We start from the raw sequence: 131,270 nt of genomic DNA, 5'->3' as shown, positions 1-131,270 counted from the left end.
TTATTTCCCGTCTTCTACTGCTTTTGGTGTTGAGTTGTTCTTTTTCTAGGACTTTGAGATGTAATGTTACGTCATTTGTTCATTGACTTTTTATTCTTTTAATGAATGAGCTCGATGCAATGAACTTTCCTCTTAGCACTGCCTTCATAGTATCCCAGGGGTTTTGGTATGTTGTATCACTATTCTCATTTACCTCTTAGTATTTTTTATTTCATCCCTGATTTCTTCTTCTACCCATTCATCATTCAATAATATATTATTTAGATTTCAGGTGTTAGAATAGCTCTATTTTTAATTTTTTTCATTGATTTTGAATTTCATTCCATTATGATCTGATGGAATGCAGGATATTATCTCTATTTTTTTTTTGTATTTGCTAAGAGTTTCTTTGTGGCAAAAGACCTGGTCTGTTTTAGAGAAGGATCCATGTGTTGCTGAGAAGAAAGTGTATTTGCTCATTGATGGATGAAATATTATATATATGCCCATTAAGCCTAAATTATTGATTGAGTTGTTTAGTTCTATAGTTTCTTTGTTTAGTTTCTGTTTGGAAGATCTATCAAGAGGTGAGAGAAGTGTGTTAAAGTCACCCAGTATTATTGTGTTGTGGTCTATTTGATTCTTGAAGTTGAGAAGAATTTATTTGATGTACATAGATGCTTCATTGTTTGATCATAAATATTTATGATTGTTATGTTTTGCTGATGTATCATTCCCTTAAGCAGTATGAAATGGCCTTCTTTGTCCCTTCTGATTAACTTTGGCTTGAATTCCATTTTATCTTATATGAGGACAGATACCCCTGTTTGCTTCTGCAGTCCATGTGAGTGGTATGTTTTCTCCTATCCTTTCACCTTCCATCTGTGGATGTCTTTGCCCATGAAGTGAGTCTCTTGGAGGCAGCATCTTGTTGGGTCTTGTGTTTAATCCAATCTGACAGTCTATATCTTTTGATTGATGGGTTTAGGCCATTCCACATTTAAGGTTATTATTGAGATGTGATTTGTATCTATGGGCATTTTGGTTTATTTCTGTTTTTTAATTTGTCTTCATTTCTTCTTTGATTGACTATTCCTTTATTTTAGTTCCTTTCTTTGCTGATTTTTACTTTTTTTTTAAAAAAATTTCCTCCTCATGAAATATTTTGCTGAGAATGTTTATAGTGCAGACTTTCTAGTTGTGAATTTTTTAAAAGTTTTATTTATTATGTGCTGAGAGCCATAGCCAAGTAGGAATGATGCATGGCATTTTTGGTTGAAAGGTGACACCAGCAAGCCATTGAGATGATATGATTATGTTAAGATCTGCATTCAATTGGATATTAGACCCCTGCTGTCTGCCTCGGCCTGCTACTTTGGAGCTCTAGCGGGACTCCCGGAGAGTTCCCATTGGTTGGGAAGGTATGGTAGGAGGGATTTCCGGAGGAGGGATTTTCCTGTTCGTGTAGTGTGGCCCAGGAGAACACCGCGTGTGTGGTTTGGCATATTTCCCGGGAGTGTGCGTGGCATTGGCGGGAGTTTCAGAAATAAAGTTTGTTCTTGCTTGAGTGGCTCGTGATTTTGTGCCCAGCCAGACTGCGGCAATTATGGAAGGTTTTTATTTCATCTTCAAATCTGAAGCTTAATTTTGCTGGATATAAAATTCTTGGCTGGCATGCATGTCCTTTCAGAGCTTGATATATATTATTCCAGGATCTCCTAGCTTTGAGGGTCTGGGTTGAAAATTCAGCTGAGATCTGAATTGGTTTTCCCCTATATGTAATTTGATATTTTTCTCTTGTGGCCTTTAAAATTTTATAATGTGCCTTAGGGTGGGTCTGTTATCATTTTCTAGATTAGGTGTCCTGTAAGCCTCTTGTATTTGATTTTCCATTTCATTCTTTAGGTTTGGGAAATTTCTGATATTATTTCATTGAAAAAATTATGCATTCCTTTGGTTTGTATCTCTGTGCCTTCATCTGTCCCAATAAATCTTAAATTTGGTCTTTTCATGTTATCTCATAATTCTTGGGAGTTCTGTTCATGTTTTTTTTTTTACCATCTTCTCCATGTGCTCAACTTTATTTTTAATATTGTATATTTTGTCTTTATTGCCTGTGGTTCTGTCTTCCAAGTGGTCTAGACTGTTGGTGATACTTTTCCTTTAAATTTTTAATTTGATTTATTGATTTCTCCATTTCAAAAGTTTCTGCTTGATTTATTTTCAGAATCTCTCTCTATTGGAGTGATTTTTTACCTCCTGAAATCTCTGATTTCCCTCTTTCCATCATCCATTCATTGCAGTTCATTTTAACGATGTACATTTTGAACTCCTCCTCAGACATTTCTTCTACTGCATTGTCAATGGATTCTATTATTGGAGCCCCTTGGTTTGTTTGGGGTGCTTTGTTCCCTTGTTTTTTTAAATGTTGTTTGTGTGTCTTCCCTTCTAGCAATGTGTATCTGAGGTAGTACAGTTTCTACTCTGTCAACTTATAGTGGCCTGAAGTTTTTCAGTATCTTGCCTTTAAGGGGGAGATCAACATTAAGCACCCAATGTAAACAATATACAGTCTTAAACCAAATAACTCCTATTAAGATGTCTACAGTTCTGTCATGATAAATGGAAAAATATGTTCAATTATTGTCCACCATATCAACAGTAAGTTTGCAAAAGGGTTCACAATTAAAAAAAAATTTTTTTTTATAAGAAAAATGCTCCTGGAACTTGGCTAGTTTATTTTCTTAGTGCAGTTTAAAATTCAGATAGTACAATATTCATCATCTGATTTGTGGCACAACTGGCTTTTTAAGTTGGGAATCAAAATTGTAAATTAACCTCATTTACATAAGAAATATAAAGACATACAAAATTTTAGAATATTATACCTAGGAAGTTGGAATAGTTTGGTTCAGATTTGGACATTTTAAAATTAAGTTTTTACTATCATTAATGTGAAGTTTTCCCTTTAATCAGCAATAGTTATTTGCATAACAGTAACATTTTAGGATTTTTAAAAATTAATTTTTAAAATTTATATATGACAGCGGAATGCATTGCAATTCTTATTACACATATAGAGCACAATTTTTCATATCTCTGGTTGTATACAAAGTATATTCACACCAATTTGTGTCTTCATACATGTACTTTGGATAATAATGTCCATCACATGCCACCTCTCTCCCCTCTCACCCCTCTGCCCTATATAGAGTTTGTCTATTCCTCCCATGCTCCCCCTCCCTACCCCAATATGAATCAGCCTCCTTATATCAGAGAACACATTCAGCATTTGGCTTTTTGGGATTGGCTAACTTCACTTAGCATTATCTTTTCCAACTCCATCCATTTACCTGCAAATACCATGATTTTATTCTCTTTTATTGCTGAGTAATATTCCATTGTGTCTATATGTCAAATTTTTAAATCCATTCATCTATTAAATGTTATCTAGGTTGGTTCTACAGTTTAGCTACTGTGAATTGCACTGCTAAAAATATTGATGTGGCTGTGTCCTTGTAGTATGCTGTTTTTAAGTCCTTTGGGTATAGGCCAAGGAGAGGGATAGCTAGGTCAAATGGTGGTTTCATTCCCTATTTTCCAAGGAATCTTCATACTGCTTTCCATATTGGCTGCACCAATTTGCAGTCCCACTAGCAGTGTATGAGTGTACATTTTCCCCCACATCCTCGCCACCACTTATTGTTGTTTGTATTCAAAATAGCTTCCATTCTGACTGGAGTGAGATAAAATCTTAGAGTAGTTTTGGTTTGCATCTACATTGCTCTTGGATAGGCAGAATTAATATTATCAAAATGATCATATTACCAAAAGCACTATATAGATTTAATGCACTTCTGATCAAAACCCCAATGGCATTCTGCATAGAAATAGAAAAAGCAGTCATGAAATTCATCTGGAAAAATAAGAGACCCAGAATAGCTAAAGCAACCCTTAGTAGGAAGTGTGAAGCAGGTGGCATTACTCTACCAGACCTTAAACTATACTACAGAGCAATAGTAACAAAAACAGCATGGTATTGGCACCAAAACAGACTGGTAGACCAATGGTACAGAATAGAGGACACAGAGACTAACCCACAAAATTACAATTATCTTATATTAGAAAAGGGTGCCAAAAATATGCATCAGAGAAAAGATAGCCTCTTCAACAAATGGTGCTGGGAAAACTGGAAATCCATATGCAGCAAAATGAAATTAAACACCTATCTCTCACCATGCCCAAAACTCCACTCAAAATGGACCAAGGACCTAGGAATAAAACCAGAGACCCTGCATCTAGTAGAAGAAAAAGTAGTCCCTAATCTCCATCATGTGGGTTTAGGCCCCATCTTTCAAAGACTCCTTTGGTGCAAGAATTAAAATCAAGACTCAACAAATGGGATGGACTCAAACTAAAATGTTTCTTCTCAGCAAAAGAAAAAATCTGTGAGGTGAATAGAGAGCCTATATCTCGGGAGCTAATCTACCCTCACACATCAGATAGAGCACTAATCTCTAGAGTGTATAAAGAACTCAAAAAGCTAAGCACCAAAACCCCAAATAACCCAATCAATAAATGGGCCAAGGACCTGAGCAGACACTTTTCAGAAGATGATACACAATCAATCAATATGAAATATATGAAAAAATGTTCATCATTGATAACCATTAGGGTTTACAATTTCTAATGGTGGACAAAGAGAGAACAGAATTGGTGTAGGATGTGATGTTTATGAGGAAGGAGAGAGAAGATAGAAGCAAAACATTATAGGAAGAGTGAAAGAGGAAGCAATAGAGGTTAGCTGTTAATAGGAGAAAAGAGAAAGAGAATCCAGATAAGTGAATGGAAAAATATATATAAGAAAAGAAAAAAAATTAAAAATAAAAATAAAAAGTAAAAAATAAAAAATAAAAGAATACATAACAAAACTGTAATATAATATTCAGATATCCCAGTCCTTAATAAAAATATTTGGCTTAAAAAATGGTAGACATGTGAGAGAGAGAAAAGAAAAAAAATCTTGATGGAAAATTGAACAATTGTTTCTGTTGGAGTTCAAGTTCCTCAGCTGATAGGTTGGGTTGTGTGGGATTTGATTGCAGCTCCACCCTCAGGATGCTGAGGGTTGCTAGGGTGGGAGGGTTAGTTATGGAGGCAGAACTCCTGGAGGTGGGGTATAGGAATTGCTGGTCCACATTGAAAGACTGCACCCTAGGAATCTCCTTTGGGTTTCACTCACATGATGTAGGAGCCTGAACTTACCCTTTATGTCACCTGTGGATGCCACAATTCCTGGTTTCTGATTTAGCCTCTAAACTAGATCTCCCTTGCCCCCACCCTTTCGAATTTCCAGTCAGGCACTTCTTTCCCAGGTGGTCTTGAGGGCTGAGCACCAGGACCTGTGTGCCTGTCATGGAGATCTGTTCTGTACCAGGCAGATGAAGACCAGGTGCTGTGAGCAATGGGCCAGATTGGTGGCTAGGGAGGAGTTGGGAGACTGGGATTTGAGGAGCCAGAGGACCCTGCTGGGTGCTGGACCTGGAGGGACAAGGGGATTGGTGGATGCCGGACTGGGGTGGGAGTTGGGGATCAGGCTGTTGCCAGGGCCCAGTGAGTGCTGGCCCAAGTGGGCTCTGGGAACCCAATGAGTGTCAGATTGGCTGCCTAGGTGAGCCAAGGCCAGGATGTCCTCACACTCTTCCAACCTTGTGGCCCACTGTAGCCAGCTCCATCTGACCCCCCACTTTAGGACTTGTGAAGCTGGGAGGAGCCTTGCTCTCTCCAGCCTCTCTAACCTATGTTCCCCCAGGTGAAATGCTCCCAGTTTCTGACTTTCCACAAGATTGCTAGGCTCAGATAGGCCTGTGCAGACCTAGCTGCAAATTCACGGATCTGGGTTTTAGTTTTCTTAGTTTCTGCCATGGTGCCAGGCCCAAGATCTCAATGTTGTTTTAATTTGCAATTAGAGAGACTCCCAGGGATGCAATCACATAAAGGAGTTATCATGTGAAGAAGCAGCAAGATGCTGCTATTAGCACACCTACCAGGAAGACCTCAGGTGTAACCAAACCTGCAGGCACCTTGATATTGGAACTTCCACACCCTGGCTGGTGTCTCAAAGTGGAGGTGACCATGTTCCAAGATGGGGTGGTGGTGTTGTGGCAGCCTGTGTTTGCAAGTTTTGATGACATATTTTTATTACCATCTAGTTTGCTATGCTTTCTAACTTTCTTTGTGATTTCTTCTTTGACCTATGGGTTATTCAGAGAAGTATTAATGCTTAAATTTCCAGCATTTGAAGAATTTTCTAGTTGTTATTTTGCTGTTGATTTCTAGTTTAATTTCATGATGGTTAGTGATGAGTAATTTTTGTCTATTCAAATTTGTAAAGGGTTGCTGTTTTGGATTGAATCTTGCTTTCTGTGTTTCAACATCAAAAGATGAGGAAGTGAAGTTGGGGGTGCAACTCAATGGTAGGTGACCTCCTCCATATGTGCAAGGCTCTGGTTAATGTGACTTACTTGAAAATAGGGTTTTTTTCAGATTATCAAGTTAATCTGAAAATCAGTGCCCGTTGGGTGGGTGGGCACTAATTCATTAAACTCTTATAAAAAAGGAAAGTTTGGATAAAGGAAAGTTAAGACTGTAGGGTATTGATTTAACATTCGAGCAGCCACCTTAAATGTTAACTGCCATCTTATGAGATAAGTTTTGCTTTCTGTACCTCCTCTTACCCGAACTCCTCCCACCCCATTAGTGACATACATTCATGTGGATCTCTGCCTGGTCACTGTCCTTCATTTCTCCCTCACCTGTCTTTTGCTTTCTCACTTTCCTTTCATTGGTGTTGAAACCCGGAATTGGATTCCCTGGTGTACCTGCTCCCCTCTTTGAGGGTCACCAAGCATCCCCAGGCCCCGATATGAATTCCATCATGGGACCAGGACATCCATTCTGCCAAACACCTCTCTGCACACCCACCACAGGGCATTTCAGATAAGATCCCTGTCTCCGGTTTACCTAAACAACCTATGGGTCCCAGGAAGTGACTGTTGATCATCTGGCACTTCCCAAGGTTACTGTGTGGTTGGGGGCACCCCCAGCCACAGCTTTCACAACTACGGCTGATCCCTACTGTTGACTGGGTCTATGGGTGGTCTTTAATTTGGGTCCTGGGTTTTGAGAAAAACCACTGAGGGTGATTGGGAGTTGTTCCTGGTGAGACCTCAGCCTTGGGTTAGTCTCTACAGCGTCTGCCCCTACATAGTCCCAGCCACGTGCCCAGGTGCCTCTATGGGTCCTGCCCCCAATGCTGACCCAGTGGTGGTGGTGACCCCCTGAGCATAAACATTCTCTCGACTGGGTGATACTAGATACTGGGGGACGCCCCACCTCTAAACTCACCTTCTAGGTCTCACCATGGCGGCTTCTCATCCATTCCCTCCCATAGTCCTCTAGGCTGCCTCCTGACTAATCTAGGGTCTCTCTCTCTCTCTCTCACCTCGGACCTAAAACCCTCAAAACTTATCCATTTGTGCAATCAGATCTGTCCTCAATATCCTTTGGATAATGACTCTAAATGGCCACTTAACGGAACTTTAGATCCCAATATTATCAGGGATCTTTTCAACTATTGTGTTTGGGAAAATGGAAAGAGATCCCCCTATCCTCAGGCCTTCTCTTTCCTTCCTTCCAAATTGTGCCACTACTCTTCCTGTTCTCTGGTCCACGTTCTGTTGGCTCTTAAGCCCTCTCTTCTTGGCATCAGGACCCTCCCGAAACCCCAGACTTCGACCCCACTGATGAACCTCCTCCCTACCGTTCTCCGCCTTCTGCTCTGACTCTACTGGGACCTCCTCACCTACTTTCAGCCCACCCGTTACTCGCTTTTGCTCTGCACAGCCCCCTCTACCTAGACCACACCTCTGCTTCTATTTTGTGAAGTAGCAGGGTCGGAGGGAGTTGTATGGGTACACGTCCCTTTCCCCGTTAGTGACCTCTCCCAAATCAAAAGCAGGCTAGGGTTCTTCACCTCCAATCCTTCAGGATTCACTCAGGAATTCCAATACCTAACCCAATATTATGATTTAACTTTTCATGATCCTATCTAACACTCTCCTACCAGAGGAACACAGGCGAGTTTGGGAGCAGGGGTTAGGGAACAGCTATCTTAAATGTTAACTGCCTTCTTATAAATTTTGCTTTCCTGTACTTCCTCTTATCCGAACTTCCCCTACCCCCATTAGTGACCTACCCCCATTAGTGACCTACCCCATGATACCATAACCCTAAGCCCATCCCAGAAGGATAAGACCCCTTGACTCCATGGAGCCATCCATCTAAGCCAATCCCACGCTATTCCCTACCCGCCTAGCTCTGATGCAAGCACCCCCGAGCCTATCCCATAGTGCCACAACTACAACTCCAAACCCCTGCCCTACAAAAGCTGAACACCTGAACATCTCAGGCCCGTTTTCTCTCTATAGAGAGATGGCCTTTATTTGTCAGCTCTGACAAGTAAACTTTCATGTGGATCTCTGCCTGGTCTCTGTCCTTCATCTCTCCCTTGTCCATCTCTTGCTTTCTCACTTTCCTTTCAAAGACATTTTATAGTTTGGATCTGTTTCTGTTTTGGATTCTGTCAATTTTTGCTTAATTCATTTTAAGCTATGTTATTGAATACATACACATTTAAAATCACATCTTTCTAGAGAATTGACCCCTTTATTATTATGAAATGTTCCTTTTTTCTCTAGTAATATTTTTGTCTTTCAGAGTACTTTGCCTGATATTAGCATAGTTATACCAACTTTTTTGGGGTGAATGCTTGAATAGTATATTTTTCCCATCCTTTTACTTTTGATGTTTCTGTAACACTATAGTTAATTTGTATCTCTTATTAAGTTGAAGATAGTTTTAAAAATATTCAATTTGCCTTTCTCTTTTTTAAAAAAACAATTTTTAGGTAAGTTTGTGTTTATATCTACTACCTTATTATTTGCTATTTTGTAAAACCTACCAGTTTTATTTTCTTCTATTCTTTTCTTTCTTGCCTTTTTTGTATTAATTTTAAAAATCATTTCATTCCCACTCATTTCTTATTTTTAGTTATATGTTCTTTTACTATTTTTCTATTTTAGTAGCTACCATTGGAGTATACTTAAGTATTAAGGTTCTCCAGAGAACCAACAGGGATGGAGATGTGGAGGGATAGAGGGTGGGGGGAGAGAAAGAGAGGGAGAGAGAGAGAGAGTGAGGGAGGGGCAGAGGGTTAGGTAGGTAGATAGGTCTTAAGGAATTAGTCATATGTGGCTTTGAGGTGCAATCTCAAATCTGTCAGCTAAGCTGGTGTGTTGGAAACCCAGGAAAGAGTTACAGTCCAACCAAAGGTAGTCTCTGCTGGCAGAATTCATTCTTTGGGAGAGGTCAGTATGTTCTATTATGGCATTCAACTGATTGGATGAAGCTCTCATAATGGAGGGTCATCTGCTTCACTCAAAGTCCACCAATTTATTCATCCAAAACACAGCTACACAGAGACATCCAGATTAATATTTGAAGAAATATCCGGGCACTGTGGCCCAACCAGCTTGACACACAAAATTAACCATTACAGCATGGAACTTTGAATGGTTACATGCTAATATAAATGGTTAATTTTACAATTTCCTTGACAAAAACAGAACATTGGAATACTTAATTCTATTTAAACCCTTCCTGCCTTTGCATTTTTGTTATCCTAAACCTTAATTTGTCTCTATATTTTAAACCTTGCAAGTTGAATTGATGAAGCCTATGTTATGGAGGGTCATCAGTTTAACTCAAAGTCCACCAATTTATTCATCCAAAACACAGCCACACAGAGACATCCAGATTAATATTTGACCAAATATCTGGGCACTGTGGCCCAACCAGGATGACACCTAAAATTAACCATTATAGCATGCAATTTTGACTTGTTACACTCTAATATTTCTGATTATTTTTATTCTTTCTTTGACAAAAATAAAACTGTGGAATACTTCTGTTTAACACTTTCCTGCATTTGCTTTTTTGTTGATCTACACTTTATTTCTCTCTATATTTTAAAATGCACAAGTTCAACTCTTAATAAAACAAAGTGTTAGTTTTTTGATACTAAAATGCCATCTCTCCCAAGCTTCATCTAGGTGGACACTGGCAGACAATGTTGATAAGCTGGACCTTTGTGATTCACACATTAAAACTTATCCTATTTACATAAATTTTATCCTCTTTAGCTCTAATTTGAGAATGAGAATTTGGTAAAGGATATGTATCTACTGTAAGAATTCATTTGACAAATATAAATGATATTATAAATTATAGCATTGTTTTTGATAGCACATGTTAGAAATGATCTGAATGTGTATCAGTAGAGAGATAGTTGAAAAAACTATGGAATAGCCATACACTGAGTACAATGCAGCCATGAAAAAGATGAGGGCTATTCCTATTTACTAATATGGGGTAATTTTTTGGATATATTGTTTTAAAAACGATACATAGAGAATCAACATCCCCACTGGCTAGGCAACAGTGCTGTCTCTGGATGCAATGTCTGGTGAGTCATACAAAATATCTCATGAAATGCTCTTGCCTAAAATGTTTACTCAGACTCTAATTAAGACTTTAGGTTTAACTTCAATTTACAGAAAATACAGGGAATGCAGGAAAAGAAATCAAACCATAAGGGAAAAAAAAGTCTCAAATGTGTCTGTTATATGCGATAATTGGTTTGGTTTCTTAGCAGAAAAAAAAATGAGAGCATTGTTATTTCAATTAAAAGAGACTTGGAAGACACATTCATCAAATGTAATGTGCAACCATAAATGAAATTAAGGACAAAAATTATACAAACAACTCAATAGATGAAAAAAAGGCCTTTGAAAAAATTAATCATCCATTCATGATAAAAACACTAAGAAAACTATGGATAGAAGGAAGTTACCTCAACTTCCTAAAGACTATAAATGACAAACCCATGGGTGGGGTTGTAGCTCAGTGGTAAAGCACTCACCTACCATGTGGAAGGCACTGGGTTCAATCCTCAGCACCACATAGAAATAAACAATAAAGGTATTGTGTCCATCTACAACTAAAAAAGTTTTTTTCTTTTTTAAAATGTTTTTGATAGACGAATGGATAAAAAAATGTGGCATTTATACACAATGGAGTATTACTCTGCATTAAAAAATGACAAAATCGGACAAAGGAAGATGGCGGCGAGGGGAGTGCATTGCCCCCGTGTGCTGCTTCACTGTGTGGGAGTATGACAATTCAGGACGGCTAAAGGATATCTTGTTAGGAATTTCCAGCAATAGTGGGGTGCTCCGGAACCTGGAGGAAGGATTTCCATCGCACGAGGATCAGCTACGGGGACTCAAACGCGAGAGGTTTGTCGCACGGAGGGTAACACTGCTTATTCAGCAAATCGCCCCGCGGCTAGAATCTGCAGCGTGCGCTGGGATAGAGATGCAGGGTTACAGCGCTGCAGTTTCTGCCAGCTGCGCAAGCACCGTACTCAGGGCTGAATTCTGGGTTCGAGACGGGGGAAGGAAGCGGTCCATCTCGGTTCTCCACACCGGTCAGACCACAGAGGAGGCCAGCAGCCACCATGTTGGTAAACTGACGTCACCACCCCTGTTTTCGACTGACCGCAGCTCATTCAGCCATAGAACAGGTAATTTCAGGCTGCAATTCGCCTGCGGCTTGCAGACAGATTGCTAGGGCTCAGCGCCTGGGTGCTTCTTAGAACCTGATCTTATCGGAGTGAATACCGAGCGCGGGGCGGCCGAGTTCCGGCTCCCGGAACCGCCCTGGCCCAGGGCGGCTGAGCCTGCGGAGGCTGCTTCTTGGACCCTGCTCCTACCAGAGCACACAACAAGCACTAAGCAGCCGAATTATGGCTCCCGGAACTGAGCCCGCGGGGACTGCTTCTTGGAGCTTACATTTATAGGAGCTTACACCGAGCACGGAGCAGCCGAGTTCAGGCTCCCGGAACTTCCCTGGCCCGGGGCTAGGAGCCCGCGGAGACTGCTTCTCGGTCCAGGTCCTGCTGAGGGCCGGTCAGGACTCACCGGGTGCTTTGGTTGCCCGGCAAGGGGAACGAAATGCTGCCATTCGCATAGGATACCAACATGGCAGAGATCTGATGTCTGCAGAAAGCGGCGGAGGAGGGAACTTCATCAATACCAGTGGTGACATAAGCAGTTGGTCTCCTGGTAGGGGGGGTGAGGCACAGTCACCCGAGTCTCCTCAATTTGTCGTCGAGCCAGAGGGAAGGAGCCGGGCCGCCGACAGCGCCCAGAGCAGGCCCAGCGGCTCGTCAGCGTAGTGACCGCATGACCCCAATTGGAGAGGGGGCGGAGCGGAGCCACCACCCGCAACCGCAAGGTGGGCAGACCCGCGACCCAGTGGTACATGGGCGTGGTAGGAGGGGCAGGGCAGAGCCGCGGTTCGCGCTGTGACGAATGAGCGTGCAAGGTAAACAGACCTGTGACAGCCTGGCGGGTCAGGCCCAGTGGCCTGCCAGTGTGGTACACACGTCACCCCAACTGGAGTAGGGGCAGAGCAGATCCTTCTCCCATGCCCGGATCAGGCCCTGCCGGTGTGGTGGTCACGTGACCCCAATTGGAGTGGGGGCGGAGCGGAACCGCCACCCGTGCCCGCAGGGTGAGCAGACCAGTGATCAACCTGCAGATCAGGCCCAGGGGTCCGCAGGCGTGGTAGGAGGGGCAGGGCAGATCCGCCGCCCGCGCCTCCAAGGTAGGCAGACCTACAACAGACTGGCGGATCAGGCCCAGGAGCCTGCCGGCGTGGTACAAACACCACCCTAATTGGAGTAGTGGCAGAGCAGAGTCGCTGCCCGTGCCAGGAACAGGCCCAGCGTCCTGCAGGCGGGGTAGTCACGACACCCCAATTGGAGTAGGGGCAGAGCAGAGCCTCCACCCGTGCCCGAAAGGTGGGCAGATCTGCGACCGACCAGCGGGACAGGCCCAGTGGCCTGCCGGTACGACAGACACGTCACCCCATTTGCAGTAGGGGCAGAGTAGAGCCGCCGCCTGCGCCTGCAGGGTAGGCAAACCTGCAACCGACCGGTGGATCAGGCCCGGTGGCCTGCCGGCGTGGTACACTCGTCACCCCAATTGGAGTAGGGGCAGAACAGAGCCGCCGCCAGCTCCCAGAACAGGCCCAGTGACCTGCCGGCGTGGTAGCCACGACACCCCAATTGGAATAAGGAGAGAGCAGAGCCGCCACCTGCACCTGCAGGAAAGATACGCAAGCAGTATGAAAAGACAAGGAAAGAAAGGACCACAAGCAATGCAGGTCAACACAACTTTAGAAGAGGTAACAGCTGCAGCAGATGGAATGTCAGATAAAGAATTCAGGATATACATGCTTCAGATGATCTGGAGTATCAAAGAAGACATTAAACAGCAAAATCAGACAATGAAAGATCACTTCGACAACGAATTACGCAAACAAATCCAGGAAGCAAAGGATCAACTATACAGGGAGATAGAGGTTATAAAAAACAAACAAACAGAAATCCTAGAAATGCAGGAAGCAATAAACCAACTTAAAAACTCAATGGAGAATACTACCAGCAGAGTAGAACACTTAGAAGATAGAACATCAGACAATGAAGACAAAGTATTTCAACTGGAAAAGAACATAGACAGCTCAGCAAGACTGTTAAGAAACCATGAGCAGAACATCCAAGAAATATGGGATAACATTAAGAGACCAAACTTAAGAGTCATTGGGATACAGGAAGGTACAGAGCTCCAAACCAAAGGAATGAGAAGTCTATTCAATGAAATAATACAAGAAAACTTCCCAGACTTGAAGAATGAGACAGAATCCCAAATCCTAGAAGCCTACAGGACGCCGAATGTGCAAAATCATAAGAGATCCACACCTAGACACATTATAATGAAGATGCCTAACATACAGAATAAGGAGAGAATTTTAAAAGCTACAAGAGAAAGGAAGCAGATTACATTTAGGGGTAAGCCAATCAGGATAACAGCTGATCTTTCAACACAGACTCTGAAAGCTAGAAGATCCTGGAATAACATATTTCAAACACTGAAAGAAAATGGGTTCCAACCAAGAATTGTGTATCCAGCGAAATTAAGCTTCAGGATGGAGGATGAAATTAAAACCTTCCACGATAAACAAAAGTTTAAAGAATTCGCAGCTAGAAAACCATCTCTTCAAAACATCCTCGCCAAAGCATTACAGGAAGAGGAAATGGAAAATAACAATGAAAACCAACAGTGGGAGGTAGGACAGTAAAGGGGGGGGGAATAATCAAAGAGGAAAACAAACCATGTTTAGTAACAGAAATAAACAAATATGGCTGGAAGAACAACCCATATCTCAATAATAACCCTAAATGTTAATGGCTTAAACTCACCAATTAAGAGACACAGGCTAGTAGAATGGATCACAAAACAAGACCCAACAATATGCTGCCTACAGGAGACGCATTTGATAGGAAAAGACATACATAGGCTGAAGGTGAAAGGTTGGGAAAAATCATATCACTCATATGGACTTCGGAAACAAGCAGGAGTGTCCATACTCATATCAAATAAAATAGATTTCAAGCCAAAGTTAATCAAAAGAGATAAAGAGGGACACTACATACTGCTTAAGGGAACCATACACCAACAAGACATAACAATCATAAATATTTATGCCCCAAACAATGGTGCAGCTATGTTCGTCAACAAACTCTTCTCAAGTTCAAGAGTCTAATAGACCACCATACCATAATCATGGGAGACTTCAACACACCTCTCTCACCACTGGACAGATCTTCCAAACAAAAGTTGAATAAGGAAACTATAGAACTCAATAACACTATTAATAACCTAGACCTAATTGACATATATAGAATATACCACCCAACATCAAGCAGTTACACTTTTTTCTCAGCAGCACATGGATCCTTCTCAAAAATAGATCATATATTATGTCACAGGGCAACTCTTAGACAATATAAAGGAGTAGAGATAATACCATGCATCTTATCTGATCATAATGGAATGAAACTGAAAATCAACGATAAAAGAAGGAAGGAAAAAGCATACATCACTTGGAGAATGAACAATAGGTTACTGAATGATCAATGGGTTATAGAAGACATCAAGAAGGAAATCAAAAAATTCTTAGAGATAAATGAAAACACAGACACAACATATCAGAATCTATGGGACACATTGAAAGCAGTTCTAAGAGGAAAATTCATTGCTTGGAGTTCATTCCTTAAAAAAAGAAAAAACCAACAAATAAATGATCTCATACTTCATCTCAAAATCCTTGAAAAAGAAGAGCAAAACAACAGCAAAAGAAGTAGAAGGCAAGAAATAATTAAAATCAGAGCTGAAATTAATGAAATCGAAAGAAAAGAAACAATTGAAAAAATTGACAAAACTAAAAGTTGGTTCTTTGAAAAAATAAACAAAATCGACAGACCCTTAGCGATGCTAGCGAAGAGAAGAAGAGAGAGAACTCAAATTACTAGCATACGGGATGAAAAAGGCAATATCACAACAGACACTTCAGAAATACAGAAGATAATCAAAAACTATTTTGAATCCTTATACTCCAACAAATTAGAAGATAGTGAAGACATAGATAAATTTCTTAAGTCATATGATCTGCCCAGATTGAGTCAGGAGGATATAGAAAACCTAAACAGACCAATATCAATTGAGGAAATAGAAGAAACCATAAAAAGACTACCAACTAAGAAAAGCCCAGGTCCAGATGGGTATACAGCAGAATTTTACAAAACCTTTAAAGAAGAACTAATACCAATACTTTTCAAGCTACTTCAGGAAATAGAAAAGGAGGAAGAACTTCCAAATTCATTCTATGAGGCCAACATCACCCTGATACCTAAACCAGACAAAGACACTTCAAAGAAAGAAAACTACAGACCAATATCTCTAATGAACCTAGATGCAAAAATCCTCAATAAAATTCTGGCGAATCGGATACAAAAACATATCAAAAAAATTGTACACCATGATCAAGTAGGATTCATCCCTGGGATGCAAGGCTGGTTCAATATAAGGAAATCAATAAATGTTATTCACCACATCAATAGACGTAAAAATAAGAACCATATGATCATCTCGATAGATGCGGAAAAAGCATTTGACAAAGTACAGCATCCCTTTATGTTCAAAACTCTAGAAAAACTAGGGATAACAGGAACATACCTCAATATTGTAAAAGCAATCTATGCTAAGCCTCAGGCTAGCATCATTCTCAATGGAGAAAAACTGAAGGCATTCCCTCCAAAATCTGGAACTAGACAGGGATGCCCTCTGTCTCCACTTCTGTTCAACATAGTTCTCGAAACACTGGCCAGAGCAATTAGACAGACGAAAGAAATTAAAGGCATAAAAATAGGAAAAGAAGAACTTAAATTATCACTATTTGCAGATGATATGATTCTATACCTAGCAGACCCAAAAGGCTCTACAAAGAAACTATTAGAGCTAATAAATGAATTCAGCAAAGTGGCAGGATATAAAATCAACACTCATAAATCAAAGGCATTCCTGTATATCAGCGACAAATCCTCTGAAATGGAAATGAGGACAACCACTCCATTCACAATATCTTCAAAAAAAATAAAATACTTGGGAATCAACCTAACAAAAGAGGTGAAAGACTTATACAATGAAAACTACAGAACCCTAAAGAGAGAAATAGAAGAAGATCTTAGAAGATGGAAAAATATACCCTGTTCATGGATAGGCAGAACTAACATCATCAAAATGGCGATATTACCAAAAGTTCTCTATAGGTTTAATGCAATGCCAATCAAAATCCCAACGGCATTTCTTGTAGAAATAGAGAAAGCAATCATGAAATTCATATGGAAAAATAAAAGACCCAGAATAGCAAAAACAATGCTAAGCAGGAAGTGTGAATCAGGCGGTATAGCGATACCAGACTTCAAACTATACTACAGAGCAATAGTAACAAAAACAGCATGGTACTGGTACCAAAACAGGCGGGTGGACCAATGGTACAGAATAGAGGACACAGAAACCAATCCACAAAACTACAACTATCTTATATTTGATAAAGGGGCTAAAAGCATGCAATGGAGGAAGGATAGCATCTTCAACAAATGGTGCTGGGAAAACTGGAAATCCATATGCAACAAAATGAAACTGAATCCCTTTCTCTCGCCATGCACAAAAGTTAATTCAAAATGGATCAAGGAGCTTGATATCAAATCAGAGACGTGCCGTCTGATAGAAGAAAAAGTTGGCTACGATCTACAGTCGGTGGGGTCGGGCTCCAAATTCCTCAATAGGACACCCATAGCACAAAAGTTAATAACTAGAATCAACAAATGGGACTTACTCAAACTAAAAAGTTTTTTCTCAGCAAAAGAAACAATAAGAGAGGTAAATAGGGAGCCTACACCCTGGGAACAAATCTTTACTCCTCACACTTCAGATAGAGCCCTAATATCCAGAGTATACAAAGAACTCAAAAAATTAGACAATAAGAAAACAAACAACCCAATCAACAAATGGGCCAAGGACCTAAACAGACACTTCTCAGAGGAGGACATACAGTCAATCAACAAGTACATGAAAAAATGCTCAACATCTCTAGCTGTCAGAGAAATGCAAATCAAAACCACCCTAAGATACCATCTCACTCCAGTAAGATTGGCAGCCATTAGGAAGTCAAACAACAACAAGTGCTGGCGAGGATGTGGGGAAAAGGGTACACTTGTACATTGCTGGTGGGACTGCAGATTGGTGCAGCCAATTTGGAAAGCAGTATGGAGATTTCTTGGAAAGCTGGGAATGGAGCCACCATTTGACCCAGCTATTCCCCTTCTTGGTCTATTCCCTAAAGACCTAAAAAGAGCATGCTACAGGGACACTGCTACATCGATGTTCATAGCAGCACAGTTCACAATAGCAAGACTGTGGAACCAACCTAGATGCCCTTCAATAGACGAATGGATTAAAAAAATGTGGCATTTATACACAATGGAGTATTACTCTGCATTAAAAAATGACAAAATCATAGAATTTACAGGGAAATGGATGGCATTAGAGCAGATTATGCTAAGTGAAGCTAGCCAATCCCTAAAAAACAAATGCCAAATGTCTTCTTTGATATAAGGAGAGTAACTAAGAACAGTGTAGGGACGAAGAACAGGAGAAGAAGATTAACATTTAACAGGGATGAGAGGTGGGAGGGAAAGGGAGAGAGAAGGAAAATTGCAGGGTAATGGAAGGAGACCCTCAGGGTTATACAGTGGAGGAGGTAGAGAGAGAGGAGGGGAGGGGAGGGGAGAGGTGGGGAGGGGGGAGGGTGGAGGATGGGAAAGGCAGTGGAGCACAACAGACACTAGTATGGCAATTTGTAAATCAATGGATGTGTAACTGATGTGATTCTGCAATCTGTGTATGGGGTGAAGGTGGGAGTTCATAACCCACTTGAATCAAAGAGTGGAATATGATATGTCAAGAAATTTGTAATGTTTTGAACAACCCACAATAAAAAATTAAAAAAAAAAAGACAAAATCATAGAATTCGCAGGGAAATGGATGGCATTAGAGCAGATTATGCTAAGTGAAGCTAGCCAATCCCTAAAAAACAAATGCCAAATGTCTTCTTTGATATAAGGAGAGTAATTAAGAACAGAGTAGGGACGAAGCGCATGAGAAGAAGATTAACATTAAACAGGGATGAGAGGTGGGAGGGAAAGGGAGAGAGAAGGGAAATTGCATGGAAATGGAAGGAGACCCTCAGGGTTATACAAAATTACATACAAGAGGAAGTGAGGGGAAAGGGAAAAATAATACAAGGGGGAGAAGTGAATGACAGTAGAGGGGGTAGAGAGAGAAGAGGGGAGGGGAGGGGAGGGGAGGGGGGATAGTAGAGGATAGGAAAGGCAGCAGAATACAACAGACACTAGTATGGCAATATGTAAATCAATGGATGTGTAACTGATGTGATTCTGCAATCTGTATACGGGGTAAAAATGGGAGTTCATAACCCACTTGAATCAAAGTGTGAAATATGATATATCAAGAACTATGTAATGTTTTGAACAACCAACAATAAAAATTAAAAATAAAATAAAATAAAATAAAATGTTTTTGGTTGTAGATGGACACAATACCTTCATTTTTATTTATTTATTTTTTACATGGTGCTGAGGATCGAACCCAGTGCCTCACATGTGAGAGGTGAGTGCTCTACCATTGAGCTACAACCCCTAAAAACAACAAAAGACTGTATATGACATAATGAATCTCACTACTATGTATAATTATAATGCACCAATAATTTTTTTTAAAAGAATATACGGTGCTTGGTTGGACGTTGGTTTGATTAAACCCTTCATAAAACACGTTGTTTTTTGGGGGTCGAGAATAACTGTTAAATTTGAATATCTCTAGGTATTAGAAAACTATTATGAATTTCATTAATAATAAGTAAGTAGCAAAAATGCTATTGTGATTATGTAGAAGCAGGTCCTTGCATAATAAAATAGAAGTGAAACATTATGTTATATGTTATTTAAAATACTTGAGCAGAAGAAAGCAGAAGAAACAAATATGGCAAAACAATTTCAAAATCTAAATAATAGGCGTATAAGTGTTCATGATAACATTTTCTCCCCTTTTCTATATGTCCGATGATTTCAAAAGCAAAACCTGGAAGAGATGTTTTGTAGCTAAAGATGTCAGACAACTGAAATGTCTGGTTGCCTGAGTGTGTTCTTGGTTTGCCTTTGAGATTAATGGAAAGGGAACTGGAAGTTATTGGCTAGAGTGATAGGATTTCCCATCAACTTGATGTGAGCCCTGAGCCCCTAACTATAGTTTGGAAAGCGGCCAACAGGGTGGCTGTCTAGGACACAGAAGGCCTCTGAGCACTTCTTCCTGTGCTCCATCTGGTCCCAGGGATTTGGGTTCTCTGTAGGGCTCCATGTGTCCTGGAGAGAGTCTCTGAAAGGGTGGAGCATCACTGAGATGGTATTTGACTGCTTTTGGCCTCTCCCAAGCCTCATTAGGAAGGTTCACCTGGCACAGGTTATTTATCTATTATCTCTATTCCTGAAAGTTCACATATACCTATGTCCTTGGTCTGATAGAAAGAAATTGGGGGCTAAGGAGAAAGTATGAGGCTGATTTCATAGATCTGAATCACTGTCTTTCCCTAAAACTCTAGATTTATGATAAATACTAGCTGATACTCTAGTTTCACATGTCAGTGGTTTATACATGGATTCCCTGTAGTACACAGCTGGAAATTCTAGGTTGTCCTCTGTATCATTTTACAGATGAAGATAACCAGGTGCAGAGAAGGTAAGCAGTCGGTCTCAGACCTTTCCATTTGTTCGTGGAAGGGCTGGGGCTGGAATGCACTCTGCGCGCAGACCCTTTCCACCTTCACACTTCCTATTCCATTGCTCCAACTTCTTTCTTGGAGCTGCAGGACGTTTTCTAGATATTTCCGCCCTCATGCACCACCTTGAAACCTACTCTGGTAAATTTAAAAGACCCCATGGTGCTCTACTTGGAAAATAAGAGACAAAATAGTAACTCAGAGCAGTGTAGGCAGAGGGCTAGTGAATGGTGAGTGCCGATGTCAGAGGATGCTGCTGAGGGTTTGGGTGGTTTCTCAGTGGGATTCTCAAATGGCAGTTAGTCTTGCAGGGCAAGAAACATAGTTTTGCCTGTGTTTCTAGAGAGTATAGACTGTTTAGGTCCTGCCTATACAAGTGAAATTTTCAAGAGATTGTTATAAAAAAACAGAAGTCCATTCATGGATTTTCAGAGGAGACTGTACGTGTCCAGGGGCCAAGATATTTGTGTCTGTATTCGGGGGATTCTTTCCCTAGAGATGGGGAGCTAAAGCCACCACCAACATTTTGCCTGGTAATTTTTGAATGAGCAAAATATTGAGTAGACACGGAAGGCAGATCACCTTAACGGGACCAGGCCCGTCAGCCCATTCTGTTCGGTGCTTTTGCTGTACTTCCTTTGGATGGAGTGGACAGGTCACTGCCAAACTTGCTCTTTGGCTCCTTTTATTCATATATGTTAATGGAATTGATTAGACAACAGATTTCTTCCCCAAATTTATTTATACACTGATTTGACTCCAGGTCACTCTCCCTGCTTTGATCAAGCAATCATCACGTCCCTCTAGGTGAAGATGTCATCCAATTCATGAGACTTTTGCTAGTTCAGTGCTTAGGTGGTAAGTTATTTCAAAGTCCCAGGATGTTCCACTTAGCCCCTGACCAGGAACTAAACTAATGGGAAGGGATGCGGGCCAGTGTTTCATAGACAGGGAAGCCACAGGGGCTACGACCCTGAGAACGTTTTTCTCGTTCGGAAGTCATTTACGAAGCTCAGTCTAAGGGTGAAATGGCCCTGTTGCCATTTATCCGCAGCTGTTGGCAGCTCCTCCATCTCTGAAGGACCATTTTGAATAGGACTCTCGTGTCACCCGTCTCCTTGGCAGGGTGGCCTCTCTAGGAGCCCGAGTGGAGTTATGAAATGTGCTTAGGAGGGCACGCTCACCTGGAGCAATGGCGGTGACCAGCAGGCTTGCAGGGTTACTGCTGCTACCTCACTGACAGCACATGGTACACCCGAGGCACGTGGATGTGAGGTGAGATGAGATGGCACAAGGTGATAATGCTCCAACATTATGTCACAAATCAGTGAGAGAAGCTGGCATGAGACCTTAGAAACAACGCCAGCATGTTTTCAGCTCCAAATATCATTCCTAAAGGCTAGAAATAAGTCAGGTCTCAAGGCTAGTTTACAGCCAGGAAACAAAAGCTGAGCACCAAAGCAGACCTAAACAAACGCCCGAGGAGAGGGGCACACCTTGCCCAGGGCTCCTCAGAGCCCCCTTGTCTTCCCACCTGGTGCCCAGGGTCAGAGCCTGCCAGGCCTCTCTGAAGCTGTGCTGAAGCCTCAGTCAGTGCGGCTGCCTCTCAAGCAGGGACAGGGAGATGCCACAGGCTGTTGGAAGTCACCTCATTTGTGGCCTCCCTGGTTGCACTCTAAGCTTGTCTCTCTCACCAGTTTATTGGTGACTCTGAGAAATCCTGCTTTCTGTGAGAAAGTGTCCCTCATGAAACAATTACTGCATCTGTACTTTGACCCTGCTTTCTCCCCCGGGTCTGAGCCAGGTCTGTCTTTGGGGAGAAGAATGGCATGAGCCACTCTCCAGGGGAAAACCATGCACAAATAACACCAAAGGTGGGAGGTTAAGGAAAGATCCATCGACAACACAGCGAGGCTCGCCGTTGAGGCCTGGAAGGGGCACAGGCTTTTCTCCGGAGCGGGCATGGAGCCTCTTCTGATGACTAAGCCAGCTCAGATTCCTGGGTGACGACAGGGTCCTGCGACACGAGCCCAGCGTTTGAACTTGGTTCTGGAGCAGAGGTTCCAGATGCTCATTCTCTGGGCCATTCCAGCCTTGTGACATTTTCCCTGGGGTACTACCAGCTGTCAGCATCAGGTTGTCAACAGTTCTTTCTAGAAGGAGAAAGACTGCCTTTTATTCTGTAATCATTTTTTTTTCCAAATTTTTTTTTATGTCAAAATAACATTTTTTCTATGAAATTGTTATAAGAGCCAACAATTTATTTAAAAGGTATTTTGTTAGTGAAGTAAAAAGTTGGCAATTCTTGGGTCCCAATTCTAAAATACAGTTAAGTTTAGTTTGTGAAATTTTAAAGTGTCTATACCACTGTTTTTGGTATTCCAAGGAAAAATTGGTTTCTCAGAGGCTTGGGCTCAGGAGGGGTGTTTTAGAAGAGGGGGGTACAAAGGTCCTTGTGCCAGGATGCTTTCTGCTCCTCATCTTCACGTTCCCTGTTCCTTCCGAGACCTCGTGTGCCCTTAGCCTTGACCAGCTTCCTCGCTGTGCAGACCTGGTTCTTCAGAACACAGTGAACTTGGCACAGTTGAGCTGTGGTCTGGGTCCACCCCCGGAGCTTACATCCTTTGATGTTTACACTTCCGCCTGACTAATGGCCTGTCCGTTTTCCTTCAGGACACAGAAGGAGATGTCTCTTGTTCTTCCTAATGGTATTTTTGGCCGACTACTAGAGAAAAAAGATCATATTTAAAACATAACATGTCTCATGGAACAGATTCTAATTTGATAATATGATTTGAAAGCTCTGTGTAACCTTCAAATACTTTCCAGAAATTTCTACTACCATGTCTCAAATCCTCACTGAGTCTTTTCTTTCTTTCTTTTTTTTTTTTTAGTGCTCTTCTGAAGGAAAAAAGAAAAATTAAATGTAGTTGAAGTCTGATATCAAGTAGAAGTGGTAGCACATTGGCCTAGTGTGACAGAATTGTAGTCCACAATCATGAAAGAAATTATTTGATCATCATTTCTTATCTCATTTAGCCTATCACAGGGCCCTGAAGGAACAGGAGAGGAGCAGATAAGTTTTGATGTAGAGATGAGATGGAATGTGCATTAGGGTTTTCTTTTCTAATTGGCTTATGTTTCCATTTTGGGTGCTGAAGAAAGTCATACTGTGTATGAGTGTGTGAGTGTGTGTGTGTGTGTGTGTGTGTGTGTGTGTATGTGTGTCTATCACAGGGAAGTGATGAAGACTGATGAATAAAACAACAGTAGGGTGAGGAACAGCCCTGCCACTAACATTTGTGGGGCTAGGCAAGAATCATATGTATTCAGATTTCAAATGTATTTAAAAGCATAAACCAAGCCAATGAACTATTAAATAAATATGCTTTATATTCCTAACTTGATAAATATATAGTTAATCCTCATTATTTATGGATTTTATATTTTCACATTTGCTTACTGGCTAAAGTTTACTCGTAACCCCTAAACCAGTACTTACAGCACAAAACTTCATGGTGATTCTTGAACAGGCACAGCATGGTGAAAAATCAGGGTTGCCAGTAACCACGTTGCCGACTGAGGCCAAGCAGGGTGACACCTGCCTTCCTGTTTCAGCTTTTGTAACTGTAAACGTGTCCTTTGCCTGGTCTTTTCTGGGCTATTTTGCACATTTTTTTTTCTGCCTTTTTGTTGGTTGACTTTGTTGCTGAGAATGGACTTGAAGTGTAGTGCTGATGTGCTGTCTGCTGTTCCCGGGTACAGGAAGGCTGCCGGGTGCCTCATGGTGAAGCTGTACATGGATGTCATGTAGGCATAGTTGATGTGCTGTTAGCTGTGAGTTCAGTGTTTATGAATCAACAACAACAACAAAAAGATGTCTTTAAACAGAAAATCACACAAAATGTTGTTATGTATTGATTTGTTGCAATAAGAGAAATCAAGGGAAAAGATTGCTCAGTTGACAAAAATGTTGAGATCAAAGGTTTACAGGAACCTAATCCTGTGTTAGGTTTCTCTCAAGTCAAAGATTCACTGTTCACACTTGTTAACAGAGACTTTATAGAACATATCTACCGTGAGTAATGGGAATGGCCCAAACCTTCAGGGTGACAGAATTTAAAAATGTATGTAAAGCTATGGTTTGTGACTTGAGCTCATCAAAACGTCATATTGAGTTTAACTTATATCTGGATGATCTGTAGAAAGCCTATGATACTTGGATAAATAATAAGGTTATGCACAAAACATTACTTACTATAATTTATTTTACAGTATTTATTTTTCTTGTTTGCATTTCAGTAAAGTTACTATATTGTTATAATCAATATTTTTACTTAATTGTGTTCTATTAACAGTAATGATAAAACATTTAAAACTGTAATGGTATTTTAATTGGACACAATATGGATATAGTTTAGTTATCAAGTATAACTTTATGCAAGGGGAAAATTTAACAATTTTCAAAAATATTTTTCTGTTAAAATATTAAAATTATTTATTATAGATAAAAATTAAATTACAATTGGTGGGTATCAGCATTTGAAAATCAACCTTAATATATCTGATTTATAACAACTATTTAAGAATTTAATGAAGCTGTTGGATATTTTCTTTTTTTTGGGGGGTACCGGGGATTGAATTGAGGGACACTCAACCACACTGAGCCACATCCCCAACCCTATTTTGTATCTTATTTAGAGGCAGGGTCTTACTGAATTGCTTAGTGCCTCACTTTTGCTGAGGCTGGCTTTGAACTTGCAATCCTCCTGCCTCAGCCTTCTGAGGCACTGGGATTACAGGTGTGTGCCACTGTGCCTGGCTTGGATATTTTTATAAAAACAAACCTCTTTGCAGTTCTAGTGTTCGGCATTCATCAACTGCCATTCTGTTGTTGTCATACATATTACATCTAGACTTCCAGATACACGGAATGTAAGAATAATGTTGTTTAATGTTGCTTCAAACTTGACACGTGGAACTGTTACAGACTTTGTAATTATTGAATACTTCTAAATCTGAAGTAAAACTTGAAGTAAGAACATGGACTCAGCCTTACTTGGAAACTGTGCTTTGTCACTGAAGAGTCCATGGGAGATAAACAAGTGTCCACTGGGAAGGCTGGTGGACTAGGCCTGCTCCAGTGGAGACAGTTTGAAGTTCTCTCCTGCCAGATAAGCATAGTTTGGCAATCATTTTGACCTTCCTACTGAGATCACAGGAGAGCCACACGTTAGGAGAATAAAGCCTGTTATAGAAACAAATGGCTTTCCCTAAGACTAAGGGCAAGATAAAGACGGAGCTACCAACAAACAATATAAAAAGCAGGCCTTCACAAGTTCAAAGTGATCAAGGTGAAGAGGACCAAACACAGAATCATTACCAGGTATTCACCATGTTTAGTAGGCAGTAAAATAATACTAGACACATAAAGAAACAGGAAAATGTGATCCACAGTCAAGAGAAAAATCAGTTTATAGAAGCTGACCTATAAGTACCCAGTGCTTGAATAAACTGTCTTTGGATTGAATTGAAATAGGTTAAAATATGTGGAAAAATATGAATGGAAGTTTAGGGAATTTTAGAAGATAAATAGAAACTTTAAAAAACAACCAAATGGAAATCCTAGAACTGAAAAAATATCTAAAATAAAAAACTCACTGGATGAAATTAGCATCAGAGAGGTATTACAGAGGAAAGGATATGCATTAAAAGGCAGGTCCATAGACATTATCCACATTGAAGTACACAGAGGAAAACAAGGTTGAAAAATATGTAATACTACCTTTTATTGCTTTACCCCTGCCCCCGCACCCCCCCCCCCAAATTTGAACTTCCCAAGAGAAACCTTTCGGGGGTAATGCCCTGGACTCCAATAAAACTTTTGGTTCCCAGGTTCCTTCCTCTTTCTCTTGAGCTCATGTGTTCTGGATGGGTTCCCCCTTCTCACTGGCCCTTTGAAGTCTTTGAAGTGTGATACGCTTTTCTCTCTGGAATCTCTAAGTATAAATCTGCTGCTTTTATTTCCTGTACTATGTTGAGTGATCTCCTCTGTGTCTATCTAACCAACACCCCTGAACCAATCTTCTTTCCGTGCAAGGCTATCTCAGCAAGAATAAACCGGATACAGATTGGACAAGAACTAGTATCAACTAGTACCAACAGGTTTCCTATGAGAGGGACATTTGGTCACAGGTTAGACATGTTAACCACCCCCCAGGATAGAGAAGAATCCTGTGAAAGGAATACTGGAAATATTCTATGACTACATCACCTGGATTCCCAGCAGGGAAGGGCTAGAGTTTATATCTTCTCTCCTAAGTAAGACCTTAAGACTAAAGTAGGAAAAATACAACATTGTGATATGAACTCATCATTTAAAAAAATACACTTTTATTTTTGACACATAGTAATTGTACACACTTATGGGGTGTACTGTAACATTTCAACATATGTACACAACATACAAGGATCAGATCAGATTAACTGACATATGTATCATCTTAGATGTATATTATTTCTGTGTGCTGGGAACAAAGTTCTCTATACTAGCTATTTTGAAACATTCAAATCTTTATCACTTTTAAGAACATTTTTACTGTTTTGGTATAATGATGTTCTAACCTCTTTTTGTACCTACCCTGCATCAGCCTTTGACTCAGTCATCGTTATGAGGAGTTCTAGATCCTTGTAGTAGGAATGGTATTAGACTAAGATTTGGGCACTAGGTGTGCTTACTGCTATGGGATGTTTTTGCTTCTTGTTCCTTAACAGACAGCTAGGAAATATATGCAAATATATAAGCATATACACATATCCATACAATATAAACACATGCACAAATATATGTGTTTACATATATGCACATAAAGACACACACAACATATATATTTTAGGAATTATGAAGCCACACCAATACTTCTAATTACAGTTCTTCCCCCCAGGGTGGTTTTTTCCATTCTCACATTCGATTGTTGAATTTAGTCATTTCTTTCACTGTGAGAAACATACTTCAACAACTCATTTATATAATTGCTCATTTGCTTAAACCTATATTATTCCTAAAATATTGTACTTTACGCCACAATAAATGATACTACTAAAAACAGTTCTCCATTGAATAGTTTTGGTATCTTTTGTTGAAAATCAACCAACCTCTTTTATGTGAGTCTATGTCAAAGCTTTTATACTCTTCCACAACCCCTGTTCCTTCAAGTGTGTTGCCTTTGTGATACACTATTGGATTCATTCAAAATAACTACGATTTTGTTAAGGATTTTTGCATCTATGTCCACAAGGTATAGTTGCCTGTTATTGTTTCTAGTAATATCTTCATCTGGTTTGGGAACCAGGATAATACACACCCCATAAATTAAAACTGAAAGTGTTTACTCCCATTATATGTTCTTTATTTTAAACATCTGGAAATATAATTTATATACATTAAGCCTAACAATACAAAATGTAAAATTCAGTGGTTTTTGATAGGTTCCAAATTATGAAGTCATCACCCAAAGCAAACTTCAGAACATTTTCATCACCCAGTAGAAAACCTCATACCCATTTGTAGTCACCCCCCTCCTTCCCTCCTCCCCTCCCCTCAAGCCCTTGTCAACCACTGATCTAATTAAAGCTTTATAGATTTACTTACTCTTACTCTTATTTACTTACTCATTTTATTTTAATGAAAACATATACCATATGTCTCTTGTGACTGGCTTCTTTTAACCTATTTTTTTTGAGATATACATTATATCACATATCAGTACTTCATTTATTTTTATTCCTGAATAATTTTTCATGGTATGGATAAATCAAATTGTATTCAGCTATTCATTTATAGATGAATGTATGAGTTGTTTTCACTTTGGGGCTATTATGAATTATGCTGCTATGAATATTCTGTGTCTGAATTTTTGCATGAATGTATGTTTTCATTTCTTTCAGGTACACATACAGGGATGGAATTACTGGGTGATATGGTAACTCCACATTTCACTTTTTATTGATGCATAATAATTGCACAGAATACAGGGTTTCATCGTGGCTCTTCATATATGCACATAACATAAATTGATCAATTTTGTTTCTCAGTACTCACCTTCTGCTCTCTCTTTGATCACTTTCTTCTAGACTAATAGTTTCTCTTCTACATTTATAACATCCTTTCCCGTCTAACTTCCATGTATAAGAGAAAACATACAGTATTTGTCTTTCTGAATTTGGATTATTTCTCCTAACATAAAGATTTTCAGTTCTGTTCTTTTTCCTGCAAATGACATAAGTTCATTCTTCTTTGTGGATGAATAATAATACTCTGCTACATAAAAAATGTGATATATATATATATATATATATATATATATATATATATATATACACACACACACACACACACACACATATATGATAGACATCTAAATCACATATTCTTTATTCATTCATCTGATGACAAACACCTTGGCTGATTCCATAACTGGGCTCTTGTGAATTGTACCATGATAAAAATGGGCATGCATTTATTTCTAAAGTATGCTAAATTTAATTCTTTCAGATGAATACTGAGAAATGGTATTCCTGGATCATACTGTAGTTCTACTTTTAGTTTTTTTGAGGAATTTCCATATTGTTTTCCATTGTGGCTGTACTAATTTATATTCCCACCAACAATATATCAGGGTTTCTTCTTCCCTGCATCCTCCCCAGATTTTATTATTATTTGTATTCTTGATGATAGCCATGTTGACTGTGATGATATAGAATCTAACTTTTGGTTAGTTGGGCTAAGAGTTTATCACCTTATTTATCTTTTCAAAGAACCCACTCTTGGTTTCATTGACATTTTGCATTGTTCTTTTATTTTCTATTTAATTTCTGATCTTTATTATTTACTTCCTTCTCCTGGCTTTGTTCTTGTTTTCTAAGTCCTTGAGATGTATTTTAAGTTATTTATTTGAGATCTCTCTGATTTTAGGAATGTACTGGGGATTGAACCTAGGGGTGCTCTACCACTGAGCTACATGCCCCCTCCTCTGTTTAAAATTTTGAGACAGGGCCTCACTAAGTTGCTCAGGCTGGCCTCAAACTTGCAATCTTTTTGCCCTAATCTTCCAACTCTTTGATTTTTTTCTTTTTCCTGTAGGGACTCATAGTGATAAACTTTCCTCTTAGAACTGCCTTTGCTGAATGTGCCAAAAATAGATCTTGGGGAAGAGATAGGTTTTTAAACAAATATTGCTGGGAAAACTGGATATTCATATGTAGAGGAAGGAAACCAGATCCCTATCTTTTACCCTACACAAAAGTCAATCAAAGTGGATCAAAAACTTAGGAATTAGACCAGAAATTTTGAAACTGCTAGAAGAAAATACAGGGTCTATACTCCATCATATTGATGCAGATACTGACTTGCTTAACAAGACCCCTAAAGCTCAAGAAATAAAACCAAGAATCAATAAGTGGAATGCCATCAAATTAAAAAGCATCTGTACAGCAAAGGAAATGATTAAGAGCATGAAGAGAGAGACTATAGAATGGGTGAAAAATCTTTGCCAGATACTTTTCTGATAGGGTATTAAAATCCAAAACATGGAAAGAACTCAAAAGGCTTAATATCAAAAACCAAAACAAAAGACCAAATAATCAAATTAATAAATGGGCAAAATAAAGAAATAGACATTTCTCAAAAGAAGAAACACAAATGGCTAACAAATATATGAACAAATATTCAACTTCTTTAGCAATCAGGGAAATGCAAATTAAAACTACACTAAGATTTCATTTCACACCAGTCAGAATAGCAGTTGTCAAGAGTACAAATAATAATAAATGCTGGTGAGGATTTTGGAGAAAAGGTACATTCACAGATTATTGGTAAATATATCACAGGGAATTCTGCCTTTATATATGAAAAAAGCACCAACAATAAATAAACAAATGAACAAAAGAAAGATAAATAGAGGAAGGAGAATGGGGGAGGGAGAGGGAAGGAAAGTGTGGGTGGGGGACAATGGGAACTGAAATGGAGTAAATCAAATTCCATACATGTATGATTTTGTCAAAATGAACCCAACTACTACGTAAAACTATAATGGAAACAAGCAAACCAACAAACCAAAAAAAAAAAAAAAAAAAAAAGGACAGGCCTTTGCTGTATCCCACAGATTCTCATAAGTTGTGCTTCTATTGTCATTTGTATCTAAGAGTTTTTTAATTTGCCCCTGATTTCTTCAATGACTCATTTATAATTCAGAAGTGTATTGTTTAATCTCCATGCATTTGTATAATTTCTGTAGTTTTTCTTCTTGTTTATTTCTAATTTCATTCTATTATCTTTCTCAGCCTCTGGGTTATTTTAATCTTCCTCTGTGTGTAAGTTTATTTTAAATATTTTCTGTAATGGTGGTTTAATGGTCATAAATTCCTTTAGTTTATGCTTATCTTGGAATGTTTTTATGACTCCTTTGATTCTGAATATAGTTGGCAGCTATTTTCTTTTTTCAAATGTTTTTATTAGTTATAGATGGACCTTTATTTATTTATTTGTTAATATGTGGTGCCTTACACATGCTAGGCAAACGCTCTACCACTGAGCCACAACCCCAGCCCAGCAGTTATTTTCTTTCATGGCTTGAAATACATAATTTCATGCCCTCCTGGACTTTAGAGTTTCTGCTAAGAAATCTGTTACTCTGATGGATTTGCCTTCATAAGTGACTTTTCATTTCTCTTTTCAGCTTTTAAAATCCTTTCTTTGCTCTGAATTTTTGACATATAAACTATAATATGTCATGGAGAAGTTTTTTTTTTTTTTTTCTAGTGATGTCTACTTGGAGATCTAGTCTAACAGATATCTGTTTCCAAGGTATCCTGCCAAAATTCATGTGAGATAACGCAAGAAAGTTTAGGGGTGAAATGATTGGATTGTGGGAGCCTTAACCTAATCAATGCATTAATCCACTTGAATGGATTAAGTGGGTGGTAACTATAAGTGGGTAAGGTATGGCTGGAGATGGGTCTCTGGGGGTGTACCTTTGGGGTATACATTTTGTCTCTGGTGAGTGGCGCTCTCTTTTCATTCTGGTGGCCATGTTCTGAGCTGCGTTCCTCTTCTGCCATGATGTTGAAGCCAGCTATCTATGGACTGAGATCTCTGAAACTGTGAACACCAAATAAACTTTTCCTCCTCTAAAATGGTTCTTTTCAGGTCTTTTGGTTACAGTAGCAAAATAACCTGACTTAGATGTGTGTGACTAACACATCCAAGATCAAGCAACATTTCTGTAATTATTTCACTGAATATATTTACCATGTCATGAGCCTGTATCTGCACTATTTCCTCACGATCTCTAAGTCTTGGTTTGGTCTATTAATGTTGTCCCAGAGGTCTTGCATTTTCTGTTCATAGTTTCTTTCTTTTGATTTCTTTCTTTCTTTTTTTGGATTGAACTCAGGGGCACTTGACCACTGAACCACATCCACAGCCCTATTTTGTATTTTATTTAGAGACAGGGACTCATTGAGTTGCTTAGTGCCTTGCTTTTGCTGAGGCTGGTTTGGATCTCGTGATCCTCCTGCCTCAGCCTTGCGAGCTGCTGAAATTACAGGCGTGCACCACCGTGCCCTGCTGTTCATAGTTCCTTATTCTTTTTCTGTTTGAATATTCTAGCTCATCAATCTTATATTTGAGTCTTGATATTCTTTCTCTTGCTTGATCTAGTGTATTGATGAGATTCTCTACCAAACTTTATATTTGGCTTATTGAATTTTCATTTCCAAAATTTTTGTTGGATTCTTTTTCAGAATCTCTGTTTATTGAAATACTCTTTTATTTCCTGTATCACCCTCCTTAGTTCATTTATTCTTTTAATTCATTGATCATTTTCATAATCAACCTTTTGAATTCTTTGGCATTCCCTACACTTCAATATATATGATTTCAATTACTGAGAGTCATGAACTTTTGGAGGAATTTTATTACCTTGCTTTCTAATTTGCTGTATTTCTTTCTATGTTGAGATTTGTGCCTCTGTTGGAATGGATATCTCTTCTATTTTTATTTGAGGGCTTTTCGGCAAGCTACTTTCTCTTTGCCATGTACCTGGGGCTGGGGGGTATATCTCAGTTTCATAAATCTGTTCAATGTGCTTCAAGTGCTGTGTTCAATCCCCAGCACCACTTTGAGGGAAGAGAATAACCACCCAAAATAGCAACAGCTTGAAGCAAACTGCATACTGACTTATAATAAGAGCTTTTTGAAAATTTGCTCTATGACTCCACAAAGAGAAGAAAATGGGAGTAATAATATAAAATAGGCTGAAAATTAAGCAATAAAGAATATAAAGTTAATATTAACTGATATAGAAAAAAGAAAAGGGAAAGAACGTAAGGCAAAAGAAAGTTAGAAAAAGGGAATAAGGAAAGGAAGGAAAAAGACAGATGAAGAAAAATAGGAAAAGAAAAAACAGACAAAATAAAAGGGGAGAGTATAAAAAATGAGAAAGGAGAAAAAGGAGACTAAACCCTATTAATGAATTTTAAAAGAAGCCTAAAATTAAATGAGTAAAACAAATAACAAATAATGAAGGAAACCAAAACAATCTAGCGCAGAAGACACTGCCAGCAAAGTAAAAAACTAATATTAAAAAAGACTAAAATGTCTCCTGCAGAGGTATTCAAAGCAAAGAGAATTTTTTTTCCCCCAGAAACTTCCTGTTTTGGTATACACCAGGTACTGGAGCATAACAAATGATCAAGATTTGGCACATGTTCTTGACTGTCTCTGGGCTTGGAGGCAGTGCTGAGTTGGAGTGCTGTATATACATATTTATTTTTTCCCGTGTCTTGATCAGTCTTCTGCTTTAAAAAAAAATGCATGGAATTTGGGCTCTGACGCCTACCCACACAGTCCTCACCCTTCCAGCCCTGGCGTGCATGGACGTGGCTTTTGTAGCTCCGTGAGGGCCCACCAGTGTGTTCTCTGGTGGCACAGAGAGGACAGCCCTGGGTGTCTGTGAGCCAGCACCCAAATACCTTTTTGGTGCAGGTGGCTGCTTTGTGTGCTGGGGGTTGAAGCACAGCATAGGGGGAGCTATTAATATAGACCTCACTCCACCCTTCTCCAGTGTAGCCAAGATGGTCCCGAAACTCTGCAGCATGCACCAGGAGCTGGAGAGCCTCCTCTTGTGCACAGAAGATGATGCTGGAGTGTTCTCAATCCAGCAGGCTGACCCCTTGCAGGTGAGGGCAACAGCTGTGTGTGTGTTCCTGGAGTTCTCAGGGAGATACAGAATAAATAAAAGATGTGGAGATCTTGGTGCACAGGGAGAAGCGCAGTGCACTATGGCTTTGGAGTGTGCCCTGTCCTGGAGAGTGCTCTGCTCTCTCTACCTGCTGGAAGTGACCTCAGCAGCCTTTGGCTTCCAGGGATCTCAGTGTATGTATCAATTAGATGACTTGCTTCAAAGGTCTTACCCCCATGGCAATATTTGCTGCCATCTCCAGGAGAGAAGAAGATGAAGGGATTTGTTTTTCCCAAAGCTGCAAGCTTAGATGTGACCCTCACAAAGTGGCTTCCTGCTGCTACTCTCCACTTGCAAGAAGAGTGGAGCACTTCTCCCAAACCAGTTTACTATGCCATTGAGCCACACCCCAGCCTTAAATCCCACTTCCTAACACCACAACATTGGAGGTTAAAAATTTACCATATAATCTTTGGTTTTGATTTGTATTTCCTTAATAACTAGTTGTATTGAGCTTCTTCTCATGAGTGTATCTATCATTTGTATATTTGTTTTGGAGAAATGTTTATTCAGTACCTTTGCCTTCTTAAAACTGGATTATTAACTTTTTCATTGTTGAAATGTCCAGAGTTAATATATATTAAAATCTATCTATCTATCTATCTATCTATCTATCTATATATATATATAGATATATAGAGATATAGATATGACTTGAAAATATTTCTCCCACTTTGGGGGTCATCTTTTCTTGGTGGTATTATCTGTAGCAAAAATTTGTTTGGTTTTAATAAAGCCCAATTAATCTAATTTTTATATTGTTTCATGTTATACCCAAGAAACTTGTTTAATTTAAGGTCACAAGTATTTACACATGTTTTCTACTAAAAGTTTCATAGTTTTGACTCTTACATTTATGTGTTTGATCCATTTTGAGTTAATTTTTGTATATGGTGTGAGGGTTCCAACTTCATTCTTTTGCATTTGAATATCTAGTTGTACTAGCACTATTTGTTGAAAAAAACCCTTCTTTTCTCATTGAATGAACTTGGCAACCTTGTTGAACACCAGTTCACCATAAATATATAATTTATTTCTGGACTCCCAATTCTGTTCAGTTGATCTTTGCATCTTTACTTATGTCAGTACTACATTATCTTGATTACTGTTTCTTTGTGTTAAGTTTTGAAATTGGAAAGGCGTGTCCTTTTTTTTCTTTTAAAGATTGTTTTGTATATTATTGTATATATTATTTTGTAATTTTTCTTACATTTCCATATGAATTTTAGTATCAACGTTCCCATTTTTTAAAAAAATATAATCTCAAATTTTGATAGATTGAGTTGAATATGTACATCAGTTTGGGGAGTATCTTAGTTTGCTCAGGCTGCCATAACAAATACCAATAGGATTTTTTTTTCACATTTCTAAATGTACCAATAGGGGTCAGTGTTTGGCGAGATCTCTCTGAGTTGCAGATGGCTGCTTTCTTTCTGTGTCCTCCGCTGATAGAGAGAAAGATATTTCTCTGTATAAATAAAGCCACAGGACCATCAGACCCATGACAGACCCCAGCCCCAGGCCTAGGACTGCTCCTGCTGACCAGCAGACTCACCTCAGAGCCCAAGCTTAGGCCTAGGACCACCCCACCAACCCACACAGGAGCCAAGGACAAGGTTAGTCCCAGGACTGTCCACGCCCACCAGCAGACCCATGGTGGAACCCAGGCCTACTCTGCCTCCATTTTGGGATCCTGCAGCCATCACTGCAGCCCTCTCCATGCAGTACCCTCCACTTTGGGACAATAGATATGGCCTAAAGGCAGTTGCATCTTGGAACAGGCAGCCCAAAGCCATTGTAAGGCCCACCCTTTCAGCCCTTTCTCTGAAGGTGGTTGCATCCATTTTGGGACACCCCACTGCTATCTTGAATTATTTCCGCTATGGCCACCACCACCTTTAGTTGCAGTAGCATTTATTGTGGGACACCTGCTGGAGTCTACAAGCCCAGCACCAAGGTGAGGTGCAGGTAATCTGCAGGGACACTATAAGATTATAGGGTAGAAACTGTAATACCCCAGATCCACATTGTAAGAAGGGAAGACACATAGACAACATGAAAAAACAAGGGAGGTTAGTACCCCAAACAAATCAAGATGCTACAATAATAGAATCCATGGACAGTGCAGTTGATGAAGTGTCAGAGAAGGAGTTCAGAATGTTCATAATTAAAATAATCTATGAATTAAAGAATTATCTAAGTGAGCAAATACAGACAACCATTGATCACACCAACAAAGAGGCAAGGGAGAAAATACAGGTAGCAAAAGACTACTTCAATAAAGAAATAGAGAGTATGGAGTATGAAAAAAAATCAGAAATCATTGAAATGAAGGAAACAATAAATAAAATAAAAAACTCAATAGAAAGCACCATCAACAGACTAGGTCATTTGGAAGGCAGAATGTCAGATAATGAAGACAAATTATACAATCTTGAAAATAAAGTTGACTACATAGTGAAGATGGCAAGAAACCATGAAAGAACATCCAAGAATTATGGGATAACATCAAGAGACCAAATCTTTTGTGATAGAGGAAGGCACAGATTTATTGGGATAGAAGAAGGCACAAAGATTCAAACCAAAGGAATGCACAATCTCTTCAATGAAATAATATCAGAAAATTTCCCAAACATGAAGAATGAATTGGAAAATCAAATACAAGAGCCTTAGAGAACACCAAATGTACAAAATTACAACAGATCTACACCAAGACACATTATAATAAAAATGCCTAGCATACAGAATAAGGATAGAATTTTAAAAGCCACAAGAGAAAGGAATCAGATCACATATAGGGGGAAACCAATTAGGATCTCTGCAGATTTTTCAACCCAGACCCTGAAATCTAGCAGATCCTGGAACAAAATATACCAAGCTCTGAAAGAAAATGAATGCCAACCAAGAATTTTATATCCAGCAAAATTAAGCTTTGGATTTGATTATGAAATAGAAACTTTCCATGATAAACAAAAGTTAAAAGAATTTACAACTGGAAAGCCTGCACTACAGAACATCCTTAGCAAAATATTCCAAGCGGAGGAAATAAAAAACAACAATGAAAATCAGCAAAGGGAGATATTTCACTAAAGGAAAAACCAATCAAAAGAGAAACCAAGTCAAGTTAAATACCAAAAATAAACAAAAAAATGACCAGGAATACAAATCATGTCTCAATAATAACCCTGAATGTTAATGGCTTAAACTCACCAATCAAAAGACATAGGCAGATTGGATAAAAAAAAAGAATTACGGATAACGTCAAAAGACCAAACAATATGCTGCTTTCAAGAAACTCATCTCATAGGAAAAGACATCCACAGACTGAAGGTCAAAGGTTTGGAAAAAAAACATACCACTCATGTGGACTGTGGAAACTAGCAGAGGTTTATATTCTCATATCAAATAAAGTAGACTTCAAACCAAAGTTAATCAAAAGGGATAAAGAAGGACATTTTATACTGCTTAAGGGAAACTTACATCACCAAGACATAACAATTATAAATATGTATGTCCCAAACAATGGAGCATCTACATTCATCAAACAAACTCTTCTCAAGTTCAAGAGCCAAATAGACCACAACACAATAATTCTGGGTGACTTTGACAGACTTTTTTTTACCACTGGATAGATTTTCCAAACAAAAGCTAAACAAAGCAACTATAGAACTCAATAATACAATCAGTAGCTTAGACTTAACAGACATATATAGACTATTTCATCCATTAACTAGTGAATACACTTTCTTCTCAGCAGCACATGGATCCTTCTCTAAAATAGACCACATATTATGCCACAAAGCAACGCTTAGCAAATGCAAAAAAGTAGAGATACTACCTTGCATTCTATCAGGTCATAATAAAATGCAATTAGAAATCAATGATAAAATAAAAAATAGAAGCTATTCCAACACCTAAATAATATACTGTTGAATGAACAATGGGTTGCAAAAGACATCAAAGAGGAGATTAAAAAATTCTTAGAGGTAAATGAGAACACAACATATTGAAATCTCTGGTACACTATGAAGGCAGTATTAAAAGGAAAGTTCATGGCATGGAGTTCATTCCTTCAAAGAAGAAAAAGTCAACAAATAAATGACCTAACATTACATCTCAAAGCCCTAGAAAAAGAAGAACAAATCAACACCAAAAGCAGTAGAAGACAGGAAATAATTAAAATCAGACTGAAATCAATGAAATTGAAATAAAAGAAACAATTCAAAGAATTGACAAAACAAAAAGTTGGTTCTTGAAAAATAAATAAAATTGATAATTCCTTAGCCATGTTAATGAAGAGAAGGAGAGAGAAAACTCAAATTCCTAACATTCATGATGAAAAGGAAATATGATGGACACTACAGAAATACAGAAGATAATTAGAAACTATTTTGAAAATTTGTATTCTAATAAAATAGAAAATATCGAAGGCAGTGACAAATTTCTAGAGTCAAATGATTTGCCCAAACTGAATCAGGATGATAAACACAAGTTAAACAGATCAATTTCAAGCAATGAGATAGCAGATGCCATCAGCCGACTACTACCCAAGAAAAGCCAATGACCAGACAGATACACAGCTGAGTTCTACAAGACATTCAAGGAAGAACTAATACCAATACTCCTCAAATTATTTCATGAAATAGAAAAAAGAGGGAACACTTCCAAACTCATGATTGTCACCCTGATTCCAAAACCATACAAAGACCCATCAAAGAAAGAAAATTGCAGACCAATATCTCTAATGAATATAGATGTAAAAATTCTCAATAAAATTCTGGCAAATCAAATACAAAAACATATCAAAAAGATAGTGCACCACAATCAAGTGGGTTTCATCCCAGGTATGCAAGGTTAGTTCAACATATGGAAATAAATAAATGTAATTCATCACATCAATAGACTTAAAAGATAAGAATTATATGATATCTCAATAGATGGAGAAAAAGGCATTCAACAAAATACAGCACCCCTTCATGTTCAAAACACTAGAAAAATTAGGGTAATAGGAACATATCCTAACATTGCAAAAGCTGTCTGTGATAAGCCCATGGCAACATCATTCCAAATGGAGAAAACTTGAAGGCATTCCCTCTAAAAACGGGAACAAGACAGGGATGCCCTCTTTCACCACTTCTATTTAACAGAATTCTTGAAACTCTAGCCAGAACAATTAGATGAAAGAAAAAGTGGAGGCTGTGCTGGGCCGGTCCCCAAAAGGGGCAGCAGTGTGACAGGGTTGAAAGAAGAAAGAAGAAAAATTAGGCCCAAATCTTTATCATGTCAGATTAGGCCCTGACTTCCTTAATATGACTTCTATAGTACAAGAAATAAAATCAAGAATCAATAAATGGTACAGATTCAAACTGAAAAGCTTCTTCTTAGCAAAAGCAACAATCAGTGAGGTGACTTGAAAGCCTACAGAATGGGAGCAAATTTTTACCACACGCACGGCAGATAGAGCAGTAATCTTTGGAATACATAAAGAATTTCAAAAACTTAACACCAAAAAAACAAACAACCCAATCAGTAAATTGGCCAAGGAACTGAACAGACAGTTCTCAGAAGATGATATACAATTAATCAACAAATATATGAAAAAATGTTTAAAATATCTAGAAATTAGAGAAATGCAAGTCAAAACTAAGATTTCATCTCACTCCAGTCAGAATGGCAGCTATAAAGAATAAAAACAAGGGGGTGGGTTGTGACTCAGCAGTAGAGCATTTGCCTAGCTCGTGCGAGGCACAGGGTTCAATCTTCAGCACCATGTAAAAATAAATAAAATAAAGATATTATGTCCAACTACAACTAAAAAAATATTTAAAAAAAAGAATATAAACAACAATAAGTGTTGGCGAGGATGTGGGGGAAAAGGCACACTCATACATGGCTAGTGGGACTGCAAATTGGTGCAACAAATCTGAAAGCAGTATGGAGATTCCTTGGAAAACTTGAAATGGAACCACCATATGACCCAGCTATCCCACTCCTCAGTTTATACCCCAAAGACCTAAAAACAGCATACTCCAGGGACACAGCCACATCAATGTTTATAGCAGCTCAATTCACAATAGCCAAACTATGGAACCAACCTAGATGTCCTTCAGTAGATGAATGGATAAAGAAACTGTGGTATATATACACAATGGAATATTACTCAACATTAAAAGAGAAAAAAATTATGACATTTGCAGGTAAATGGATGGAGTTGGAGAATATTATGCTAAGTGAACAAAGCCAATCCCCAAAAAACCCAAGTGCTGAATCTTTTCTCTGATATGTGGATGCTGATCCATAATGGGGATGGGGCGGGGAGCATGGGAGGAATGGAGGAACTCTAGATAGGGCATAAGGTGGGGAAGAGATAAGGAGTGGGCATGGGGTTAGGAAAGATGATGGAATGAAGTGGACATAATTACCCTAAGTACATGTCTAAAGACACGAATGGTTTGACTCTACTTTGTGAACAACCAGAGACAATAAAACGTGTGCTCTATGTATGTATTATGAATTGAAATGTATTCTGCTGTCATGTATAATAAATTAGAGTAAATAAATAAATAAAGCCACAGTCATATCAGACGGAGCTCTGCCCTGAGGACCTTAATTAACTTTAATTATCTACTATACACTCTGTTTCCAGATACAGACACACTGGGGATCAGCTTCAACATATGAATTTTGGGGGAACACAAGTCAGTTCATAGCAGGGAGAGTGACATCTAACAATGTTAAGTTCTCCAACACATGGGTATGGGATATCTTTCCATCAATTTAATTTCCTTCAATAATGTTTTGCAATTTTTAGTATATAAGCCTTAAACTTAGTTTGCTAAATTTATATTTGAATATTTTATTCTTTTTGGTGCTATTATAAATGGATTGTTTTGTGATTTCATGTAATTCGTGTGGTTTTTTTTTTTTTTGGTAATTTCATGTACAGGACTACAATTGATTTTGTTCTGTTGATGAATTTTGTAAACTTGCTGAACTTATTTATTAGTTATAAATTTGTTTTAGAATCTTATTCACAAGGTAATGTCATCTGCAAATACAGTTTTGTTTTCTTTCAGACATTTCTAAATGTAACTTCCCAATGGAGTTATAATTGTAATATACTACTTCATATAAAAAATAAAAATTTTGCAACATTATAAATTTATATCTCTTGTATCCTTTATGTTATAATTGTATATGTGGTATATCAACACACATTAGAAATTTTATAAAGCAATGTTGTAACAATTACAAACAGTTATATAGTGTCTTTGGGCTACTATAATGAAATATCATAGAGTAGGTGGGTTAGACAACATTTTTCTTTCCAGTTTTGAAGTCTGAAAATCCCAGGATCAATGGACAGGAAGATTCAGTGCCTGGTGAAGGCATTCTTTTAAGTTTTTAGGTGGCTGTCTTCTCACTGTGTCAATAAATGGTTAGGAGAGATATCTTTCTTCTTAGATGGACACTAATCCCATTCATGAGGGCTCCACTCTAATGGTCTGATTACCACTTCCTAACTTTATTTTTTGTGGTGTTTTGGATCAAACCCATGGCCTTGTGCTGCTAGACAAGTGCTCTGCCATTGAGCTACAGCCCCAGTGTAGAAAACCACTTGTTAATACCATGACATTGCAGGTCAATACTTTACCATGTAATCTTTGTGGGGCATAAACATTCAGTACATAGCATATAGATTAAAAGGATTAAAAGAAAAAAAATGCTTAAAAATTTTTTTTACATTGGCCCAAATGTCCATTTCTGACACTCTCCTTTTTTTTTTGTAGAAAAGCCCTATTTTCATCAGATATTTTTGTTTTTTAGTGAGAAATCTTTCATTACAGTGTATTATTCAGTAATTATGAGTCCTGAGATTTTTTTAAATCTGAAAATATTCTTATTTTGCCTTTATGTCTGGATATTTTTTGTTGGATATAGGTGGAATTGGGGGTTGCCTTTTTTAAATTTGAGTCTTTCTGAAGGTATTATTGTGCTCTTTTCCGGGTTGCTTGTAATCTCATGAGAAGTTAGCTATCAATCAGATTGTTGTTCTCCATAGAAAGTGTGTTGATTTCCTGTACCTGATTTTAAGATTTGCTGTTTGTTTTTAGCCTTGAATAATTAAATACATTATGCCTCAGTGTAGAATTTTTTGCATTTTTTTCCTTTTGGCTCAATACAAACCTTTCAATTTGTAAACATTGACCTTTTATCAACCTCGGGAATATTTAAGCAATTCTTTGCAATCTTTTAATGTCTCCTTTTTCCTACTTAATTCCAATTCACATACTTTTGGCAGTTTGACTTCATCTATAAAGTCACGGATGCTAAGTTTTTCATCTTTTTTTCTAACAATCATCTTCAAGTTCAATGTACTTTCCATTGTCTTTGTTCAGCAGTTATGTGTAATTCCTAATATTTAATTTTAGAAACTGCAGTTTTGGGTTCTAGATGTTTTATATTTTTAAAAATTGTTTCTATTATCTCTATTGAGATCTCCTATTTTTCTCTTAGCAATTTCATGCATCAAAGCATGTTTTTTACCTTAAGTTTCTACCTTTATTTATTTTGTATTAATGCATACTAATGATACAGAGTGTTTTAGTCCACTTTTTCACTGCTGTGTCTAAAAGACCTGACCAGAACAATTTTAGAGGAAAAGCATATTTGGCATCAGAAGTCAATGCAACATGCCTAGTAATTTGAGGGTTACTGGATATTGTGAATGTTACTGTGTTTATCAGGTTTTTGTCACAGTGACCAAAATACATGAAGGGAAAACTTAGAGGATGAAAAGTTTACTTTGGGCCCATGGTTTCAAAAGTTCAGTCCATGGGTAGCTGACTCCATCAGGCAGAGCATCATGGTGCAAGGGCATGGTAAAGGAATGCTGCTCAGCTGTTGGCGACAGGAAGCAGAGCAAGATAGAGTGTGCGAATCCAGGAATAAGATATAATCCAAGGGCACGTCCCCAGTAACCTACTTCCTCCAGCCATGTCTCACCTCCCTTTAGTTACCACTCAGTAGTCCATTCAAATTATTAATCCATCAAGTGGATTAATTCACAGATGAGGTTGCAGCACTCATAATATAGTCATCTGAATATTCCAACACATGAATTTTTGGGGGAATAGTTCTAGATCCAAACCATATCAGCTACATTGTTATTTGTCTGGATTTAATTGTCTTCCTTTAAAGAGTGTTGTTTTTCTCTGCTCCATTTTACTCATCTCTTCTAATAGCCTACTGCTTATTGTATTGCAGGGGTTGCTATGGTAATGAGGAGAAGCTAAATTGAGAGAAGACTGAGGTTGAGGGAACAATAATCTCTATAAATATGTCAAAATTTTACTGTTCAAATGCTTATTGTTACAGACTGAATGTTTGTGTCTCCCCAATTTAACATTTTGAGGTCTTAACCTCTAAGTGTGACTGTAATTGGAAACGGGGCCTCTAGGAAATAGTTAAGGTTAAATGAGTTCATAAAGGTGCAACCTGGATCTGACAGAATTAGTGACCTTAGGAAGAGTCACAAAAGTGTCTCTCCTCTCCCCCTCCCCCTCCCCTCCCCTCCCCCTCTTCTTCTTCTTCTTCTTTTTCTTCTCTCTCTCTCTCTCTCTCTCTCTCTCTCTCTCTCTTTCTCTTTCTCTCTCTCTCTCTCAAACTTCATGAATGCACTGAGGAAAGACCATTTGAAGACATAGCAAGAAATAGCTCTATGCAAGCGAGGAAGAGAGCTTTCCCCAGAAACTGAATTAGTTAAACCTTAATCTTGGACTTCTAGCCTCCAGAAATGTAAGAAAATAAATTTCTGTTATTTAAACTATCCAGTCTATGGTATTTTGTTATTGCAGCCTGAGTGCACAAATACAGACATCAAAAGTAAATAAACTGTAGTACACTCACATAGGGAATGCTATACAATATTGAGAACAAACTACAACTATATGCAACTATATGAATGGATCACACACATGCATGTACATACATGCACACCCACAGTATTGTACCCACAGTATTAATCATGCCTTGCTGATACTGGAGGGATTACCCCTTGCAGGGCTAGCTAATTCCCAGAGATGTAAATGACTATCTGTGTATCTTTCATATGTAGACCAAACAATATTTTTTATTAGGTTCTCAAACTCTGAGCCACATATCCTTGCCTCAATCAGCCCAGGGTCAGACAGACAACCAGAGGCAGCCCCTATGCCCCAGAGCCACTGGAAGCATTCAAAGTAGCCATTTCTAAACCTGCATATTCTGCCTCATCCATGTCTCCCACAGTCCTGCTGACCCTGACCCTTAGTGTTTCCTGCTAGTCTTGTATGGTGTACTGTGTCTCTCCCTATCAGGGATTTGTAAATGTCAACTTTTTCCTTCCCAAAAATAATTTCTGTGCATGTTTACTCTGTTTGATTAAAACAAATTCTAAGTACCATTAAAACATGCACAAGGAGTAAATACTGCATGACTCCATTTGTATGAAGTTCAGAAGCAGACAAAACTAGTTTATGGTATTATTAGAAGTCATGGTAGTGGTTATTCTGGGAAAAAGATGCAAGGAGATTATAAGGGGAGCTCTGGGTATGGTAATCTGCCTCTTGGCCTAGGTGCAGGTTGTGAAAGTTTGTTCACTTTGTGCATGTCCATCAAGCTGCATATTTAACATGTGGGCACTTTAAAAATAAATGTAATACAGAAGAGTTGCATTACTGACTCCAATTCTCTGCCTATATTTTTGCCCTTTGCTATGTAACTAAGCAATACTTAACCACTGTGGCTCTGGAACCAAGTCCATCAGGTGACTTGATTTGATCTATAGAATGAAGAGGAAGTAAGCATTTACTAGTTCCTGGTCAGAGTCCCAAGGGGGCTTGTGTGGTTTTTTTTTTTTTTTTTTTTTTTTGTGCTCTTGAGTCTTTATTACTTACATAGAATGGTGGGGCAAGCTCACTAATTCCAGGAGCAGAGCCTCAGCTAAAGCTCCAGATCAAAATCTTGCCTCAAGCTGGGCTCTAAGATGCTTCACAGAAGAATAAAAGAGCACATTCAAGATCAGCAAAGCCCAGCCTAGACGAGTGTTGACTCCTGGCCAATCCACAGATGTCTACACTGAAGATGATTGATTTTTTATTAAACTACTGATTTTTAGGAAAAGAGCAAAAACTTTTAGGTATAACAACAAAAACTGTTATACTAGTGAAAAAGAATAAGGAAGACCAAAATTGGGCCAAAAAATGAAAAAAAAAGAAAGAAATTAAGGCAGGAGAAATTTCATTTAAAAACGTTATTCCATTGAGCTGGGTTTGAAATGTCATACTGCTTGTTCTATTGCTGTATGACATCATGAAACTTATAGCTCCCTGACTCAACAAACTGGTCCTCCAGGGAGGCTATAGCTATTGAGGACAGAGAAGTGGTAACAATGAGGAACACAGAGGGCAGATTTGGGTATGGGTAGTGGAGGGAAAGATAAATGGGGTTCAGTTTGGGGGAGGTTGAATTTGATGTCTTTGAAGGGCATCCAAATTGGGTTTTCTAGCAGGGAGAAAATGCAAATCTAAAGCTTAGGCCTTTGCTGGTGATCTAGTTTTGGGCATCTTCAACAAGCTGGTAGTAACTGAGGAAGCTAGGACTGGACTGAACAGTCAAGCCAGCGCAAACCCAGCTGGAAGCAGATGTAACCACTATATTTCTGGTTATTCCATAGAAAGTGCCTCAGTCAGTCTGAGTGATTCCTAAGTGGTGATCAATTAAGAATTGCAGCAGGTGTACTGTTTAAGTTTTAACCAAACAGGGAGAAGATAAATACCTCTTGGTCATTAGCCAACGATGCCCTGAGGCACTAAAGCATCACCATATGCCACAGTGTCCCAAGAGTCAGAAAACATCCGAAACCATAGAGGATGAGGGACTGTGCCTTTTCCTGCACCAGCTGGTAGGCGTGGCTGGAGTGGATGGGGAAATATTGAGAGGACCTTCTGCAGGGTGTTGAGTGGAGCTAAGGGGGAATGGTGAAGAAAGCTGCAAAGGAAGAGAAAGAGAAAGGGGGAGGTCCTGGGGTTGAGCGATAAGCAGGGCCCAGAGGGGAAAATAGGGATAAAGTAATCAAGGAAGGGGAGCAAACAGCAGGCAAAGAAAGCAGGTCAACCTAGAAGGAGAAACCCAGGTCAGAATAAGAAGGAAGGAAGAGGGTGGGAAGAAAAGGAGTGGGGGCACAAGGCAAAGGAGGAGGCAGTCAGGAAAAGCTGGACGCTGGATCAGGGACGGCAAGAGGTAAAACGAGGACATGGAGATTGAGAAGGATGGGAAATGGAAGAGAGAAAGCATGGGACCAGTGCACGAAGGCTGGACAGATGTTCGGAGGTCAGTGGCATCTCCAAGTTCACCATCATAGGAAACCTGACACACCCACTCCAGAGCTGGGAGTGGGAGTCCCGCGGGAGAAGCCCTAGACTTTAGCCCGAGTCTGTGCCAACTTCAGGGCAGGAGGACACTGCTGGCCCAAATTCGTGCCTCCACACCTGCGCTCAGGGAACACGGCTTTCACTGAAGTGGGCTGCTCCAGACACACGTGCAGATACAAAGAAAAACCGCGGGGGAGTTTGGGGCAGGGAGAGGCTGGGACTTGCCTGGGAGTCCTGCTGAGGACTGAGCTGACATTGACGTTAAGAGTGGCAAAGGAGCAGGGCAGCCAGCTAATAGCAGAGCGGACGGGGGACGGTCCCAGCGCCGGGATGCGGAGTCCAGGGGTGAAGGAAGGATCCTGGGTGGAGAGGGAACTGTGGGAGTGAGAGCAGGAACCCCGAGGAGTTGGGGAGATCCTGGCTTGGGGGTTCGAGGGCAGGGGCTGCGTGGCGAGGAGGGCACAGATGTGTCTGGGGAGCGAGAACTACCTGGCCAAATTGTCTCAGTGTTTTTCTCTTCCTTATTGCTTAGACCCAGAAGTTATGGCAACAGAGGTGGATGGGCGAGGAGCAAGTCATCGAAGGGCATCCTAAGGGGAGACGAGTGCAAAGCGGTAGAGAGGGCAGGCGCGTGGGCGGGGCAGGGACCCCAGGACAATTTTTGGCTCCACGAAAGCCTTAGTTGTCCTCTGTGCGGTGTCTGCAGCCGAAAGAGTCAGTCCTGAGAAAGGGGCATCGCTGCTGAGTCGAGGCAGGGCCGGCCGCGCCGAGGTGGGAGGCACCACAGAGAGCCCAGGCCAAAGGGGCGGACACCGGGTGGCGTCTCCGGCTTCATAAAGGGGCCGTGGGGGCCGCGCTCTTCTCTGCGAGGGGCGGCAGTCACAGGCAGTGAACACGCGCAATGCCGGTTCGGTGCCAGCAGAGCCCGGTGCTGGCAGGTAGCGCCACCATGGCCACCCTGGGGGCACTGATGCTGTACCTCACCAAGCCCTTCAGCTACGGGAAGCACATGGAGATCCCGGCGCCCGGGGTTACCTCCTGCCTGCCCGCCCGCACCGCCTGGTTCCTGCAGGAGCTGCCCGCCTTTGTAGTGTCCGCAGGGATCCTCGCCTGGCAGCCCCGCTCTCTCTTCGGACCGCCAGGGACTTTGCTTCTGGGTCTCTTCTGCGCACATTACTTTCACAGGTAGCGTTTCCCCCTGCGGGAGCGGAGGGCTGCACCCAGCCTGGCCCCGGAGCGCCGCGCGCGGAGCGCACGGAGGAACGTCGAGTGGGCGGCGGGGACCGCTGCCAAGAGCGCGGAGGGGGGCTCACGGGTGCACCTGGCAGCGCCCGGAGCTCTGGGCGGACGCCGGGGAGGTGGGAAGCGGCCAGGGTCCTGCGCCCCTCTCAGCAGCTCCAAACCGTCTAGCTGCACAGGAGAAGGCGGTCCGGCCGGGCGGGAGGCGCGCTGTAAAGCTCGGGCTGGGCAGAGCTATTGTCCCGCACTGTTCTGTCTCCAAAGGCGCGAGGTCCGCGTCCACTTTGCGGCGTCCCTTCTGTTGTTGAACCTTTCCACTGAAGGTGGGGCCAGATTGGCTGGGGATCTTGGGAGAGTCTTTGGGGTTGGTACCCTCTGAAGGAACCTCAGCTCAGATGTTTTAATTAGTCTTTGAAGGTGTGAGGCGGCATGGGGGCTGAGCCCAGATAAGGACCTCACGGGGAAGAGAATATCATGGGTTACCACTGACTGAAGCCACCCTCCCCCCACCAGCCCCACCTCTTAGGCTCCACCCAAAAGGGACACAAATTACTTTTAATTAATGCATCTACCTTTCCAAGTCCCCAGGGACTTAACAAATGTTCTTTTGATGAAACAGAATATTCTGAGTTCCGTAGTACTTGGCCTTTCTGGTCTGGGAAGGAAAAACAGGAAGGATACCAGAGATATCAGGATTTTAAGAATGACTGGAACCCCAACAAAGACAATGAATAGAAGAACTCATTACTAAATTGTCTACCATGCCCAGTTCTTTAGTGTCTGTTGTCTAGTTTAGCCCCATAGTAACTGTGCGAGATGTGTCTTTGTTATGCCCACTTTACAGACAGACTGAGGTTATGTGACTGATGAAGATGATATACCTAGTTCTCAGCAAGATTCACATCTAAGCCTGTGAATCTCTTAGGTTGAGCTATGTAAAGTAGGTAGATATTTCATGCAGAGGAAGAAGAGAGTCCATGGGAAGAAAAAGGTTGCCAGACCAAACCAAGACCTGAATAGAAGCACTGCCTTATTTTAAGTAGAGGATTCATAGGGTCAAAAGTTGAAGGAAATTTATATTACAATGATAAATAGTGGCTCTTGTGAACAAGATTCTGGGCTAGTTATCAATGACTTTATTTTACCTAAATTTAAATGGTTTAATTTTCACAGAAAGAAGGATATTGGATGTAGGACCCAAGCAATCAGCTGCTGGTTTCACTGATTTTGAAATAGACATTTGGCAGAAAATATGACTGTATTGACAGTTATTTTCATCTTCGGATTAACTGCTGTTGTCTGATAGGTTCATGAGGTCATTTCATATTAATGATTAGTGTTTTTTGACAATCCTATGAACAGAATTTTTAGATTTATTTTTAAAACCAAAAGGCACTTTGCACAGTAAGTTATGATGAGAGCATAAAAGGAAACCAAGGAAGTAATTACCCATAAAATAAATGTGTACATACTGTTCATCTTCTTCAGGGGAAAATTTAAAATATGAGTAAAAGATTTGGGATTGATTCTGTGAGGGAAAATTGCCCAGTGGAAGCACAACTCTGAATTACTTGCCCCTAAGACATCAGAATAGGATGTTTGCCCTTTGTTTAAATTTTTCCTTTGAGCCCCCTGGAATTTTGGAAGAATTATCATTTTGAATACTTACTGATAATAACACTTTATTGCCAGGACCCTACATGAATTACCTACTAGTTGTCATGCCAGGTTGTTAGGTAGGCACTATTATCACCTCCATTTTGCAGATGGGAAACTGGGCATGAAAAGATCCAGTAACTTGCCCAAGGTCACACAATAACTTGAGGAATCAGAGTTCAGGAGGCCCAGGCAATTTGGATCCAGATCTCAGGTTCTTAGCTGCAATGATAGGCTGCTTTACACTTGTTCTTGCTACTTCATGTTTGCTTAAAAAAACTGCATCATTTACTTATAAAAATAATGTGAAAAATTCACAAAGAAAATACTCTTAATTTTTACATCTAAATATATTAATTATTAATGTTTTGGAATATTTCCATAATGTTTTATCTTTGTCAGTAGATTTTTACACATGGTTCTTTTATTGAATTTATAGTTGTTTTGTTCTGCTTGACTTCCTAACATTTTATAAAACTTTTCCCACATTACCTAGAATCTTTGTAGACACCATTTTAATGGATGCTTGTTATTTCTTCTCATGTAAAAAATAATTGATCTATTCATTTGTAGCTATACACTTAATTGTGTGTGTGTGTGTGTGTGTATGTGTGTGTATAGGTTAAATGAAACTGTGATGTGCATTTTTGCATGTAAATTGTTTTCAGAAATTAAGTCTATTTTCATGGTTAAGATTTCTAGAAATGGGATTGGGAGTATAACTCAGTTGTAGAGTGCTTGGCATACATGAGGCCCTGGGTTTAGTTCCTCCTGTGTGTGTGTTGTGCGCGCGCGTGCACACACACACACACACACAGGAGTGATTCAAAAGCTGTGAACATTCTTTAGGGTCTTGATACACATCTGCTTTGCAGCTTCAGGAGTCATTTGGCTTGATGATAAGGGCATGTTAAGGAAGAAGCATTAGGTTATCCTGGCTTTACTCTGTCCTATTCACTGCTGTGACACAGAGGGTAAGATAGAGGGATGAATGGCTCAGGTTTGGTTGAGGCTCTTTGGCAAAACATTCCTTGGGAACTGTTCAGTACAGTCTTATGGGATAGAAGTTAAAATTCATTGTACTTTCTCAGCACAAGGATAACACACGAGCATCTAAGTTCTTCCATAAGGGCAAGGATTTTTGTTTAATTTTTTATGGCTGTTTTTCCAGTGAACAGAAACGTGGTTCTACATAGTTGGTACTCACTAAGATTTATTGAATGCATAAATGAACTCTACTTGCAAAAATAGTACAGACAGGATTATGAGAGTACTTGCAATTATGTAGGAATCAGTCCTGCTGAGATTGCATGCCTAGGTCAACTCAAATCACTCTCTTCCCTTCAGAATCTATTGTTGTAGATTTTTGGATTGTTTAGCCAGATGAATATGGCTGCTGCCTAAGCATGTTGCCTAATCCCACTGCCAAGTCGCTTGAAGTCAGAGTTATCTCACCTCTTGCTGACCTCTGCTACACCCCTGTATGGCTCTTTGTCCAGTGATCTTCACTTCTCAAAGAAGTCTTGGTGTCATATGCCTTGGCCATCACAGAATGTGTATGCCTGTGGTAGCTGATGTCTTTTTAAAGATTTGGATGTGAATTTGATAATTTGTTGAAAAAATATTTTAAAAAGAAAGAAAAAAAAGGAAACTGTTGGGAAAAGGTGCTTGGCAGTGTGAAACACACACATTAGAATCTGTTTGAATTCAGAGAGAGCTTTCTGGGGTTTAGATGCTGAAATATTTTCCTGATTAAACAAATAAAATGATGGCTATAATAGGATGCATTGTTGCTTTATTGGTTAATTCTTCTTCATCCTTTGAGATGAAGAAGAATTAACCAAATTCCTCTTCATCCTTTGAGACTCAGATCAGGCATCATTTCCTCCAAGAAGACTTGTCTAAGTCCCTTCTCCTCTGTGAATGCAGTTATGATGCCATTCTTTGGGCTTTTGTAATTCCAAATACTCGGAACACTGGCTAATAGTGATGTATTCTAAGGAAGCTTAGTTCTTGCCTGCCCCGCCTCACAGAAGCAAAGCACAGGAAGTTAAGCCAATCAGGAGGAAGAGGGGGCTTGGCACTGAGTTTCCTACAGGGCCCTGCCAATGTGTCACTTGTTTCCTAACCAGATGTGGCAGCACAGGCTCGTAATCTCAGCTACTCAGGAGGCTGAAGCAGGAGGATTGCAAGTGTCAGGGCCAGCCTGGGAAACTTAGTGAGACCCTGTCTCAAAATAAAAAGTATGTGTGTTGGAGTGGGGGGGTACTAGGGATGCAGATCAGTAGTAGAGCACCCCTGGGTCCAATCCCCAGTACCAAAAAATAAATAAATAAAATACAAGGAAAAAGAAAAAAGTACAGCTGTTTAAGATATTCTGAAGTATCAAACCACACTTAGGAAACTGCTTATTGGCTGAGAATCACAATGATAATGAATGTCTGTATTGGAAATGACAACTCTCCCTTCTTACAGATTACAAGAAAAGTCCAGACAAGATAAGCAACATTCTTGTAGTCACTCATGTGTTAGGGACATTTGAGAGACATACTGTGAAAGTTAAGGTTCACCTGAAAGATTTTTAGAATGGAAGTCAGCAAACTTTTTCTGTACAAAGCTAGATAATACTTTGTAGCCATATAGTTTCTGTTGCAATAAACTTACCCCTGCTGTTGTAGTAGGACAGCCACTACAGATATTATGTATGCCAGTGAGTGCACTTGTGTTCCAATAAAACTTTATTTATGAAACCAGGTAGTAGGCCAGATTTGGCCTGGGGATTATAGTTAGCCAACCCCTTAAGAAAAGTAGGAGGAGCCTTACATTCAGTGCTCTGCTAATTCTCTAATAAAATTGGTTGAATTCCGCAGTGAGTACATTTTAGAAAATTTCTGTTACACAATTGGGGACTTGGTTGCAAACATTCTTTTATGAGAATTATTGGGTTCTAAGTCCTTTATTTGAACCTTTATGGGAAATAGGAGTCTTGGTGGGTGACAGCACAGCTGAAAAATATATAGCTATGTTTGCTAAAAAATGTAAACAAGTTTTAGATCTTTCTTTTCTAAAAAAATATTTATTTTCTAAAAAAAATATATGTAGTTGGACAAAATACCTTTATTTTTATGTGTTGCTGAGGATCGAACCCAGGGCCCCGCCTGCATCAGGAGCGCACTCTACCGCTAAGCCACAACCCCAGCCCCTAGATCTTTCTTGACTGTTTCACTTTTACCACATTGCAGAAAGGACCAACTTATTGCTTATTTTAAATCTAACAGTGTCACTTAAAAACTCATTTTGAATTTAACAGCGTCACTGAAAAAGAACAAACACAATGAGGAACCTGAGATCCAAACTGGTGAAGTGACATGCATCAAGTTACATGGCAAGAAAGAAGAGAATGGGATTTGAACCCAGCTCTCCTAACTTTATCAGAATTCTGCATGTTCAGGTCTTATAGAAGACACTAAGGTACACAGCTGGTGTTCCCTTAGGAAGAAGGCAGGAAATAACCATCATGGTATACCTGTCACTGTTTCTGGTGTGAAACTTCAGTGATAGCAATGTCTGTTTCAGAGTACCAAACAGGTGGACATATGTAAAGTGAACAGGAAGAGGACCTGGAATGTGGGGAGACACAGTCATGTTACTGGAAAACACTGAGTACCCTGGTGTCTGTCTGTCTGTGCCTGGAACAGAGGCCGGATGGTGGGTGGTTTTGAGGAAGCCTCCAAATAGACTCCTCTTCCCCACCCAGGTTCAGAACCAGCTGAGACAGACCCAAAGCTTAGGTGACGGAGACACATCACCACCACACATAATCATAAAGCTGGTTTTGGGGAAAGTGATTTGGATTTTGGATCGTGTGGGCCTTTTATCACTGTATCTCAAAGATACTCAGCCACAATGATCTATAACCAGAGGCCTTTTCCAGTGGTTCTTATTCTGAAAAGACAGAGGGCTGAGCTGTTCACACTCTGAGATGTCCTCTTCTCAAATTGACCTGTCAGGTCATTCCCATCTCTTTCCTTGAGGAGGAGTGGGTAAGAGACAGCGGAAAGAACAGGAGGGTCTTTTAGCAAGTGGGAGGGGGAGCAGAAATGTTTTTGGATTCTACAAAGTAGACACAAATTTTCTACCTATCCATCTTGCCAGAGCCTGGCAACTTGCCTCCGGAACCTGGGACACTTTCCGTTCTGTCACTGCCTCCCTGCCCTGTGTGGCAATGGGACCACAAAGACCAGGCTCAAGTTGTTTAAAAAGTTTCTGTCCTCAATCAGGGAGCCTTTAATGATACCCAGCTCAACATAGGAGCTCTAAATTTTAAAAACCTCTGAACTGGGGCCAACAGTGCAATTTGCCTTCCATTTGGTTATGGATGGGGAGAAGGCAAGGAAAAGCCAATATTTATTGCCAATATTTATTGAGCCCTTGCTGTTCCAGTCAGTATGTGATGTGTTTTACATTGGTTATCTCATGCTGTGCTTGATCATTGGTGCTCTTTCACAAGGGATTGCAGTGGGGACGATTGGTGGGGGTGAATGAGTGAGGATGGAAAAGGTAAAACCTTGAGCTAGTCCTTGAAGGATGGTCTCTTTCCAGACTTTTGGGTGGGAAAGTGAGTTTCTGTAAAGAAAGCGGCCCATCTGGTAATCTGTGACTTAAAATTGCCCTGTACTCCATATACTGAGTTCTGGAATATCTGTTCACTTTTTAATTCCACATATCTTCTGTGTCTATGCTGTACCACCCAGTCCTACTCCCTAATTCTTAAGTCAAGCTCTGGGCTGTTTTCAAAATTGTTCCATCATATTTGCTCCATGTTGTCCAGGCCAGTCCTCAGAGTTGCTGTGAATAACATGCTTCTGACCATCTCCAGATCCCTTTCTGTGGGATGTGTACACTCCATTTCTCTCCCAGCTCCTCTCTGCTTGTCCTCTTTTAGCAGCAGTATTTGATCTTCTGTTCTTCAAAACTTGCATTCAAAAGTTAGTAACAGTTTTTTTTTTTTAGCTCCAAACTGGAAACAATCTAAATGTTGATCAGTAGGTGAATGGGTGAACAAACTGAGGTATATAATGCAATATTACTCAGAAATAAAAATGAATGAACTACTGATGCAGGTTGCAACATGATGAAAGACCAAATAATTATTCTGGGTGAAATAAACTGAACAAAAATAAATCATTCCATTTATATAAAATATTCATATAAAATTCTAAAAAATTAAAATGATCTACCGTGTCAGAATACTTCAGTGGTTTCCTGAGGACAGGCGAACAAGAGGGTGGAGCCAAAGGGTATGAAGGATCTTTTAGTGGTGATGGTTATGCTCAAGGTGTTGATGTGATGTAGTTTCATATAAATTACATCAAATTGCACACTTAAAATATGTTTGGTCCATTATATATAAAATAAAATGAACCAATTTCAGTGGGCCTGTGAGCCTGTGACACTGAGAATTGTTCAAACTCATTGTGAAGTCAACTGAACATCTTTAACAAGCTCTGAAAACTTTCACTTTTTTTTGTATGTGTGTGAGGAGGGCAAGGGAAAAATCTAGTAATGCAACTCAAGAAAAATAATACAAAGGAAACAAATAAGCCTACATAGTCATAGTATTGCCATGCACAACTGTGAAACACCAGAAGTTACTTAAATGTTCTAGGACCAATTATAATTAAATATCACATATAGTTCAAAAATATTAGTTGCAGGGACTATATCTGTGTTTGGTACTAACTAAAGTCATTTGGTTAAAATATACCCATGAAGATCACACTCAACAATCTATCTCCACAGTACGAATTATTCATATTCATAGTGATCAGAATATAAAGTGATGGGAAAGTTGATATTTGAGGTTTGCATTTTTCTTCTGATATTATTGATGTATTTAATAGTTTAACACCTACTATAGCTGATAAAAGAAATGTGTTGGTCAGTTTGACCAAAATACCTAAAAAGGGCAACTTAGAGGAGGAAAAGTTGATTTGGGCTCATGATTTCAGAAGTCTCTTCATCCATCGTCAGCCAACTTCATTGCTCCGGGGCTAAGGTGAGGTGAAGCAAATACCGTGATGGAAGGGTGTGGCAAAGGAGCACTTCTCCATTCATAGCAACCAGGAAGGAGAGAGAGAGGGAGGGGAGAGATGAAGGGGGAAAGGGAGAAGGAGAGGGAGGAAAGAAGAAGGGAAGGGGCTGTAGGGAAGATGATCTCCTCCAGGGCATGCCCCCAGTGACCCACCTCCTCCAACCATGCCCCATCTGCCTACAGTCACCACTGCAAACTAGGGTGGACTGATCAAGTTATGGCTCTTAAAATCCAATCATTTTACCTCCAAACATTCCTGCATTAACAGAAGAATTTTGGGGGGACATTTCACATCCAAACTGTAATATCCACCCCTGGCCCCCTAAAGCTCATGCCCATCTTGTAAGACTGGAAGACGCCACACCACACGACATAGATCACCAAAGAGTTTTCTGCTTTATTACAAATGGCTGTGTGTTTATATAGATCTAAGGAGAGGTCGCCTGGCTGAGGTAGATAACAGGTCGCCCTTTATTGGCAAGCTCTTCCATAAGTCAGTTCCGGAGCCCAAGAAGTTAATTCTAATTGGGGCTAAGGCTTCCCACCAGCAGGGTTTGAATGTTGGTGCCGGCGGGAAAGTTTCGCGCCAGTGAAAGAAACAAAGAGGAGAAAGAGGGTCGTTAGATGCCATGCTGGGGTTTTTCTCTGGGGTGCGGCTGCCGTTATATGTTTTCCCAACACATCTCACAATGCAATATGCATTTAGTTCATCTCCATGAGTCTCCATAAGAGTCTTAGAAATAATCCAATAATCTTTTGTCCTTCAAAACTTCCCACATCGTCCAAAGTCTTCTCTGAGACTCAAAGCAAACCTCTATAAAAATATAGAGAACCTCTATAAAAATCACGAACCTCTATAAAAATCAAAAGCAAGTTGTATACATCTAAAATACAATGGCACAGAGTAAACATTCCCGTCCCAAAAGATGTCAGATCAGACAAGGCAGGCAGCGGCCAAAGGAGGCCGATTTAAAAGGGCCGCTGAACAGGCTTTATTGAGATATCACTCCCAGGCGGAACTCCATCAGACCCACAGAGGGGACAGGAGAAGGGTCTGAGGAGAAACCGCGTGGAAGCTCGACCGGACTGGACTTTTATGGGGCTTACAGCAGGAAGGGAAGGGCTTGGGACAGGAAAAGGTGTCTCTAGGGTCCCTTGCCCCCTTGGAGTTGGTCAGGGGAGTTGGCTGAACTCCAGGATTGGCCAGGGGGGTCCTGTTGATTGACAGGCGTTAGTCAGGAGATCTGGCTGATTGACAGGCGTTTCCGCCGGCATCTGATTGATGTTCTTTTCCGGCGCGGGCTGCTTTGTTCTAAGTTGCCACTAAGTCGCCACCAAGTCGTTGCCACCGACCTAACAAAAGAGAATAGGAACACAGAAAGAAGGGATGGGACTAAAACAAGACTGAAATCCAGTCAGGCAAACAGGTCCTGTAACTCCACATACAGCAACTAGGACACATACCTGGTGGTGAGATGTGCCTTGCAAAGAACCTGGGCAGCCCCACCCCTTTGGCCTTGCTATCTGCAGTGCACATGGGTCCTGTTTCTCTCTCAGCCAGCAGCTTTTCTCAGCAGACAGTCCCCATTACTGTCACATTGATGACAGTCATCATTAATTCCTGGGGTCTCCATTCCAGCTTGGCGCCACCTTCAGAGCTTCATTCATTGCCCTCTCAGGGGCAGCTCACAGGGATTTCAACCCTGCTACACTTTGTCTGGACTCCCAGGACTTCCTTTGAAATCTTGGTGGAAACCTGCAGAACCAGCATCACAGGGATGATGCCGAGACCTTCTGCCAGCCCTCTGCCTGGAATGACGGCGGCAGTGGCTTCCGAGAGCCTGAGTGGCTGAGCGTGGTGAAACAACTTCCTGTGCCCCTCTGTGTGATCAGGATGTCCCCGTGATCTCTTCTCAAAGTAATTTTCCCTTCTACACCCTTGAACCTGCTGTGGGTGAGGTGATTCCTGAGATGGCCTCAAGTCATCTTTCCTTCTGTCTGTGTAAGGCACTTAGGCTCTCTTTAGGGGCTATAATCTTCCAGTAACCACACCTTGCTCAGCCCAGTTTATATGCGCTTTTCTGGCCAAGCTGTTAGTTTTTAAAATCCTTCAGCTCTGCTTTTGGTTCCTGATTCTCCTAGTTAACCTGGCTAAAAGCTGTCAGCAAAATCCATGCCATTGCTTGAATGCTGTGCTGCGTTGAAATTTCCTCTGCCAGATTAGTTAGTCGATCACTTAAACTTCAGCCTCATTGGGCTGGGGATATGGCTCAAGCGGTAGCGCGCTCACCTGACATGCGTGCGGCCCGGGTTCGATCCTCAGCACCACAAACAAAGATATTGTGTCCGCTGAAAACTAAAAAATAGATATTAAAATTCTCTCTCTTTCTCCCTCTCTCTCACTCTCTCTTTAAAAAAAAAAAAAAGATTTAAAATTCAGCCTCATGCAGGACATGGGCACCATGGGCAAAATGTAGACCAAGTCCTTTGTCAGAATATAACATGAATGGCTTCTAGTCCAATTCTAAATAGAATCCCAACTCCCCTCTAAAACCTCATAAGTACAATATTTACTGCCTGTATTTTGGTCTTCTGCATTTCCACCCGAATCACCCATTAAGCTCCACTTACAACATTCTAAAGTTTTTCTATCAGGCGTCTCCAAACTTTTCCAAACTCATCCTACAAACCAGCTCCAAAGGTTTCTGAATCACCTGGTTAGGTTAGTCATAGAATTGACTCCACTTCTAGGTACAATTTCCTTGTGAGCTTTGCATCACTGTGATCGAAATACCTGACAAGGAAACCTCAGAGGAGGAAAAGTTTATTTTGGTTCATAGTCTCACAAGCTCAGTACATGGTTTACTGAACCCATTGCCTGGGTCCAAGGTGAGGCAGAACATCACAGTGGGAGGATGTGCAGAGGAGTGCTGCACCACTTACGGTCAACGGGAAGCAGAGAGGAAGAGGAAAGGAAAGCGCAAACCCCCAATGACCCACCTCCAGCCATGCCCCACCTGCCTGCAGTTAACCACCTAGCTAATCCAAACTAGGAAGGGCTGATTACGTTACAGCTCTCACAGTCCAACCGGTTTTACCTCCAAACATTCCTTCATTAACCTAGGGGCTTTGGGGGGACACCTCATATTTAAAACATAGCAAGAAATAATACAGATATTATAAGATTTTAAAAAGTACCCTACGTATTGATTATGCCTTTAAAATCTCAACAGGGTTCAATACATCCTATAAGTAGGTACTGCTTTGAGAGATTTCAAATGCCACTCTTCCTGTGTAAGTCTCCCTCTTTAAGCCACCATGACACCACAGCTTCTGAAATTGTCATCCTTCATATTGCTCCTTTGAGTTAAGAAGTCAATGATTCCTTAAAATGAAAGCATATTATGTGGCAAAGTGTCTAGGTAAATACCCTTTTTAATATCCTTTGAGTCTGAGGGGTTGTTGTTGCTGAAGTCTCGCCAGAACATCATGTAACCCCTTACCCCTCCCCCTCCTCTCTGAAGGGCGCCAAGCCGAAGAGTGCCAAATTCAAGAGTTTCCTCGACCAATCCCGTTCTGAGTCACCCTGCCAATCAGCGCCCGCCCCGTGATCTATGCAAGCCTTTTTAAGCTGAAGCTTGCAAGCTGACGCCCTCTGCCCTCCTCCTCTCTTCCTCTCCGCCCTCTTCCTCTTCTTTCTCTCCTCTCTCTGCTCTTCCTCTTTCTCTCTGCCCTCCTCCTCTCCTCTCTGCCTCTCCTTTTCTTCCCCTCCAGGCAGCCCCCCAATAAATCTCCTGGTTGAATCTCCGTCTTGGGTGAGTCACCCGCCTTTCACCTTTCTCATTCTCAATAATGGTAATTTATATCTTCTCACTTCCTCCCTGATATGAATGACTAGAGCTTTATCAATTTTACTGATATTTTCAGAGAACCAGACTTTGTTTTCATTGTGTTTATGAATTTTCTGTTTCTTACTTGTTTTATACTTTGATCTTTGTTATTTCTTCTGCTTCTTTTGGGTTTAATTTGCTCTCCTTTTTTTAAATTGGTTGTTCAAAACATTACGAAGCTCATGACATATCATCTTTCATGCATTAGATTCAAGTGGGTTATGAACTCCCATTTTTACCCCAAATACAAATTGCAGAATCACATCGGTTACACATCCACATTTTTACATAATGCCATATTAGTAACTATTGTATTCTGCTACCTTTCCTATCCCCTACTATCCCCCCTCCCTTCCCCTCCCATCTTCCCTCTCTACCCCATCTGCTATTGTTCAATTCTCTCCCTTGTTTCCCCCTCCCCCCAATTCCCCTCACAACCTCTTATATGTGATTTTGTGTAACAATGAGGGTCTCCTTCCATTTCCATACAATTTCCCTTCTCTCTCCCTTTCTCTCCCCCCACTCGTCTCTGTTTAATGTTAATCTTTTCCTCATGCTCTTCCTCCCTGCTCTGTTCTTAGTTGCTTTCCTTATATCAAAAAAGACATTTGGCATTTGTTTTTTAAGGATTGGCTAGTTTCACTTAGCATAATCTGCTCTAATGCCATGCATTTCCCTGCAAATTCCATGATTTTGTCATTTTTTAGTGCTGCGTAATACTCCATTGTGTATAAATGCCACATTTTTTTTATCCATTCATCCATTTAAGGGCATCTAGGTTGGTTCCACAGTCTTGCTATTGTGAATTGTGCTGCTATGAACATCGATGTAGCAGTGTCCCTGTAGCATGCTCTTTTTAGGTCTTTAGTGAATAGACCAAGAAGGGGAATAGCTGGGTCAAATGGTGGCTCCATTCCCAGCTTTCCAAGAAATCTCCATACTGCTTTCCAAATTGGCTGCACCAATTTGCAGTCCCACCAGCAATGTACAAGTGTACCTTTTTCCCCACATCCTCGCCAGCACTTGTTGTTGTTTGACTTCATAATGGCTGCCAATCTAACTGGAGTGAGATGGTATCTTAGGGTGGTTTTGATTTGCATTTCTCTGACTGCTAGAGATGGTGAGCATTTTTTCATGTGCTTGTTGATTGATTGTATGTCCTCCTCTGAGAAGTGTCTGTTCAGGTCCTTGGCCCATTTGTTGATTGGGTTGTTTGTTCTCTTATTGTCCAATTTTTTGAGTTCTTTGTATACTCTGGATATTAGGGCTCTATCTGAAGTGTGAGGAGTAAAGATTTGTTCCCAGGATGTAGGCTCTCTATTTACCTCTCTTATTGTTTCTTTAGCTGAGAAAAAACTTTTTAGTTTGAGTAAGTCCCATTTGTTGATTCTACTTATTAACTTTTGTGCTATGGGTGTCCTATTGAGGAATTTGGAGCCCGACCCCACAGTATGTAGATCGTAGCCAACTTTTTCTTCTATCAGACGGCGTGTCTCTGATTTGATATCAAGCTCCTTGATCCATTTTGAATTAACTTTTGTGCATGGCGAGAGAAAGGGATTCAGTTTCATTTTGTTGCATATGGATTTCCAGTTTTCCCAGCACCATTTGTTGAAGATGCTACCTTCCTCCATTGCATGCTTTTAGCCCCTTTATCAAATATAAGATAGTTGTAGTTTTGTGGATTGGTTTCTGTGTCCTCTATTCTGTACCATTGGTCCACCCGCCTGTTTTGGTACCAGTACCATGCTGTTTTTGTTACTATTGCTCTGTAGTATAGTTTGAAGTCTGGTATCGCTATACCGCCTGATTCACACTTCCTGCTTAGCATTGTTTTTGCTATTCTGGGTCGTTTATTTTTCCATATGAATTTCATGATTGATTTCTCTATTTCTACAAGAAATGCCGTTGGGATTTTGATTGGCATTGCATTAAACCTATAGAGAACTTTTGGTAATATCGCCATTTTGATGATGTTAGTTCTGCCTATCCATGAACAGGGTATATTTTTCCATCTTCTAAGATCTTCTATTTCTCTCTTTAGGGTTCTGTAGTTTTCATTGTATAAGTCTTTCACCTCTTTTGTTAGGTTGATTCCCAAGTATTTTATTTTTTTGAAGATATTGTGAATGGAGTGGTTGTCCTCATTTCCATTTCAGAGGATTTGTCGCTGATATACAGGAATGCCTTTGATTTATGCGTGTTGATTTTATATCCTGCCACTTTGCTGAATTCATTTATTAGCTCTAATAGTTTCTTTGTAGACCCTTTTGGGTCTTCTAGGTATAGGATCATATCAACCGCAAATAGTGATAATTTAAGTTCTTCTTTTCCTATTTTTATGCCTTTAATTTCTTTTGTCTGTCTAATTGCTCTGGCTAGTATTTCAAGAACTAAATTGAATAGAAGTGGTGAGAGAGGGCATCCATGTCTTGTTCCAGATTTTGGAGGGAATGCCTTCAGTTTTTCTCTATTTAGAATGATGCTAGCCTGAGGCTTAGCATATATAGCTTTTACAATGTTGAGGTAAGTTCCTGTTATCCCTAGTTTTTCTAGTGTTTTGAACATAAAGGGATGTTGTACTTTGTCGAATGCTTTTTCCGCATCTATCAAGATGATCATATGGTTCTTATCTTTAAGTCTATTTATGTGGTGAATAACATTTATTGATTTCCGTATATTGAACCATCCTTGCATCCCAGGGATGAATCCTACTTGATCATGGTGCACAATTTTTTTGATATGCTTTTGTATTCGATTCGCCAGGATTTTATTGAGGATTTTTGCATCTAAGTTCATTAGAGATATTGGTCTGTAGTTTTCTTTCTTTGAAGTGTCTTTGTCAGGTTTCGGGATCAGGGTGATGTTGGCCTCATAGAATGAATTTGGAAGAGCTCCTTCTTTTTCTATTTCTTGAAATAGCTTGAAAAGTATTGGTATTAATTCTTCTTTGAAGGTTTTGTAAAACTCCGCTGTACACCCATCTGGTCCAGGGCTATTCTTGGTTGGTAGTCTTTTGATGGCTTCTTCTATTTCTTCCTTTGTTATTGGTCTGTTTAAATTGTGTGTGTCTTCCTGACTCAATCTGGGCAGATCATATGACTTAAGAAATTTATCGATATCTTCACTATCTTCTATTTTATTGGAATATAGGGTTTCAAAATACTTTCTAATTATCTTCTGTATTTCTGTAGTGTCCATTGTGATATTGCCTTTTTCAACCCGTATGTTAGTAATTTGAATTCTCTCTATTCTTCTCTTCGTTAGCATGGCTAAGGGTCTGTCGATCTTATTTATTTTTTCAAAGAACCAACTTTTAGTTTTATCAATTTTTTCAATGGTTTTTTTTTGTTTCGATTTCATTGATTTCTGCTCTGATTTTAATTATTTCTTGTCTTCTACTGCATTTGCTGTTGTTTTGCTCTTCCTTTTCTAGGGTTTTGAGATGAAGTGTGAGTTCATTTATTTGTTGGTTTTTTCTTTTTTTGAGGAATGAACTCCAGGAAATGAATTTCCCTCTTAAAACTGCTTTCATTGTGTCCCATAGATTCCGGTATGTTGTGTCTGTATTGTCATTTATCTCTAAGAATTTTTTGATTTCTTCCTTTTTGTCCTCTGTAACCCATTGATCATTCAGTAACATATTTTTCATTTTCCAGGTGATGCAGGATTTTTCCTTCCTTCTTTTATCATTGATTTCCAGTTTCATTCCATTATGATCAGATAAGGTGCATGGTATTATCTCCACACCTTTATATTTACTAAGAGTTGCCCTATGGCATAATATATGGTCTATCTTTGAGTAAGATCCATGTGCTGCTGAGAAGAACGTGTATCCACTTGATGATGGTTGATATATTCTATATATGTCGGTTAAGTCTAGGTTATTGATTGTGTTATTAAGTTCTATAGTTTCTTTACTCAGCTTTTGTCTGGAGGATCTGTCTAATGGAGAGAGCAGTGTGTTGAAGTCACCTATAATTATTGTGTTGTGGTCTATTTGACTCTTGAACTTGAGGAGAGTTTGTTTTATGTACGTTGCAGCACCATTGTTTGGTGCATACATATTGATAATTGTTATGTCTTGTTAGTGGATGGTTCCTTTTAACAGTATATAGTGTCCTTCTTTATCTCTTTTGATTAACTTAGGTTTGAAGTTGATTTTATTCGATATGAGTATGGCTACTCCTGCTTGCTTCCGAGGGCCATGTGAGTGGTATGATTTTTCCCAACCTTTCACCTTCAGCCTGTGTATGTCTTTTCCTATCATATGAGTCTCCTGAAGGCAGCATATTGTTGGATCTGTTTTTTTAATCCAGGTTACTAGCCTATGTCTCTTGATTGGTGAATTTAAGCCATTAACATTTAAGGTTACTATTGAAATATGGTTTGTACTTCCAGTCATGTTTATTTATTTATTTATTTTAGTTTGGCTAGTTTTTCCTCTTTTGTTATTTTTCTCCCCCTTTACTGAGATACCTCCCACTGTTAGTTTTGGGTGCTATTTTTCAATTCCTCTTCTTGTAGTATTTTGCTCAAAATGCCTTGCAGTGCTAGTTTTCTGGCTGCGAATTCTTTTAACTTTTGTTTATCGTGAAATATTTTAATTTCATTGTCAAATCTGAAGCTTAATTTTGCTGGATACAGTATTCTTGGTTGGAATCCATTATTTTTCAGCATTTGAAATACGTTGTTCCAGCATCTTCTCGCTTTCAGGGTCTGTGATGAAAAATCAGCCGTTAACCTAATTGGTTTACCCCCAAAAGTAATCTGCCTCCTTTCTATCGTAGATTTTAATATTCTCTCCTTGTTCTGTATGTTGGATATCTTCATAATTATGTGTCTTGGAGTTGGTCTATTATGGTTTTGAATGTTTGGGGTCCTGTAGGCTTCCAGGATTTGGCAATCCATTCCATCTTTCATATCTGGGAAGTTTTCTAGGATTATTTCATTCAATAGGTTGTCCATTCCTTTGGTTTGTACCTCTATACCTTCTTCTATCCCAATGACTCTCAAGTTTGGTTTTTTTTAATGACATCCCATATCTCTTGGATAGATTGCTTGTGAGTTTTAAGCATCCTTTCTGTGTTGACTATATTCTTTTCAAGTTGATAAACTTTGTCTTCATTATCTGATGTTCTGACTTCTACTTTATCTAGTCTATTTGTAATATTCTCGTTTGAGTTTTTAATTTGGTTTATGGTTTCCTGCATTTCTAGGATTACTGTTTGATTTTTTTTTAAATCTCTATCTCCTGGTAGAGCTCATTCTTTGCCATTTGAATTTGTTTATTTTATTCGTTTTCAAAATATACTTTCATTGCTTGGACTTGCTGTCTCATGTCTTCTCTAATATTCCGTTCCATCTGAGTTAGGTATGCCTTGAGTTCTTTCTCTGTCCATTTTTCTGATGCCTCTAGGTCCTCCTGTAGATTTAAATTGTCCTGCATTGTTTGTAATCCATTTTTCCCTTGTTTTTTTCATGTTGTTCACGTTACTTTCCAGCTCTGTTTGACTGCTGTGTTTCTGCTTTCTCCTATAAATTTGTTTTGGTTTTGTATATTTCTGTTGTCTCTCCTTTGTGGTGGGAGACTATGCCTAGAAATCTTGGGCTTTATTGTACTTTAAAGCTGATTCATTCAATTCATAAAAGGCTTCCGGATTCTGTATGCATATAGTGATTTGTTGTTTGTTCTTAGGACTTTATGTTTAGGTTAGGTGCTATGATGGTATGAGGGTTAGTATGTCTTGGCTACTTTAGAAGATTGCTCTACTGAAGGGGGATATTAACAGGGGATTGGATCAGGGTGTTTGGTAGTAGCTAGGTATTTAGGAGCCTATAGATAGCCTCAAATCATTCACCTATTTGCATTTAGACAATTACATGTAATGGAAGACGTAATGCTTGGGGTGAAAGTTGGGAGGTAGGGGAAGGAAGGTGCTCTTAAAAAGAAAGAAGGAGAGAGAGATAGATAGATTAGAGGAGAATGGAAAGAACAATAAAACTTGAAACGGGAAAGAAAGAAAGAAGGAAAAGGGGAGAAAAGAAAAAAGAGAAAAAAAAAAATTGAAGTCTTAGAGATCTATTTTCTTCTCTTCCAGTAGGTGGAGCTGTGCCCTCCGAGCCGAGCTTCTGCCCTCTATGTGCCGACAGCAATCCCTGTAAGGCGGCTCCTGGGAGTCTCTCAATCCTGTTAGTCCAGCGCCTTTTCACTTCTCCGGCCCCTTCCCCCCTTCCTCCTGCCAGCCAGCCAGGTCCTGTTCACTGGAGGCGGTTCCCCAAGGATCTGGTTACACTTGCAGCCCACCGTGTGCCCTATTTCCCGAACGACTGAGCACTCTCTCTGTCATTCATCTAAGCCCCAGTGCTGTGGAGCCATGATCTGGGAACCAACAGTTTAAATTTTCTGGACCCCTTTGGTGGGCACGCCCCCGGAAACTGGTGGCTAAGACCTTGGGTGTCACCGCTGGTGGTAAGGGGAGTTGGGGATCGGGAATCCCCTCTGCTTCCCTCGGCCCCTAGGTTCACGTCCACTCCGCTGGCGGTAGGAAGAGTTGGGGGTCAGGAGTCCCTTGGCCCCTACAGTCACGCCCCCGGAGAGATTCCCGAGGTTTCCCGGCTGCTTGTATCTGGTGGGGGTGGGAGTCACACACCTGCTAAAGTGGAAGGAATTCCGTCGGCCGAACCCTGGTGACATCACCTCTCTGCTATGGCGGGCCCCAGGCTCCTTGCTGGAGTGTCCGAAGGGAGGGGTGGGACTGGTCTGTCTCTGGTCTGACCCAATCTCGGTTGGCTTCAGTTCTCGGTTCGCTATTTCATGAAGGCTTGGCTAGAGACCTCTTCCTAGAGTCCCTGCGCCGCTCCTGCTGAGCTGCGCCTCCGAGGCTGGTCACCGGGTTGCGCGGGCGGGGCCGACGCGCGGGCGGGCGGCTGATGGTTGCCGGGTCGCGTGGGCGGTGGCTGGCGGCTGGCGGGTCTGGTCCTCTGCACCGCGTGGCGGAGATTCACTCGTTTGGGGCAAACTGTCACCTCCAAAAATCCTACTAATTCCCGGCTGGTCTCTCTTCAGTGGAATTTTGCTAGAAGTTTCTCAGCAGGTAGAATCTAAGTGTATCAATGCGTCTCTCTGACCCTGTTATTGAGGACGTACTGAAAGCGCTGCTTCCCTGCCCGCCACCATGCTGGATCCCCTAATTTGCTCTCCTTTTGCTAACTTCTTAAGGTGAAAGTTGAGATTATAGAGTGAGACCTTCTCTTTCTTTTAATATGGACCTTTATTGTTGTGAATCTAACCCTAAATATTGTTTATGATACCACAAATTCTAATATATTTTATTTTAATTCACTAAAGATTAACTTTTTTTTGCTTAATCTCTTACTCATAGGTTACTTAGAAGGGTGTTAATTAATTTCCAAATATTTAGGGATTTTGTTTTTAATTTCTAACTTTATTATGGACAGAGAACATACTTTATATGACAGAAATCCTCTTAAAATTATTGAATTTGGTAAATGTTCTATGTAAATGTGAAAGAATGGTTATACTGCTTACCTAATAATCTTAATTGGATGGTCAGATATGTGTCTTATTGGATGTTAAATAGGTTTGTATTCCCATAAATAAGCTTGAGCTCTGTTTTGGAATGCAGTTAAATTACTTGGAAACAATCTGATCCTTTCATGTATTCATCTGATTTGTTAGGTGGTACCCAAAGAATCCTAGTGCTAGGCCCACCTAATGCTCCTCTCTAGCAAGGCTCTTTTGTGTGCTCTACCATATGTCTCATGTATTATGGGTTTTTCTATCTCGCTGGTGAAAGTGGATCCTAATCCTGGCCACATGTAAGCATTGGTGCTGTTCCTTTTGATCTTTTTGGTGGGTTCTTTCCTCACAAATGCATGAATTAGCGCTCTAATGAATATGCTTGAAAAAGACCCTCTGTAGGCTTCTACATGTCTCTCTCCTCTTTGGCCTGGATGATAAATCTAATTTCTGTTATCTAGTGTTGACTGGAAGCATACATCTCTCCAATGGGATTTAACATTTATTTTTGATAATTTAATAATCTGCAACCCTGACTGATTTGTGTCAGTGGCCTCTGCTTGTATTTGTGTCATGTTTAAACTGAATGGTTTGTATTTATAAACTTTCCATCAATTTTTTCAGGTATCTGCTCTGTTCCATTGTGACTCTATTTTTTTTCCACCAGAGAACATGGAATGTTAATATTGTTGTGCTAGTACAGTCTTGGAGCCTGCAAACAGGGAGAACTGGCACTGTACATACTGTGCCATGTGTTTCTCCACTGAGGATGTATTTGGAGAGGAGCTTAATTCTAGAAAAAATAAGTTAAATAATGATAGGATCTCTTGCTTCTCCTGTGGGGGAGAGAAAGGGTACATTTATCTATTGTTTTTCGTATTCTTGGGGCCTTGTAAAATGTTTTAGGGGGAGTATTTGCCCAGGAAAATGAAGGGATTTCTACCTCTCTCTGCAACTGCTCTTTAGATAATATGTAGCATTTGCCTGTCTCCCCTTACAGTGTGAATGTGAGGTGTCCCCTCAAAAAAACCATGTTAGACAATGCAGGAATGTTCAGAGGTAAAATTATTAGTTTATGAGAGCTGCAATATATTCAGTGGATGAACCCATTGATGGATTAGTAATTTGAATGAACTAACTGGGTAGTACCTGGAGGCAGGTAGGGCATGGCTGGAGGAAGTGAGTGGCTGGCAGCATGCCCTTGGGGATTATGTATCTTCTCCCTGGCTCCTAATTCCCTCTCTATTATTCCTGACTGTCATGAGCTCTCCTCTGCCATACTTTTCTACCATGTGTCCTGCCTCATCTTGGGCCCAGAGCAATGGAGTTGGTTGACCATGGACTGAGACCTCTGAAACCATGAGCCCAAACAAACTTTTTCTCCTCTAAGTTGTTCTTTTCAGGTATCTTGGTCACAGTGATGAAAAACTAACTAATGCATTCCCAAAACTTGGTGTCCATTACGTTTTGATTTTATTTCTACCCGTAGCCCATTTTTGTGGAGAGAATGAGTAACACGTTCTAGAGGTAATATGTGACAAATTCTATATGACTATAAGATTATAGAGAGGCTACTCAGAGAGAGGGCAGAGACAAAAATAACATATGCATAAAATAATGGGGGAAAGAAGTCAAAAGAGCCACAGTACAAAGTAGGAAATGTGAGAAAAGATAAAGAGATGAAGCACTTCATAAAAGATTGGGAGAGTAGAGAGAGAGAGAGTGGTTGCAGGTTTTTCACGGGCTTATCTTGAACAAGTTACACTTGAAGACTAGAGTCTGAAATTGAATCCCTGTCCTTAAGTGACAAGGACTCACTCCCAATTCTGCTATTTCTTAGCTGTGACCTGTGCTAACTTAATCTCACTGTGACTTATTTCCTTCACTGTAAAATAAGAATCATGATCATAATACCTAATTCCTAGGATTGTTACGAAGATTGAAGCACTGAGAATGTTATCTGTTAGCAATATTCAGGCATTATATATGAGTTGTTTGTGGCCTTTTGTTAACCTTTCCCTTACTGGATGTCTGAACTTAAAAAAAAAAAAGAATTTCGGTGGTCTAACATTGCTCTAATAAGGTGTTTTAGTTCCTTGTGTAACGAATCAGCACACACAAAAAAGACATTTTTTTTCCTTTCAATATTCTCAAGGCCAGAAGTCTGAAATCAAAGCATTATTAGGGCATTGCTTCTCTGAAAGCTCTGAAGGAGAACCCGTACTTTTCCTCCTCCTAGCATCCCTTGGCTTGTGGTCACATCTCTCTGCTCCATCTTTACAGTGCCTGCTCCTTTGTCTGTGTTTCTTCTCTGCTTATATCTGTCTTATATACAGACACATGAGGTTGCATCTAGGGCCCACCTGGATTATACAGGATAAGTTCCTTCTGTTGAGATTCTTAGTTTACTCATGTCTTTTCTCATATTAGGTAATACCAAGTGGTTTTTTTTAACTATAATAAGATAATATTTACAAGTTCCATGGAATTAGGATATAGACACTTATTTGGGGGTCACCATTCAGCCCATTTCACAAGATACTGTTATAAAGTGAGCTTGAACTGGCTGCTCCACTGGCTCATTCTGTGTTCACTCACCCTTGTGCTTGGCCTGGGCATTTCATTCTCCAACACGTCCCAGACCAGGATTTACATAACAGGCACCAGCTTTGCATTCAGTCAAGTGAGTATTTATTTTCAATGATTGGGTTATTTCTTTGCAGTGACCCAGGGAACTGGGCAAAGATTCAACAAGGATAGGCCTCTTGGTGGGCTTGCCTCTGAAGAGAGGAATTTGGGGGAAACTCTATTTTATGCTCAAATAACATCAATTCTGGATTTATAATCAGAAAACTGTGATGCTTATTTCAAAACAGTGAAATTCCATATTAATCAGGACTCTTTCAGTTTCAAGTGACCAGAAAACTAACTTGAGTAAGTTTGAGTGACACCCTAATATATGAATTCTCATAACTGGGAAATACCAGCTTCAGGCTTAGATTGAATCAGTGGTTCCAAAGATACCATCAGGACCTGGGTTCTCTCCAGTTCTTTTTGCTCTACTTTTACTGGCTCTTTTTTCCCCCCCAGAAAGGCTGTCCTTTGTTGGTGGTTAAGACTACTGAAGTATGTAAGACCATACTCCTTATCAGGTTCAAGACTCATGGAAAAGAACAGTCCTAGAAAAAATGTTAACAAAACTTTACTGTTTTTTTTTTTGTTCATTCCCAAGATAGTGTGATAAGACCAGCTCCTGTCTGGAAAGCATGACCCTGTTCTGTTGCACACAAGAGTGACTATAGTTCATAATAATATATTTTAATACTAATACTATACACTAATACTAGTATATTTTAAAATAGAATAAAAGACTCTGAATGTATCACTATAGAGAAATGATGAACATTGATACTTTAGGTGATGGATATGCTAATTACCCTGGTTTGTTAATTACACAATGCATATACAGGCATCAAAACATTGCATTGTACCCCATACATTCTACAGTTATTGTGTATCAGTTAAAAAGACAATAAAAATTAAAAAATGTGTTATTTAATTTCCCCAAATTTGTAAATTTCCTGGTTTTATTTTATTATTGATTTCTAATTTCATCCTGTTTTGTTCACAGAAGATGGTATCTATCTGCTCAAATCTATTAAGAACAAATTGTCCCATGCACATTTGAAAAGAATGTGTGTGCTGTCCTTGGCTAGAGTGTTCTATGTATGCCTGTTAGATCTAGTTGGTTTGTTGTGTTAGGTCCTCTACTTCAATGTTTATGTTCTAACTGGCCACCTGATCCATTTCTGAGAGTGGTGTATTGAATTCTTCAACTATTACTGCACAAGTGTCTTTTTCTTCTTTAAGTTCTTGCTTCATATATTTGGATGGTCTGTCATTAGGGGTATAAATGCTTATAATTATCATATCTTCTTGTTCTGTAGAAACTTTTAATATTAATGTGCTTTAAATCTTATAACATTTTTGATTGTCTATTTTATCTGCTATTAAATATATTCAATCCTGTTCTTTTTTTCTATTTGAAACATCTCCTTCCTTCATTTTCAATCTATTCAAGTCTTTAGATAAAAGATGAATCTCTTGACAGCATATATTTGAATCATTTAAAAAAATCTATTTGCCAACTTCTATTAACTTTTGATCAAAAAGTCTAATCCATTTTCACTTAAAGTAATTATTGATAAGTAGGGACTTCTGTCATTTTGAGAGTTATTTTCTATATGCCTCATACCTTTTTGTGTTTAGTTGATTTTTCATGGTAAAATGTTTAAGTTACTTTCTTGTTTTCTTTTGAATGTACCCTATAGCTATTTTCTCCATGGAGACAATTGGGATTACATTTCATATCCTAAGGTTATAACTCTGTAACTTGAATTTATACCAGTTTGACTTCAATAGTATAGAAAACCTCCGCTCCTTTGACAGCTCCCTCCCTACCCTTTTTGGTTGTCAAAGTCACAAATTATGTGTTTATACATTTTTGTGCTCCAAAGCACAAACTAATAGTTCTCTGAAATGCATTAGCCTCTTAAATTATATAAAAAACACGTGGAGTTACAAAACAATGTCACAATAGTACTAGCTTTTTAAACTAATAATTATTTATAAAAAAATCTATCAGTGTTTTAAATTATGTAGAAAAAGAGCAGTTACACACCTCTGTTGTTCTGCTACTTTTATGTAATAGCCATGCATTTACCTTTACTGTATTTCTTTATGTAGCTTCTTGTTACTTTCTAGTGGTTTTTGAAAATTATTTACAAATGCATAATAATTACACCTAACAGTGGGATTCATTGAAACATTTGTACTTGCACATAATAAAATTTCTCCCCAATACCTGCCCTTGTTCTTCACTCCTCCCTTCTCATAACCTCTACCTCTACCCTACAGGTCTCCTTTCTATTTTCCCTCCTTTCTATTTTCACAAGATTTCTTTTTTCTTTCTTCTCTCTAGTTTCCACATATGAGAGAAAACACACGATCCTTAACTTTCTGAACCTGGCTTGTTTTGCTTAACACAGTGTTCTCCACTTCTACCCATCTGCCTGCAAATGACATAATTCTTTATATTCATAATATTGTGCCATATTCTACTTTATGGCACAATAATATAAATTTATGTACACAAATATATAATAATATACATATAATACATGTTATTTTATATATAAAATGTCTCTCTCTATATATACATATATATATAAAATTTTGTTTATCCATTGATCTATTGATAGACACCTAGCCTGGTTCTATAACTTCCCTATTGTGAATTGCACTGCTACAAACAGATATGCATGTATCATTATAATATGGGGGGCTGGGGTTATGGCTGAGTGGTAGCATGCTTGCCTCTCAGCACCACATACAAATAAATAAAATAAAGATCCATCAACAATTAACAAATATTTAAAAAAATTATATGCTGACTTTAATTCTTTTGGATAAATATGTGGGAGTGGAATAACTAGGTTACATAGTGGTTCTATTCCTAGCCATTTGAGAAAATTCCATTCTGATTTCAACAGTGGCTATACCACTTTACATTCCTACTGACGGTGTATAAGTGTTCCTTTCTCCCTCATCCTCAGGAGCACTCATTGTTATTATTATTATTATTTTTGTACTGGAGATAGAATCCAAGGGTGCATTATCACTGAGTTACATTCCCAGACCTTTTTATTTTTATTTTTTAAATTTTGAGACAAGAGCTCCCTAAATTGCTGAGGTTGGCCTTGAACTTGTGTTTCTCCTATCTCAGCCTTCTCAATTGCTGGGATTACAGCTGTAGTCCACCATGCCCAGTATTAGTCGTGTTCTTGAGGATTGTCTTTCTGACTGAAATGAGATAGAATTTCATTGTGGTTTTGATTTGAGTTTTTTTGATTGTGAAAGATTTTTAAAATATATTTGTGTTTATACTTCTTTTGAGAAATGTCCATTTAGTTAATTTGCCCATTGATTGATTGGGTTATTTTCTTGGTGTTGAGATTTTTTAGTTCTTTATATATTTTGGATTATATATATTTATATATTATATAAAATTATATATTAATTCTCTGTTGGAAGAGTAGCTGGCAAAGATTTTCTCCCATTCTGTAGAATCTCTCTTCATGATTTTTATTATTTTCTTTGCTGTGTAGAAGCATTTGAGTTCAATATCATTAATTGTTGGCATTTTCTGGGCTTTAGAAATACTATTGAAGAAGTCACAGTCTGCATCTATATGTTTTATTGTTTATCCCATGTTTTCTTCTAGAAGTTTCAAAGTTTCTGGTCTAATTCCTAGATCTTTGATCCATTTTGAATTTGTGCAGAGGGAGCCATGGGATCTAGTTTCATTCTTCTACATATGAATATTCAGTTTCCTTAGCACCATTTATTAAAAAGACCATCTTTTCTCCACTGCATGCTTTTAGTACCTTTGTCAAGTATCAAATAACTGAAGCTGTGTGGTTTTCTCTTTGTGTCTTCTATTCCAATGGTTTGCCTATCTGTTTTTATGCCAGTGCGATACTGTTTTTGTTACAATAGCTCTGTAAGTGTAATCTGAAATCAGGTATTGCTGAATTTCCAATATTGCTCTTTTTGTTCAGGATTGTTTTGGCTATTTGGGGGGTCTTCTGTTCTTCCCTATAAATTTTAGGACGATTTTTTTCTAGTTCTGTGAAGAACGTCTTTTGTATTTTGATAAAAACTGCATTGAATCTATACATCATTTTAGGCAATACGGCCATTTTAACCATATTAAATCTGCATATCCATGAACATCAGAGATCTTTCCATCCTCTAGTGTCTTCTTCTATTTCATTTTCAAGGTTCTGTAATTTTTGTTGTAGAGATTTTTCACTTCTTTGGCTAGATTTATTCCTAGGTATTGTATATTTTTAGGCTATTGTGAATGTAATTGTTTTTCTGATCTCTTTCTCAGCAAGTTCATTATTAGCATTTAGAAGAGTTATTGATTTTATATGTTGATTTTTGTGTCCTGCTGCTTTACTGAATTTGTTTACCAGATCTAAAAGGTTTATGGTGGCATCTTTGGAGTCTTCTGAGTATAGGATCAAATCATTTGCAAATTGGGACAATTTGACTTTTTCTTTTCCTATTTGTATTCCTTTTATTTCCTTCTTTTCCCAAAATGTTCTGTCTAAAATTTCAAGTATTATAATGAATATGAGTGGTTAAAGTAGATATTCTCCTCTTATTTCTGATTATAGAGAGAATGCTTTGGATTTTTTCCCCATGCAGTATGATGCTGGCTTTGAGTTTGTCATACACAACATTTATGATATGGAAGTAACTTCCTTCTATCCCTAGTTTCTTCAGGATTTTTGTCATAAATGGGTGCTGAAACTTTTGGAAGGCTTTTTCTGCATCTATTGGATGTTCATGTGATTTTTATTTGGTCCTATTTATGTGATATACTATGTTTATTGATTAACATCATAGTGTATATTTTTTTGTATATTGATCATAGTATAGAATTTTTGTAATATGTCATTGTATTTCATTTGCTAATATTTTATTAAGAATCTTGGTATATATATTTATCAGAGTTTTTTGTATGTAGTTTTCTTGTCATCATGTGTCCTTATCTGGCTTGACATCAGGATGATACTGAGTTTGTAGAATGAGTTTGGTAGTGTTCATTCCCTTTTTCTCTACTTCATGGATTTGAGGAATATTGACACTAGATCTTACTTAAATGTCTGGTAGTATTCAGCAGTGAATCCATCTGGTCCTGGGGTTTTCTTTGTTGCAAGACTTTTTATTACTGCCTCAATCTCATTGCTTTTTATTGGTCTGTTTAGGTTTTCTATACCCTCTTGGTTCAATTTTGATAGATCATATGTGTTAAGAAATTTATCTATTTCTTCTAGACATTCCAATTTATTGAAATGTGAGTTTTAAAAATAGTCCCTACTGATACTCTAGATTTCAATTAAGTCTGTTGTGATAACTTCTTTTCATTCCTTTTATTTTATTAATTTGGATCTTCTCTTTTTCTTGGTTACATTGACTAAGAGTTTACCAGTTTATCTCTTGTCTGTTTATCTTTCCAAAGAACCCACTCTTTGTTTCAGTGAACCTTTGTAATTTTTTACTTATCTAGATTATAAATTTTGACTCTGATATTTATTATTTCTTTCCTTCTACTAACTTTGGTATTGGTTCAATCTTGTTTTCCTAAGTTCTTGAGATGCATCATTAGATTATTTATTTGGAATCTTTCTGATTTTTTTTACAAACACATTTATAACTATAAACTTTCCTCTTAGAACTGGCTTTATTGTATCCCAGATATTCTGGGATACAATAAATTGCATTTCTATTCTTGTTCAATTTGAAGAATTTAAAAATTTACCCCTGATTTCTGCATTGACCCACTCATCTTTCAAAAGTGTATTGTTAAATATCCGTGTGTTTATATAGTTTCTTTTGCTTTTGATTTCTAATTTCATTCCATTGTGATTTGATGAGATGCAAGGAATTATATCAGTATTTTTGTATTTGTTAAGATTTGTTTTGTGGCTTAAAATATGGTCCATTTTGAAAAAAGTCCCATGAGCTTTTTAAAGAAAGAATATTCAACTGTTGTTGAATGAAATATTCTGTAGCTGTCTGTTAAGTCCATTTGATCTATAGTGTGTTTTATGTCTGACATGTCTTTACTGATTTCATTTCTAAATGAGAGAGGTATATCGAAATCACCCTGTTATTACTTGTGGATCTCTCTGAACCTTTATGTTGATTAGTGTAATTAGCTTTACTAATGTTTGGGGTATAAATATTCACTATTATTATAATTTCTCGTTGGATTGTTCCTTTTACCAGTATGAGGTGACTTTTTGTGTCTCTCTTAATTTCTACTTAAAGTTTGCTTTGTCAGACATGAGAGCAGCTACTCCTGCTTGCTTTTGAGCTCCATTTGCATGCAATATCATTTCCCATCCTTTCACTTTCAGCCTGTTGATGTCTTCCAGTGAGGTGTAGCATATAGTTGGGTCTTCTTTTTAAAAAATAGTATCTGCCAGTTTATGTCTTTTTTTAAAAATATTTTTTAGTTGTAGTTGGACACAATAACTTTATTTTATTTATTTTTATGTGGTGCTGAGGATCGAACCCAGCCCCTTGCACGTGCTAGGTGAGCGCTCTACCACTGAGCCACAACCCCAGCTAGTTTATGTCTTTTAATTGGAGAATTAAGGTCATTTACATTTAGTGGTAATATAGAGAGGTGTTTATTTCTTCCTGCCATTTTGATTTATTTTTGATGCTTGATTCAAACTTAATTCTCATTTGCTTATCTATTCTTCTAATGGAATTTATTTTTCCCAAGTTCTCTTGTTTTTTTATCTTTTGTCTGTAGAATTCCTTTAATTTTCTTCTTCAATGCTGGCCTAGTAGTCATGAATTCCTTTAGTTTTTACTTGTCTTGGAAAGTTTTTATTTTTCCTTTGATTCTAAAGGATAGCTCTGGGTCTAGCAATCTTGGTTGGCAATTAGTTATTTTCCTTCAGTGTTTGAAATACATTATTCAAAGCCCTCCTGGATTCGGGGATTTTTTTCTTAGAAATCTTATGCTTTTCTGATTGCTGTTACTCTAAATGTGACCTAGAATCTATCTCTTATTGCTTTTAAAGTTCTTTCTTTGGTCTGAATTGTTGGCATTTTAATTATAATGCGCCATGGAGAGGACTTTTTTTTCCTGGTCTTATCTATTTGGGGCTCTAAATGTTTCTAGTATGTGGATGTCCATATTGTTCTCAAGTAGAAATATCAGAAAAATTTTCTGCTATTGTTTCACTAAAAAGGTTACCATTGTCATTAGCTTTTTCATCTTTTTACTTCTTTTTTCCTGCAATGTCAGTGAGTCTTAAGTTTGGTCTCTTAATGTTGTGCCAAAGTTCTTATATATTCTGCTCAGAATTTCTACTTTTTTCTTTAATACTGTTTGAATGTTCAAGGCTGGCCACCTTGTCTTTAACCTCTGAAATTCTACCTTCTACTTGATCTAATGTTTTGAAGTGACTTTCAGTTGAATTTTTTATTTGATTTATTGAGTCTTTCATTTCTAATATTTCTGTTTTGTTCTTTTCCAGTTTATCTCTTAGTTGAAATACTCTTTTGCATCCTGATTTTCCTTAGCTTTATTCATTCCTTAGCTGTATTTTTAATTCATTGATAATTAAAAATTTTTTAATTGTTTTCCCGGGATTTTATCAACTTTGACATCTGTGGATTCAGCTATTGGGGGTTATAATTTTTTGGAGATATTTTTTCCTTGTTTTCCCAGGTTTCCTGCATTTCTTTCTTTCTTTTTTTTTTGGTGGGTGGTACCAGGGATTGAATTCAGGGGCACTTGGCCACTGAGCCTCATCCACAGCCCTATTTTGTATTTTATTGAGAATTTAGGGAAGGGTCTCACTGAGTTGCTTAGCACTTTGCTTTTGCTGAGACTGGCTTTGAACTCACGATCCTCCTGCTTCAGCCTCCTGAGTTGCTGGGATTACAGGCAGGTGCCATCACCCAGCAGTTTCCTGCATTTCTATATTGACATTTGTGCATCTTCTGAAATGGATCTCTCTCTAGCTGTAGTAAGAGGTCTCTTTTTTGGGAGCTGCTTTTTTTTTAAACCATTTTCCCAGCCCTGGAGTATATATCTCTGGGTCACAGGAACCATGCAGCATGTTCATGATGCTTCTATCAATCTCTAACACCATTATGAAAGGAGGTGATGATCACCTGTACCCTATAACTTGAGGTCAAACCACAAACTAACGGGCTATTGCTGCAGTCCGGCTGCAGCAAAATAACTGGGGGGTGACGAACAACTTGTGTAGATTGATACAGCAGGAGTGGAAGCCGTTTATTGTAGGACAACAGAGGTATTTATACATTTTACACAGCTTATTTAAATTAGCATAAACTAGATACATCAGTCAACCAATAAGAAATCTTCACACTTAATGCCTTGCTGGTGTTACTTCACAAACCACTCCCTCTGGCATTTTGCCAGGAGCCATCCAGACTTGTTTACAGACTCTAACAATTCCCCCTTTTGTTTAATTTAAATAACGACCATAGTGGTTTTTACAGAAACACCATAAATAACCTGCTACAAACAGAAGGGGAGGATACAAAATGCCACAATACCAAGCCAATTGATGGCTCCATGCAAGAAGCCCTTGGAAAAATTATACCAGCAATGACACCATTAGCAAAGATACCGAGTTACAATTTGTTGTAGATTACAGTTTGTTGTCTCAGTCCAGGTAAAGCAGTGTCTCAATAGATTAACTCACAGTCCAGGTAAATCACAGTCCAGGTAAGTTCTGCAGGCAGCTAGCTTAAATCACAGTCCAGGTAAGTTCTGCAGGCAGCTAGCTTGATCCGAAGTCTCGTCTGGTTCACAGCAACACTGGAAATTCTTCCACCTTCGATTTCACTGGCACTGGGACGAAGGCAGGAACTCCGGAAGGCTAAAGAAAATCCTGTAGCATTCCACTAAGAAAACAACCTTCTGAACAATTTAGTACATTATCTCAAGGTTTTTTACATTTGAAATAAGCCTTAATAGTGCTCATTACTCATCAGCTTCCAGGTGTGGGAGAACCATTGTAGCTTAGTTATTGGCATTGAAAATGATCAAACTTCCGGGGGCGTCTTCCGCCCAGCTGCAGCGTCCCAGGCAGCCCCAGATGGCCCTGGGGAGTGTCCCGGACTCAAACTGCTTCTGGGCACAGGTTTGGATTTGGGCTCTCGCAGTGGTATCCCGCTCCCTGGGTGGGGGGCGGGGAAGAGCCGGCTGCGGCTGCTTGGAAAGCCCTTGCTGCGCCATGAGCATTTTGTGCAAGTGGCAGCCGCCGCGCGCCGATTCACGCACCCTCCGGTAAAGAAAAGTATTCAGTAATAGCCTTTTGCTGCAACTTTTTTCCTGATAATCCTTCTTCTTATGAACTTCCTTTTTCTTTCTGACTAGAGTTCCTGGGCTCTTATCAACACATGCCCTAACTATTCTTGATTCCACTGGGGTGCCTTCTTCCCTTAGTAATTTACTTCTCACCCCTTCCATGTTTTCATCACAAAGACAATACAATACACTGAGACAAAACAAGACACAAACATACTGTATCAATTTTCTCCATTTTTTCGAAATGGCCATTTTTCCTCTCGCCCTATCTGCCTAGGGACGAGCAGATTTTCTCCAGTCCTATCTAGGGACGGACAGCTTTTTTTCGTCACTTACAATATTGTTAGAGTCTGTAAACAAGTCAGGATGGCGCCTGGAAAATGTTAGAGTCTGTAAACAAGTCTGGATGGCGCCTGGCAAAATGCCAGAGGGAGTGGTTTGTGAAGTAACACCAGCAAGCCATTAAGTGTGGAGATTTCTTATTGGTTGACTGCTGTATCGAGTTTATGTTAATTAGATAAGCTGTGTGGAATGTATAAATACTCCTCCTGTCCTACAATAAACGGCTTCCACTCCTGCTGTATCAATCTACACAAGTTGTTCGTCACCCCCCGATTATTTTGCTGCAGCCTGACTATAAAATCTTATTTAAATGTTCCCCAACAACGTTACTAGTCTAGAAATGCAATAAGGGAGTAATACCCTATAATAGGCTAAAAAGTTAGTTTTAAAGAAAGTAGAGTTGTTATACTATGTAAGGCATGAAAAATAAAAGAGAAAGAAGAAAAGGCATGAAAGGAAAGGGAAAGAAAAGACAGAAAAGAGAAGACAGAAGAAGAAAAAAATGAGTGTTGGAAAAAGAGGGATCAAGAATATAGAAAAGAAAAAGAAAAACATAGAAAGAATGAATCCGATTGACATATTACCATGAAGAACAAAAAAAGAAAAAAGAACAAAAAAGAACAATAGCAACAAAAAAAAAAACAACCAACCAAATCAAACCAGACAGAAAAATTAAACAAACAAACAAAAAAAAAAAAAAAAAAAGAAAAGAAAAAAAAACAATCGGGGGGAGGGAGAGAGAAGAAGAAAAGTGAAGAGAGAGAGAAGAGACAGGGAGCACTTAAAGAGGAATAAAGATTGAATGAATAAATCCCATCAACACTATGAGATTGAGGAAAAAAAGTTGGGCATGGGACACACACCTGCAACCCAGCTATTCAGAAAACTATTGCAGGAGGGTCACAAGCTCAAGGTCCCTGTTGGGAACCCAAGGAGACCCTGCCTCAAAACACAACCAAAAAGGGCTGGGGAAGCAGTTCAGTGCAGAGCATCTTGGGTTTAATCCCCAGCACCATGGGAAAATCCAATGAGATAAAACAACAAAGCAAACAAAAAACTAGGATTTGGGAGAGAAGGGAGACAGAAGAGAAAAATTCAAGGAGAGAGAGAGAGAGAGAGAGAGAGAGAGAGAGAGAATGACATGAGTGAACACTTCCAATTAACATATTATTTTTAAAAAATATTTTTCTGTTTGTTGATAGACCTTTATTTTTTTATTCATTTACTTATACATGGTGCTGAGAATTGAACCCAGTGCCTCGTACATATCAGGCAAGCGCCCTACCACTGAGCCACAATCCCAGTCCCCAATTAATGTATTATAACATTAAAGAAAAGTACATAAAATTGGATTAAAGAATTCAATATCAAGTAGTGGGAAATCTATTAAATCATAGAAGATCTATTAAATTATAGAAGATAATACCAGTGAGACAAGAAAAACTAACACTGAAGAGTTCAAAATTACCCTTTGCTGAAGTATTAGAGATGGAGGAATTTCTCCCAAGGTCTTGGAGGGATGATACCAGATGTTGGGAGGGGTAGTAGACACTCAGGCTTCAACTGCATACCTCTGAGTGCCTCTGGGTATGGAGATGCCCTTTAGTCTGTTTAGCCCTTGACCTGTCTGGATCAGTCATCTGCTTCAAACACTGCCCCAAACTCGCGTTCCCATATTTCCCCATACTGACCTGGTGGCCCACCTCTGGTATGGTCCTGTGTGGCTCCAGTATTTCCACGATGTTCCTGGACACCTAAAAGCTCCCAGGAGGGTTTGAGGGACTAACTCTGATGAAGCTCTGCTGCTGGATCTTTCCCTGGCTGGGAGCGCGTCTTTGTTTCCTGTGGAAAAAGCCATGCTCCTGGGGTTGACTGCACAGTTCTCTGCGCTTCTCTGGGGGCAGTCAGGTGACTCTGAAAGTCTCAGAATAAATCCTGCCGATTGAGATCTGGGCAGTTTAATCGGTTCCAGATTGCAGCTGGAGTGTGTGGGCCTGTCTAGATCTAAATCATCAATTTCAAAGATCCTGCCATCGGCCTGTCACTATCTAGAGCTCTCGGTGGCTTCAGGCCACGGTCTCACTTCTGATAGGAGAATGATGTTTGCTTTGGGCACTCGCTAACCAAGCGAACAAAAGAAAGAGAAGTGAAAGAAAAGAAAAGGAGGCTGTTTGGTCTTTGGGATTAAAAAAAAAAAATCAGAGGCAAAAAAGAAGAAAAAAAAATGTGTGCTGGGATTTCTGATTTTTCACAAGGACAGCCTGGACAAGGTTGTCCCTTTTAAGGTTCCCAGCTCTCACCAGCTCCAGAGGAAAGTGTGGCAGGCAGTGCAGACATGCTCTCCAGCCCTGCTGTGTTTAAACCTCTGCTGCTCATATGGCATGCCTGCCCAATGATAGAGTCCACATTTCTTGATATCTTTATGATTTCTCTTTTCAGCTCTGTAGAGGGGAGCTTCCTCTCTCCCACTGAGAAGCCATGTGCTGGTGCTGGTGGAGTCTGTTTTCCTTTTCTATCTCTAAAGAACCACTATTTCTGGGCTTCACCTGGTGCCTGGGTTGGACCCGTTGGATTTCCAGGCTTCCCTTCGTGCCCCCATCTCACCACGTAGCTGCACACTGATTTAATTGTACTATCAGGCAGCAGCCAGTGTGCTGTTTTTTTTCAGTTTGGTGTACAGACCTCCCTTGAGGATTCTTGTAGTACAGATCTATGGTAATAAACTCCTTCCGGTTTTGTCGAAAATGTTTTCTTTTCTCCCTCTGTTTGAAGTCTAGTTTTGTTATATGTAGGATTCTTGGTTGACAGTCCCCCCGCCCTTAGAACTTTAAAAATATCAGTCCATTGCCTTTCACCTCTAAATGAAAAATCTGTGGATACTCTTATGTGAGTATCTTATGTCCCTTTTATGTAATGAGTGACTTCTCTTTTGCTATTTTCAAAATTTCTCTTTGTAGGACTGGGGTTGTAGCTCAGTGGTAGAACGCTTTCCTAGCATGCATGAAGCACTGGGTTCAATCCTCAGCACCACAGAAAAATAAGTAAATAAATAAGGTATTGGAGGGGCTGGGGTTGTGGCTCATCAGTAGAGCACTTGTCTTGCATATGTGAGGCACTGGGTTCGATCCTCAGCACCACATAAAAATAAATAAACAGAATAAAGGTATTGTATCCCTCTACAACTAAAAAACAAAAGTTTCTCTTTGTCTTTGGAAAGAGAAATCATGTGTATCAGTGGGGCCTCTGAATTCATCTTGGAGTTTATCCTGCTTCTGGAATGTTTATATTAATATCTTTGATCACATTTCAGCCATTATTGCTTCAAATGTTCTTCTCACCAGTTTCTTTCTCTTTCTGGGACTCACAAAATGTGTATGTTGGTTCCCTTGATGGTATCCCACAGGTTATCCCCCAGGTCCTTGGGTTCTATTTTATTTATTTATCTTTTGAGTAACATCGTTTTTTAAAAAAATTAGAGCATTATAGTTATACATAGTAGTTGGGATCATTTTGACAAAATCACACATGCTTATGATTTGAATTACTCAGTTTAATCCCTGTTCCTCCTTTCCCCTCTATCCTATCTCCCCCAGTTATTCTTCCTCTACTCTATTGATTTTTTAAATTTTTCTTCAATCTTTTTTTCTTTCTGTTCTCAGACTCAATAATTTCTAAATAATTTCTACTGTTCTATATTTAAGTTTGTTGATTCTTGTTTTTGCCTGCTTAGTTTGCCTTTGAGTTGAATTTCTCTAGTGAATTTTTCTTTCTTTCTTTCTTTTTTTGTTTCAGTTATGGGACTTTTCAGCATCAGAATTTCTTTTTGGTTCTCTTTCTTGACATTGCCATTTTGTTCACACATCATCTTATTGACTTTATCCATATCTCTTTGAGTTATTTGAGTATGTTTAAGACAGTTGTTTTAAAGTTTTTGTTGAGCTGACCTAACATTAGTTTTTTTTTTTTTTTGCACCAGGGATTGAACTCAGGGGCACTCAACCACTGAGCCACATCCCCAGCCGTACTTTGTATTTTATTTAGAGACAGGGTCTTACTGAGTTGCTTAGCACCTTGCTTTTGCTGAGGCTGGGTTTGAACTCATGATCCTCCTGCCTCAGCCTCCCAAGCTGCTGGGATTATGGGTGTGAGCCACCATGCCTGGCTAGGTCTTTTTCAGTGACAGCTTCTGTTTATTTTTTCCTTAGAGTAGGCCATCTTTTTCTATTTTTTTGAATACCTTGTGATTTTTTTTTTTGAAAAGTGAACATTTTAACAATGTGATAATCTTGGAACTCAGATTCTCCATTTTCCTTTGGATTTGCCTTATTTTGTTATTGTTTTTGATTTTTAAAATCATTTTAGGCTATCACTGTGCAAGGAATCATCTTGATGTATGAACCTTAGGTCTTTTATGAGCCTGCATTTCCTCTTGGTTATGTGTAATCACTCAAATTTTCCCTATATATTCAGTTGTTTATGAATATTCTCATCTTTACGGTCTGTCTCACAAAAGGGGAAAAAGAGAAAAATAAATGAAATAAAATGAGGCACTGACTCTTTAAATTCCTTAAAAGTCACATCAGTCAGAGGGCCTACAATAATGTGCTTACAATAATGGCTAAAGATATAACAAACAACAATAACTGTCTATCTGTACCTCTGTTATCAGAAGCGAAATCATCTATCCAAGCACACATCCATGATATTTGGAGGGTAAGGTCCTTTTTACCTACATTGGTCCTTTCGAGTTATTCCAAAAACTTTTACACAGCTACCTGCCACAGGGCTGAGTGTGGGTAGCAGATGTCTGCTACTGTGCCTACAGATAAAGTTCACTGAAATAAACCACAATTCAAGTTGTGAAGTTGTAAGCCTCCAATAGACTCCAGCATTTCAAAATAAGTTACATTAGACAGATTATGCCAGTATAATTGTTGTCCAGATGGGGAGACAGATTCCTGGTGATTCCTATTCTACTTTCTTCTCAGAATCATCTCCTTGCTTTCTTTTAATTAATGTTTGCATAATATATTACCCCCATTTTCCCTTCCTTCTTTCCTACCTTCCCTCTTTCCTTCCTTCTTCTTTTTAACTTTCATCAGGTCTGTACTGTCATATTTGGAATGAGTTCTTAACCACTGAGCCACATCCCTAGCCCTTTTAAAAATATTTTGTTTAGAGACAGGGTCTTGCTGAGTTGCTTAAGGCCTTGCTAAGTTGCTGAGGCTGGCTTTGAACTCACGATTCTCCTGCCTCAGCCTCCTGAGCCTCCAGGTTTATGGGCTTATGCTACCAGGCCTGGCCTCCAACTCTCTTTCAATTGGTTTATTTGTAAAGCTTTTTTCTTAGTACTGGGGATTGACGCCAGGCCCCTGTCCCTGCTAGGCAAATCCTCTTCCATTGCGGTATATCCCCAGCCCTAATTGCTGTACTTGCATGATTTACATTTATTGTAATTATTGATATATTAATAATTAAGTCTGACATTTATTTTTTGTTTTCTCTTTTTGCATTTTTCACTCTTTTTTTCTGCTTCCTGTGGATTACTTGAACATCATTTTAGAGTTCCATTTTGATTTATCTGTAGCATTTTTGAGACTGTCTCCTGTACAGCTTTTTGGTGGTTGTGCTAGAAATCATATTATATATTCAGCACTTTACATAGTTTACAGGTGTTGCTGTTCTACCTGTTAGAGTGTAGAAATCTTACTTTTTATGTCTCTTGTCTTCCCCATTTGTAATAGAATTGTCTTAAATCTTTCCTGTCCATAATTTAGAATTACATAATATAGTATATTGGCATATATTGATTTTTTTCCTTTCAGTTTAAGATCTTCCTGGTTTTGATGACTGATTTGCAAATGAAACCTGGACATTTGGGGAATTAAAAGAGGCCAAATCTTGTTTAACCCCCATCCCTCTTTTTTGTGATGAAAATTGAACTCAGCACCTTGTGCATGCTAAGCATGTACTCTGCCAAAGCTGCACCCCCAGGCTTCTGTCTCATTTGTCCCTTCACAGTGCTCGGGCTAGGGAAGAGGGAGCTCCGTCTGCCTCAGGTGCTGTTAGGTTAGGGTAGACAGGTTCCTTGTTCAGGTTCCTTGTTCACCTATCAACATACCTGAATGTGGGGGAGGCTTTTGTTTTGACTGTGTCGGGTGGAAGTTGTCCTCTACTAGTCCTTCACTGATATCGGCCTGGCTGAGATTCAGGAGTGTTGACTTTCTCTTCCCAAATGATCTCCACCAACACCATGGAGCAAGGGATGTATGGCCTCCTGACTGCTGCAAAGTGGTGACTATCTCAGCTAGGACTTCTGATACCACCCAGGACAGGAGGAAGATATGGGGTACAAGTACTCCATATGGTATTTCCTAACACTGTGAGGACATGGGGAGAACTGGTTATTTCCCAGTAGCAGTGAAAGTCCTGGCTCCCTACCAAGCCTCTCTAACATAGCCTTACAGGGGCGTAGAGTGCCTTTCACAGCTTGGTGAAGGGGAATCTAGGCTCCCGATTGAACTTGTTCCACGGGGTGGGAGTAGGGCTGGTCCACTCCCCGCTCCCCCACTTGAGCGTTTGGCTATGGTACAGCAGGTACTGTTTTTGTTTTTCTAGGTTGCCCCTTTTTCTGGTCCCTTGGCTCGAGAGAACATGCTTTGTCTGGGCTTTTTGTCTTGTGCCTGTTGGATTTCATGGTTGCTAACTTCATCAGCTCTAAGTCTAGAACATATGAGGCAAAAAGAAACGCAGGAACTCACTGCCCTGATTTTCTTCAAGTACCAAGGTTTCTAGTGTGTGGACCTTGACCTTGTCATCTTCCAGAATCTTCTTATGTCATATATATATATATATATATGGAAGATAATGTATATATTGTTCAGGAACTTAGTTATATATGGTAGGAGGATTAAGTGAAAAGTACATGTAATTCACCTTCCTGGAAGTGAAAGTTATGATACATATTTAATGAGGTGTGATTTGAAGATCTGCATGCATAAACTATATACTACCTATAGCCTATTATAGACTCTTTCATTCGGCATTCACTCCAGGCCTTCTGTGAGCCAGGTGCTGTTGAAGTCACAGCAGATACAATGGTGAACAGAAGTGATAGTGTTTCACTCCTGGGGGACCATGCATTCTTGTGGGAAGACATGATGAACAAACAAAATATTTTAGGTTGGGTAGTAAAAAAGGCTATTGGGAAAAGTAGAAGTTTTATGAGAACAATGAGTGCTAGAGGCATTGGGGGTTTGTGTCTTACATTGGTGGATCAGGGAAACATCTGAGCCGAGACCCGGAAAAATTAAAGCCCAGAAATGAGCCCTGTGGATATCTGGGAAGGAGCTCTCCAGGCCAGTGACAGAGATCTGAGATGGTAAGTACTGGCCCTGTCCCTAGCAGCCAGGGAGGTCAGAGTGGCTGGAGTGAGGTGGGAACGGGGAAGAGTAGTAGATGACATTAGGGATGTAGCTGGGAAACCAGACAGTGTAGAGAGTTGAAGGCAATTACAAAAAATCAGGCTTTTCCTTAGTCATTAGGGGGCTTTCAGGGGGCAGTAATGTGGTCCAGTTTAAAGCTTTACTTAGTATGCTTTATGAAGAACAGAAAGTGAGGTTTTCAAGTGAGGAGGCTTTTGCAAATATTGAGAAGAGGTTTAATGATGACTTGAACTCAGAGCACTGGAATTGGAGATGTGACCAGATTCTGGAAATATTTTGAAGATATAAGTGACAGAATTTGCTAACAGGTTCACTTGCAATATGAGAGAAAGAAGGAGAGAGATCAAGGATGGTTCAAGGTCCTTAGCTTGAGAAATTGAAATAAACTTGATATTTTATGGAATGGGTAAGACTTGGGGAGGTACAAGTTTGGAGAAGGTTGGGGAATCAGAAGTTTTGTCTCCGATGTGTTGAGATTGAAATGTCCATTAAACTGGGTGTCTAGCAAGGACTTGGCTCTATGAATCTGAGTTCAAGGATTGCAGTCATCCTTCTGGTGACATAATTTGGGAGTTGTTATTAGATGGATGATTGTCTTAGTCTGTTTCGTGTTGTCATATTAGCACAAGACTGGGAAATTTATAATGGGAAGAAACATTTCTCAAAGTGTTGAAGGCTGGGAAGTCCAAGACCAAGACACTGGCATCTGATAAGGGCCTTCTTGTTGTGTTTTCATGTGACATAAGCTGGAAGGGCCAAAGAGAGTGAACCCACTCCCACAGGTCCTTTTATGGTGGCATTAATCCATTTGTGAAAGTAATGACCTAAATAATGACCTGAACACCTCCCCAACACCCCACCTACCAACCCTGTTGCAGTAGGACACTAAATATTATCACATTGCTAATGGCTGTAAAAAAAAAAAAAGTCCTGATCCCCAGGGATGCTCTAATAGTTAAAGGTCAAGAGGATAAAAAGAAACCATCAAAGGAAAATAAGGAGAAATCAGTGGCATAGAAGAACCAAAAGAGTGTGGTGTGCTGAGTGAAGACCCCGTCTAGTGGGAGGAAGTGGTTAGGTTGGTAAGGTAGGAGAGAGCTGAAGTCGGCCGCCATGCTGGAATGTGCCAGTCTCTGCTGGCCTCGTCAAGACTTGTTTCTGTGGGGAAGGAGGAAAGAAGAGGAGGAGAGACACGGGAATGGCAAATGTAGACACCTCTTTGGAGGAGTTTTGCTATAAAGGAGAGAATGAAAGTGGGATAGTGGATGAAAGAAGATATGGGGCCAAGGAAGGAGTTACTACTATAATAGAACAGCTAATTATAATACCTGGAAACTTTGTATTTATGTATATGAAATTTGAATTTATTTTGATTGACAATGAAATCTAAAATTTCATATAGTGAAAAGTCTTCAGGTGGCTGGATAATCTTAGCAATAGCATTTATATTTGAGAAAGACTTAGTTAAATATGAGTTGGTCTATGCAAGATGTGTAATTTCAAAGTTTTTTCCTTTGGTTTAATTTGGATTTGCAATTTTGGTTAACCCTTTACAATGAGAGTTCCCTCAAATGAATATTTACTGAGCAGTGATAGAAAACTTTATATTTAAAGAGTACTTATCAGTCTCTGTATTAGAATCAACATAAAAGAATTAAAATTGACATTAGAAGTATAGGAGGGGATTAAAGAGACCAGAGAAATGGCATCTCAAGTTGTCCTGAGGTGCAAACGGGAAACTCTCCTCAAGCTCTGCAGTACTGATTTGCAGCCTGTCAGGCTAATTGACTCTTCCCCTTTTGATCATTTTTATCTTTTTGTACATAGAGACACTTATTTTGAACCACCTCCAGCGTTCTAACAGCAAGTACTCTAGAACCTTCTGTCTGGGATATATGCACCAAACTTCTTTACCTTTTTCCTCTGGAAAGCCCAGGAAGCAATGTTTCCCAGTCTCCCTTGCAGTTGGCAGAGGCAAAGAAATGCAAGTGGAAAAATTTATGCCATTTCCAGCCTGAAGTGTGACCCTAAGAAAACCTACATGGTCCACACTCTGTGCTTTGTCTGTTGGTCAGAAGTCGCAGATCCCCTGGGAGAGGCTGGGTCCTGAATGACTGCGGAGCACAGCATTGCCCCTGCACAGTGTTGTGCTCTGCTGCCAGCTAGGAACAAGCTTTTAGTACATGGAAGCTTTGGTACTTTGGAGTTGTTTGTGTCAGTAGTGAGCCTACCCTGACTAAGGCATGCTTCTTCAGAGGAGATGCAGTGACTGTGAACTTTGTATTTGGACTTAGAAGGCCCAGAGGGTAAGGGTCGAGTGTGTACATTGTATAATTTGGAAGCATCATGCTCTGGTTTTTGGATTTTATCTTCTGACTTTTTGGGGGAGCACTGTTAGCACTGATGAACCTTCATCCAGAGGCAAACAACTGTTTTCTAATGACTTTATGTAGCTTCGCAGGGCCTGTTACCTTTGAGAGGTTAAGCTCTCTTCAGGCTCCCAAAGCTCTCATGGGACATGAGGTTGAGAAGAAACAAATAATTAGCAGAAATCCTACGTCAGATGCTTTTTCTTACATTGCATTATTTAATTTTTATAATAATCTAAGGAAATTATAAAGTATCATAAAGAAGTATGATTAACCTCAATTTACAGAAGAAGAAATTTGTCCAAGATCATGGAGTTATGAAAGAGCAGAACCCTTCAAGCAAGGCCTTTTTGACTGAGAAATGCTTGCTCTTTCCACTTTGTAATTACTCTATTTCCCTCTGGGGAAGGAGGAAAGAACCTGAATTGAATTTGCTTATGTACATGGTAGTATAAGAGACACAACCTCGTCTTTCCTCTTGAGTGTATTTGTATTTTGAAGGAGGTGAGAAACAGAGAAGCCAATTGTTTACTTAAAGAAATGAATTGTAGGTGCTGTTGTGACTGAGCAGGGAGGAAGGAACTCTGCAGATGACCTAGAGGCCTGAGCCCAGACAGAGGGAAGCCACCGGTGGCTTTAGTTTTGGTTTAATTGGAAGCTGACCTTTCTTTCCTCTTCAGCTCTTTAATACAGAGAATTGAAAGTCCTCATGATCCAGCAACTGGCCAGGAGGCTGAATGGTAGAGGTGAGAAGGTTTAGCATCTGATCATGTCTGTGGAGAGTCTCTGATCCTATAGAGTTGGCCATGTTCAAGCCAAGAGAGGAGAGAGGCGGAACTTCTGTTGTTAAGGGGGGGAAGTGCAGTTCCTCAAGACCATCTTGACTATTTTAAATCCATAAAATTTGGCTTCCATGTAACACAACACCCTCATTTCTGTCTGTTTGCTAACCACTCTACAGTTCAAAACATACTTTTATGTAGATTATCTAATTTGATCCTCGTAGCAATCTTGGGAGTTGACAGGGAAGGAATTATCATTCCATTTCCAGGTAAGGCAACCACGACCCAAGTTCTCTAACCTGAAGTTCAGGCTTCCTGCTTTTGATAGAGGGATCTAAGATAAACCTCACAGGCTTTGAAGCTGAAATCCATATTTGAAATGTAACTGTGGTCATCTATGACAGTCTCCAGCCTTGTCTGTTCTTTGTTCTACAAATGTCCAATGAATGCTTGGAGGTGTGTGGGGTTGCTTGTAGTGTGTGTGTGTTCACTCTCATGACATCTGTATGCAATGGATGTGAAATTTACAAAATCAAGTATCAGTTCTTGTCTTAGTTCATTTTCTGCTACTATAACAAAGTACTGGATACAGTGTAATTTGTAAAGAACAGAGGTCTACTTATGTCATGGGTTTGGAAAGTGGGAAGTCTAGACAGCATCTTACTAGCTTTATTAAGCATCTGGTGAGGGCCTTCTCTCTGTATCATGACAAGGCAGAAGGAATTGCATGGCTAGACAGAACTAATGTACCAGAGAGCTGTTCCTATAACAAAGCCACTCCTTTAATAGCCCATTAATCCATGAATAGATTAATTTATTCATTAAGTTAATCACACATCTATGGTTTAATCTCCAAAAGCAATTAACATATGAATTTTGGGGTTAAGTTTCCAACCCATGAACTTTTTGGGTACAAGGTTCAAACCATAACAGTTTTCAAAGCTTCAAAATCCAACTGTCAACATAAGATCATCAGTCAAATTTTGGAAGCTGTTCTTCAGAGTTGAGCTCTAGTTCCATGATGAATGTGGCACCCTGGTGTGTTCTTTGAAGAGTCACCATGTGCTTAAGTATGTTGAGGCTCCAAGGCATGAACATGTAAATAAACACAGTGATTCCAAACTTAAGTATATAAAGCCTCTTTTTTGGTGTATCACTTGTCCATGTGGAGTGACAGAATATCTTTTGAAAATGTCAGTGCAGATGACAAGTTTTGCTGTTTTCTCTCATATATGGGAGCTGGTGGGTGAGGTGAAAAGACAAAGTGAGTGTAAGGTGGAAACTCTAAGAGGAAGGGGATCATGGGGAGGGAAAGGGAGGGTGGGGGACTATAAAAGAGGGTGGATATGATCAAAGTATGTTATTTGCATCTGTGAATATGCCACAGTGAAACCCTTTTTTTCTGACTAATTGAAATGCACACACATACACACAAACTACGATGACTAAAACAGTATGGTCTTAGCAATAAATATTTCAATGGAACAGAACCAAAAACCCAGAAGAAGAACTGACACATGGGGTAAGTTAGTATATAACACCAATGACAATGCATATTGTGGAGGATATATATTTAGTAAATTTACTTGCATCAGAAAAAAATATGTTAGATTCATATAAAACCTCTTATAACAAAGGACACTGTGAAAAATCAAAGGTTTAAACATAACAAGAAAATAATTAAAATAACAGGGAAGTTTGGAGTTAAAACAAAATAATCCCAGTGTAAAAACCACCCAAATATCCATCAAAGTAAAATAAAGTGAAAGACGTAAACAGGGGTGGGAATACAACAATGGAACTGAATGAACGATAGCTGGGCACAGCAACGTGTTTAGCCTCATATGCATGATGCGGGGGGGAGGGGGGAGGTCCAGAATCTTCTAAGATTCACAGAGTTTGATTCTATTTATACAGAATTAAAAATGAGCAAAATAAACTTTTTTTAAGGATACATATGAATGTTATAGCATTGTAAAGAAACTGAAGGTAATGATTATTACAAAAGTGAGATAGCCATTATTTCTGGGCACTGAGAATAGGGAGGGCACATGGGACCTCGGGTGGTGACGGTGTTGTTTTTCTTAACTTAGTTATTTTCTGTCTGGGTGTTTATTTGGTGGTTATTCATTAAGCTTCTCACAAAGGTTTATAAACGTTCCTGTTTGACTTTTACGTTGCTCTCCATGAAAAATTATAAAATATCCAGAATTTAGCCACATGTCTTGGGTACATTTTTTTGAGTACTTTTATTTTTATGCCCTTCTTTCTAGATGACTCTAGAGTCATAATTTGTAACATTTATAGGAGTCTCTTTTCTCCAGGGATCCTACTGTCCACTTTATAGGGGATGCTATAGTATCAGTAAATAAATATACTAGAGAAATTACAGAGAGTCATGTGGTCAAGTGGCTGCTGTCCAAATGCTGTTCTGCTGTTTGTGGGTAAACCAGGCTTTACTATTCTTCTAATATATTTGTAAAATTTTTATTCATCATCATTCTTATTGTTGTTGCTATTTGCAGGACTGGGGATTCAATTCAGGATCACACTTACCACTGAACTACACCCCCAGCACTATTTTTTTTCTTTTGTTTTGAGATGGAGACTTACCAAGTTACTCCAAACTTGAAATCCTCCTTCCTCAGCCTCCTGGGCAGCTGGGATTACAGGTGTGCACCACCATGCCCAGCTCCAGTCTAGTATAAATTAAATTTCACTTCAAGATTTGTAGAAAACTAATCTCCAACCCTAGGCTCATAAAATTTAATTTATTAACTACTGGATGGAATGGCTTTTACCTTTCAAGACTGTTGTGAGAATAAAATGAGGTGCTGAATGGTAGCTACTATGAATTTAATGAAATAAAGCAAATAATAACATAAATGGTTACTCTGGAACCAGATAGTAACATTCTTCCATTGCATAAATTTAAGGAAAAACTGTAACAATGCACTTAATGCAGTTATCTGTTTTAAACATTGTCCTCTCATTGTTTGACTGTATTTCTTTTCTTTTCTTTTTTGATGGTAGATTCTAACTTTTCCCTCCCTGTATCCCAGGACTTTTATTTATGCATTGCTCACCAGAGGGAGACCTTTTCCAGTTGTCTTCCTTTTCAGAGGAAGTATCTTCTGTGTTGGAAATGGGTTCCTTCAAGCCTACTATCTGATTTACTGTGCAGAATACCCTGAAGAGTGGTACGCAGACATCCGGTTTAGCCTGGGTAAGTGAATCTGACCAGCTCTCACCCACTACCCAGCTGATGCCCCTTTCCAAGGTGTACATCACCACAGCCTCCCTCCATCCTACTGTGGTAACCTCTGAATGATCCTGTTCTCCTCCTCCCTCCCCCCCTGGTCTTCCCTCAGTGTGGAACTCATATAGAGGGATCTCAGACCCTTCTAATAGATTTCCATGGCTCTCAAGACCATATGCATATTCCTTACCACAGCCTGTGAAACCAAAAAGTTGTTCCGAGGCTCCAGCCACATCATCCTGCTTCTCTCTCCCTCATGTCCTGGGCTAGCCCCAGGACCTTCCTGCTGTGCTGGAAACAGTTAGCCTGTCCTGCCCAGAGCCTTTTTTTTTTTTTTTTAATTTTTTATTGTTGGCTGTTCAAAACATTACATAGTTCTTGATATATCATATTTCACAATTTGATTCAAGTGGGTTATGAGCTCCCATTTTTACCCCATATACAGATTGCAGAATCACATCAGTTACATATCCATTGATTTACATATTGCCATACTAGTGTCTGTTGTATTCTGCTGTCTTTCCTATCCTCTACTATCCCCCCTCCCCTCCCCTCCCCTCCCCTCCCCTCTTCTCTCTCTGCCCCCTTTACTGACATTCGTTTGTCCCCCTTGTATTATTTTTCCCCTTCCCCTCACTTCCTCTTGTATGTACTTTTGTATACCTCTGAGGGTCTCCTTCCATTTCCATGCATTTTCCCTTCTCTCTCCCTTTCCCTCCCACCTCTCATCCCTGTTTAATGTTAATCTTCTTCTCATGCTCTTCGACCCTACTCTGTTCTTAGCTACTCTCCTTATATCAAAGAAGACATTTGACATTTGTTTTTTAGGGATTGGCTAGCTTCACTTAGCATAATCTGCTCTAATGCCATCCATTTCCCTGTAAATTCTATGATTTTGTCATTTTTTAATGCAGAGTAATACTCCATTGTGTATAAATGCCACATTTTTTTTATCCATTCATCCATTGAAGGGCATCTAGGTTGGTTCCACAGTCTAGCTATTGTGAATTGTGCTGCTATGAACATCAATGTAGCAGTGTCCCTGTAGCATGCTCTTTTTAGGTCTTTAGGGAATAGACCGAGAAGGGGAATAGCTGGGTCAAATGGTGGCTCCATTCCCAGCTTTCCAAGAAATCTCCATACTGCTTTCCAAATTGGCTGCACCAATTTGCAGTCCCACCAGCAATGTACAAGTGTACCCTTTTCCCCACATCCTCGCCAGCACTTGTTGTTGTTTGACTTCATAATGGCTGCCAATCTAACTGGAGTGAGATGGTATCTTAGGGTGGTTTTGATTTGCATTTCTCTGACTGCTAGAGATGGTGAGCATTTTTTCATGTACTTGTTGATTGACTGTATGTCCTCCTCTGAGAAGTGTCTGTTCAGGTCCTTGGCCCATTTGTTGATTGGGTTGTTTGTTCTCTTATTGTCTAATTTTTTGAGCTCTTTGTATACTCTGGATATTAGGGCTCTATCTGAAGTGTGAGGAGTAAAGATTTGTTCCCAGGATGTAGGCTCTCTATTTACCTCTCTTATTGTATCTTTTGCTGAGAAAAAACTTTTTAGTTTGAGTAAGTCCCATTTGTTGATTCTAGTTATTAACTTTTGTGCTATGGGTGTCCTATTGAGGAATTTGGAGCCTGACCCCACCGACTGTAGATCGTAGCCAACTTTTTCTTCTATCAGACGGCGCGTCTCTGATTTGATATCAAGCTCCTTGATCCATTTGGAATTAACTTTTGTGCATGGCGAGAGAAAGGGATTCAGTTTCATTTTGTTGCATATGGATTTCCAGTTTTCCCAGCACCATTTGTTGAAGATGCTATCCTTCCTCCATTGCATGCTTTTAGACCCTTTATCAAATATAAGATAGTTGTAGTTTTGTGGATTGGTTTCTGTGTCCTCTATTCTGTACCATTGGTCCACCCGCCTGTTTTGGTACCAGTACCATGCTGTTTTTGTTACTATTGCTCTGTAATATACTTTGAAGTCTGGTATCGCTATACCGCCTGACTCACATTTCCTGCTTAGCATTGTTTTTGCTATTCTGGGTCTTTTATTTTTCCATATGAATTTCATGATTGCTTTCTCTATTTCTACAAGAAATGCCGTTGGGATTTTGATTGGCATTGCATTAAACCTATAGAGAACTTTTGGTAATATCGCCATTTTGATGATGTTAGTTCTGCCTATCCATGAACAGGGTATATTTTTCCATCTTCTAAGATCTTCTTCTATTTCTCTCTTTAGGGTTCTGTAGTTTTCATTGTATAAGTCTTTCACCTCTTTTGTTAGGTTGATTCCCAAGTATTTTATTTTTTTTGAAGATATTGTGAATGGAGTGGTTGTCCTCATTTCCATTTCAGAGGATTTGTCGCTGATATACAGGAATGCCTTTGATTTATGCGTGTTGATTTTATATCCTGCCACTTTGCTGAATTCATTTATTAGCTCTAATAGTTTCTTTGTAGACCCTTTTGGGTCTGCTAGGTATAGAATCATGTCATCTGCAAATAGTGATAATTTAAGTTCTTCTTTTCCTATTTTGATACCTTTAATTTCTTTCGTCTGTCTAATTGCTCTGGCCAGTGCTTCGAGAACTATGTTGAACAGAAGTGGTGAGAGAGGGCATCCCTGTCTTGTTCCAGATTTTAGAGGGAATGCCTTCGATTTTTCTCCATTCAGTATGATGCTAGCCTGAGGCTTAGCATAGATTGCTTTTACAATATTGAGGTATGTTCCTGTTATCCCTAGTTTTTCTAGAGTTTTGAACATAAAGGGATGCTGTACTTTGTCGAATGCTTTTTCCGCATCTATCGAGATGATCATATGGTTCTTATTTTTAAGTCTATTGATGTGGTGAATAACATTTATTGATTTCCGTATATTGAACCAGCCTTGCATCCCAGGGATGAATCCTACTTGATCATGGTGCACAATTTTTTTGATATGTTTTTGTATCCGAGTGGCCAGAATTTTATTGAGGATTTTTGCATCTAGGTTCATTAGAGATATTGGTCTGTAGTTTTCTTTCTTTGAAGTGTCTTTGTCTGGTTTAGGTATCAGGGTGATGTTGGCCTCGTAGAATGAATTTGGAAGTTCTCCCTCTTTTTCTATTTCCCGAAGTAGCTTGAAAAGTATTGGTATTAGTTCCTCTTTAAAGGTTTTGTAAAACTCTGCTGTATACCCATCCGGTCCTGGGCTTTTCTTAGTTGGTAGTCTTTTGATGGTTTCTTCTATTTCCTCAATTGATATTGGTCTGTTTAGGTTGTCTATATCCTCCTGACTCAATCTGGGCAGATCATATGACTTAAGAAATTTATCTATGCCTTCACTATCTTCTAATTTATTGGAGTGTAAGGATTCAAAATAATTTTTGATTATCTTCTGTATTTCTGAAGTGTCTGTTGTGATATTGCCTCTTTCATCCCGTATGTTAGTGATTTGAGTTCTCTCTCTTCTTCTCTTCGCTAGCATGGCTAAGGGTCTGTCGATTTTGTTTATTTTTTCAAAGAACCAACTTTTAGTTTTGTCAATTTTTTCAATTGTTTCTTTTGTTTCGATTTCATTAATTTCAGCTCTGATTTTCATTATTTCTTGCCTTCTACTTCTTTTGCTGTTGTTTTGCTCTTCTTTTTCTAGGATTTTGAGATGAAGTATGAGATCATTTATTTGTTGGTTTTTTCTTTTTTTAAGGAATGAACTCCAAGCAATGAATTTTCCTCTTAGAACTGCTTTCAATGTGTCCCATAGATTCCGATATGTTGTGTCTGTGTTTTCATTAATCTCTAAGAATTTTTTAATTTCCTCCTTGATGTCTTCTATAACCCACTGATCATTCAGTAACCTATTGTTCATTCTCCAAGTGATGTATTCTTTTTCCTTCCTTCTTTTATCGTTGATTTTCAGTTCCATTCCATTATGATCAGATAGGATGCATGGTATTATCTCTACTCCTTTGTATTGTCTAAGTGTTTCCCTGTGACATAATATATGATCTATTTTTGAGAAGGATCCATGTGCTGCTGAGAAAAAAGTGTAACTGCTTGATGTTGGGTGGTATATTCTATATATGTCAATTAAGTCTAGGTTATTAATTGTGTTATTGAGTTCTATAGTTTCCTTATTCAACTTTTGTTTGGAAGATCTGTCCAGTGGTGATAGAGGTGTGTTGAAGTCTCCCATGATTATTGTATGGTGGTCTATTAGACTCTTGAACTTGAGAAGAGTTTGTTTGATGAACATAGCTGCACCATTGTTTGGGGCATATATATTTATGATTGTTATGTCTTGTTGGTGTATGGTTCCCTTGAGCAGTATGTAGTGTCCCTCTTTATCCCTTTTGATTAACTTTGGCTTAAAATCTATTTTATTTGATATGAGTATGGATACTCCTGCTTGTTTCCGAAGTCCATATGAGTGATATGATTTTTCCCAACCTTTCACCTTCAGCCTATGTATGTCTTTTCCTATCAAATGCGTCTCCTGTAGGCAGCATATTGTTGGGTCTTGTTTTGTGATCCATTCTACTAGCCTGTGTCTCTTGATTGGTGAGTTTAAGCCATTAACATTTAGGGTTATTATTGAGATATGGGTTGTTCTTCCAGCCATATTTGTTTATTTATGTTACTAAACATGGTTTGTTTTCCACTTTGATTATTTTCCCCCCTTTAGTGTCCTACCTCCCACTGTTGGTTTTCATTGTTATTTTCCATTTCCTCTTCCTGTAATGTTTTGCCAAGGATGTTTTGAAGAGATGGTTTTCTAGCTGCAAATTCTTTTAACTTTTGTTTATCGTGGAAGGTTTTAATTTCATCTTCCATCCTGAAGCTTAATTTCGCTGGAAACACAATTCTTGGTTGGAACCCATTTTCTTTCAGTGTTTGAAATATGTTATTCCAGGATCTTCTAGCTTTCAGAGTCTGTGTTGAAAGATCAGCTGTTATCCTGATTGGCTTACCCCTAAATGTGATCTGCTTCCTTTCTCTTGTAGCTTTTAAAATTCTCTCCTTATTCTGTATGTTGGGCATCTTCATTATAATGTGTCTAGGTGTGGGTCTCTTATGATTTTGCACATTCGGCGTCCTATAGGCTTCTAGGATTTGGGGTTCTGTCTCATTCTTCAAGTCTGGGAAGTTTTCTCGAATTATTTCATTGAATAGATTGCTCATTCCTTTGGTTTGAAACTCTGTTCCTTCCTGTATCCCAATGACTCTTAAATTTGGTCTCTTGATGTTATCCCATATTTCTTGGATGTTCTGCTCATGGTTTCTTAACAGTCTTGCTGAGCTGTCTATGTTCTTTTCAAGTTGAAATACTTTATCTTCATTGTCTGATGTTCTGTCTTCTAAGTGTTCTACTCTGCTGGTAGTATTCTCCATTGAGTTTTTAAGTTGGCTTATTGCTTCCTGCATTTCTAGGATTTCTGTTTGTTTGTTTTTTATAACCTCTATTTCCCTGTATAGTTGATCTTTTGCTTCTTGGATTTGTTTATGTAATTCATTGTTGAAGTGATCTTTCATTGTCTGATTTTGCTGTCTGATGTCTTCCTTGAGACTCCAGATCATCTGAAGCATGTATATCCTGAATTCTTTATCTGACATTCCATCAGCTGCAGCTATTACCTCTTCTAACGTTGAGTTGACCTGCAATGCTTGTGGTCCTTTCTTTCCTTGTCTCTTCATACTGTTTGCGTTCCTTTCTTCTTGGTGAAACTGTTGTGCTATTGAATTTTCCCCCTATATATTTATATTGGTCTTGTATAGTTGCAAAGTCTCCCTCGCAGGCGCGGGCGGCGGCTCTGCCCCTCCTCCAATTGGGGCAATGTGCCTACCACGCCGGCAGGCCACTGGGCCTGCTCTGCCAGTCGGTAGCAGGTCCGCCGACCTTGCAGGCGCGGGCGGCGGCTCTGTCCCTCTGCGGGCCGCTAGGCTTGTTCTGTCGGTGGTCGCAGTTCTGCCTACTTTGCAGGCGCAGGCAGCGGCACTGCCCCTCTGCAGGCCTCTGGGGCTGTACTGCCAGTGGGTCGCAGGTCCGCCTACTTTGCAGGCGTGGGGGGGGGCGGCTCTACCCTTCCTCAGGCCACTGGGCCTGTTCTGTCTCTCGGTTGCAGGTCTGACCTGTTCTGGTGGTGGTCTCAGTTCCGACTACCTTGCAGGCGCGGGGGGGAGGGGGCGGCTCTGCCTCTCAGCAGGCCGCTGCTCCTCTTCTGCCGGTGGGTCGCAGGCCCGCCTACCTTGCAGGAGTGATTGGAAGCTCTGTCCCGCCACGGGCCACTGGGCCTTTTCTGTCGGTGGTCACCCTTCCCCTACCTGGCAGGCGAGCGGGGTGGGGGGCGGCTCTGCCCCTCAGCAGGCCGCTGGGCCTGCTCTGTGTCTGGTCCCAGTTCCCTCTACTATGCCGGCGCAGGGGGAGCGGGCGGCTCAGCCTCTCAGCAGGCGGCTGCTCCTCTTCTGCCGGTGGGTCGCAGGCCCGCCTACCTTGCAGGAGTGATTGGAAGCTCTGTCCCGCCGGGGGCCACTGGGCCTTTTCTGTCGGTGGTCACCCTTCCCCTACCTGGCAGGCGAGGGGGGTGGGGGGCGGCTCTGCCCCTCAGCAGGCCGCTGGGCCTGCTCTGTGTCTGGTCCCAGTTCCCTCTACTATGCCGGCGCAGGGGGAGGGGGCGGCTCAGCCTCTCAGCAGGCGGCTGCTCCTCTTCTGCCGGTGGGTCGCAGGCCCGCCTACCTTGCAGGAGTGATTGGAAGCTCTGTCCCGCCGGGGGCCACTGGGCCTTTTCTGTCGGTGGTCACCCTTCCCCTACCTGGCAGGCGAGGGGGGTGGGGGGCGGCTCTGCCCCTCAGCAGGCCGCTGGGCCTGCTCTGTGTCTGGTCCCAGTTCCCTCTACTATCTGCCCAGAGCCTTTGTGCAGGATTCTCCCCCTGCTTAGAATGCTGTGCTGCATGTGTCTATGGAACTTGGTCCTCACTTTATTGAGGTCTCTAACAATTCACATCTCCTCAAAAAGACTTCCTGACTGCCTATCTAAAAGAATGGAAGACATTGATCATTGGTTTGTTTTTCAATTTTTTTTGTAAGCTCACTCCTTTGAATACTGTTTTGACTCAAAAAAAAAAAAAAAGGACAATATAGATTATTCCTAATCCCTCTTAGTATCACAAATCACATTCTACCCATCAATTTTATACTTCTGGATCTGTCTCCAGAACATGGGACAACTGGACTCTCTTCTCCCTAAACTGTATTAATTTCTGTTTAGTCCACAATTGCCTGGACTTACATAGCTCCAAAATCAGTTTTCTGCCTCCATCCTGTCCTTCCACAGCCTACTTACATTTTCCATACAGCAGTCAGGGTGAACACTCAAACCCACAAATGACCAAAGGGTTTGTTGCATGAATATGGATGCATATCCACCATAGACCACACCACAGACACAAAGACAAAGAAACAAACAAAACAAAGCAAAACCAAAAAAAAACAAGGGAGTGCTCTGTGCATTCATGCAGAGACACCTCTGGGATATGTGGTTAAATAAAAATAAATAAAAGTGTGAACTGTGTTTATAGCATGCTATTTTTTTATGTAGAAATGGGATAGAGGAACGTGTGTGTGTGTGTGTGTGTGTAACTGGGAAGGAAACACTGGAAATATAAAAGTCTCCTACATGCCTCTGGGTAAAGAGATCAGGTGGGTATATCTCACCATATACTCAACTAGTGATGTAACCACACAAGAAAATAGCCAGTTCACAGGAAGTGTGGGACACAGGCAAGTGAAATACCTCCATGAGAAAGTAACCAGTCGTATCTAGAAAAATGGACATTCTGAAGGACAACGGTCTAATCTCTTCAATGAGTGAGAGTCCTAAAACAAAACAAACAAACAACAAGAAGAATTAGGAGGAGGAGGAGAAGAAGAAAGGAAGGAGCCAAAATTAAAAGACATAACATCCAGATGTAAGATGTGGCCTTACATTGGACCTTGGTTTGCACAAACCACTTCCAAGGGGGATCTGGGAGACATCTGAGGAAATCAGAATATGATCTGAGTATTAGATAAGGTACTTATCAAAAAAGAATCTATATCTTGGCATCAGCTTCTTCAAGAGAACTTTTTTACTTTCAAATCTTTTTATTGTTGTTGTTCTGATGGGACAAGCCTCAGTCCATCTTGAAAAGGTATCTTCTCTTACAAGCAAATATCTGAAGTTTTCCCAGGGAATGGGTATTTGAATACAGTTTACTTGCCAATCATTGAAGGGCTGTGTTCCTTTTACAATAAGCTGCTTTTCAGTCTTTGGATTGTTCTGGGCATATATGACACAGTTCTGATTTAGCCACTAAGCAGCTGGAGCTGTGACCCTCACATGAGGGCTTGATGACATTCACCAAGGTGCTCCCTACACAGTGAACATTCTTATGTAGGTGCCAGACCAGTGCTTCAGGCAGGAGGATGAGCCCATGGGAATCCTGTTTTTCCACTTGGCAGCGCTATCCCAGGAGCCTACACTCTACTCTGTGGCCCATTTCCCATCCTCATCAATGTAAGGAGACTGGTCTAATTCAAGCTGAGGTATCAGGGAGCTGATAAACAGTTTGCTCTTTGTGGCTCTTTTGGTGGCTATATTGGCCTGATTTCACCTGCCCATGGAAGGCCAGTCTTCTGCTGACTGGAACAGTGCATGATTACTACTTGCTTTTGTCTGGCCATGGCCCCTGTCAATGCTGGTATTTTAAGGGCATGTTTAATGTTCTTGTTTTCGGCGGTGAGGATCACTCTTTCCAAATGGCTGAATGTGCAAATGCTATTATGAAAGCATATTTTGAGTCAGTGTAAATATTTACCCTCCTTCCTCTGAGTTCTTCTTAAAGCAATGTGCTTAGCTTTCTAGGCTTGTACTCCTAGCCTTGACTTCTAATACCATGGTTCCAGTTCCCAGGTCCGGAGTTTATTCTTTTAGTGAACAAGGAACACAAATCTTAGACTGGGATGGGAAACGTATTAATCTTGTTTCTCCTGCTGTTAGGGACAGGGAGAAGGAAAGGAGGAAGAAAAAGAATAAAAACATCACAGTTTTAAAATAAGCTACCAATGGTTGAGCAGCAAGGTTTATGCTCCAAGCACGAAGGGAGCTCGCATTACAACACTGCTTGGAATGTAACGTTTGGGCATGTTTAGTTATCTTCATGTAAAGATGGAAGCCATGGAGCAGTGAAATGCTACAGTTAAAATCACACAAACACAAACCTGTAAAGACTATTGCTATCAACAAGTCTAATTTGGAGGGCATCAACATGGTAAAGTACTCTCCTAAGCTTAAGGCTTGTACACTTGGGGAATGCAAATGCACTTCACGTACAAGATAGCCAGTAATAACCAGCACCACAGATACATGCAAGTCCTTTATAATACACCAATTTGGCTTTTACTTTTAAAGAAAACCTATGTATTGGTAGGATAACTATGATAGTATTGCTTTGCTTTTCAAACAGTTCTATAGAAGTTGAAAAACTAAAGGAACCCTTCAAATCTGGCTCCAACCATTAAAAAAAAATCACAACTTAGTAATGACCATTTTATACATTCATTCAGATGTGATGGCTATTGTGTAAAAGAGAACACTTATTGGTTACATGTCATGAATTAAATCGTCGTATCTTTAACTCTACAATTTTTTGAGTGATGTTTAGATAAAACTCAGATACATGGAATGCCTTGCCCCCATATATACACATACCTTTAACAAAACAAGAAAAACTAAATGTATTATTTTACATGTTCCAAAATATCTCTTTTTTTGTACTAATTAAATTTTCTTCAATATAAAAAGGACTTTTTATCTTAAACATCTAACAAAGAAAAGTACAATCCTGATTGGTCAGATAGATACCAAGACAAAAATGTATGCTTACAATTCTGAAGAGATTTTAATTTTTATTTTACCAATAAATTTAAATGAACACATTTGCTCACTCATTTATCTGTAAGTCAATTTGAATAGAATTTCCTAGGAGATTTTATTATTATAGACATACAATTAACCCAAAATTTTCAGGTCACACAGAGGTTGAGTTTTAAAATATTTTTTTTTCTTCTTCTCTCTCCTTTTCTTTATCTTGGGGCAGGGGAGCTCTTTAGCATCTCATCTCTTTTTTACACGTAGAGACATGTAAGTACATATGCTCAAAGGCACCAGAGATCCAGAACTGGGTACAAAGTCCAACAATGATCTCAACTGCCTTTCAGTACCAAGTTTCAAATGGCTGAAATGCTAAAACGGTGAGATTCTCACCTATACAAATGCTACCAAGTGTAAATGGCAGAAGTGCCCAGATGGCAGAGAATGGGAGGTCCCAGGGTGCACATCAGAGTGACTTACCCAGCCTAAGAGCTTACTAAAGGAACACTTGAATGCCAATTGCTTGCATCAACACAAGGTGCTTGGTCAGCCTGCACCATGAATGATGAAAACAAGGGCGAGTTCCCAGAATAAAAAGGGGTAATGCAGCTACTAGAGTTAGTACAGAGATTTCCCCCATCCTGGGCGCTGGCTGTGCCACAAGCAGCAGTCCTCCTGGCTGGCTCACCAAATTTGTCATGGGAACAAGTCAGGCTGCTTACCCTATGACCGGTCAGTTAAGTTGGAAAGATAAAATATTGAGGCAAGGAAGGTAGTTACTCCAGAAGCCTGCTAGAAGAAAAAGCCCTTCTTGCTTGGATGCTGATTTTAGGGGAATTTTATACAGATGGTTGATGGTTGTTCCTTACATAGTTCAATTCATGGTAATGCATAAAAACACCTCCAATGCCGATCTTCAGAGTGACTTACTGTAGGGCACACAGACAGCTGGTCCGAGGTTCCTTTTATCCCCCACTGTTGTGCATTCTCTTTTCCCTGCTTTCCTCCTGCCCTAGGTAGGTCACCTTTCTTTTAGTCCATTGATTTTTTTTTTAAAGAGAGAGAGAGAGAGAGAGAAAGAATTTTTAATATTTATTTATTTTTTTTAGTTTTCAGTGGACACAACATCTTTGTATGTGGTGCTGAGGATCGAACCCGGGCCGCACGCATGCCAGGCGAGCGTGCTACCGCTTGAGCCACATCCCCAGCCCAAGTCATTGATATTTTGATAAGAGAAGGTAGAAAAATCATGATTTCACATCATACCAAATTAAGTGAAATTAGATCTGATTGTTTTACTTAAAACTTTTCTTTATTTTTGCCTGCTGAATTTTGATCTGCACAAACACATTTTATTGAGAAGTGTGGTTGGGCCTCTAGGTGGGGACAGAGAATGTTTCTGGACTGTAGTACTGCCCATTGGGATGAAGGACCTAGAATGCTTGATCCTGGAACTTCTTACCCAAGACCAGGACTATTTCTGTACCAGTGGATGATATTCATGGAGACACCTTCAGGATATGTGGTTAAATTAAATGAAAAAGCTATGAAGAGTATACATACTATGTTCATATTTTTTACATAACAAGAAGTTTCCAAAGGAAGCTGTCTTCTGTGTTCCTTTGGTGGCTTACTGATGCCACTAAAAACCCAGACACTTCCTATGTTAATGCTCCACTGTTCTTACCTGTAGTCTTACCTGTAGACTTCATTTTAGTCATTTTATAGTTGCAAGACACTGGCTGCAGCTCAAGATATTACATCTGCAATCGAGTCAGGATGAAAGAGGAAGTAGAAGCATTGGTCCCGTCTGTTCCCTTTATCAGAAAAACAAAAGATATCCAAGAAAGTCCCTAGAAGATTCCCCCTTACATTTTCTGGCAGAGTTAGGGGATTTGATCACCGTTCAGATTTTCAGCCTCTATAGTGGACAAAAAAGAGGAAGGTAGAATGCCTGTTGAGTTAGCCAACCAGTTGATTTGAATGAACCCAAGGCTGACTATTATTCTTTCATGTATTTGATTAGTTATTTAAGTATGGCACAATGTTGTTGCCTCTTGCTGTCTTCTCTTCTCCCTCCTGTCTCCACCTGACATGCATCACGGTGTATGTCAACATTTTGGTTTAGGGAACAATAACACACCCGCCCCCCAAACTTGGGACCATATCTGAGTACCATTCCTACATTAATTCCTTTGTTTTTAGAAAACAAACAAACAAACAAACAAAAACAACATGTCTGAAACATATCGAAATCAGGACACATTTTTCAACTTTCTTTCTCTCTTATTTACCAAGGTATCTTCCTATTTATTTTGGGAATGGGAATCAACATTCACAGTGACTATATATTGCGCCAACTCAGGAAGCCTGGAGAAATCACCTACAGGATTCCACAAGGTAATGCCTTCCCCACCCCACCAGGTTCCCACTCTCCCTTGGAGCCTGTCCCAGGGATTAAGCTCTGACAAGTGGAGATAGAGTATCAAATGCACAAGTATGCAACAAGTCCTGGCTTGCTCCTGTCTTCTCCTCCACTCCCTGTTCCCTCCACAGCACATCTGCATTTCTCATATATACCCTGAAGCTCAATAGAGCTACAAGAATCATCAGAAAGCAAGATCACAATATCCTGAATGTGGAAGAGGGTGCCAGGCGTGGGTAGGGTAGGAGTAGATTGCAATCTAGTTGTAGTAGATAAGATAGTTCTGCACCCAGAGTGTAATCCTTTCTGAGTTAACAAATGAAGCTTAAGATTTTATTGCTGTGTCAACATCATAGAATGCACTCACAAGAACCTAGATAGTGTAGCCTACTAAAATCCCTTGGCTCTAGCCAGCTTTTAATTTTTTTTTAACTGTGCATATTTTTACCTTTCAAACTTTTTTTGTTAAAAACTAAGACACAAACACACATTAGCCTAGGTCTGTATGGGTTCAGAATCATTGAAATCATGCCTTCCACCTTCATATTTTGTCTCCTTGGAAAGTCTTACATGTAATAACACACATTTAGCTTTAATCTCCTATGATAAAAATGATTTGTTTGTTTTTTGGGGAATACTTGCTTAAGAATGTTTTACAGTTAATTTTTTTGGTATTCTAAAATAACAAATAATACAGCATAGTAAATTTATGAACATAGCACAGTAGTTTATTAAATTATGTCCTGTACATAATTTAATGTGCAACACTTTTATATGACTGGCAGTGTGGTAGGTTTTTTTACACCAACGTCACCATGAATACACAAGTAGTGCATTGTGTATGAGATTACACTGGCTATGATTCACTATAATTATCTAAAGGGTCACCATTGTATAAGCAATCTGATGTTGACTAAAGCATTGTTATACAGCACCTGGGTATATATTTTTGGAGATATTGAATATTTTGAAGATGCCGAATGTTTGAAATCCTAATTATTCCCAAGAAAGGAGGGTGTGAGATAAACAGATAAGCAGGTGGGAATGGATCAGTTTCAGTAATCCTTTAACACATTGGAAGATTCCAGAACAAATAATCCAGGAGAACCCCACAAAGCTCCTGTGCTTGTAATGGGAGTCTCCAACCCCACCTTTGTTCTAGCTACCTTTATGTGTTCTGGAACAACACATAGAGGGGTACAATGTCACAAGGATGCAGCTCTGATCATTGACCTTCTGATTCTTCTGCACACAGGTGGTTTGTTTACATATGTTTCTGGAGCCAATTACCTTGGCGAGATCATTGAATGGATCGGCTATGCCTTGGCCACTTGGTCCCCTCCAGGACTTGCGTTTGCCTTTTTCTCACTTTGTTACCTTGGCCAGCGAGCTTCTCATCACCACAGGTAAACTTGTCAATAAACACAGTGGAACCCAGGTAGCTTTCCTCTCCAGACATGCCTTCTAGCACAGGGAGTCTGATTTAGAAACCTTATTTATCCTTTTTTAAGGTAAATTAGATACCTTAATCTGGGCTGTAAAATTCTGAAATTTAAGGATTTTGCTGTCATTGCAATTTAACTGGATGACCTAAGCAGTAAATATTTTTCTAAGAGCAAAAACAAACCCATGTAGATGGAGGCCCCTAAGGTGACAGTTGGGAAGCCGCTGTGTCTACCCTTTGAAGAAGCCTTCCCAGCAAGGGCACCTTGTATGCAAGTGACTGTTGACCCGGGTTCTGTGCTTGGGGATGGGTGCTACTTGGCAGTAAGTAAGCTGTAGATACTGAGTTAAGAGACAAAAGAAGTCACCTTCATTTCCATGCCCCAGTCCCCTTCCTCCATGATTCTGGAAGTGTGTTCTGTTGGGGAGACCAGGGCCAGCACCTCCCAAAGGATTGCAGATAATTCTGAGGTACAGCCTGGATAAAGAACCTCTGGGAAGAAGTACTCTGGGTGTCTATGTGGATGTTCTTTTTGGGAGCTAGTTTTAGTTCAAGGCTTGGTGTTAACAGTTCAGGTAATCACAGAGTCCTGTAATCTGCAGAAGGATTATTTGTTCTGGAATCTTCCAATGCTGGGCTTCTTCTGGTACTGTCCTCCTTCCTTTACCCCTCTCCATCTCTCATAGCCAAGGCTATGGTAAGGTAGAGTAAGCAATTGTGTGGAGGGTGCAATTGTTGGACTGTCCCCTCTGCTAGTCATTGCTGGGATTGCAGGCATCTAGACCCTTTCCTCTGCAGGTCTGGTCTACAGCTTCACTAACCCCACTAGGGGTGGGGTGGGGACAAAAAGGGATAACTGAAAGTATCACTGGAAGGAAAAAGGGTGACATATGAAGTTGTTATCTGACTTTAAACCTGAGTGTGACCTTCATATCCCTTTCCCCAAATGGCTTTTGGGGAAAGAGAAAGCCTGTGAGTCCTGGAGACCCAGAGAGGATGTTGAAACAGTGATCCACTTTACCTTTTGAATATAGCCCTGGCTGCTCATTTATTTTATTTTTTAAGATTTTTCTTTTGGTAGTTGTAGATGGGTACAATACCTTTATTTTATTTATTTATGTTTATATGGTGCTGAGGATCGGACCCAGGGCCTCACATGTGCAAGGCAAGCGCCCCACCATGAAGCGACAACCCCAGCCCTGCTGCTTATTTTTAAAGGGACATATTTTTCTTTTTCTCTTCTCCCTCTCCTTCTTCCTGACCTGGGGAACTAGATCACCTTGAGTTATCTGTGCTTCATAGGAAGGAGATGTCACTAGAAGATCTAGGAAGTGACTGTGTCCCAAATTAACAAGTGAATTTCAACACACCTTCAGGGCACACGTGGAATGGAGTCTTTGAAGAGCTTCTTTCAAAGCCCTCTGTTTTCCCTGAAGAGCAGAACCACAGTGTTTCTCCTTTGCTAACAAAGGATTAAACCTTCTGTTTTCCTTTACTCAAAACCATGTCCTCATGATTAAATTGGCATGAATTGGCATTGGGGACAAGGACCAAGCTTTTGGTAACAAAACTGGTGACCCAGGTGGGACCCGAGAGCAGCCCCCACTCCGGCTTTCTTGGGCAGGCCCAGCACTCGAAGCAACCAAACTTCCATGCTGAGGCTGTAAGGCCAACTTTTTTGAGAACTGACTGCTGGAAAGTTAGGAGATGGGCAAATGTACCTGGAGTTGAACCAAAGAAGCTATTCCTGTGAGTAGAGGGAGGGACTGAGGGATTGTTCCAGCAGTTGCTGAAGCACATTTTGCTTCAGGGAACTCCCACCTTCCTTCCTTGAACTATATGGATTTCTCCATCTTGGTCTACTTTGAGAAAACAGTAAACTGAGCACAGTAAAGTTGTGACACCTTGGCCATTCAGTAAGCTCCCTCGGGGCGCACACTGAGACCCTTGATTCTACACACGTTTCCCCTTTGTGGGACATCTGTGGCACCAGTGGTGTAGAAGTCATAGTTAAGTGGGAGTTGGGAACTTTGGGGGGATTTTCCTCTATTGGTTCTGTTTTAAAGGTTCCCATCTGTTGGACATGGTTTGGGGATTGTCTCTGTCTCTATTTTTTGTTTGTTTGTATCTGTTTCTGGCCCTTTAAGACATGGGTATTAATACTGTTTTGATCCTATAGGTTGTTTCTTGGGAAACATATGGCTGAATGGGTCACCTATAGATATAAACCTAAGAAAAAGATGATGTTTTACTGTAACAACCTGGTCTTCGAATGGTTTTCTGAATTATTGTACAATCTTGCAGTTGGGAGTTGGTCTGTCAGAGGTAAAATAAGTGAAAGATTCTGTATGTACAGGAATATATGCAATTACATAATAAGGAGTCTTAACAGTCAAAACCAAAGTTGGATATAAAAAAGTGCTGCCTCAAATGTGTGGATATAGCAGGACACCAAAAGAGGATTAAAAAAAAGTTTTTTTTAATTCCTTTCAACCTAGTGCTGACAGTCTGAGCACTGCTTCTCATCCTGGCCCCAGACGGCTGCAAATCATCCTGCTGTGGGTCAGGGCCACCAGTCCTGGGATAAAGGGGGGAAAAATCCCAGGAAAGCTGCCTGGTCTATAGAGAAATGGGTAAAGAGGACCTGGCCTCTACCCTGCTTTCCAGCCCCTCTTTGCCCATGGAAATAAAATCAGAGTTTGAGAACAAGGCTCAGTTTGCAGACAAATGAAATCTATGTGGGCTGTAGGCCTCACTGATTTCTTTCTGGGTTCTTGTCTCATCAGTTCAAAGAATGAAATCCGTGGATGGTGGCAGAGGACAAAAATAAAAGAAATAAAATTAGTTTTGAATGAGAGGAGAAAAAGTGAAATTCCTCAGGATGTGAGGGGGAAACTGGTGGAAAGCTTTGCCCATTGAGGACACTAGTCTGGAGACGTAAGGCTTCTGGACAAAGGCATTGACCAGAGTCCATGCTGAACAGACACTAAAAAGTGTTGGGGCTATTTGTTGGGATCTGTGCTATACAGATGTTAGGAAAGTACCAAGGCTAGTGGCTTGACCCATGACTTTCTATTTGGCTGGGTACTTTTAGTCCTTAAGTTACTTTTTGTAACCTGCATTTAGGTCCACCCCCATTTCAATTTTCCCACCACTTTGGGACAAAGAAGTGGACTCAAATGCTTAACCTTCCAGGGTTGCCTTTACATTTGAAAAAACCTTATTTGCCACCCATTACACTCATTGATTCACTATCTATTTTATGGGGCTGATGGGGATGGTAAAAACTGCCAGTCACAAAGAACTTGGCAATGGGTACCAGCACTATTAAATTGTAACCTGGGGACAAAATAGTCTCCTCTTTTAAGATCTGACAGGATAACCCAGGGGACATTTCACATCTGACAGGGGACATTTCTGGGTGTAACCCTGCCTGTTGCCCACAGAGCTAAAATACAAGGGCCTCCTGAGTCGCCATGTATGCAAGCATCTCTGTCTGGGCCCTGATGATTTCTGCAGAGACAGGTCCCTAAAAATCTCTGTAATGGTCAATGTGACCTTCACTGGACACAGTGCCATAGATTAATTATGCATATAAAGAGAGAGACTCTGGGTGCAATTGACAGTGGGACAGTGGGGGACTCACTTGTTGATGGCATTATGATGATGCTAACAACAATACCTGTGCTCAAACTGGAAGGAAAAAAAGATTAAGGCACAGTTTTGTTTTTGTTTTTGTATATGACAGACTGTGATCCCTCTCTTAGGATAAAATTTGTCATGTAAATTAAATGTACAGATAACATTCCCATCCCCAAAGCAACAACTTCTAGAAAAAGAAAACAGGACTTGCTGTGCTGGAGGTCTACTAGAAGTAAGTAAGACCTTTTAGGCCAAAGAGACCCTGAGAAAGGTGATCAATGTTATCCTAACCAAGATTTGTTTTAGGAGGAAATAACTTGTCCCAGGAAAAAATAAAATAACCCTTAAGAGAGAGGCATTAATGGGGATTCATTCTGTTCTGGACAATTGTTTAAAATGTGTATTGCTTCGGTTTTGCCAGACATCTACTGTGCCTATTCTGCCTGTTGAAAAACCTCACACTGATGAGAGCTAATTAGTGCAAGACTTGAGAGCAATACTAGAGACAGATACATCTGAAACTAAATATGTTTGTCTGAGCTTTATCTAAATGTTCTGTAAAAGTTTATAAAATAAAAGTTCAGGGCTCGGGATGTGGCTCAAGTGGTAATGCGCTCACCTGGCATGCGTGAGGCACTGGGTTTGATCCTCAGCACCACATTAAAAAAAAATAAAGATGTTGTGTGCACCTAAAACTAAAAAATAAATACTTCAAAAAAATAAAAGTTCATGTGGATTTATCCAATAAGAGCTCTCTTTTATCTGGCATAAAAGGGTCACACTGCCATTGGGAAAACTGGCTTATGTCTATCTGATCTATCTGCTTTGACTAAGTCTCGTTCTGATCATCATTAACACCGTTCCCTAAACGTCTATGAGATTTAAGGCTATCCTTGATTTTTGTTAGTAGTATTGAAGTCTACAAGCTTGCAATTATCTGCAAATTCTGAATTCTATTGTGAAAATAAACCTAATTAATATAAGGACATTTGTGTAATGTGATGCTAACTATTAGTTCTTCTTTGTATACTGAATACATTTACGTTCTTTTAGTATAGGTTTTAAAATATAAAGTTTAGGAAGGCACTTTACAAAACTTTGGTGTTCTCCAAACTAATGTTGTCTGTAATGGTAATTTTAGACTTATAGAAATAGCAGATTTAATTGGGGACTTGTTTATATCATTTAACGTTCTGTAACTGAACTTGTTATCAATAAGGTATATGTAAAATTCATGTTACTTTTTACACTGTAGTGAAAATTTAAATGTACTTTTGAAAGATATTGAAAGCCTGATCTGTTTAAAGGTTAATATTGTGAAACATAAAAACATTTTGCCACTTTCCCACAAAAGGGTGTTAAAAGCTTTCTTAGCTTTTGTTTGATTCGTGTTTCAGATATAATGTTATGTTAACTAACATTCATATAGACTCAGGATACAGTTTATAAAAACTTTGTAAAATGGGATTAAAAAAAAGAGGTAAAGATCAGCTTCAGAAATAAAACACTTATACGTAAGATTTGTCAAGAGCTCCGCCTCATCTGAGCAAGACTCTGCCTCTCACTCAGTGTTAAGATGATTTCAAAGTAGACTAGACTTAAGCTCTTTAAAGTTATGTTCAAAGGATAAATTTTTGTCATAAAGATGACTGTGATCTCAAAATAAACAGGACATATAATATATAACTAAGGTTTAGAATTATAAAAAATTATGTTTCTTGGATCATAGCCATTATCCAAACTAAATATGTTTCTGCTATTGGTAATTTCAATTTGTATTTTCCTTTAAAACATTACAGCTGTTGCCCGTTAATGTTTTTCAGAGGTACTCTTTCTAATTGAACAACCTGAGTTAATTTGAGATAATAAACTTTCACTGATGGGACAGACATGAAATAAGGCTAACTTCCAGTGCTAATATTGATCCCCAATTAAATGGAAGGGGTAACTATAAAATTAAAACCCATTACTCCCATTTAAACCTGGTAAAACTGGTCTGATGGATGTTTAAAACCCCAAACTTGGAGACTACAGTCAAGAAAGTAAATGGGCCAAGGAAAAAGCAGCCAATGATGGAACTCCTCCAAGGGCCCTGCAACTCCAGTGAGTTACCCAATCTGTCAATCAGGGAGATTGAGAAGACCCTAGAGAATGGGAAGCCAACCAGTGCACATTCTGCAAAGAGGGTGGTTTGACCTACCTAACCTAAGAAGAAAGGCTTTTTACCAGATGCATCCCTTTCCTAAGGCTGCCATAAGAGAAGACCACAATCTGGGTGGCTTGAAACAACAGAAATTCTTATCTTGCAGTTCTAAAGAGGAGTTTGAAATTCACTGCAGGCAGGGCCATGCTGTCTGGCGGCTTAAGGGAAGAATCCTTTCCTGCCTCATCCCAGCTCCTGGTAGTGGCCAGCCATACTGGGTGCTCCTGTAGTATGAGTTCAATTTCGTCCCCCAAAACAAGTTGAGGTCCCAACTCTCAGCACCTGTGTCAGCCTCACTGTAACCTCTGCCTCCATCTTCATGTGGCTGTCCCTCCTGTGTGTCTCTGTCTTATGTTTCTTTTCCTTTTCTTTTAAGGACACCTGTCATATTGGATTCAAGGCCCAGGTTGCTCCAGCATGACCTCATTTAAATTTATTCTGTCTGCAAAGATCCTAGTTTCAAAATAAGGTCATTCCCAGATGCTGGGAGTTAGTACTTCAGTATATATTCGGGGAGGAGGGAATTGAACCCATCACACAAGGGCATTCCTAGGTTTCATGAAGGAATATTTTCCTGGGAATATGGCCAACCATCTGGGATTAACTTTGACCATTGTCTTTGGGAGTTTTGGTTTCCCTGTATTTCTCAGCTGAACCCAAATGGTGCTTCTTTCCATTACATTAAAAAAATTCTGGTAAATTAATATACACATCTTAAAGTTTGCCATCTTAACAGTTCTTAAGTGTAAAATTCAGTGGCATTAGGTGTGTTTGTTAATGTTGTACATCCATCACCACTGTCACTGGTGATTCCTTTTTAACTCTCAACGTAAGAATTGTCAACATTTATAAGAGATGGGTTACAACAAAGAGAAAAGGATACCCAAATGGCCACCTGGAAGAGTCAGGCCCTAAATAACTGTAGGTCAATTTGTAACCAGGGTTTCAGACACAATGACCTTGACTATTGGCTGCTGTTCCATTGTATTTGTGATTATTCCTTTCGTGTCTTTTAGGTTCTACCTCAAGATGTTTGAGGACTATCCCAAGTCTCGGAAAGCCCTTATTCCATTCATCTTTTAAAGAAACCAAATAAAAAAAGGAGCAAAGCTACCATAATACCAAGATGCTGACTCTCAAGATGCTGAAACTATAATTTGTAAAGTTTCGTTATATAAGTATGTATGTATAAAATGTGGTAGTTATCGTTCTGCCAACTGGCTTGGGGATTCTGCGTGATGCAGAATCTATCCTGATCTCCTATTGGAGTTTCATTTTCCAAGTGGAGACATGTTCTTCTTAGCTATGCCTCCTAGAAAGTGTAGAACTTCCTTTTTTTTTTTTTTTTTTTTTTTTTACTGGCTAATCCCAGTACCTGTTGCTTTTTCCTTCTCTGTATCAATGCAGGACAATTCTGTAGCCAAGAGTTTTTGGGGTGAGGGCAGTGCTTATAGAATTTATGAACAGCATACATTTTAAACCTATGCAGAGTAGCAGAGGATTAAATTCCAAAGCCACACATGCTCAGAGCACACCTACTCCTCAATGAAAACCTAGTCACATCTCCCTTTTCCTTAGTTAATTAGGAAAGATGTGAAAAGGCAGAGTCATATCTGCCTCCTTACATTGCCAAAAATGTACTGACACATTGACCCAACTTCAAATTTGTACAGTGTCTTAATCAAGGGGTGCCTCAGTCTTCCAGAAGATTCCACAGTCCCCATTAGAGATATCAACCTAACCCAGAAAACTAGTGTGACCTTCTTGAAGGTCAGCTGCATTGTTTTGTTTTTGCTTCATGTTTCTGGGGATCAAACCCAGGGCCTCATGCATGCTAGCAAGTGCTCTACTAACGAGCTATATCCCCAGCCTGAAGTTCAGATTTTAGAGACAAAGAAAAGAATATGACCCCGAATGGCTACTGAGAGAGTAAAGAAGTGCTTTGCAGTATACATCACAAACTCTCATGTTCTTGGAAACAAATGAGAATAACCAATAAGGGAAATTCACGAGTAAGATCCTGTGGTGTTTGTCCTGATGAGATCTACAAAGGTAGGAAAGACAACAACAGATCCCGAGCAGCTTTCCTTTTCTGGAATTTCAACCTCACAGTGCTCAATGCCTGTCAAGAAGATGTGCCCCAGGGGTGGCTTGAACTTCAGCCTTCAGGGTCCCAAGGACAGAAGATGAGAACGGCAGACAGAAACAACTGGGCAGAAGATCTATTTCATCATGTTTACAGTTTCACACCTAGTTTTTTTTTTCCTTAAATTTAAAATTTCTAAAATTTAAAACTTAGGAAGTTCTGCATAAAACTCTGCCATTCTAGTTCCCTTCAGCAACTCGGAGGATCTAGGTGCACAGCCTGCATTCCTACGTGAGAACTTGGGACTGAGTAGCAGATATGCATTTGAATCTGCAGCGTCTTGTGAGGGCATGGCCGTGCTGGACTCAAAGGAAAGGGCTGAGCACTCAGAATCTGAATATGTACACATGTTTGTCTCCTAGGCCTGATTTGTGGTAAGCATTGGCACTACTCAACAAACCGCTCGAGAATGGACCACCAGTTTTATCAGATGTGGTGCTAACATACAGAAACTGACTGTGTAAGACACATAGAGAACTTGAAAGAGCTGGCGATAGAGTAGGTAACTGAAAAATACAAATTGTAGTGATATAAATACGTGTTTTCCTGTTCATTAAATGCCTCTCAAGTCACAGATGTTAAGTAAATTTGTTTGAATTAAAGATCCTGGGACTTCTGGAGGTTTTTATAATGTATTAAGTTGTATTTCTCTCCATCTCCTGTACCAGTTTTTTTTTTGTGTGTGTGTGTGGCTTTCTTTTTGGGGGTCTTCTCTTTTCATTTTTGCTAACCTGAAATTAGGGAACTGTGAGCAGGAAATGAAGTATGACTTACAAGGTTTCTTGATCACAGTTCAGAATTCCAAGGAAGTACAATAAATAAAGGAGTGAGAAAATATGCTGTTTTCAGGTATACACAAGGGAGAAAACTGTGTGAAGTCTTCTGTCACTATAACAAATACCTCAGATAAATCAACTTATAAAGAGTAAAAGTTAGGCTGGGGTGTAGCTCAGTAGAAGAGTGCTAACACATGTGGAAGGCCTTACTTTGATCCTTAGCACTGAAACATTTTTAAAAAGAGAGGGGAGAAGTTTATTTTGGCACATAGTTTCAGGGATGTTAGTCTATGATTGCCTGGTGCCATCGCTTTGAGACTGTGGTGAGGCTCTAGGGAGGAGCATGTGGTAAGGTACTAAGGCTCACCTCCTGACCAAGAAGCAAAATAAGGAAAGAGACTGAGTTCCCATAATCCCTTGGAAAGCATAGCACCAGTGACCCAAAGACCTTCCACTAAGCCCCATCTCCTTGAGTTACTACACCCAGTGGTGCCAAGCTAGGGACCAAGCCCCTAGCACATGGGCCTACTGGGGCTACTCAAGATCTGAACCATAGAACTCACTGAGATAAATGACAGCTTGAGCTCACTTGAAATAAAAGACTTCTAATTCTCTTATACCTTGACACTTCCTTTATTAAATCCTTTATCTTTTTTCCAGGAAAAACCCAGGACAGTCCCTGAAATGTATTAAATGCCCGATAAATCACAGCTACCCTTCCTCTAGTACTTTTGATATCAGGACAAAACTGCTATGTGGCAATTCCATATTTTTGCCACAAGAGGGCACTTTTCCAAAATGTTATTCAGGTCCATGATCCTGACTCATTTAGGTGATTTACGTTATTTGGGTGTAAATCCCCACAAAATTCCTATCTTACTGCCATTCCAAGTTAGCATTATTACATATCTTCTTAATGTAATATGTAATATAGAACAAACTCCATGTAATCTGAAATTTTCTCTGGATAATTGAGTTATTGTCAGTATTGTAGGGCCATTGTTTTTAACTCCAGATTTATTTGTTTAGGACTAGAATAGAAATATGGATTAAATATAATAATGAAGTCTGAATGTATGCTCATTCTTAGAGGTATTTCTCCCCATCTCTCCTAAAAATGGAAAGCAAAAAATACAATAAAAATAAATATAATAAAGCCAATGGAGGTTTCCACAGTTCTTTTGGTGAAAATACTACAATGATGTCTCAGCTAATAAGGTACTCTGTCTTGTTCTTGTCGAAGACGCTTTCATGGAGAAATTGTTTTCTGCTGATTTTGCAGAAGATGCTGTGTTTTATTTGTTTTTCAGAATTTAGACTTAAAAAGCTGAAGCAGCCCTTCAACATCAGCTAGCCCCACCCCTTGGGCTCATAGCTGGAGACGTTGACACCTTGGTATGAAAATATGCAAGGTTAAAACAAATGTAAACCCTGCATGAAACCTGCATCCCCAGGGTTCACAGTGGTCTGGGCAGCAATCTCATTTTGTCCCGTGGAAGATCAGAAGTTTTTTTTCTCTTAAATACAGAAAACTTTCACAAGAGAGATTCAGCAGAGGCTCCAGGGTCTGAACACACTCATTCAATGTTCACTTATTAGATATTTACTAAATGCAAAACATTAGTGGGTGGGAGGAAAATATTCTTAAGTTTTTATTTCTTTTTCGGCGCACACACATACCAAGTGTGTGAGAAGTGTGTGCTACCACTGAGCTACACCGGCTGCTCTGAGGATATTGTTGAACTAGACAAGCTGCTTGGCCTTTAGGGGCTGCCACTTGGATTTCTATAAAAACTGTGATCTGGCTATTTTTTCAGGAGAAAAATAGCCAGATCATAGTACCGGACCTCAATTCAGACACACCTGTTATCTTGCCCTTGCTTGTGAGCGATCTTTCTGCCACTCTGAGGGTGTCTCTCTCAAGGAGAGTCATTTCCTTCCTTCCCAGCCTTTGATTCCCTAAAAGCCTGTGGGCAGAAGTCCAGGCAGAGCAAATCTGCAGGGTTAAAAACAAACCTGTGCCCTTGCCGTGAACATATTTGCCATAATGAGTGGTTTTCCTGCCCTGGTTGTTAGAGGCAAACTATGTGTTCAGTAAGGAAAAGGTCTCTGTTCACAAACTCCCCTTATCTCAACCTTAACTTCACGAGAGCTTCCCTGACTCCACTTGTATCCTAAAAGGTTAAAAAAAAAAAAAGGCTAATGAAAAATTTGCAACTAAACAGTGATTTACTGGCTTAAACTCTTCCAAGAACAAATAAATAAACCTGGGGTTTTACAGCTGCCGGCCGCCTTGGCTTTCAGAGGTTACCTCATGGCAATCTCACCGAGAAGCAGACCAGCCAGCCAGCCAGCCCTTGATGTGTGAAGGATGAACTCAAGGAGAGTCGTTTCCTTCCTTCCCGGCTTTTGATTCCCTAAGAGCCTGTGGGCAGAAGTCCAGGCACAGCAAACATGCAGGGTTAAAACAAAAGTAAAGCGGATCCTCCTTGAGAAGGCTGCTGAAGGTTTTACAGCATACGCACTCTCCTCTGATCAAAGAAAGAGGCCTGGAGCCAGCTGCCAATAGGGGGGCCGGGGTGATTTCATAGCCTGTAGAGTAGGTTCGTTTCTAAGTTCACTCCCTCTCAAGTTCACTGAGTTGTGGTCTTATCAGGCTCTTCCATTTGTTTTGTTCCTTATTTCTTCCCACTGACCTCAGTTTGGAGTTTGGGTGACTGAAGTATCTGGGTGGGGAGGGCTAAGGTGCTCACCAGGCTGTGCTGGCTCCTGGGTTTGCAGGGTTCCAGGCTTGGTTTTGTAGGCTGCAGTCAGAGGCTGGTGGGGAGCGGGGTGTCCAGTATCCCCTCCCACGTGGCAGGAGGAGCACGGGGCAGTGAAGACAGGCGAGGAGTTCTGTGGGGGCCCCACACGGCAAGGCTGGCCATGAAGTAAGGCAGGAGCCTCGGGAGAGGGCCCGGCCCAACAGAGTTGGTCTCTCCCCTTTCCTTGTGGCCAAACTGCATGAACCTGATCCTTTCCTTACCCTTCCAGCAAAAGAGGTCCGAGGGCGAGAGAGAGGGGGAGGGAGAACTCTTCTTTGAGCTCCATTTTCAGGGAGAAGCTGAACACAAGCCATATGGTTGTGCCTCACGATAAATAATTTAACTGTATTTCTGTCAGCTCACCTCGTAAAGATGGTTTTCAGTTTGCATAGCAGTGACCGTTATGAGAAAGAGGTGAAGTCATGGTTCTGGGAAGTGTGTGGCGCCATCCAGTGCCATGAGGTCAGTAGGGAGAGGGGAGCATCCAGAGGAGTGAGCATCCATCCTACCCACGGCCATTTCCTCTTCTCCAGGGGCTCCAGACAAAGCCACCTTCCAGATGGGGATGCATGCTTTTTTTTTTTTCTCTCTCTCCAATATTGACTAGAAAGTCAATACCAATTAAATTTCATTCATTCATTAATACTTTCCTTTGTGATGAGTTGTCTTTTAGACATTGTTTTATCAAAATATTCTTTGTGGTGGTTTATAACCGAATGCACTGTCAATAGATGAGTGGAGATATGCAAATATAGGAATAATTAATAAAATCAGAGGTAAAGCGAGAGAGCAAAAGTGCACAGCCAGAGATTACGGACGTGGTTAAGAGCGAGGAGTCGATTGGGTGCTGAATCCTCAAAGAAACGAAACCAGGTAAACTTACTGAGCTCATGAGACTAAAAATCAAACGCAAACGAAACAAAACCAAGGAAGTACCTGTCCTGAGACTTTGACTATGACTGGTTTTGAGGCTGATGATACATTTCTTCACTGTGATGTGGGGAACACCTTTACAACAAATGCAGTGGTCAGTTTTGTCCAGCTTCTTATCATGCCCTCCTGAGAGGACTGTAACATAATGCCTCAGTTCAATTCTGTAAAAGTAAAGGGGCTGTTTTGTTCCCACTTAGTGTGCGGAAAGCCGAACAATGAGAAATATCCAGCCAATTTACAGTCGTGGCTATTGCAGAGCCCTTTAATGAACTGAGATAGAAAAGCAACCAAGGAGCAGGATTCCCAAAGGTGAGCCCAGCACATAAACCATTTCACTTTGGGCAAAGTACAGAAGGAAGAGGGAACTGATATAAGAGTAGGAAAAAAGTGAATGAGTTCTTAATAGCTGAGTGGGGCCTTGCATGAGCCTTTAGAACCCCTGGGAGCCTTGGTCACAAATGACTCTACAAGGATGACCAACCATCCTGATCTGCCCAGGACAGAAATTCCCTGGGACACAGGACTTTCATGCTCTGGGAAAGTCTGGGAAAGTCTCAGGCCAGTCAGGATCAGATCTTAGCCTCTGACCCAGACCTCCACCTGTAGATTACAAGACAAATGAGACCCAAGAAAGACCCTCTTGATTGTGCAGTCATAAAAACTCATCGTCTTCCAGATCTTTCTCAAATATAGTGCAAAGCCAGGTGCTATGGCACACACAGGTAATCCCAGGAACTTGGGAGGCTGGGGCAGGAAGATTGCAAGTTCAAAGCCAGCCTCTGCAACTTAGCAAGATCCTCTCTTAAATAAAACAATTAAAAGGACTGGGGATGTAGCTCAATGGTTCAGTGCCCAGTACCAAATAAGTAAATAAACAGATACTAATTAATTAATAATAAAAAGTTTAAAAATGGAAGAGTTTTGGGGGGAGGCACAGGAACCCCCCACCTATGCCTTCTCTGAGGGCCCAAGTAAATAAAGGTCCCCTTTATCTCCAGGGGAGGGGATAAGGAAAAACAGGTACCAGCAAGGAGGAGATTCAGGAATCTGTCCTGTCCCCAGTCCCAGTTCCTGGTTATACTGCCCCAGGGAAAGGGGGAGAAGTAAACATTATTTCTTTGGAGAAGGGACAGAAAATTCACCAACTCCCTCCATGAGCCTTGTGCCTAGTGACAAGCATTAGCTGTCTGCTACTGGAGGAAGGTCATAAAATTGTCCTGAGTCCTAGACAAAGTTACGCTGCTGCTGCTGCGGGAGGGGTAGATGCAAAAGCTATCTGCCCCAGTGGAGAGGGCAGGAAACCCCCTTGGGATCAGAATCCTGTGGGGATGCCAAGAAGTGGTCTGCATCCACTGGGAGCCTGCAGGGCAGGAAACTCCCTCCTGCCCAAGACCCCCACAGACAAGAATTTGGCTCCAGAAGGGTGGGGTTTGGAGCAGGAGGGCTGAGAAGACCCCATCACGATGGCCCAGTGCCTGGGTCCAGTAAGGCTGAGGCTGGAGCAGAGGAACCAAGAACGTCCACTATGCCCATCAGAAACCTCCTACTCAGCCACAGGCACCAGCAGTCTACCAACGGAGAGCGCAGGAAGACCCCCTGCCCCACTGCGGCAGAGAAGAAAAAGGAACAATCTCTCTGGCTCTGCAGGCCTCACGCTGTGACTGGGTTCTGATCCTAGGAGGCCCATCTCCACTCTCTACTTCCTTCTTGTCACATAAATATTCTGCACCCATCCTCCCCTCTGAGTCTTTGTTCCTCTTCCAGACAAACCAGAAATGTCTCCCACTCCCCATTTCTTTTCCTCAGCAAAACAAAATTCTTTTAACAAAGTTTTAAAAAATTTGTTCTGATTAGTGATACATGACAGTAGAATGCATTTCGACACATCGTGCACCAATGGAGCCTGATTTCTCCTTCCTCTGGCTGTACATGGTGCAGAGTGACACCAGCAGTGTAGTCATACATGTATAGGGTAATGATGTCTGTCTCATTCCACCGTCCTTCCCACCCCCACAGCCCCTCCCCTCACTCCCTTCTGCACAATCCAAAGTTCCTTCATTCTTCTCTACCCCACCCCCCCACTAGGGATCAACATTCTCTTATCAGAGAAAACGTTCAGACTTTGAAAACCAAATTCTTCTTTAGAACCCGTTGCCAGCCTCCTTTCCTCCTTCAAAGCTCCCCTGATGTCTACCAACGTAGAGGAGGGACAAACTGCATTGGAGGAGGGACAAACTCTTTCCTCCTGTGTAATTTATTGTTAATACTTTTGCAACCGTCATGGCCCACAATGTGGTCCTGATGACCAGCCTGCCTTTCCCCTCTGCTGCAGCCTGACGTCCAGAATAGTCGAATGCTCCTTTGCTAATTGAGCCTTTTTTGAAAGGACCAGTTTGTGGCCTTTTGAATGGGCGAGAGGCTGCCTAGGCCGGTGGATGCTTCCTGGGGTGGGGGTAAGAAGGAAGGTGCTAGAAGAAGCCCGGCCTCTCTTGCTTGTCATGCCATTTTTATCCTCAAGGTGCCTGTATTGTTGTAAAAGTGAACCTGGGTCTGGGGAGTGAGAACGGATCCATATATCAGCTGTTATCCAACTGAGATGACCTTATGCTGTCTCCTGGGAGCCCCCAAGATTAGCCATTTTGGACTGTCACAGCTTTACCAGGAAACTATGCAGAGGGAAAACTCCAAGCAAGAAAACCATGTATCGCTGCAGTTTTTCTCTCAAAAACTTAGTGAGCTGAGTTGGTCACACAGCTTCAGACTGGGCTAAGGATGACATCGAAAGCAGGCCGAGGGGCCTTCTTGATCCCCTTGACCTGGGCTGTTCTTGATTTTCAGTCTTCCAGATGAGGAAAGGTAAACAGAGATAAAGTCAAGGAAGAGCACATTCATGCACCCCCTGCTCTTTCCTTCTTCTTCTAAGTCCAATAAGAATAAAACTATAAACACAAGTGACTTTGTCCCTGAGGAAAGTGAACAGCACTAACATAACATTTTGGCAGAATGGCATTTAACCAGAGCTTTATCCTGTAATGAACACCTGCATGATTGATCTCACCGAGTTGCTAATGAAGACGAATTCTGTGGGAAGAGTTCTCTGAATTCTTATAGTCTTGCTTCTTAAGCAGTACAGTTGGTTGTGGGTCTTTTCCTCATTTTGGCAGGTCTGAGTAGAAAAGACCCAACCACAGCGGTATCTGAAACCAAGAACTGGCACTGCAGAGAGACTAGATATTCTTTATCAGGCTGCCCTTAAAACCAATTGCTGATGAATGACAGCTGTCAGAATTGACAGTGATCTTCAGTGAAATCATTTCAAGTGTTCCCCATAGATATGCGAAATTGAAGTAACATATTCCTAAGGTAGACAGCATTGTGCTTGCTTGCATGTTCCAGGGACAGGCAAAACTGCCCAATTTCTTCTTCTGTGGGTCAGTCCCTACATCTGTCTATTCGTATAGCCATTCATCCTTCCAACCACAGAAGGGAAATCAAATGCTAAAGGAGAGCCTACCTTGTGTCAAGTACTATGTTAAATGCATTTTACATGCGTATCTCATATAATCAGATTATTATGTGCCAGGCATTATTCTGAATACTAAGAGCATTGAGGTCAATGAGGCATAGCTCTGAGTCAGAGACGTTGGCAGAATAAGTGGGGCAATAATCTAAGGAACTAATAAGGCACAAAGAAAAGCTATGGGAATCAGGGAAAAGATGTCAAAGTCAGTGGACAGTGTCAGGAAATGAAGTGGAACTGCTTGTCATTTGGTCGTGAAGAACCCAGCGACTGGGCAGGGTGCAGAGCATGCCAGTGGAGGAAAACGCCCACCTGGTGAAGGCCCTGAGGAGGGAAAGGTCAGCCTGGGAGAGAATTGTTAACCCTGAACTGATGAGGTTGAAATCACAGGTGCAGGATTTTTACTAAAGGACTTAATTATAATTCTCACAGAAACTCATTTTTTCCATATTTTTTATTGGTGCATTATAATTATACACAATGGTGGGAATCGTTGTTACACATTGGTACCTGCACGCCATATAGCAATATAATTCCTCAGTATTTACTCTTTTCCTCCCCTCCTCTCACTCCCTGATCCTTTTACTCCACTGTCTCTTTTCAGTTTTCATGACACCTCCCATCTTTCTTCTCCTTTTTCCTCTCTAGTTTCCACATATGAGGGAAAACATAGTACCCCCTTAACTTTCTGAGTTTGGTTTATTTTGCTTAATATAATGCTCTCAAATCCCATCCATTTTCCTGCAGACAACATAATTTCATTCCTCTTTATGGTTGAATAAAACTCCATTGTGTCTTATATATCACATTTATATACCACTCCATATACCACATTTTCTTTATCCATTCATCCATTGATGGACACCAAGGCAGGTTCCATAGTTTGGCCATTGTGAATCGTGCTGCTTTAAACGTGTCTGCAAGTACTGCTATAGTATGATCACTTGACTTCATAGACGATCAATCTACTTGCAGTAGTCAACCACCCCAAAAGAATCTGTCTCCTACACTCTTAAACACATCTAGCTCTGATCATGTAAAATTAGATACTTAGGACATAACTGAAACTATCCAAATTGTGAATTTCTCTTACCTACAGTGTGATAATCAAGGTCCCTAATTTTTTCCCCCTGGGTGGAGAATAGGGATCACATAAAAGTTCTTGGCTCCTGAAAAGATTAGTCAGGTCAGAGACAGCTTGCTTACAGAGATGGCCTAGAACCAACAGGAGACAGAATTGCACATGCTGGAGCCAATAGGGTTCAGCTTCTTCCTCTCCTGCTGTTTCAGGTGCCCCCACACACTGTCCCTTGCTCATCTCCAGGAGAATGTCTCTTCTTCCTCCGCCTTTGCAAGAAATCTTGATGCATCAACATTTCTATGTGGTCTCTGTCTCCAAACTATTGTTCTCTATTGGCTTTTCCTTCTCCAAATAAAAGCAAGATTAAGTTCTTCCCTTTAAAGAACAAAAACAATAAAACTCTTCCTTCTTGCCATATCCTTGGTTTTTTTTTTTTTTTTGTCAATCACTCATCAATTCCTCCCAGTAGAGTTTTGTGAAAGAGTTCTCCACATTTTCTTATTCCATTTCCTCTTGTCTAAGTCCCCATTTAGTCTAAGTGTGTCCTGGGTTCCACTCCCTTGCTCCACTGGAACGACTCTTCCTGTATGGGTTACCTATTGCTGTGTAACAAAGTTCTCAACTACTTAGCAGTTCACAACAGCGGACAGTTGCTGGCTGCTCACACATTTTCCGAGGTTCGGGAGTTTGGGAGCGATTCAGCTGGGTGGTTCTGGTTCTAGGTTTCTTGCAGGCTTTCAGTAAAGCTGCCAGCTGGAGCTTCAGTCACCTCAAGGTTCACCTGGGGCTTGGCACCACTTCCCCATCCCCTCACCTCACCATTCCCTCCTCACCCCTTCTCTCTTGGTGTCTGATTTTCTTCTCTCTGGGTTTGTTTCCCACTTCTCAGGCTTAACTCTGACTCTCCACTCCTCTTCCTTATTTGTCTCCTACATATTGGCGTGCTCCCCAGAAGAATGTCCTTTTGCTCCTAATTTCCTCTCCTAAACTTGGTGGCATCAAGGTGAACTCATAATGTTTCTCTTAAACCTTGTCCTCCTGTGCTGACCACATCAGTGGCTGCTCGGGAACTACAGCTCTCCCCAACTTTGGGAATCTCAGCAATGCCAGAATAATTAGCTGAATTGGAGGCTGCAAACCAAGGAGCCTTGAGCAGTTTATTTAAACTAAGTAGCATTTACAAACTCTGAAAAATAACAACAATCCAGGTTTTTCATCTACTTGTGAAACCTGAGTTTCTGCCTGACACAATAGATAGAAGCCAAATGACAGCCACCCTGTTTATTCTAAGCATGTGGCATCCAATATACTGTGCAGTTTGCCATTGGTATACTTAGCAAACTTTTCTGTTTTTTTTTTTTTTTTTTTAAAGAGAGAGAGAGTGAGGAGAGAGATAGAGAGAGAATTTTTTTTTTAATATTTATCTTTTAGTTTTTGGTGGACACAACATCTTTGTATGTGGTGCTGAGGATCAAACCCGGGCCACACGCATGCCAGGCGAGCGCGCTACCACTTGAGCCACCTCCCCAGCCCAACTTTTCTGTTTTTGTTACCTGCATAGATTGTGGTAGAGTATGTCTTAGTGTATCTAGAAACATGGAGATAGTATTTTAAAAAAATGTTTCATATACAAAAATATAGGTACTGATATAGTATAGGAAACACAGACTTTGCATTGCTCCAGATCAACTTCTAAATAAAGAAAAGGAAGTCAAGTTCTGTATGAGTGAAGAGTGGTGCATTCTAGTACCCATGGTGTACTCTGTCCTTTGAAGTTGTTAACTGCTAATATAAAAAATATCTGATTAATTGGCACTTGCACAGCATTTGGAAAGATAACTTAGAATATATTTGGTTCAAGGACTATGAAAAGGCTCCACTCCAGTCAAATATCAAATCATCTAAGCTAGCATGGCAATTTCTTCCTTCTTGGTTTGACTCAATTATTTGAGTCAATGAACTTGTTGATGGTCATCAGCTCTGATGGGAATGATGTGTCCCTTTCCTACACCATGAACTTATTCCACTGGGGGTGAGCATTCACCTCTCCAGAGCTGTGGCTATAGGTAAGAGATGGTGCCAGGCTTTGGAAACCTTGGTTTATGGTTTATGGTTGGGTAACCTTGGCCCCATAGACCAAAGTCTGAAAAACTGTTCTTTATAAACAAAACAGAAAACTATATTTTTGAAAACTCCAGAGATTTATTATATTATTCAATCAGGGATAAATAACATGTAGAACAAGATTATAAAAGAAGAAAACTGATCTCAAATGGTAGTTTGTTTAATCTGTCTCATTTCCCTGAGAATATTTTGCAGGTGCAATTAGGGTCCTTCTCTGATAAAACTAGGCTTCCAAACACCTCCAAATACCTCCAACCATCTCCAAACACCTCGTCTGCCTGCAATTCACTGGTTATATTTACGATTTTATTTTTCCACATATGAAGAGCTTCAGGAGCCTGATTTTTCAGGGATCTTTATTCCCTTACAAAAGTTTATCTACTCCTTCCCTGTTTCCTTGTATAAAATGGGGAACACAGTTTAACACTAGGTTTCTTTTAGAAGGTCTGCATAGAGCATGTGTTTTCCTTCTCTACTGTACTAAAATACACTACATAAATAAAAATATGGCATGAGCCAACACTCCTATTTCAACAGAACAGTTTCTGCAGGCACTGAGATTTAAGTATCCTATCAAACGAAATCAGCTCCACACTGTATTTCCCCTCTGAGTGACTATATTTCAGAGATCTCATTACCCTTGGCAGCAGGAGAAACTTGTCACTCTTCTATGGACAGACAGGGGAGTAATACCAGGTCTCCTCAACTCGAGTGAACCCAAAGAATCGAGTAGCCTCAAATGGCACAATTTGCTGTTTTAACCTAAGAGTCTTAGCTTGTAAGGTTTGGGATTCTAAACAGGTGGGCCATCTTCTTAGGTTTCCACTTCTTCAGCTTTGTGTACATAAAGTTGACTCTCCATTCAAGAAGAAAGGGAAAATAAATAGATCCTGGGTGGAGGGAGTAAGAACAGAAACAAGGAAACAGTATAACCAGGCATTCGATGTCATAAAACCTTGATAAGAAGGTATTGTGCTTGTATCATTTTTTTGTGGGGGGAGAGGAGTGTGTTATTGATGTAAGGTATGAGACTTTGAAAGACATGATGACTGGCTAGGGTTCTATCCCGGGTCTATCTGACCCACTCCCCAGTCTATTTTCTTTCTGTTATCCCATACCACCTGGTTTCTTTTAGAAGGTCTGCATATAGCATCTGTTTCTCTTCTCTACTATACTAAAGGAAAGGGGGAGAGACAACTTCAGGGTCCTGTCCAGTGAGGATTGAGAGGCTAAGGGGAAGACGACAGGCTAAGAAATACCCAGTTACAAGGCAGAGAAGTGAACACACCGTCCAAGGAGAGCTGAGAAAACTTTGAAGACCTAGTTTTACATTTTGATGGTTTTAGAAGGCTTTTTTGGTTCCTTTAGCCTAAAGTGAATGGTGCGTGATGGAGAAGGCTGTGTGTTCTACCCAGGAAGGAGGAGGAGTGGCGGGTAACAGACTTGTGTGCTGAGAGAAGGGCTGTACTTCCTGTGCAGAGCCAGAAAACGGGCTCAAACAGAGAACTAAGGAAAGCAGTCAGGGTGAGGTAGGGTGGTGTAAGAACCAGGTGGAGGTGGCAGACAGGGTGTCAAATGGCTGGATTTGGATTGTATTTTAAGGTAGAGGTAATGTTATTGCTGGTGGATTGAATGCAGTGTGTGAGTGAAAGAAAGAAATCAAGACTCATGTCAAGATATTTTCTGGCTAAGAAATGGGTTGGAAGACTATTAACTGTTATGGAGGAAGACCAAAGCAGGAACATTTTCAGAAAGGTAGAAGGGAGCCCAGTTCACATAGGGATATAATTACTTGAGTCCGTCTATTAGTCATTCAAGTGAAAACCTGGGGAAGACCATTGGATATGAGTCTGGAGATGCTCTACATGAGTAGCGTGTCAGGGGCAGGGTATGACAGCAATGTTAGGCATTTAAATCCATGGGATTGAGGGTAGGCACCAGGGGAGTGAGTGTAGAAAGAGAAGAGGGGAAACCCAGGGACTGAGGGCCACTCTGGCTTTTGTGTTCAGAGTCACCACCTTGGCACCATCCTCAATTTCTCTCTTCTTGCATCCCCATCCAATCCATCAATAAATCTCTCTTTTCATCACTTTCACGGCTATCCCCCTATTCCTGCCACTGTGATCTCACACATCAGTGATCGAAGTAGGCTTCTGTCTGCTTTCATTCTTGGCCCCAATCACCAATTCTTCCCCCTGCCCCACCAATCGCCAATTCTTAACACAAAAGTCAGAGTGCTCCTTGCAGAATGTAGGTCAGATTATGTCACTGCTCTTAAACTCTCCTAGGGCTTCCCTTGTCATTCAGTGTAAAAGAAAAAAAAATCCTTACAATGACTCATAGAGTGGCTATGCATTGGTTAGTCTGGGATAATTCATTTTATGCCTGTCGTCCTGTATAGTTATTATAGGATTACTATAGTTATAGTCATTAATAGGATTACTTCCTTTATTCTCAAAATTCCCTGGGTTTGTACACATTATTTTATCATTCACATTATATATGTTCTGGGAACTGATGCCCTGACCACCTCTCTATTTTCATTTCATACTACTCTCCTTTGTCCATTCCATTTCAGGTACACTGCCTTTTGGATTCCTCAGATGAATCAAGCATGGTCCCCCCTCAGGGATTTGCAACTTTTAGCCCTTGGGTTTAGAATGTTTTTGCTTTCCGCATCTGCAGGGTTGCCCCTCTGTTCCTGCAGGTATCTGCTCACATATTATTAGAAAAGCCTCCACGCCAGGCACATGGTCGGTTCTCAGTTGCAGGACTGCCCTCTGTGTTCTTCCCTGTGCTGCAGGGACTGCATGCCAGAGTCTGTTCCCAGTAGACATGTAGCAGTGTTCCACCAAGGGAGGCATTTGTGCAAGATTACTCACCACAGGAAAGAAAAGCCATTCTGTTTATGGTAGTGACAGCATCTCCAGCAGAGGTATTTGTGGCCACAAAAGGGGTTCCAGCATGTCACAGCCTGTGATGATCTCATCTGGGACAGCAGGAACTGTGTGTGGCTTCTGAGGACCTCAGTGCCAGAGGCAGGAGTCATAGCACCTGGGTGAAGGGCACAGGAGCATGGAGATAGAGGAGCAAGGAATCAAAGGAGTGTGGATTCCAGAAGCCTTTGAGTGGCAGGACAGGTTCCCTGGGGGGTCACTTGTACTTCTACAGGATCCTGTAGGAGTAGGTAGGTAGTGAAGCAGGCCAGTGTGGACCCCTTTAGAGGTTGTGGGCTGAATCTTGTTCCCCTCAAACCTCTAAGACTGGGTACCTCATAATTAACTGTGTTCAGAGACAGTCTTTAAAGAGGTTGAAATGAAGTTGAAATGAAGACCTTTGAGAGGGCCCTATCTTAATCTAACTGGTATTTTTAAAAGAAGCAGAAATAGGTTGGAGGTTTAGCTCAGGGGTAGAGTGTTTTCCAAGAATGTGTGAGGCCCTGGATTCCATTCCTAGTAAGGGGTTGGGGTGGGGGGAAGAAATTTGAGCCCAAGTATGTACAAAGGGTAGACCAGGTGAGGACCCAGGGAGAAGATGGCTCTGATAGCTGATTTTATGTGGCAAATATTATGGTTAAATATTATTCTGGGTGTGTCTGTGAGGAACTGTGTTTCTGGATGAGATTAACATTTGAATCAGTAACCTGAGTAAAGCAGATTCCCTTCCCCAGTGTGGGTGGGTCCTTCAGATTTGTTTAAAGACTGAATGGAACAAAAGATGGAACTGAGGGAGAATTCCCTCTCTGCCGGACTGTCTTTGAGCTGGGACATTGAGTCTTCTGCTTTCAGACACAAACTCAGCCCAAAACTGACACAGTCCACTTCCTGGTTCTCAAACCTCTGGACTTGGACTGGAGCTACACTACATCAGCTTTCTTGGGTCTCCAGCTTGCTGACTATGGATCTTAGAACTTCTCATCCTCCATGACCTCATGAGTCAATATTTTATAATAAATCTCTTCATCCATCCATTTATTGGTTCAGTTTTTCTGGACAGCCAGACTAATACAATGGCTGTATGCAAGGCAAGAAGAGAGGTCTCAGGAAAAACCAGTTCTGCTGATACCCTGATCTCAGACTTGTAGCCTCCAGGACTGTGAGAAAATAAATTCCTGTTGTTTAAGCCACCCATCCCTAGCAAAAACCCACTCAGGTGAGAGTGGCTTCTCACATTACCAAATCTCTCTTCTCCCTCCTTCCCACTTTCAGTGCCTTTAACATGTAAAACACTGTCTATTCTATTAAGTCACTTTATGCTTAAAAAACCTAAGGTGGTTTCTTTCCCATGACTAAACCTGACTGATAAGTATTTGCTATCAAGGATGACAGCTCCTAATGTTGGATCAAACTGCATTCATTGATAAGGGTGCAATTTCAGAGACTTTGCAGTCGATGTGTTACCATGGACCACTGGAGGGCTTACTATCAGTTTGCTTGTTCAGTGGTCTGAAACCTGGACTTGCCTGCGGCCTAATTCAGTTTTGAAGTTAAGGTGCCTTGAATTCTCTAGTGTAATTGGAAAGAGGGACTCCAAAGGCTTAGAAAGAGGAAGGTTGAGATATATTTCTCAATTATGACCTTGTTCTATGTCCCCGGGAAGACCCAGAACATTAAGAAACACAATAATGAGGGAAACACAATGATTCTGTAAAGCTCTGTAGTATGTGTTTCCTGGACAATGTGGGTCCAGTTACTGAAATGGTGGCCAGGATGGAGCAGAAATCAGATGCTGTGGTCCAGGGAGGCTGTTGGATCCAGCATCTTACTGATCTGTGGGCACTCAAATAAACTAGTACATATGATCAGAAATGATTGAGATCTGAATAACAGTCACTATTGTCACCTTGTTACCACAGCAGGGAATTGTGGTCTTTCACTCTAGTCCCTGACAAAGCCAGTTCAGAGACTAGAGGAGAGACTGAGTGTCTTTGAGCAGGCTGCCATATCACCTTGTGATACTACGGTGTAAGTAGTTCTCTACTTACAGCGTAAAGTAGTTCTACAGTGTAAGTAGTCCTCTGAGGTTTCCCCAAAGGACCCTCATCCAAACATAATATAACTGTGAGTTGAGGAAGAAGAAAAAAACAAGATCATGAGGAATTACAGGCAAGAAATTGAATTAATGTTAATCCTTGGGGACCTGAAACACATTCATGATCTACCAGTGTAGGGACTTACGGAGTTAAATGGAGTGCTAGTTTAATACTATATCAGAGTAGGTTTTAGAAAGTCTTTGAATTTTGAAAGTTCTTGAATGTCTGGTTGGAATAGACCTACTGGTACCAGGCAGAACCACCATGTTGGTTTCCTGACTTGTCACCTAAGGATCATTAAGGTAGGAAGATCTAAGCAGAAACCCTTGGAACTTCCTCTCCTTACAGGTAGTGCACCAAAGCCAGTGCCATACACCTTTTAAACTGTGTCACTATCAAAGACTTGAAAGATTCAGGATGTTGATTGCTCCAATAGCCCCACTTGATCTGCCTATCGGCTTGGCCAAAAGGTAGCTGAGACAAGGAGAATGACTGTATTTTTGAAAATGTAATCAGATGCAATGTTTTTTTGAAAATGTAATCAGAT

At 40.2% G+C, this 131,270-nt stretch overlaps 1 protein-coding gene across 1 annotated transcript; it reads left to right on the top strand.

Moving 5' to 3' along the window:
* The first annotated feature begins 47,036 nt into the window (after positions 1-47,036).
* Srd5a2 (steroid 5 alpha-reductase 2) lies at positions 47,037-113,390 on the top strand. Its single transcript, XM_027933542.2, has 5 exons — positions 47,037-47,320; positions 92,499-92,662; positions 104,892-104,993; positions 106,274-106,424; positions 113,324-113,390. The coding sequence occupies exons 1-5, from the start codon at positions 47,037-47,039 to the stop codon at positions 113,388-113,390; spliced, it is 768 nt and encodes a 255-aa protein (XP_027789343.2).
* Positions 113,391-131,270: the final 17,880 nt, after the last annotated feature.

The sequence above is a fragment of the Marmota flaviventris genome, chromosome 14, assembly GCF_047511675.1.
Source record: "Marmota flaviventris isolate mMarFla1 chromosome 14, mMarFla1.hap1, whole genome shotgun sequence".
Classification (NCBI taxonomy): domain Eukaryota; kingdom Metazoa; phylum Chordata; class Mammalia; order Rodentia; family Sciuridae; genus Marmota; species Marmota flaviventris.
This window is presented reverse-complemented; position numbering and strand designations above follow the sequence as displayed.

Bases quoted from the DNA above. Each gene is read 5' to 3' on its own strand.
- Srd5a2 (XM_027933542.2), top strand. From the start codon at position 47,037: ATGCCGGTTCGGTGCCAGCAGAGCCCGGTGCTGGCAGGTAGCGCCACC. The intron at 47,321-92,498 runs GTAGCGTTTCCC...CCTGTATCCCAG, and splicing joins TGCGCACATTACTTTCACAG to GACTTTTATTTATGCATTGC. The intron at 92,663-104,891 runs GTAAGTGAATCT...TTATTTACCAAG, and splicing joins AGACATCCGGTTTAGCCTGG to GTATCTTCCTATTTATTTTG.